The sequence below is a fragment of the Salmo trutta genome, chromosome 28 (assembly GCF_901001165.1).
Source record: "Salmo trutta chromosome 28, fSalTru1.1, whole genome shotgun sequence".
In the NCBI taxonomy this organism is placed as follows: Eukaryota; Metazoa; Chordata; class Actinopteri; order Salmoniformes; family Salmonidae; genus Salmo; species Salmo trutta.
In genome coordinates, this window is record NC_042984.1 from 14355827 (window position 1) to 14461815 (window position 105989).

Genomic DNA, 105989 nt, shown 5'->3' on the forward strand with positions numbered 1-105989 from the left:
GCGGCAGCTCTAGCCTTTAGCTCAGTGTGGGTGTTGCCTGTAATCCATGGCTTCTGGTTGGGGTATGTAGGTACGGTCACTGTGGGGATGACGTCATCTATGCACTTATTAATGAAGCCAATGACTGACGTGGTGTACTCCTCAATGCCATCGGAGGAATCCCGGAACATATTCCAGTCTGTGCTAGCAAAACTGTTCTGTAGCTTAGCATCTGCTTCATCTGACCACTTTTTTTTTCATCTAGTCACTGGTGCTTCCTGCTTAAGTTTTTGTTTGAAAGTAGGAATCAGGAGGATAGAATTATGGTCAGATTTGCCAAATGGAGGGCGAGGGAGAGCTTTGTATGCGTCTCTGTGTGTTGAGTAAAGGTGGTCCAGAGTTGTTTCCCCTCTGGTTGCACATTTAACATTCTGATAGAAATTATGCAAAACGGATTTGAGTTTCCCTGCATTAAAGTCCCCGGCCACTAGGAGCGCCTCCTCTGGCTGAGCGTTTTCTTGTTGGCTTATGGTTGAATACAGCTCATTCAATGCCACCCCTTGTCTTACCAGATGCTGCTGTTCTATCCTGCACGTGCAGCATATAACCAGCCAGCTGTATGTTGATTGTGCCGTCGTTCAGCCACATCTCCGTGAAGCATAAGATATTACAGTTTTGAATGTCCCGTTGGTAGTTTAATCATCCGCGTAACTCATATATTTTATTGTCCAAAGAGTGCATGTTTTCTAGCAGAATGGAAGGAAGTGGGGGTTTATTCGATCGCCTACAAATTCTCAGAACGCAGCCCGCCCTCCGTCCCCTTTTACTCTGCCTCCTCTTCACGCAAATCATAGGGATCTGGGCCTGTTCCCGAAAAAGCAGTATATGGTTCGCGTCGGCCTAGTCAGACTCGTTAAAGGAAAAAACATTTTTTGCCAGTCCGTGGTGAGTAATCGCAGTCCTAATGTCCAGAAGTTATTTTCGGTCATAAGAGACGGTAGCGGCAACATTATGTACAAAATAAGTAAAAAAATAAGTTACAAACAAAGCAAAATAATCGTTATTTGTAAGTTATGTTTCTACCACCGTGTCTTATGACCGAAAAGAGTTTCTAGATATCAGGACAACGATTACTCACACCATACTGGAGGAATTAAAAAATATCTATAATAATATTTCACCTTTATTTAACCAGGTAGGCCAGTTGAGAACAAGTTCTCATTTACAACTCCGACCTGGCCAAGACAAAGCAAAGCAGTGCGACAAAAAACAACATCACAGAGTTACACATGGGATAAATGAAAGTACAGTCAACAACACAATATAAAAATCTATATACAGTGTGTGCAAATGGAGTAAGGAGGTAAGGCAATAAATAGGCCAATAGTAGCGAAGTAATTATAATTTAGCAAATTAACACTGGAGTGACAGATGTGCAGATGATGATGTGCAAGTAGAAATACTGGTGTGAAAAAGAGCAAAAAAAGTAAATAAAAACAATATGGGGATGAGGTAGGTAGTTGGATGGGCTATTTACAGATGGGCTGTGTACAGCTGCAGCGATCGGTAAGCTGCTCAGAGAGCTGATGCTTAAAGTTAGTGAGGGAGATATAAGTCTCCAAATTCAGCGATTTTTGCAATTCGTTCCAGTCATTGGCAACAGAGAACTGGAAGGAAAGGCGGCCAAACGAGGTGTTGGCTTTGGGGATGACCAGAGAGATATACATGCTGGAGCGTGTGCTACGGGTGGGTGTTGTTATGGTGACCAGTGAGCTGAGACAAGGCGGCGCTTTACCTAGCAAAGACTTATAGATGACCTGGAGCCAGTGGGTCTGGCGACAAATATGTAGCGAGGGCCAGCCGACGAGAGCATACAGATCGCAGTGGTGGGTGGTATATGGGGCTTTGGTGACAAAACGGATGGCACTGTGATAGACTGCATCCAGTTTGCTGAGTAGAGTGTTGGAGGCTATTTTGTAAATGACATCGCTGAAGTCGAGGATCGGTAGGATAGTCAGTTTTACGAGGGTATGTTTGGCAGCGTGAGTGAAGGAGGCTTTGTTGCGAAATAGGAAGCCGATCAGATTGGGTTGGAGATGCTTATATGAGTCTGGAAGGAGAGTTTACAGTCTAGCCAGACACCTAGGTATTTGTAGTTGTCCACATATTCTAAGTCAGAACCGTCCAGAGTAGTGATGCTAGTCGGGCGGGCGGGTGCGAGCAGCGAACGGTTGAAGAGCATTCATTTAGTTTTACTTGCATTTAAGAGCAGTTGGAGGCCACGGAAGGAGAGTTGTATGGCATTGAGGCTTGTCTGGAGGTTTATTAACACAGTGTCCAAATAAGGGCCAGAAGTATACAGAATGGTGTCGTCTGCGTAGAGGTGGATCAAGGAATCACCCGCAGCAAGAGCGACATCATTGATATATACAGAGAAAAGAGTCGGCCCGAGAATTGAACCCTGTGGTACCCCCATAGAGACTGCCAGATGTCTGGACAACAGGCCCTCCGATTTGACACACTGAACTCTATTTGGGAAGTAGTTGGTGAACCAGGTGAGGCAGTCATTTGAGAAACCAAGGCTGTTGAGTCTGCTGATAAGAATACGGTGATTGAGTCGAAAGCCTTGGCCAGGTCGATGAAGACGGCTGCACAGTACTGTCTTTTATCGATGACGGTTATGATATCGTTTAGGACCTTGAGCGTGGCTGAGGTGCACCCGTGACCAGCTCGGAAACCGGATTGCACAGCGGAGAAGGTACGGTGGCATTCGAAATGGTCAGGGATCTTGTCACGACTTCCGCTGAAGTTGGTGCCTCTCCTTGTTCTGGCAGCGTTCAGCGGTTGACGTCACCGGCTTTCTAGCCGCCACCGATCTACGTTTCATTGTCCATTTGTTTTGTCTTTATTGTACACACCAGGTTTCCATTACATTATTATTTCTTCCCTATTTAACCCTCTGGTTCCCACATGGTTTTGTGGGAACCAGAACGGTTTGTTCATTGTTAAGTGTTCGCTATTTCTGTGAGCTGGAGTATTTTCCATGCGTGGAATTCCTTTTGTTGGTTTATTTGAGTAAAGTACATTTTTACTCAGTTCTGTGTCCTGCGCCTGACTCCGTCCTACCCGCTGCACATTGACACTTGACAGAAACACGCACCAAAATATGGAGTCAGCAGGTGCATCCAGTCCTCCGTTACCGGTGGAGGAGCGCGTCCAGCAGCACGCGACGATGCTCCAAAATCTTGGCACAGCCATGGATTGCGTGCTGCACAGCATGGAGCGATGGGAGAGAGGGGGTTTTCCCACACCCCCATCCACTTCACCCCAACCCACACCGCTGTCCACCCCTCCGTCACCTGGACCCAGTGGGATTCGGCTCTCGCTCCCGAGGGCATATGATGGGACGGCTGCCGGGTGCCAGGGGTTCCTACTCCAGTTGGAGCTCTACCTGGCGACTGTCCACCCGGCTCCCTCGGGACACGAGAGCGTGTCCACCCTCATCTTGTGTTTGTCGGGGAGAGCACTTGAGTGGGCCAACGCCGTATGGGGGAGAGAAGGCGCAGCGTTGGTCCACTATGAGGATTTCACCCGCCGCTTCCGGTCGGTCTTCGATCATCGGCGAGGGAACATTTGTTCCATCTTAGACAGGGGATGAGGAGCGCACAGGACTTGGCACTGGACTTCAGGACCCTGCCGGCCAGCGCGGGATGGAATGAAAGGGCCCTGATCGACCATTACCGGTGCAGTCTACGTGAGGACGTTCGTCGGGAGCTGGCATGCAGGGACACCACCCTTACCCTCGACCAGCTGGTGGATTTATCCATCCGGCTGGATAACCTGTTGGCCACCCGCGGACGTCCAGATCGGGGCCCGTCCATTCCATCCCCCAGCACCTCCGATCCTACACCTATGGAGCTCGGAGGTGCTGCTCTGAGGGTGACCGGAGGGGGGGTCGTTTCCTGCACCACATGTGGCCGCAGAGGGCACACTGCTGGTCGGTGCTGGGGAGGTTCCCCAGGGAGTCGAGGCAGCAAGCAGGGCACTGGTGGATCATCCCAGGTGAGTAGGCACCCGACTCACCCAGGGCTCCCTGTTGCGCACATGTGTGTGTGTGTAGAATTTCATGAGTTTTCCCCGCATTCCTAGCATAAGGCGCTAGTAGATTCAGGTGCAGCTGGGAACTTTATTGACTGTTCATTTGCACTTAGATTAGGGATCCCTATTGTTCCTGTTCATGTGCCATTCCCAGTACATACCTTAGATAGTCGTCCTTTAGGGTCGGGGCTGATTAGGGAGGCCACAGCTCCACTATGTATGATAAAGCAGGAGGGTCATGAGGAGAGAATTAGTCTCTTCCTGATTGATTCTCTTGCGTTTCCCGTGGTGTTGGGCCTTCCCTGGTTGGCCAATCATGACCCCACTATTTCGTGGCAACAGAGGGCTCTCAAGGGATGGTCACGTCAGTGCTCAGGGAGGTGTGTAGGTGTTTCCATAGGTGCAACTATGGTGGAGAGTCCAAACCAGGTCTCCACCGTGCACATCCCCCCTGAATATGCCGATTTGGCACTCGCCTTCTGTAAGAAGAAGGCGACTCAACTACCACCCCATCGACGGGGGGATTGTGCGATAAATTTCCTGGTAGACGCAGCACCTCCCAGGAGTCACGTGTATCCTCTGTCACAGGAGGAGACGGCGGCTATGGAAACATATGTCTCCGAATCTCTGGGGCAGGGATACATTCGGCCTTCCACTTCACCTGCCTCCTCGAGTTTCTTTTTTGTGAAGAAGAAGGATGGAGGTTTATGCCCGTGTATTGACTATCAAGGTATAAATCAGATCACTGTGAAGTACAGTTACCCGCTGCCTCTCATAGCCAGTGTGACAGAGTCAATGCACAGGGCGCGCTTCTTCACAAAATTGGATCTCAGGAGCACTTACAACCTGGTGCGTATCCGGGAGGGGGATGAGTGGAAGACGGCATTTAGTACCACCTCTGGGCACTATGAGTACCTCGTCATGCCGTACGGGTTGATGAATGCTCCATCAGTCTTCCAATCCTTTGTAGACGAGATTTTCAGGGACCTGTACGGGCAGGGTGTAGTGGTGTATATAGATGATATTCTGATATACTCCGCTACACGCGCCGAGCATGTGTCTCTGGTGCGCAGGGTGCTTGGTCGACTGTTGGAGCATGACCTGTACGTCAAGTCTGAGAAATGTCTGTTCTTCCAACAGTCCGTCTCCTTCCTAGGGTACCGCCTTTCCGCGTCAGGGGTGGAGATGGAAAATGACCGCATTTCAGCCGTGTGTAATTGGCCGACTTCAACCACGGTAAAGGAGGTGCAGTGGTTCTTAGGGTTTGCCAACTAGTACCGGGGGATAAGGGGCTTTGGTCAGGTAGCGGCTCCCATTACCTCATTGCTGAAGGGGGGACTGCAGTGGTCAGCTGGTGGCGGACAGGGCTTTTGGTCACTTGAAGGCTCTGTTTACCTCGGCTCCCGTGCTGGCTCATCCTGATCCCTGCGTGGCATTTATAGTGGAGGTGGACGCGTCCGAGGCTGGGATAGGAGCTGTGCTGTCTCAGTGCTCGGGTACACCACCAAAGCTCCGCCCCTGTGCTTTCTTTTCGAAGAAGCTCAGCCCAGCGGAGCGAAACTATGATGCGGGGGAACGGGAGCTGTTGGCTGTCGTCAAGGCTCTGAAGGCGTGGAGGCATTGGCTTGAGGGGGCTAAACACCCTTTTCTCATTTGGACTGACCACCGCAATCTGGAGTACATCCGGGCGACGAGGAGGCTGAACCCTCGCCAGGCAAGGTGGGCCATGTTTTTCACCCGTTTTGTTTTCACCCTATCCTACAGACCAGGTTCCCAGAACGCTAAGGCAGACACACTTTCCCGGATGTATGTCACAGAGGAGCGGTCCACGGATCCCACTCCCATTCTTCCGGCTTCTTGCCTGGTGGCACCGGTGGTATGGGAGGTGGACGTGCACATCGAGCAGGCGTTACGTACAGAGCCCACTCCCACCCAGTGTCCAGTTGGGTGTCTGTACGTTCCGTCAGATGTCCACGATCGTTTAATCTGTTGGGCCCACACGTCACCCTCCTCTGGTCATCCTGGCATCGGTCGGACAGTGCACTGTCTTAGTGGGAAGTACTGGTGGCCCACTTTAGCTAAGGACGTAAGGGTTTATGTTTCCTCCTGCTCAGGGTGTGCCCAGTGCAAGGCACCTAGACACCTGCCCAGAGGGAAATTACAACCCCTACCCGTTCCACAACGGCCGTGGTCACACCTATTGGTGGATTTCGTGACGGATCTTCCTCCGTCACAGGGAAACACCATGATCCTGGTCGTTGTGGATCGGTTTTCTCCCTATGGCTCTACAGACTGCGGAGGCCCTGTTCACCCACGTCTTCCGGCACTACGGGGTGCCTGAAGATATAGTTTCTGATCGGGGTCCCCAGTTCACTTCTAGGGTCTGGAGGGTGTTTATGGAACATCTGGGGGTCTCGGTCAGCCTCACATCAGGTTTTCACCTCGAGAGTAACAGGCAGGTGGAGAGAGTTAACCAGGATATGGGTAGGTTTCTGCGGTCCTTTTGCCAGGACCGGCCGGGGGAGTGGGCGATGTTCATCCCCTGGGCAGAGATGGACCAAAACTCCTTCCGCCACTCCTCCACTAACCTATCACCTTTTCAGAGTGTACTAGGTTATCAACCGGTCCTGGAACCGTGGCATCAGAGCCAGATCGAGGCACCTGCGGTGGATGAATTGTTTCGGCGCTCAGAGGAGACATGGGACGCTGCTCATGTGCACCTGCAATGGGCCATCAGGCGGCAGAAGGCGAGCACCGACCGCCACCGCAGTGAGGCCCCGGTCTGGCTCTCAACCCGAAACCTGCCCCTTCGCCTGCCCTGCCGGAAGCTGGGTCCGCGGTTTGTGGGGCCATTTAAAGTCCTGAGGAGACTGAACGAGGTTTGTTATAGGTTACAGCTCCCCCCTGATTACCGTATTAACCCCTCGTTCCATGTGTCTCTCCTCAGGCCGGTGGTGGCTGGTCCGCTCCAGGAGTCTGAGGTGCAGGAGGTTCCTCCGCCCCCTCTGGACATCGAGGCGGCCCCGGCGTATACTGTTCGAGCTATCATGGACTGAAGGCGTCGGGCGAGGGACCTTCAGTACCTTGTGGAGTGGGAGGGGTACGGTCTGGAGGAGAGATGCTGGGTGCCGGTGGAGGACATCCTTGACCCTTCCTTACTGCAGGAATTTCACCGTCTCCACATGGATCGTCCTGCGCCTTGTCCTCCGGGTCGTCCCCGAGGCCGGTGTCGGCGCGCTGCTGGAGCCACGCGTCAAGGGGGGGGTACTGTCACGACTTCCGCCGAAGTTGGTGCCTCTCCTTGTTCGGGCGGCGTTCGGCGGTCGACGTCACCGGCTTTCTAGTCGCCGCTGATCTACATTTCATTGTCCATTTGTTTTGTCTTTATTGTACACACCTGGTTTCCATTACATTATTATTTATTCCCTATTTAACCCTCTGGTTCCCACATGGTTTTTTGTGTGTTTGTTCGTTGTTAAGTGTTCGCTATTTCTGTGAGCTGGAGTATTTTCCCTGCGTGGAATTCCTTTTGTTGGTTTATTAGAGTAAAGTACGTTTTTAACTCAGTTCTGTGTCCTGCGCCTGACTCCGTCCTACCCGCTGCACAATGACACTTGACAGATCTGTTTGTTATCTTGGCTTTCGAAGACTTTAGAAAGGCAGGGCAGGATGGATATAGGTCTGTAACAGTTTGGGTCTAGAGTGTCACCCCCTTTGAAGAAGTGGATGACCGCGGCAGCTTTCCAATCTTTGGGAATCTTGGATGATATGAATACTTTTTCTTCAACGTGTCGGATGGGAAGGATTTACTTCAGACGCCTGACAAGGCCCTTATCCCCATAATTCGCAGGAGAAAGAGACAGAGGTATCGTGGATGAAGAGAGGGTAATCTACCTTTACCATCAGTCCTATTAGCCAATGTACAATCAATCGATAATAAAATACACAAACTATGATCACGTATATCCTACCAATGGGACATTAAAAACTGTTATATTTTATGTTTCACCGAGTCGTGGCTGAACGACGACATTAATAACATACAGTTGGCGGATTTTAAGCTTTTCGGCAAGAACAGCTGCCTCTGGTAAGACAAGGGGTGGCGGTCTATGTATATTTGTAAACAACAGCTGGTGCAGAAAATCTAAGGAAATCTTGAGGTTTTGCTCACCTGCGCTAGAGAATCTCATGATAAGCTGTAGACCACACTATTTACCAAGAGAGTTTTAATCTGTATTTTTCGTAGCTGTCTACATACCACCACAAACCGATGCAGGCATTAAGACCGCACTAAATGAGTTGTATACGGCAACAAGTAAACAGGAAAACGCTCACCCAGAGGTGGCGCTTCTAGTGGTCGTGGACTTTAATGCAGGAAAACTCAAATCCAAATTTCTACCAGCATGTTAAATGTGGGAAAAAACTATAGGCCACCTTTACTCCACACACAGAGACATGTACAAAGATCTCCCTCGACCTCCATTTGGCAAATCTGACCATAATTCTATTCTTCTGATTCCTACTTTAAAAAAAAACTAAAGCAGGAAGCACCAGCGACTCGGTCAATAAAAAAGTGGTCAGATGAAGCAGATGCTAAGCTATAGGACTGTTTTGCTAGAACAGACTGGAATATGTTCCGGGATTTTTCCGATCGCATTGAAGAGTACACCACATCAGTCACTGTCTTCATCAATAAGTGCATTGATGATGTCTTCTCCACAGTGTCCATATGTACATACCCCAACCAGAAGCCATGGATTACAGGCAACACCAGCACTGAGCTAAAGGGTAGAGCTGCCACTTTCAAGGAGCGGAACTCTAACCAGGAAGCTTCTAAGAAATCCTGCTATGCTCTCCGACGAACCATCAAATCAGGTAAAACGTCAATACAGGACTAAGGTTGAATCGTACTACACCGGCTCCGACACTCGTCGGATGTGGCAGAGATTGCAAACCATTACAGACTACAAAGGGAAGCACAGCCGCGAGCTGCCCAGTGACACAAGCCTACCAGATGAGCTAAATTACTTCTATGCTCGCTTCGAGGTAAGTAACACCGAAGTATGCATAAGAACATCAGCTGTTCCGGACGACTGTGTGATCACGCTGTCCGTAGCCGATGTCAGTAAGATCTTTAAACAGGTCAACATTCACAAGGCCGCAGGGCCAGACGGATTACCAGGACGTGTACTCAGAGCATGCGCTGACCAACTGGCAAGTGTCTTCACTGACATTTTCAACCTCTCCCTGTCCGAGTCTGTAAGACCAACATGTTTCAAGCAGACCACCATAGTCCCTGTGCCCAGAACACTAAGGTAACCTGCCTAAATGACTACCGACCCGTAGCACTCACTTCTGTAGCCATGAAGTGCTTTGAAAGGCTGGTTATGGCTCACATCAACACCATTATCCCAGAAACCCTAGACCCACTCCAATTTGCATACCTCCCCAACAGATCCACAGATGATGCAATCTCTTTTGTATTCCACACAGCCCTTTCACACCTGGACGAAAGAAACACCTATGCGAGAATACTATTAATTGACTACAGCTCAGCGTTCAACACCATAGTGCCCTCAAAGCTCATCACTAAGCTAAGGACCCTGGGATTAAACACTTTCCTCTGCAACTGGGTCCTGTACTTCCTGACGGGCCTCACCCAGGTGGTAAGGGTAGGTAACAACACATCCGCCACGCTGATCCTCAACACAGGGGCCCCTCAGGGGTGCGTCTTCAGCGCCAAGTCTAGGTCCAAGAGGCTTCTAAACAGCTTCTTCCCCCAAGCCCTAAGAATCCTGAACACCTAGTCAAATGGCTACCCAGACTATTTGCATTTCCCCCCCCCACCCCTTTTACACTGCTGCTACTCTCTGTTGTTATCGTCTATGCATAGTCACTTTAATAACTCTACCTACATGTACATATTACCCCAACTAACCGGTGCCCCCGCACATTGACTCTGTACTGGTACACACCTGTATATAGTCTTGCTATTGTTATTTTACTGTTGCTCTTTAATTACTCGTTACTTTTATTTCTTATTCTTATCCATATTTTTTTAAACTGCATTGTTGGTTTGGGGCTCGTAAGCAAGCAATTCACTGTAAGGTCTACACCTGTTGTATTCGGCGCATGTGACTAATACAATTTGATTTGGAATTGGTTACGGGATTGTTACGGGAAATCTACCCCATTTGAAGAATCTACCCCTATTGAAGAATGTTTCTTTTTTCTATATTATTTTTTACAGTTGGATATGGTCATGCTGCAATGGACAGTAAACATTAAAACAAATAACTTCATAGCTTGAAATGGATATAAATCATCACTACGACACTCATGTACTACATAGGTCTACATTTCACTAACAATCCATGAAGATGTCAGTGGATCCCTCTCAGTGGATAGGACCGGGATGCCTGCATTCTGCAAGGTTGATCTATCACAAGAATACACTTAATATGTTGTGAAATCTGTTGGAGAAATCTGTTGTGAATGTATTGTAATGTTTTTAAAAATGTATAAATCAAATCAAATCAAATCAAATTTATTTATATAGCCCTTCGTACATCAGCTGAAATCTCAAAGTGCTGTACAGAAACCCAGCCTAAAACCCCAAACAGCAAGCAATGCATGTGAAAGAAGCACGGTGGCTGGGAAAAACTCCCTAGGAAAAACTCCTGAGAAAGGCCAAAAACCTAGGAAGAAACCTAGAGAGGAACCAGGCTATGAGGGGTGGCCAGTCCTCTTCTGGCTGTGCCGGGTGGATATTATAACAGAACATGGTCAAGATGTTAAAATGTTCGTAAATGACCAGCATGGTCAAATAATAATAATCATAGTAATTGTCGAGGGTGCAACAAGCACGTCCGGTGAACAGGTCAGGGTTCCGTAGCCGCAGGCAGAACAGTTGAAACTGGAGCAGCAGCATGGCCAGGTGGACTGGGGACAGCAAGGAGTCATCATGCCAGGTAGTCCTAGGGCTCAGGTCCTCCGAGAGAAAGAAAGAAAGAAAGAAAGAGAGAATTAGAGAGAGCATATTTACATTCACACAGGACACCGGATAAGACAAGAGAATACTCCAGATGTAACAGACTGACCCTAGCCCCCCGACACATAAACTACTGCAGCATAAATACTGGAGGCTGAGACAGGAGGGATCAGAAGACACTGTGGCCCCATCCGATGATACCCCGGACAGGGCCAAACAGGCAGGATATAACCCCACCCACTTTGCCAAAGCACAGCCCCCACACCACTAGAGGGATATCTACAACCACCAACTACCGTCCGAAGACAAGGCCGAGTATAGCCCACAAAGATGTCCGCCACGGCACAACCCAAGGGGGGGGCGCCAACCCAGACAGGAAGACCACGTCAGTGGCTCAACCTACTCAAGTGACGCACCCCTCCCATGGACGGCATGGAAGAACACCAGTAAGTCAGTGACTCAGCCCCTGTAAACTGATTTAATTTTGCTGGATCCCAGGATGGGGATCCTTATTAATAAATACATATAGAAGTATTCTAGATTTCACATTTGCCACAAGGTTCATATGGTGTGCTCTATTTTTAAAAATATATTTAACCTTTATTTTGACAGGGAGTCAGGCTGAGACCAAGGCCTCTTTCACAGATGAGCCCTGTATACACATCAATACACATCAACACACTCTGCACACATAAATATACACATCAATATTCACATCAATATTCACAACAATACTCGAAAAGCAAAGCACAACTATAGAAACCAAACACATCGTTCTGTAAAATGCTAGGCATGTGCATTAGATGTGTTTCTTTGAAGCAGCTTGGAGGTGGTGAGAAGATAATCAGGCTCTTTTCTGCAGATCAATATGAATGGAGTAGGCTACGATGGAAACATTTTCAAGGCATTCTCTATGCAGGATATATGCGACTTTTTTCTGCAGATCAATATGAATGGAATAGGCTACATATATATTTTGTGTTGATTTGCCTGTAGTCTTATTGAGATAATACAATAATCTACTGTATAAAAAATACCATCACTGAAACAGGGATATGCAATAAAGGCTACTGGTGTAGGTGGTCAGTTCATGCAATTAATCTGTTTGCGGCTGCAAAGGTTTGCGGCTGCATAGGCATTTAGGTATAGGCATTTATAACAGCTGGGAGATGTTAGGGGGAGGTGCTTTTTAACGATGCTCTTGTTTATCCAATGGAAAAATGCAGAATTTTCTTTACTGGGCAGATTTACCATGACTTGCCCAATAGCGATAAAGGAGACGAAGTCGTTCGGCCAAGACTTGTATATATATCGAGCTGTACGTATTCAGTTGCATAGAATCTTACATCGACTCCCTTGCAGTCATATTGTAAGACGCGTTATCGAGGAGCCGAACAAAAATAAATATGGTAAGATTGTTTTTATTGTATTTACATTTATTTACTGAATAATTTGAAAATGTATATTTGAAAAATGTGACATTTATATCCAACTCTTTAATAAGACCCTGATTTAGAACAGTTTAAGCCTAAACATATATTATTGTTATTATATATATTTGTTAAGTGTTTAATTTGATTCTGTAGGAAATTTTAATTATAGCATTATTATTAAATAGATATCCAAGGCAGACTTCTGTTCTGCTCAAATTATGTCTGCGCCTGATATAACATGAAATACCAGATTCGAGCGGATGTTAGAATAATGGCGTAATGTCCCAGACAAAACGGGGGTTAGGAAGGTTGTGATGTGAACGGAATTTCGTAGAATGTGCCAACCACTAGGGGTGCCAACAATATAATTAAATGGGCTAGAACAATTTCTAGAACAATCTCTATTTCTACGGTGCCAACCGGTTCCGTTTTGTCCCGGTGTTTTTGTAAATAAAATAGCACGATCTTCGATATGTTCACTGCTTTTTTTCTCATCCCCGACTGCAGTGGGATAATTTAGCTTAATAGATCGAAATGGAGGATGTACAGTGTTCTTATTTCATCAAATGGCTTACGCCCAAAGAAACAATATCCTCGTTTGCTGAAATGCACTGTCAGCATGCATCATAGCCATCAAAAATGTATGATGCCGGTGATGGATGAACAGGATACCCACCAGGAGAGAAATCGGGATAATGTAGCATATTATTATTATTTGAGCGATTCTGATACTGTGAAGTTTGTTAGAACGTAACTACCATATAAAGTCTATACTGATATATGAATGCCTAGCACAGAGCAATTCCTAAGGCGTTGCCTTTCTTTCAAAACAAACCTACATGAAAACATACTTAACTCTCTTACAACTTCTTTTGAGAACATTACACCTCTGGGTGATTTATTTTCAAGATGTTCTGAATGTATAGAAAAGTTGTCCAGACTAAATAGGCCTTGTTTTCTCCACAGCGTGAGTGTATCTCAGTTCATGTGGGTCAGGCTGGAGCCCAGATGGGCAATGCCTGCTGGGAGCTCTACTGCCTGGAGCATGGGATCCAGCCGGATGGACAGATGCCCAGTGACAAGACCATTGGAGGAGGAGACGACTCCTTCAATACCTTTTTCAGTGAGACTGGGGCTGGAAAGCATGTCCCCAGGGCTGTGTTTGTGGACCTGGAGCCCACAGTCATCGGTAAGATTTCTGATTCTCATCGAATATGAATTGAGTCGAAGTGGTGTGGTAGAAAGGATTTATTGCTTTCTTGCCATTGAGCCCCTTATTAATCTGCTGCTCATGCGCTCTCCTCAGATGAAAAAGGTTCCATGTAGAACCCTCGCCCATATAGAAGAACATTTTTAGAACACTCCTTTCTCTGAGTGTTCTGCTTCACATGAGCTGCTGTTTTTCTCTCCTCAGATGAGGTGCGCACTGGGACCTACCGCCAGTTATTCCATCCTGAACAGCTCATCACTGGCAAAGAGGATGCTGCCAACAACTACGCTCGTGGACACTACACTATTGGCAAAGAGATCATCGACCTGGTGCTGGACAGGATCCGCAAACTGGTGAGTTTAATGAACAAGTGAATTACAGCATTTTTTTTAATTAACAAAATTATTATATTATGGATCTTGTGTTATCCTTTTTTTAAATGTTTTCCTCTTTCTCCTTAGGCTGACCAGTGCACAGGCCTTCAGGGCTTCCTGGTTTTCCACAGCTTTGGAGGTGGCACCGGCTCTGGTTTCACTTCCCTGCTGATGGAGCGCCTGTCAGTTGACTATGGCAAGAAGTCCAAGCTGGAGTTCTCCATCTACCCAGCTCCCCAGGTGTCCACAGCTGTGGTGGAGCCCTACAACTCCATCCTGACCACCCACACCACCCTAGAGCACTCTGACTGTGCCTTCATGGTGGATAATGAGGCTATCTATGACATCTGCCGTAGGAACCTCGACATTGAGCGTCCTACCTACACCAACCTCAACAGGCTCATTGGGCAGATTGTTTCCTCCATCACTGCTTCCCTTCGATTTGATGGTGCCCTCAATGTTGATCTGACAGAGTTTCAGACCAACTTGGTGCCCTACCCCCGTATCCATTTCCCTCTGGCCACCTATGCACCAGTTATTTCTGCAGAGAAGGCTTACCATGAGCAGCTCTCTGTCTCTGAGATCACCAATGCCTGCTTTGAGCCGGCCAATCAGATGGTGAAGTGTGACCCTCGCCACGGCAAGTACATGGCTTGCTGCCTTCTGTTCCGTGGTGATGTGGTGCCCAAAGATGTCAATGCTGCCATTGCCACCATCAAGACCAAACGTTCCATTCAGTTTGTTGACTGGTGTCCAACTGGTTTCAAGGTTGGCATCAACTATCAGCCTCCCACTGTGGTCCCTGGTGGAGACCTGGCCAAAGTCCAGAGGGCTGTGTGCATGCTGAGCAACACCACTGCTGTGGCAGAGGCCTGGGCTCGGCTTGACCACAAGTTTGACCTGATGTACGCCAAACGTGCCTTTGTGCACTGGTATGTGGGTGAGGGTATGGAGGAGGGAGAGTTCTCTGAAGCCAGAGAGGACATGGCAGCCCTGGAGAAGGATTATGAAGAGGTAGGGGTTGACTCCATTGAGGGTGAGGGAGAGGAGGAGGGAGAAGAGTACTAAAGGGAAAACTAGGTGCTACTTATTCAGGAAGCAGAAGTTGATCTGAACATGATTCCAAAAGCATTTTCAGCTAAATGCAAGTTTATCAACTAATTGAGATTAAAGTTATTGACGGACAAATTTGCATTATGTTGCTTCTCTTTATTATATTCTTACCAATTGCATTTCAGCTACAGTAGATCAAGTAGAGATATGCTAATCAGGCTTTGTTAACACTGCATTAATGTGTTCTTATACCTACATGTATGCATAACGCTGTAATAACTCTTATTACACTGCAAACAATATTGTGTTCACGTTTTGTTCCAGAATTCTTTAGAAACTGCATTATAAATTCCTAGTAGGGTAACCAAATCGAAGGCTACCCTGGGTGAGTGAGAAGATTACTTACCCTACTACCCTGACTGTGCATTTGGATGCTCTTACAATGAATGAATCACATAATGTAATCCTCCTGTCCTGTCTACCTGACGTGTCTGCCTTCAAACACATTCAGGTTTACAGCTTCAAAATAGGTTATTTAGGAAAACATTAACTACTCAAATAAAAACATTTCTCTAGCAAGAAATCAATGCTCAAGTATATGGGAGCTTTTCCTCAGCTCAGACATAATACTGTAGTCGACTTGGTTGCGTCATACAATAATCTTCAAACATCGAACACCTCAAACTGCAAGATTCTGAATCAAGCTCTTGTTTTTCTTACTTCTCCTAATCCCCTGCACAAAGACATATCATGGTGAGCAATATTCAATTTATTTTATGTGGCGTATTATGGAGAGTATAACTTCAACAATTTAAACAATTTTATTCAGATATTTTTGTGAATTCTGTGTTTGAAAGTCCTGCACCCGGTCGGCCATATCTCACTTGTCAATAGGAACAAGTTATAGCCTATCAATTTACCTGATTTTTCATTTCTCAAATATTGTGTTTAAAAGAATTCCGCAGTTGAAAGTTGGAAAATATTATGGGATTGATCCAAAATAAAAAGTATATTTGTGGGGACTGGCAATTGAATGGAGGCTGTGTGGTACTTTTCCCAAATCCTTTGGTTTGTGACAGTGTGTAACGGTCGTCATATGAAGGAAGGGGACCAAGGCGCAGCGTGTTGAGTGCTCATCGTTAATTTTAATGAAAATTGAACACTGAATACAAATAAACAAAAATGACAGTCGACAGTTCTGTCAGGTTAATCTAACAAAACAGAAAACAACTACCCACAAAAACCAAGGGAAAAACAGGCTGCCTAAGTATGGCTTCCAATCAGAGACAATGATAGACAGCTGCCTCTGATTGGAAACCATACCCGGCCAAAACATAGAAAACAAAAACCTAGAATGCCCACCCCCTATCACACCCTGACCTAACTAAACAGAGAAAAACAGCTCTCCTAGGTCAGAGCGTGACAGTACCCTCCCCCCCCCCAAAGGTGCGGACTCCCGGCCGCAAACCTGAACCTATAGGGGAGGGTCCGGGTGGGCATCTGTAATTGGCGGTGGCTCTGGGTCAGGGCTTAGCCCCCACTCCGCCCGCTGATCCCCCCACTTCTGTGTGTCCGGAGGAACCAGACAGTGGATCATCGCCGGAGGCTTTGGAACGCCAACCGCCGCCGAAGACTCCAGGCTGCGGACCGCCGGTGGAGGCTCCGGACTGAGGAGCGTCACCGGAGGCTCCGGACTGAGGAGCTTCGCCGGAGGCTCCGGACTGAGGAGCGTCGCCGGAGGCTCCGGACTGAGGAGCGTCGCCGGAGGCTCCGGACTGAGGAGCGTCGCCGGAGGCTCCGGACTGAGGAGCGTTGCTGGAGGCTCCGGACAGGAGAGCGTCGTTGTAGGTTCCGGACTAGGGACCGTTGCTGCAGGCTCCATGCCATGGATCATCAATACAGGTTCCGTGCCATGGATCATCACTGGAGGCTTCGTGCCATGGATCATCTCTACAGGCTCCGGGCCATGTATTATCCCTACAGGCTTCTTGCCATGGATTATCTCTACAGGCTCCGGACCATGGATAATCCCTACAGGATTCTTGCCATGGATTATCCCTACAGGCTCCGGGCCATGGAACATCCCTTCAGGCTCCGGGCCATGGATCATCTCTAGAGGCTTTACTCGTGGAGCTGGAACAGGTCTCACCGGACTGGAGAGACGCACAGTGCAGACAGTAAATCAGATTAGACATGCTTAACTCTGGTAAACATGGACAGTCGGCTCACTGAGCTGCCATTTCAATGACAAAAAAATGAATAGAACTTTTTAGACTATTTGAAAATATTTCCCACCGTTATTAAGAATGAATAATTTCCTCACTTGCTGTGAGATTTTGGATAAATGCATAAATAATTGCAGATACCTGTTTTGTTTCTCCTATCAACCTGCTGTAATTATTGATATTGGAAAAATACGCATTATTGTAACCTATAAATCCGAATATTATCAAACATTGTAAATTAATTTCAGCAGAAATTTGGAAGTGGTCTGACAAGTTTCATAACATTTTAAAGAGACAGCAGCCCTAAAACTGTCTGACCTAGATAATCCTCTCCATATGCTTCAGTGTCAGAGGAAAACAACACTAGAACACACAGGAGGTTGGTGGCACCTTAATTGGTGGAGGATGGGCACTTGGTAATGGCTGGAGCGGAGTTGGTGTAACAGGATCAACAACATCAAACACAGGTTTCCATGTGTTTCGTGCCATCCATTCAAGCCGTTCCAGACATTTTTATGAGCCGTCTTCCCCTCAGCAGCCTCCACTGCTAGAACACATCAGTAGAACACAACACTAGAACACATCTGTCACGTTCTCCAAGATAGCAGGAAAGGGGTAAGTCAGGCGCAGGAGACAGGTCCATTGAACAAACGGTTAATACAGCCAAGAGCAAATACAGCGACAAGGCAGGGTGCACAGTCAACAAAAGGAAGGAGAATAGCTCCAAACTCCAAATAGACGGGGCGCAGCCCGGCAATCCTAATGCCTATCCAAATACGTTGCGTAATCCAATACATACATAAATCCTGCCCACTACAATAAACGTAACACGAAACAATCCCGCACGAATCCCAAATGAAACAGACAAACTAAATACCCCCCCCACTAATGACAAACAAGGAACAGGTGCAAACTAAAACAGACATAACCAACAGACACTGAAACATGGATCGGTGGCAGCTAGCAGGCCGGCGACGACGACTGCTGAGCGCCGCCCGACCGGGGAGAGGCGCCACCTTCTGTGGACGTTGTGACAGTACCCCCCCGACGCGCGGCTCCCACAGCGCGCCGACGCCGGCCTCGGGGACGACCTGGAGGGCGAAGCGCAGGGCGATCCGGGCGGAGGCTGTGGAATCTCTGCAACAGGGCTGGATCCAGAATGTCCCCCACCGGGACCCAGCACCTCTCCTCCGGGCCGTACCCCTCCCAGTCCACGAGGTACTGCAGGCCCCCTACCCGACGTCGGGAGTCCAAGATGGACCGGACTGTGTACGCCGGGGCCCCCTCGATGTCCACGGGGGGCGGAGGGACCTCACGTACCTCAGCGTCCTGCAGTGGACCAGCTACCACCGGCCTGAGGAGAGACACATGAAACGAGGGGTTAATACGGTAATATGAAGGAAGTTGTAACCTATAACACACCTCGTTTATTCTCCTCAGGGCTTTGAACGGCCCCACAAATCGCGGACCCAGCTTCCGGCAGGGCAGGTGAATGGACAGGTTCCGGGTCGAGAGCCAGACTCTGTCCCCCGGTTTGAACACGGGGGCCTCACTGCAGCGGCGGTCAGCGCTCTCCTTGTGCCGTCCTACAGCTCGTTTAAGGCACTCCTGGATGACACTCCAGGTCTCCTTCGAGCGCTGGACCCATTCCTCCACCGCAGGAGCCTCTATCTGGCTCTGATGCCATGGCACCAGGACCGGCTGGTACCCTAACACCACCTGGAAGGGCGACAGGTTAATAGAGGAGTGGTGCAGAGAGTTCTGCGCCATCTCGGCCCATGGCACGAACCTCGCCCACTCCCCTGGCCAGTCCTGGCAATAGGACCGCAGAAACCTGCCCACATCCTGGTTGATATACGTTCCACCTGCCCATTACTCTCGGGGTGGAAACCCGAAGTCAAACTGACCGAGACCCCCAGCCTCTCCATAAACGCCCTCCACACCCTAGACGTGATCTGGGGACCACGATCAGAGACGATGTCCTCGGGCACCCCATAGTGCCGGAAGACATGCGTAAACAGGGCCTCCGCGGTCTGTAGGGCTGTAGGAAGACCGGGCAAAGGGATCAGACGGCAGGACTTAGAGAACCGATCCACAACGACCAGGGTCGTGGTGTTCCCCTGAGAAGGCTGGAGATCCGTAAGGAAATCCACCGACAGGTGGGACCACGGTCGTTGTGGAACGGGGAGAGGCTGTAGTTTCCCTCACGGCAGGTGCCTAGGAGCATTACACTGGGCACACACCGAACAGGAAGAGACATAGCGCCTGACATCCTTAACCAAAGTGGGCCACCAGTACTTCCCTTTCAGGCCCCGCACTGTCCGTTCAACACCAGGATGACCAGAGGAGGGTAGAGTGTGCGACCACCGGATCAGACGATCGCGAACCCCAAGCGGGACGTACTTCCGACCCACGGGACACTGATGTGGAGTGGGTTCTGACTGCCCCGCCCGCTCGATGTCCGCATCCACCTCCCAGACCACTGGTGCCACCAGACAGGAGGCAGGGAGAATGGGAGTAGGATCGATGGTCCGCTCCTCGGTGTCGTGGAGACACGACAGTGCGTCGGCCTTCAGGTTCCGGGAACCTGGAATGTACGACAAGGTGAATTGAAACCTCGTAAAAACATGGCCCACCTGGCTTGACGAGGGTTAAGTTTCCTCGCTGCCCGGATGTACTCCAGGTTACGGTGATCAGTCCAGATGAGGAAAGGGTGTCGTGCCCCCTCAAGCCAATGTCTCCACACCTTCAGGGCCTTGACCACGGCTAACAACTTCCGGTTCCCCACATCATAGCTGCGCTCTGCCGGACTCAGCTTCTTAGAAAAGAACGCACAGGGGCGAAGCTTCGGAGGCATGCCCGAGCGCTGCGACAGCACCGCTCCTACCCCAGCCTCGGACGCGTCTACCTCCACTATGAATGGCAAAGAGGGGTCAGCAAAACACAACACATCACAACACAACACATCAGTAAAACACAACACCAGAACACATCAGTAGAACACAACACTAGAACACATCAGTAGAACACAACACTAGAACACATCAGTAGAACACATCAGTAGAACACAACACTAAAACACATCAGTAGAACACAACACTAGAACACATCAGTAGAACACAACACTAGAACACATCAGTAGAACACAACACCAGAACACATCAGTAGAACACAACACTAGAACCCATCAGTAGAACACAACACTAGAACACATCAGTAGAACACATCAGTAGAACACAACACTAAAACACATCAGTAGAACACAACACTAGAACACATCAGTAGAACACAACACTAGAACACATCAGTAGAACACAACACTAGAACACATCAGTAGAACACAACACCAGAACACATCAGTAAAACACAACACTGGAACACATCAGTAGAACACATCAGTAGAAAACAATACCAGAACACATCAGTAAAACACAACACCAGAACACATCAGTAGAACACATTAGTAGAAAACAACACCAGACAGAACACATCAGTAGAAAACAACACCAGAACACATCAGCAGAACACAACACTAGAACACATCAGCAGAACATCAGAACACATCAGCAGAACATCAGAACACATAGGGCATTGAGAATCAGATTAAAACCAGCATCATGGAACATAAAATATGTTATTATTCCATAATAGAATATAATAGATAGAACAGCAATAAAGAAATGTCCACATCAGAACAATGTAACACCTGGCTGCAGGTATCATCTTTGTTATTCTATTCACACGCTTAATTTTACATTAGATTATACAGTACACCCCTGGTATAGAGTGTAGACTGTTTTGAGCCATTGTGGTCCTTCTATCACAAGGGGGTGTACATCTGAAATTATCAGACAAAAAATGTCTCCCCCTTCACCCTAGCGCGAGTGCATCTCTATCCACATGGGTCAGGCTGGTGTCCAGATTGGCAATGCCTGCTGGGAGCTCTACTGTCTGGAGCATGGGATCCTGCCGGACGGACAGATGCCATCAGACAAATCCACCGGAAGAGCTGACAACTCCTTCAACACCTTCTTCAGTGAGACTGGGGCTGGAAAGCATGTCCCCAGGGCTGTGTTTGTGGACCTGGAACCCACAGTCAATGGTAAGCTTTCTCTCTCAGGAAAAAATGTATACCTAGAGGAATAAAGGGTTGTTCTGCTTCTCATGACCTGCGGATTTTCTCTCCTTAGATGAGGTGCGCACTGGGACCTACCATCAGTTACTCCATCCTGAACAGCTCATCACTGGCAAAGAGGATGCTTCCAACAACTATGCCCGTGGAGACTACACTATTGGCAAAGAGATCATTGACCTGGTGCTGGACAGGTTCCGCAAACTGGTGGATACCACATAAATAATCAATTAAATATTCTATCAACAAACTGTTCAGAATGTGGGTATCTTGTGTTCTCCTTTTTTTGATGTGTTCCTCTTTCTCCTTAGGGTGACCAGTGCACAGGCCTTCAGGGCTTCCTGGTTTTCCACAGCTTTGGAGGTGGCACCGGCTCTGGTTTCACCTCCCTGCTGGTGGAGCGCCTGTCGGTTGACTACAGCAAGAAGTCCAAGCTGGAGGTCTCCATCTTTTTATTTATTTATTTTATTTCACCTTTATTTAACCAGGTAGGCAAGTTGAGAACAAGTTCTCATTTACAATTACGACCTTGTCAAGATAAAGCAAAGCAGTTCGACAACATACAACAACACAGAGTTACACATGGAGTAAAACAAACATACAGTCAATAATACAGTAGAAAAATAAGTCTATATACAATGTGAGCAAATGAGGTGAGATAAGGGAGGTAAAGGCAAAAAAGGCCATGGTGGCAAAGTAAATACAATATAGCAAGTAAAACACTGGAATGGTAGATTTGTAGTGGAAGAAAGTGCAAAGTAGAAATAGAAATAATGGGTGCAAAGGTGCAAAATAAATAAATACAGTAGGGGAAGAGGTAGTTGTTTGGGCTAAATTATAGATGGGCTATGTACAGGTACAGTGATCTGTGAGCTGCTCTGACAGCTGGTGCTTAAAGCTAGTGAGGGAGATAAGTGTTTCCAGTTTCAGAGATTTTTGTAGTTCATTCCAGTCATTGGCAGCAGAGAACTGGAAGGAGAGACGGCCAAAGGAGGAATTGGCTTTGGGGGTGACCAGAGAGATATACCTGCTGGAGCGCGTGCTACAGGTGGGTGGGTGCAGCTATCTACCCAGCTGCTTAGGTTTCTATAGCTGTGGTGGAGCCCTGCAACTCCATCCTGACCACCCACACCACCCTAGAGCACTCTGACTGTGCCTTCATGGTGGATAATGAGGCTATCTATGACATCTGCCGTAGGAACCTCGACATTGAGCATCTTACCAACACCAACCTCAACAGGCTCATTAGCCAGATTGTTTCCTCCATCACTGCTTCCCTTCGAGTTGATGGTGCCCTCAATGTTGATCTGACAGAGTTCCAGACCAATTTGGTGCCCTACCCCCATATCCAGTTCCCTCTGGCCCCCTATGCACCAGTTATTACTGCAGAGAAGGCTTACCATGAGCAGCTATCTGTGGCAGAAATCACCAATGCCTGCTTTGAGCCGGCTAAACAGATGGTGAAATGTGACCATCGCCACGGCAAGTACATGGCATGTTGCCTTCTGTACCGTGGTGATGTGGTGCCCAAAGATGTCAATGCGGCTATTGCAACAATCAAAACCAAATGTTCCATTCAGTTTGTTGACTGGTGCCCAACTAACTGGTTTCAAGGTTGGCATCAACTACCAGTCCCCCACTGTAGTCTGTGGTGGAGACCTGGCCAAAGTCCAGAGGGCTCTGTGCATGCTGAGCAACACCACTGCTGTGGCAGAGGCCTGGGCTCGGCTTGACCACAAGTTTGACCTGATGTACGCCAAACGTGCCTTTGTGCACTGGTATGTGGGTGAGGGCATGGAGGAGGGAGAGTTCTCTGAAGCCAGAGAGGACATGGCAGCCCTGGAGAAGGATTATGAAGAGGTAGGGGTTGACTCATATGTGTCTTCTGATCCCTCCTGTCTCAGCCTCCAGTATTAATGCTGCAGTAGTTTACGTGTCGGGGGGCTAGGGTCAGTCTGTTACATCTGGAGTATTTCTCTTGTCTTATCCAGTGTCCTGTGTGAATTTAAATATGCTCTCTCTAATTCTCTCTTTCTCTCTTTCTGTCTTTCTCTCGGAGGACCTGAGCCCTAGGACCATGCCTCAGGACTACCTGGCATGATGACTCCTTGCTGTCCCGAGTCCACCTGGCCGTGCTGCTGCTCCAGTTTCAACTGTTCTGCCTGCGGCTATGGAACCCTGACCTGTTCACCGGACGTGCTTGTTGCACCCTCGACAACTACTATGATTATTATTATTTGACCATGCTGGTCATTTATGAACATTTTAACATCTTGACCATGTTCTGTTATAATATCCACCCGGCACAGCCAGAAGAGGACTGGCCACCCCTCATAGCCTGGTTCCTCTCTAGGTTTCTTCCTAGGTTTTTGCCTTTCTAGGGAGTTTTTCCTAGGGAGTTTTTCCTAGCCACCGTGCTTCTTTCACAAGCATTGCTTGCTGTTTGGGGTTTTAGGCTGGGTTTCTGTACAGCACTTTGAGATATCAGCTGATGTACGAAGGGCTATATAAATACATTTGATTTGATTTGATTTGATTTGACTCTGGCAAGGGTGATGGACAGGAGGATGGAGAGGAATACTGAGTGTTCATGCAAGGATGCCCCTGGCTCCCATATCTTATAAAAGCACAATAAAAAAAAGCAATGCATTTATTTTTACGGTTTCATATTTTATTGTTGCTTGTTTAGGTTTAAAACACAACCGACCTGTCATAGTGACAGTCACAGGGAAAAAATGAGTGTTTCATTGAAGATTCGTCAATAAAATGTGTTGAACTTGATTCCCATGTATATGTTTTGTTGTATACTATTTCATAAATTACTTATCTATGTTTTCAAAACTCCAACATATTCACAAGAAGTAGAGGAATCTGTATCCAATACACCTTGGAGGCAGATAGCCTAGCGGTTTAAAGAGCGTTGGGCCACTAAGTGAAAGATTGCTGGTTTGAATCCTAGAGATGACTAGGTGAAAAATGTATAATTGTGCCCTTGAGCAAGGCACTTAACCCTAGTTGTTCCTTTAAGCTGCTCTGGATAAGAGCAACTAAAAAATATACAGCAGTTACAATGTAGTAAAATCTTAATAATTTGGTGACATATGAATTCTGCAGTTGAACTTCAAAATCACTGGATACAGCATACTACAGTGAATGGGAATATTTTGGACATATAACTGCAGTTATACAGTGTTACTTCAACTTGCACAAGTAGGCTCTGAAGATACTTACATTTATATCAGAGAAAAACCCTCATGCAGAGTTTCAACATGCCTATGAGACACTGTGCAGTATTCTACTCTGATAGCCAATTGGGACAAGGCATATCATAAGATCTGCCAATCAGTTTTGACAAAGCCTGTCTGTCCACTGTATCGTGGAACTATAAATAGCCCCACCCACCGAATTTGGTATCACACTGACTTCTTACTACAGACTCCTAAAGGTCTGCCTGTAAGTGTTGAACTAAAAGAAGATTTATTTTCTCCGCACCACATCTTTTATCTTCTCAGCTTAAACATGGTGAGTATAAAACAAATACTATTATTGTTGCTTTCAATAATTTTGCATCAGTGTTCGGATGAAGGCTGTTTCTATTTTATTTCTTCAACACAATTCATCAATTCGACTAAAACGATTTTTAAAGTCATACACTTACACAGATTTCGTTTTGTAGCCTAACCCAAACCAAAATGCTAAACAGTCCCAATTATTTTGATAATTCCAGTCAACTACTCTAACAAAACTTGATGTCAAAATGGATGTCTCTGCTTAGTGGCATATTTGTCAGTGACATCTCTCTCTGCTTTGATGTTTGGATTGTCTGCATTGGAAGTGACCCAGGGAAGATGACTTATTGTAAAGGCAAATGTAAACTCGGTCATTGACACTCATAATATATTCTAATAATTGCCTCGTGTATGAACTAGGCTATAAGTAATGAGTAGGCAAGTCTATCCTGTAAAATGTATTTAGAACTCAAATATTTCATGAGATATTTCAGAATTTCTGATGATATCAAAGTTCAAACTGCTTTGCTGATATGCTATTACATTTTTTTGGTGCAATATTAAATACCTTGATTTAACATTGCTTATTAAAATAGATTTGGTTAGCATTAAAGGTCTACTAAATCCATTTGAAGTAAAATGCATTGTGTTGGTCAGATGGGAATGATTTGTCAAATGAACCACCCACAGTAAACTATGTCGGACATTTGGCTTCAAAAACACTGTCTGTTTGTCTGTTCAACAGCTGATCACTTGTTTCTTCAGTCAGGTGATGCGTCCCCATGTGTTCTGGTTTAAGCCGGTAGCCTATCTTCCTCTACAATGAAAGCATTTTCTGTCATGCCCCGTGCCCACACCTCTCCTCCCTCTCCTCCCCTACAGAGTTGCTAAGAATAAAGTAGAACAAACAATCCTATTGGCATTTTTGAACAAATTAAATATTGTTGTTGCTATTCCAGTTTTAGATTAATGTTTTGGTACAATTGTCTCTTGTGCCCAAAGATGTACTCAGATATAACAGTTTGCCCACTGGGCACACACTGGTTGAATCAAACTTGTTTCCACATCATTTCAATGTAATTGCACTGAACCAACTTGGGATGGGTGTTGAATTGACATCTGTGCCCAGTAGTTCTTTCAGAAGATTGTACAGTAGAACATGAAGGATATATTTTCATTTTGACTATAACTAGACTTATGTGTATAGTTCATACTTGATCGATTTTCAAATTAAAAGTAGTTATTGGTTTGAGAAAGTCATAAACAACTCTCTTTTCCCAGCGTGAGTGCATCTCCGTCCACGTGGGTCAGGCTGGAGTCCAGATTGGCAATGCCTGCTGGGAGCTCTACTGCCTGGAGCATGGGATCCAGCCGGATGGACAGATGCCCAGCGACAAAACCATTGGAGGAGGAGACGACTCCTTCAACACCTTCTTCAGTGAGACTGGGGCTGGAAAGCATGTCCCCAGGGCTGTGTTTGTGGACCTGGAGCCCACAGTTATTGGTAAGCTTTATGTTTCCTACATTGAGTCAAAGGCGTTTGTTAGAAATTATTTTTTGCTTTTGTGGTATTGAGCTCCTCCATGAGCTGCTCATTTTCCCTCCTCAGATGAGGTGCGAACTGGGACCTACCGTCAGTTATTCCATCCTGAACAGCTCATCACTGGCAAAGAGGATGCTGCCAACAACTACGCTCGTGGACACTACACTATTGGCAAAGAGATCATCGACCTGGTGCTGGACAGGATCCGCAAACTGGTTGGTTTGATGAATGAAAATATTAGTAAAATATGTTAGCAAATAAATGTCCTTCCATTGATGTGTTTCTATTTCTCCTCAGGCTGACCAGTGTACAGGCCTTCAAGGCTTCCTGGTGTTCCACAGCTTTGGAGGTGGCACCGGCTCTGGTTTCACTTCCTTGCTGATGGAGCGCCTGTCTGTTGACTATGGCAAGAAGTCCAAGCTGGAGTTCTCCATCTACCCAGCTCCCCAGGTGTCCACAGCTGTGGTGGAGCCCTACAACTCCATCTTGACCACCCACACTACCCTAGAGCACTCTGACTGTGCCTTCATGGTGGATAATGAGGCTATCTATGACATCTGCCGTAGGAACCTCGACATTGAGCGTCCTACCTACACCAACCTCAACAGGCTCATTAGCCAGATCGTTTCTTCCATCACTGCTTCCCTTCGATTTGATGGTGCCCTCAATGTTGATCTGACAGAGTTCCAGACCAACTTGGTGCCCTACCCCCGTATCCATTTCCCTCTGGCCACCTATGCACCAGTTATTTCTGCAGAGAAGGCTTACCATGAGCAGTTAACTGTCTCTGAGATCACCAATGCCTGCTTTGAACCAGCCAACCAGATGGTGAAATGTGACCCTCGCCACGGAAAGTACATGTCATGCTGCCTTCTGTACCGTGGTGACGTGGTACCCAAAGATGTCAATGCTGCCATTGCCACCATCAAGACCAAACGTTCCATTCAGTTTGTTGACTGGTGTCCAACTGGCTTCAAGATTGGCATCAACTACCAGCCTCCCACTGTGGTTCCTGGTGGAGACCTGGCCAAAGTCCAGAGGGCTGTGTGCATGCTGAGCAACACCACTGCTGTGGCAGAGGCCTGGGCTCGGCTTGACCATAAGTTTGACCTGATGTACGCCAAACGTGCCTTTGTGCACTGGTATGTGGGTGAGGGCATGGAGGAGGGAGAGTTTGCTGAGGCCAGAGAGGACATGGCAGCCCTGGAGAAGGATTATGAAGAGGTGGGACGTGACAGCGGTGAAGGAGATGAGGACGGGGAAGAGTATTAGAAATGGCTGTCTTTCTTTCTCTGTCTTTCAAACTCTTTATCATCCTCTTCTTTCCTTTCTCTTTTCCATATATCCACCTTTACCTTTTCATTCTCCCTTTCCATAGATCCACCTTTACCTTTTCATTCTCCCTTTCCATAGATCCACCTTTACCTTTTCCTTCTGCCTTTCCATAGATCCACCTTTACCTTTTCATTCTCCCTTTCCATAGATCCACCTTTACCTTTTCCTTCTGCCTTTCCATAGATCCACCTTTACCTTTTCCTTCTGCCTTTCCATAGATCCACATGTTCTATTATTTCCATCCACTACACTCCTAACCTCAGCCAAAAAGCACTTTAATTTTGACAAGAAATGTACATTGTATGGAAAACTACATGTTTACTTGTCGTAATTTTCAGGTTCCCCTTTAGAGGTGTTCATACCATTAGTTTATAATCCTCTCCCTTATGTGTATTCAAATATTGGTGGCTTAGACAAATTCATTGGATTCTAGGAACACTGTTAACAATCACACAATTTAAAATAATGCTGCTGAGGGGAGGACAGCTCATAATAATGGATGGAATGGAGTAAATGGAATGGTACCAACCACATGGAAACCACGTGCTTGATGTGTTTGATACCATTCCATTGACTCCATTCCAGACATTATTATGAGCTGTCCTCCCTCAGCGCTGCTGTCTATTATGGATTCATAATAATCTATAAATATTTTTTTTTAACTACTAACTTAAAGAACTTAAAGTTTAAATAATTTCAGTATTGAACTTTGTCATGAGACCTTTTCTTTAAGAGTGGTGCTTGTGTTTGTTAGTTTGCTCTGCAACCTAACCACTTTCATGTCTAGAGGGCAGTGTCGTGCAATAAATACATGCCCATTTCCTTCTGTGAACATGAACGGGCAACAATTCCCAATACATACCCCAACAGATCAATACTTTCCTGAATGCTACAAAATATCACAAAGGTAGTATTAAAACAACACACTCAGAAAATCACAGCCAAAGCTGCATAGAGGGTAGACCTAGACTCTGCATTTTCTCACCCTCAGAATGCAAATGAATAATACATGGAGAATATTACATTCTATGTTATCTACATTCATTGTGAATTGGAAATGTGAACTGTGAAATGTACTCTCCAATTTACCAATGTGAAAGCCAGCTAGACCTGAGAAGAGCCCAGTCCCAGTTCACAGCCCTGATCTAAAATAGGTCATGGTATTCATACCCTGCCCTGTCATGGGGGAGATCTGTCAAGCTGTGGGACAGGACAGGTGGGGTTTAAAAATACTGTTCCCAAAGTGTCTAGATTGGACCTAAACTGGACGACTGCAGATGCAAAACATGATGTAGGCTCATTTACAATTATATTGTTGTTACCTGCCTAGCAACCTCTTCAAGAGGTTTGAACCCCGTGAAGAAAATAACATATAGAGTGCAAGCGGAAAGTATTCAGATCCCTTGACTTTTTCCACATTTTGATATGCTACAGCCTTATTTTAAAATTGATTTAATTGTTCCCCCCTCATCAATCTACACGCAATACCCCATAATGACAATGCAAAAACTGGTTTTTAGATTTTCTTTTACAAATGTATAAAATATGAAGGTTTTCATCAAGGATCTCTCTGTACTTTGCTGCTTTCATCTTTCCCTCGATCCTGACTAGTCTCCCAGGCCCTGCAGCTGAAAAACATCCCCACAGCATGATGCTGCCACCACCATGATTCATAGTAGGAATGGTCCCAGGTTTCCTCCAGATGTGATGCTTGGCATTCAGGCCAAAGAGTTCAATCTTGGTTTCATCAGACCAGAGAATTTGTTTCTCATGGACTGAGAGTCCTTTAGGTGCCTTTTTGGCAAACTCCAAGCGATCTGTCATGTGCCTTTTACTGAGGAGTGGCTTCCGTCTGGCCACTCTACAATAAAGACCTGATTGGTGGAATGCTACAGAGATGGTTGTCCTTCTGGAAGGTTCTCCCATCTCCACAGAGTAACTCTGAAGCTCTGTCAGAGTGACCATCAGGTTCTTGGTCACCTCCCTGACCAATGCCCTTCTCCCCCGATTGCTCAGTTTGGAAGAGGATGAGTCTTGGGGGTCTAAATTTCTTCCATTTAAGAATGATGGACGCCACTGTGTTTTTGGGGACCTTCAATGCTGCAGAAATGTATTGGTACCCTTCCCCAGATCTGTGCCTCGACACAATCCTGTGTCGGAGCTCTACAGACAATTCCGTCTACCTCATGGCTTGGTTTTTGCTCTGACATGCACTGTCAACTGTGGGACCTCATATAGACAGGTATGTACCTTTCCAAATCATGTCCAATCAATTGAATTTACCAAAGGTAGACTCCAATCAAGTTGTAGAAACATCTCAAGGATGATCAATGGAAACAGGATGCACCTGAGCTCAATTTCGAGTCTCATAGCAAAGGGTCCGAATACTTATGCAAATAAGGTATTTCTGCTTTAATTTGCGAAACATTTCTGAAAACCTGTTTTCACTTTGCCATTATGGGATATTGTGTGTAGATTGATAAGGAAAACATTTATTTAATCAATTTTAGAATAAGGCTGTAACGTAACAAAATGTGGAAAAAGTCATGGGGTCTGAAAACTTTCCAAATGCCTACAGAAAATATTCAAGACTTTTTCCACATTTTGTTGCATTACAAACTGGGATTAAAATTGATTTGTCTTTTTTTATCTACACAAAATACTCTGTAATATTTGTATTTTATTTCAATTAACAAAAAATAAAACATTAGTATACACTATATATACAAAAGTATGTGGACATCCCTTCAAATTAGTGGATTTGGCTATTTCAGCCACACCCGTTGCTGACAGGTGTATAAAATCGTGCACACAGCCATGCAATCTCCATAGACAAACATTGGCAGTAGAATGGCCTATACTGAAGAGCTCAGTGACTTTCATTGTGGCACTGTCATATGATGTCACCTTTCCAACAAGTCAGTTGGTCAAATTTCTGCCCTGCTAGAGCTACACTAGTCAACTGTAAGTACTGTTATTGTGAAGTGGAAATGTCTTGGAGCAACAACGGCAGGCGAAGTGGTAGGCCACACAAGCTCACCGAACGGGACCATGAAGCGCTGAAGCGCGTAAAAATCGTCCATTGGACTCTGGAGCAGTTGAAATGCATTCTTTGGAGTGCTGAAATACGCTTCACCATCTGGCAGTCCAACGGGCGAATCTGGGTTTGGTGGAAGCCAGGAGAACGCTACCTTCCTCAATACATAGTGCCAATTGTAAAGTTTGGTGGAGGAGGAATAATGGTATGGGGCTGTTTTTCATGGTTCGGTCTAGGCCCCTTAGTTCCAGTGAAGGAAACTCTTAACTCTACAGCATACAATGACACTCTAGATGATTCTGTGCTTCCAATGTTGGGGAAGGCCCTTTCCTGTCTCAGCATGGCAATGCCCCAGTGCACAAAGCGAGTTCTATACAGAAATGGTTTCTGTATAGAAGATCGGTGTGGAAGAACTTGATCGGTGTGGAAGAACTTGACTGGCCTGCACAGAGGCCTGTCCTCAAACCCATTGAATACCTTTGGGATGAATTGTAACGCCAACTCCGAGCCAGGCCTCATCGCCCAATATCAGTGCCTGACCTCACTAATGCTTTTGTGGCTGAATGGAAACAAATCCCAGCAGAAATGTTCCAACATCTAGTGGAATGCCTTCCCAGAAGAGTGGAGGCTGATATAGCAGAAAAGGGGGGACCATCACCATATAAATTACCATGATTTTGGAAATAGATGTTCGACGAGCAGGTCTCCACATATTTTTGGTCATGTAGTGTACAGTATTTTTATGTTTAGCGTTAGAGAAAATGTGCACATTTTCTATAGGTCTCTCTTGATCAAGACATCTGCCCTCATCACAGTGAACGTCTCACAGAGCTCTAGCTTTGCTTCCTGAACATGTTAATATTTCTTCTCATATTAGTATTTGTCTATGACAAAGAGAAAGGTTTTTTTTGTTTAAAAATCCATGAATAATTTTAGATGAATGGCTATAAATCGATATCTAAATATGCTACAGTGATGAAACCACTCTCCTGGTGCGCTATGATGTAAGGATTGCAGGCATGTGCTTTGTCAGTTGCTTGACATAAGGTTCAGCCAGGAGTTGATGGACAGTCGGGAGAGCACATTTAATGGAAGGAGGGGCATCCCAGATTCAAGTGGTTTCAGATTTCACATCCTTCGTCACACACACTCAGAAAATATAATATGGTGTCCGTGGGAACCAGGGCTATCACTCAATGCAAGCCATTTCGATCTATAGTGTCCACAGATTGATTTATAAGTGAAAATGACAGTCAAAACCAGTACCAGAACCACGCAGGTCCCCTAAACAGGGGACATTCCATCTAAGAGCTTTTTAAATAAATACATGTCGGCTCCTGGGTCAAACTAAAGTCCCTTCAGATTGTGGGCCTCTGTGTATTATTGCAATGAAAATATGTACAGAAACTTTTGATGTTTTACAAAATAATGTCATGGAGAGTAAGGAAACTGGTAGGGAGTCTTATGTAGTTATGACCATGATATCAAGTGCATTGTCCATAGAGGGGAGTTAAAATATACTGCTCAAAAAAATAAAGGGAACACTAAAATAACACATCCTAGATTTGAATTGATGAAATAATCTTATTAAATACTTTTTTCTTTACATAGTTGAATGTGCTGACAACAAATCACACAAAAATAATCAATGGAAATTCAATTTATCAACCCATGAAGGTCTGGATATGGAGTCACACTCAAAATTAAAGTGGAAAACCACACTACAGGCTGATCCAACTTTGATGTAATGTCCTTAAAACAAGTCAAAATGAGGCTCAGTAGTGTGTGTGGCCTCCACGTGCCTGTATGACCTCCCTACAACGCCTGGGCATGCTCCTGATGAGGTGGCGGATGGTCTCCTGAGGGATCTCCTCCCAGACCTGGACTAAAGCATCCGCCAACTCCTGGACAGTCTGTGGTGCAACATGGCGTTGGTGGATGGAGCGAGACATGATGTCCCAGATGTGCTCAATTGGATTCAGGTCTGGGGAACGGGCGGGCCAGTCCATAGCATCAATGCCTTCCTCTTGCAGGAACTGCTGACACACTCCAGCCACATGATGTCTAGCATTGTCTTGCATTAGGAGGAACCCAGGGCCAACCGCACCAGCATATGGTCTCACAAGGGGTCTGAGGATCTCATCTCGGTACCTAATGGCAGTCAGGCTACCTCTGGCGAGCACATGGAGAGCTGTGCGGCCCCCCAAAGAAATGCCACCCCACACCATGACTGACCCACCGCCAAACCGGTCATGCTGGAGGATGTTGCAGGCAGCAGAACGTTCTCCACGGCGTCTCCAGACTCTGTCACGTCTGTCACATGTGCTCAGTGTGAACCTGCTTCATCTGTGAAGAGCACAGGGTGCCAGTGGCGAATTTGCAAATGTTGGTGTTCTCTGGCAAATGCCAAACGTGCTGCACGGTGTTGGGCTGTAAGCACAACCCCCACCTGTGGACGTCGGGCCCTCATACCACCCTCATGGAGTCTGTTTCTGACCGTTTGAGCAGACACATGCACATTTGTGGCCTGCTGGAGGTCATTTTGCAGGGCTCTGGCAGTGCTCCTCCTGCTCCTCCTTGCACAAAGGCGGAGGTAGCGGTCCTGCTGCTGGGTTGTTGCCCTCCTACGGCCTCCTCCACGTCTCCTGATTTACTGGCCTGTTTCCTGGTAGCGCCTCCATGCTCTGGACACTATGCTGACAGACACAGCAAACCTTCTTGCCACAGCACGCATTGATGTGCCATCCTGGATGAGCTGCACTACCTGAGCCACTGTGTGGGTTGTAGAATCCGTCTCATGCTACCACTAGAGTGAAAGCACCGCCAGCATTCAAAAGTGACCAAAACATCAGCCAGGAAGCATAAGAACTGAGAAGTCGTCTCTGGTCACCACCTGCTGAACCACTCCTTTATTGGGGGTGTCTTGCTAATTGCCTGTAATTTCCACCGGTTGTCTATTCCATTTGCACAACAGCATGTGAAATGTATTGTCAATCAGTGTTGCTTCCTAAGTGGACAGTTTGATTTCACAGAAGTGTGATTGACTTGAAGTTACATTGTGTTGTTTAAGTGTTCCCTTTATTTTTTTGAGCAGTGTAGTAAGGAAATAGATCTGAGTCCTCTTTTACATTACCAGGAAACTGGCAAGAGTACCTTATCTCAAATATCTTTTTCCACTTATTTATCAATCATCTTTTGATGCGAAGACAACCTTTTGGGACAAAAGGGAAAATAAAGCTAGGAATAATGATTTAGACAGTGCACAATCTCAGAGTGCTCTCCATTAAAATACGCTACCTTTTCCACTCTCCCCCAAACATGAGGTATAATCTCATTGACTCTACAACAAAAAATATATATATATGTGGGATTGGATATTACTCAAAAATGCAACAACAGAATACTTTCATAGATTAAAATATGTGTACTTCAAAAAGGTACAAAAACACACACACAAACAAACAGTGCCCAGATGCTTACAAAAGTTGGGAGGAAAATCTGCTTAATTGATTTTGAAGCACAAACTGTTGTTCTGAATGAAATGCATTTGAAATAGTGTGACCTACTCAAACATACAGACCAACAAAATCCCTAAACAATTGCTCACAATTACATTCTAACAAAGCAAACCCATTTGTTCAAATAATTACCCTCTCAAAATCTTCACAAAATGTTCCCCAATTGTTTTGACAGAATTGACCCCCCACCCACCCACATTTGTCACTGTGACTCCATTGAGTCATGCTTTTATTGAAATCAAACCATAAAATAGGGTGCTTTACCTTACTTTTGATCAGACAAACAGAAAACAGTTTACATACAGTAGACATTACACCAGAAATTCAATACCACACACTGGTTAAAGTCCTAAAATGTATCCTCTATTCTGTGTCATTTGAAAACCTCTTACTGAACTATACAATGCCTTTTATTAGTGCAGTACCACTCCCATTACATATATTGTTTTAAACACAAGTCCAGTGTGACTCACTCAAACATTTGCCTTGGAAAGCAAATATTTGATGTGAAAGATAACCATACATTACATTGCACTGCTGTGGTGGGTTGCGTTGCCATTGTGATTAAAATAATCACTGATTCTCAGGCTTTGTCGAATCAATATTCTGTATTTCATGTCTTACAAGAGCCCTGTGACGTCAAAGAGACTGCGTCAAAGAGACTGAGATGTCTTTACTGATGTCTACTGAAGAAAGTTGAGAATATGGCAAAAAAATTAAACAGATAATCTAATGGTGGCATAATATCTATTTTTTCTAAATACATTTGAAGACTGAGTATTACCCCCCAAACAGCTAATCTTTACTGTCTTCATCTATCTCAGCGTTTCCCAAACACGGTCCTCGGGACACCAAGGGGTGCACGTTTTGGTTTTATGCCCTAACACTATACGGCTGATTCTAATGATGATTAGTTGATCATTTGAAACAGCTGTGTAGTGCTAGGGCAAACACCAAAACGTCCACCCCTTGGGGTCCAGACGACCGAGTTTGGGAAACCCTGATCTATCAATCTAAATTTCAAGGAAAAAATTAGTGATGGATATTCAGTTTATTTGAGATTTTCCAAGAGATTACATTTCTATAGGCAAGCTATCAGTTAAATGAATATCTAATTACATAACTAATTATTTAATGACACTTAGGCTGCGTTTAGACAGACAGCCCAATTCTGATATTTTTTTCACAAATTGGTCTTTTGACCAATCAGATCATCTCTAAAAAAAGATCTGATGTGAAAAGATCTGATTTGATTGGTCAAAAGACCAATTAGAGGAAAAAATATCAGAATTGGGCTAACTGTGTGAACACAACCTCACCTGTCCAGTCAACAACCACTCTAATCTGTCGGTGTTAAGCCATTTGATAGCGTAGACTTAACTTGTGTATAACATGCAACACCATCTCCAGTGTAGATTCTGAAACTCACCAGTGGATCCCCCCTTTACAAGCACAGTGTCCATTCAGACCCTCTTCCTGACATTCAGATTCATTGATGTCCTTCAGTCTTGATTCATAACGATTCATATGTCCTTCAATTCAACTACAGATATTCCAAGACTCTGAAAATCAGTTTGGCCTCAAAGAGCCTCAACACAGTCACAAGAGGCTGTGTGTGGAGAAGCTGTTGTCAGTTTCCTTCCATATAAGGCTTGAATTTCTTGGTAGTCTCTTTGTTCTGGATGATCCTTGCTTAAAAATGTGGGCAATCTTACCTCAACACCAACGCAAGCTGGTGACCTGTGGGAAAAAGTTCAAGCAGACAAAACAAATCTGAAGACAAGTTAATATGTCTCATCAACATTATCACCTTGAAGTACCTCAGAGTCAAAACAGTAACTTTTGGTGTAATCAGATCAAACAGACATTTCCTTACATGTTGCAAGGGTAAGAAGTTGAGCGCCATTGTGTTTTGACTGCTTGAAACAAAAGCAACAGGTGCCTTTCAGTGTATATCTGTAACTGGCAGGACAGTCAGAGAGCTGTGTTAGTTACCTGAGTCGACAGAGTTTCATGACAAGATGTGTACGAAGAGAATGGCCAGGCCAATGTTGAGCAGAATCACCATGGTTATCATGATGGTGTTTGGACCCTGCAAAAGAGAGAGAGTAGATATATTTAATGTTTTATTTAACCTTTATTTATACAGGTTTATCATGTTGTGATAAATTCTGCAAGACAGACCTGTTCAAGATAGTAGCAGTCAAGATAGCAGCAGATGTTGTTAGAACAATGAATATACCGGTAAAGTACATTTAAACTCCTATAGATCTATAAAACATCAGCAATATGAATGGGATGAACATAAAATCTCAATGATCCTTATGGTAACATTTTACAATGAAGCTGAATCTATTCCTGTGTAGCAATTCTGTAATGACTAGTAACACATTTTTTTAAATTTGGTGACGGGGAGAGAAGCTGCTGCATTATAAGGAACACAATCTGTCTACCGTAAATTCCGGACTATAAGCCGCAACTTTTTTCCCAGCTTTGAACCTCGCGGCTTAAACAATGACGCGGCTAATATATGGATTTTTCCCGCTTTCCATTTTTTTTCTTAAAAAAAACCACATTCTGTGACGTGCTCAGATTTTTGCCGGCATGAAGCTTTCATTAGACCAATGAAATTGCCGAACGGGTTAAGGTCAAACAACTTTTTTGTTTACTGTTTAGATTAAATCGAGCGCTCTCAAACTTCCCATCATTCTGATTACGGTAGTCATTTTGTCACCCTCATCATGGTAAAGACACGGACAAATGCATATGATGCAGCTTTCAAGTTGAAGGCGAATGATCTGGCTGTTGGAAAAGGAAATAGAGCTGCTGCACGGGAGCTTGGTCTTAATGAGTCGATGATAAGACATTTGAAACAGCAGCGTGAGGAATTGACTCAGTGCAAAAAGACAACTAAAGCTTACTGCAAATTATTTTTTTTTGTTACAAGCCGTGTTTCGTTAAAGCCTATTTATTTTTGTTACAAGCCGTGTTTCGTTAAAGCCTGTGTAAAGTTAATTTGTTTCAATGTACCGGTAGGCACCTGCGGCTTATAGACATGTGCGGCTTATTTATGTTCAAAATAATACTTTTTAAAAAATTCAGTGGGTGCGGCTTATATTCAGGTGTGCTTAATAGTCCGGAAATTACGGTACATCAGCTGTGGCCGACTGGTAGGTTCTCATATGCAGTAAGCCCCTTTCAACACAGGGGGCCTGGGCTATTGGAAAAACCCCTAGAATACATGCCTTATAGGGCAGACTGCTTAGGGCTCACGTACCAGTCAAACCCCTAGTCTGCACGGCATCTAAAATCTACATAATAATTCCGAACAAACAACTGTTGCTTCTGTAAACACCTATGTAACAGTCACCTATGTTTATTTACATATTTTCATTGATGGGAATTGGTTATCTGGATGACAAAATAGGAATTATCTTAGCTACTTAGAGCTACTGATGGTAGCTGTTGGTTGCTGGAGAAAAATGTTTGTCATGTAATCTGTTCATAATTTCACTTTTACCCTCCCAATCAGAAATGGGAGAATTGTCTTGATTGTGTTAGTCAAAAAGTAAGAGTAACATCATGTTACAAATTTGCACTTAGAGGGGAGAGGACCTACTGTATGTTATGAGTCTACTTTTAGAAGTCAGGTCATGGGAGAATATACTACAGAACATGTAAGAAGAGTCTTCATTTGACTGAATTTGTTCTCAAAACTGTTCATTACATGAGATATTGATTGCTTGAATTGCCTTACCTGCTCAAATTCATCTAGCTCTGTAACTTCACTTGTACCTGGGCTCTTTACCATGTTCTTCATCAGCTTGGCCTCCGCTTTGGGTTCAACCTTAGGTGCTGGTTTAGGTGCAGGTGTGGCAGGTTTTGAAGCCGGACTGGCCTCTCGTTTTGGCGATGGCTTGGGTGACGGAGATGGCTTGGGTGACACTTTATTAACAGACTGAGCGCTGGACCCTGGTTTGCTCTCAGATACAGCAGACACTGGTCGTTCATTGACCGACTCTGTTCTTTGTTTGGGCTCTGCCTCATTAAGCTCGGGGGTGGCGGCAGCTTGGGAAGACTCTTTGGAGGCGGGATGAGGGGGTGGGACTTCTTCTTCTGAGTAGGTGACACTGGTCCTTACCAAGGGAGTAGCGTCGGACACTTTAGCCTCAGAGGCCGTCTTCTCCAGGGGCTTGATCTCCAGGTCGGAGCCCTGCTCTATCTTGTTGCTCAGGCGGCTGGAGGCGCGGGAGTTCCCCCGGCTGCTAAGGATGGGGGCAGAAGTGGGGCACTCTTCAGGGGGAGCAGTGGCAGGGGCGGGAGTGGTGGTGGCCACATTGGACGAGGGGGTGGTGGGTCGGCTGTTGGTTCTGCTGTTGGGACGGCTGCTCCCCCGACTTCCACCACCTTTGTCCCCGTTCCAGCCAGCAGGGCCGAGCAGATGGGAGTCCTCTTTGCTGATGCTGCCCTGTTTGGAGTGCCTGGATGCTGGAGGGGTGATGGCCGGGCTGGGGGAGGGTGTGCAGGCTGGAGTGGAGCCAGGCCTGTCGTGCAGCATTGGGCTTTCAGCAGGTGTCAGTGGCTGCTCTGCTAACAGTTGCTCATGCATTATAGGGTCTGTGTGCTCATTGGCCTCTGAGATCTCCTGTAATGCTCTCTTTTTCATGTACTCTGGGCCTGTGGAACAACATGAATAAATGTTATGTTTGATGAGATTCTAATCTCAACAACAAGCTAACACCCTGACTAGACTGGCCATGTTGTGTGCATGGTTAGCGTTGCATAATAAATGTACACATACATGTTATTCAATCAAATTATCAAAACTGCTCACGGGCGTTTGCGTAGCCAGGAGCTAAAATAGAACTTGGTTCTATTTGAGACACTTGATGAGCTGCAAGTCCCGCCTCTTCCATCTACTTATTGGTTTTCACGAGTATACTAACTCACGTGGGTGATTGAAATATAAACGAGGAGAGATTAAAGAAAAACAAACTAAGTTTCCTCTTTTATCTGTGGATTGTCAGAGTAGAGAACACAAGATTTTGTAGGACTCAAAATGGGTCAAAATTCTACAAAGATCCAGAAAAAAAGGACCATTGTCATTTCAGGTAAAATAACAAACCAAGCTAGCTAAATGTCCATGAATGTTTCATGTGTGTTTCGACCTGTCCCCAAATTAATATAGTTGGTTCACAGTTGTTTTTGGTATTTTAACATTCGTGCCAAGAAAGCGTCTGGTGGGGACAGACAAAATCAACATGCGTACGATGGCGCACGCACTGTGCCGGTTTGGCCAATATGTAAGACTAGATCAGACTAGATAAAGATCAGACTAATTTGTTTAGCTAAGAAGTGGAGACAGTGAAGGATGGATTTTCCGGGGTATCACCAAGGTCTCTATTTGTATTTGGAGCTACTCTGTCTGTTTGTAACACGGTCCAGTTCCAGTCACCCCAGGAACGTCTAGCTAGAAAACCTCATGTGGGGTGACTACAGCTGAACTGAGAACAGAGCAACTGCTGATCCCATTAAAGATCCAATTAAGATTGATTATTCATAGTTCTCATTTTCACAGTCTGATGAAAAAACATGGTACTTTAGGCTGTAAATATCACAGAGTGGACCTTTAATCTTAACAGCTGAATTGCAATATGCCAATCCAAACAAGTTGAGTCTGTAATATAGGCCTAATGAAATATGAACTGCTAGCTGGTTCTTGATGTACAACCTATAACATAATACTGCATGGTAGGATTTGAAATACTGACTTGTCAGAGCCTTCTATTTACAGGCTCTGATGTAACCACTTACTATCTGACCTAAAGTGCAGGCAAGCAAACACGGACCCAGACAAAAAGACTAATAGATGGAGTGAGAAAAGATCGATCACATAGTGTTGTTTAGCTCCCAATTTTTCATTCAAGAAGATCCAGGAAAATTCTTGCAGGTAGAATCTGGGAAATATTATATCCTCTAGCACTGTTTCTCCCTGTCAGCTTTGTGTGAGTGATAGTTGATGGTGGAATTCACAGGGGGGTATGCCCATTTGTACCATAAGACACAGACATTTCAGGCAGGCACTCAACAGTCAGTGACAACTTGTTATCAGTGTCCTTTTAGATCTGCTAAGCACTCCACGGTGTCCTGGGTAGGTAGTGAGTGACTGAGAGGGGAAAGAAATGCAGGGGCACACAGTGTGGCCCTGGGCCACTGACAGACCTGTCTGGAAACTGATATGATCCCTCTACCCAAGTAAGACGCTTCTTTTTTTAGACCTTCAAAGGTGACTACCCTTGTGGAGAGCCTACCTCAGCCAAGCAAAGAACAGCAACAGCAGCAAGACAGATCTTTCTATCGGTCTGTACAGCAAGATGCTAGATACCATGAACAGGACTTTACTTCGCTTTTAAAATCATGTAATATCGTTCAATTAACTTTTCAATACTGTTCTTGAAAGTATTGCATTACTGTTCTTCCAAGGCTTGTACAGCACTTGGCTATTGGAAGCTATGTGAGAAAGCCTGGATATACAGGTTCTTGCTACTGTATCTCCTGGATCATACAGTTGAGAAGTCCACTTCACATACCTGGCTGATAGAAGGAAGGGGACAGTTCCCTGGCCACCACCCTGGCGACGCTGGACTCCTGGTTGGAGGCCTGGGAAGCCTGATCGGCAGCATCTGACTTGGCCTTAGCATGGGTCGTCCTGCAGGGAAACAAACAAAGCCTAATTTACTCAATATCCACAAACCCAAGCTAACAATGACTTACTTGACTTATTCCTTATCCTCCTGATATATTATATACAGTGCATTCGGAAAGTATTCAGACCCCTTGACTTTTTCCACATTTTGTTACACTACAGACTTATTCTAAAATTGATTAAATAAATGTTTTCCCTCATCAAACTACACACATTGTTTTTATTTAACTAGGCAAGTCAGTTAAGAACAAATTAGTATTTACAATGATGGCCTACGCCAGCCAAACCCGGATGACGCTGGGCCAATTGTGCGCCACCCTATGGGACTCCCAATCATTGCCGGTTGTGATACAGCCTGGATTTGAAACAGGGTGTCTGTAGTGAGATGCAGTGCCTTAGACCGCTGCGCCACTCGGGAGCCCCAATACAATATCCCATACATTTTTGCAAATGTATTACAAAAAACAAACAGAAATACCTTATTTACATAAGTACCCTTTGCTATGAGACTCGAAATTGAGCTCAGGTGTATCCTGTTTCCACTGATCATCCTTAAGATGTTTCTACAACTTGATTGGAGTCCACCTGTTGTAAATTCAAATGCTTGGACATGATTTGGAAAGGCACACACCTGTCAATATAAGATCCCACAGTTGACAGTGCATGTCAAAGCAAAAACCAACGAAGGAATTGTCCGTAGAGTTCCGAGACAGGATTGTGTCAAGTCACAGATCTGGGGAAGGGTACCAGAACATTTCTGCAGCATTGAAGATCCCCAAGAACAAAGTGGCCTCCATAATTCTTAAATGGAAGAAGTTTGGAACCACCAAGACTCTTCCTAAAGCTGGCCGCCTGGCCAAACTGCACAATCGGGGGAGAAGGGCCTTGGTCAGGGAGGTGACCATGAACCCAATGGTCACTCTGACAGAGCTCCAGAGTTCCTCTGTGGAGATGGGAGAACCTTCCAGAAGGACACCCATCTCTGCAGCACTCCACCAATCAGGCCTTTATGGAAGCCAGTCCTCAGCTTGGAGTTTGCCAAAAGGTACCTAAAGCACTCTTAGACCATGAGAAACAAGATTCTTTGGTCTGACGAAACCAAGATTGAACTCTTTGGCCTGAATGCCAAGCGTCACATGTGGAGGAAACCTGGCACCATCCCTACAGTGAAGCATGGTGGTGGCAGCATCATGCTGTGGGGATGTTTTTCAGCAGCAGAGATTGGGAGACTAGTTAGGATCGAGGCCAAGATGAATGGAGCAAAGTACAGAGAGATCCTTGATGAAAACCTGCTCCAGAGCGCTCAGGACCTCAGACTGGGGCAAAGGTTAACCTTCCAACAGGACAACGACCCTAAGCACACAGCCAAGACAATGCAGGAGTGTCTCTGAATGTCCTTGACTGGCCCAGCCAGAGCCCAGACTTGAACCCAATCGATATCTCTGGAAAGACCTGAAAATAGCTGTGCAGCGATGCTCCCCATCCAACCTTCACGGTTGGGATGGTGTTCTTCGGTTTGCAAGCCTCCCTCTTTTTCCTCCAAACATAACAATGGTCTTTATGGCCAAACAGTTCTACATCCAACCTGACAGATCTTGAGAGGATCTGCAATGAAGAATGGAAGAAATTCCCCCAAATACAGGTGTGCCAAGCTTGTAGCGTCATACCCAAGAAAACCCGAGCATGTAATCACTGCCAAAGGTACTTCAACATAGTACTGAGTTAAGGTTCTGAATACTTCTGTAAATGTGATATTTCAGTTTTTTATTTGTAATACATTTGCACAATTTCTAAAAAACATTTTTTTCTTTGTAATTCTGGGGTATTGTGTGTAGATTGATGAGATTTTTAAAAAAAAATCAATTTTAGAATAAGGCTGTAACGTAACAAAATGTGGGGTCTGAATACTTTCCGAATGCACTGTATATATACTTTTTTTTACATCACATAAATGTTTGGGGTGAAAAAAACATGTTACAAAGAAAAATACATTGAACAAATATTTGTATTTACTTTTTATTGTATGTGCACTGTATTGGCCATTAGGACTCAGTTGATGGTAATTATGAAACATTTAGTATTACAGTAAATGGGGATAGTGGGTATAAAACATAGTTAGAGCATCCTGATTTCCACTACAGAGGACATGTATTAACAAGCTTTTATTAAGCTCTTATTTAATGTGAAAAAATTATTACATTACTCTGAAAACTCACCAAACTATTCCTGAGATATTTACCCATTAGAAACAATTTCACTCACAAAATTGATAATTACACACGGTGACACCCCCACACATGAAATATCATTGAAAAGCCCAGAATGTCCTCTTAAAAGGTACACAGTGGCATGTGTGGCTTTAGAGTTACGGACCAAAAACGAATGTCCCCTAGACAGGACAAAAATGTATTGCTGGGTCTCAAAAGGTTATAGCTCCTAGCGGAGCAAAGGACCACAACAGTGCATCTTCAGTGAACCCTGTCTGTCAAACTTCACAATGGCTAAATCTGTAGCTACTTACGTCATCGTGATCAAATATTCAAATAAACAGATCTGACCTAAAAGCTGAATTATTGTTCATCAGATTCTGATCATTGATCATGACAATTGTCTGTGAAAATGATTGGGATATTCTGCTACCCTTTCACTAGGTTTTAGGTGATCGCTGTTGCCATTGCAAACCCAAGCACCCCATAGACCTCATTACCCTCCTATTTATTTGGAAAGATACTTTGGCTGGACTATAAAAAGCAAAGAGAACATCCCCGACACTTAAGAGTCTGTCCCCATGCCTTATAGCCAGCTAGCCCTTTAGTCAAAGAGATGAATACTGATACGAACCAAAAACTCAGGGGTTGTGCTGTAAGAACCAAAACCAGACTCAGATGGACCAAAATACTACAGAGATTATTGTTTACAATATTTCATCTTTAAAAACATATTTTATAGGGCTGTTGTGTGGAGTTGAGTTGGTTGCATGGTTTATTATTAGTATTAGCTGGAGAGGGTGTCCTATTCTGCCGTTGGAGAACTGGAATAGAAATAAATGACTCTTTAACACCGCGACCCAGACAACGAGATACTGCCAGGGGGTTTGCAGGGGCCCCGCTATCCTGTATGTTATAATCACAGATGTATTAGTTTATCATGTGAATTTATTAATTAAGTTATTTCTTAATTAGAACAATGTATAAGAGGCAAATGCAATAAATTAACATTCCCAGTCTGCTGGTACTCCATGAAAAAAGTTGACCTATTTGCTGTGTACTACTTTAAAAATAAATAAAATGCATATACAGAATATCATGTCTGCACAATGTGTCTGTGTGGCATAATGGCTACATAATATTGCATTAAATAAATGTATATCAAATGTTGGACCTTGACAGCACTTCAAGATGTATACTGTATTTAAACATAATCTACATAGACTCCTCCTCCTGACCAACACTTTCTCTTCTATTTTTCTCTGGTTACTTCACAGGGTTATTATAAACCCCTCGTGAAGGAGTGAGTATGTTATTATAAACCCCTCGTGAAGGAGTGAGTATGTTATTATAAACCCCTAGTGAAGGAGTGAGTATATTATTATAAACCCTAGTGAAGGAGTGAGTATGTTATTATAAACCCCTCGTGAAGGAGTATGTTATTATAAACCCCTCGTGAAGGAGTGAGTATGTTATTATAAACCCCTCGTGAAGGAGTGAGTATGTTATTATAAACCCCTCGTGAAGGAGTGAGTATGTTATCATAAACCTCTTGTGAAGGAGTGAGTATGTTATTATAAAACCCTCGTGAAGGAGTGAGTATGTTATTATAAACCCTTGTGAAGGAGTGAGTATGTTATTATAAACCAATAGGAAGGTGTGAGTATGTTATTATAAACCCCTCGTGAAGGAGTGAGTATGTTATTATAAACCCCTCGTGAAGGAGTGAGTATGTTATTATAAACCCTAGTGAAGGAGTGAGTATGTTATTATAAACCCCTTGTGAAGGAGTGAGTATGTTATTATAAACCCCTCGTGAAGGAGTGAGTATGTTATTATAAACTATAATGGAGTGAGTATGTTATTATAAACCCTTGTGAAGGAGTGAGTATGTTATTATAAACCATAGTAAAGGAGTGAGTATGTTATTATAAACCCTAGTGAAGGAGTGAGTATGTTATTATAAACCCCTCGTGAAGGAGTGAGTATGTTATTATAAACCCCTTGTGAAGGAGTGAGTATGTTATTATAAACCCCTCGTGAAGGAGTGAGTATGTTATTATAAACACCTCGTGAAGGAGTGAGTATGTTATTATAAACCCCTCGTGAAGGAGTGAGTATGTTATTATAAACCCTAGTGAAGGAGTGAGTATGTTATCATAAACCCCTCATGAAGGAGTGAGTACGTTATCATAAACCCCTCGTGAAGGAGTGAGTATGTTATTATAAACCCCTCGTGAAGGAGTATGTTATTATAAACCCCTAGTGAAGGAGTGAGTATGTTATTATAAACCCCTAGTGAAGGAGTGAGTATGTTATTATAAACCCCTTGTGAAGGAGTGAGTATGTTATTATAAACCCCTCGTGAAGGAGTGAGTATGTTATTATAAACCCCTCGTGAAGGAGTGAGTGTGTTATTATAAACCCTAGTGAAGGAGTGAGTATGTTATTATAAACCCCCCGTGAAGGTGTGAGTATGTTATTATAAACCCCTCGTGAAGGAGTGAGTATGTTATTATAAACCCCTAGTGAAGGAGTGAGTATGTTATTATAAACCCCTCGTGAAGGTGTGAGTATGTTATTATAAACCCTAGTGAAGGCGTGAGTATGTTATTATAAACCCCTCGTGAAGGTGTGAGTATGTTATTATAAACCCTAGTGAAGGAGTGAGTATGTTATTATAAACCCTAGTGAAGGAGTGAGTATGTTATCATAAACCCCTCGTGAAGGAGTGAGTATGTTATTATAAACCCCCCGTGAAGGTGTGAGTATGTTATTATAAACCCCTCGTGAAGGAGTGAGTATGTTATTATAAACCCCTCGTGAAGGTGTGAGTATGTTATTATAAACCCTAGTGAAGGAGTGAGTATGTTATTATAAACCCTAGTGAAGGAGTGAGTATGTTATCATAAACCCCTCGTGAAGGAGTGAGTATGTTATTATAAACCCCCCGTGAAGGTGTGAGTATGTTATTATAAACCCCTCGTGAAGGAGTGAGTATGTTATTATAAACCCCTCGTGAAGGTGTGAGTATGTTATTATAAACCCTAGTGAAGGAGTGAGTATATTTTTGTAAATCCCTCGTGAAGGTGTGAGTATGTTATTATAAACCCTAGTGAAGGAGTGAGTATGTTATCATAAACCCCTCGGGAAGGAGTGAGTATGTTATTATAAACCCCTCGTGAAGGTGTGAGTATGTTATTATAAACCCTAGTGAAGGAGTGAGTATGTTATTATAAACCCCCTGTGAAAGTGTGAGTATGTTATTATAAACCCTAGTGAAGGAGTGAGTGTGTTCGGGGTTCAATGCTACAGATATCTACCCCAGGCCCAGGCTGGGGCTGAGTCTTACTGATTGTGATGACTCCGTGAATACTTGACATACTGTAACGTTACACTGGGGCTTTAAATAGATCCATCCACTTGAAGCCTTTGAGGGGTAGGCAGCACCATATAGATCCAACCTGGACTCAGGGATAGATGTAACATAGTAAATGTAAATCCAGGACACTACAATTAGTCTGATATTTCACTTTTCATTTGGTATGTATTAATTTGTGGCTGTCCATCATCCATTTCATATGAAATGTTTAATACAAATTACAATTTGTATGATACTGTATGTTACAAATTGCAATTAGTACAATATGTTATGAATTTGCAAAACATATGATATCTTACGAATTCCAATTTATTGTGGCTGATGTTAGTTAGGTGGCTAGATGGCGTGGCTAACATTAGCAAGGCTAGGAGTTAGGGTTAGGGGTTAAAGTTACAGTGAAGGTTACAGTTAATATTAGGGTTAGGTTAAAGGGGAAGGGTTAGCTAACATGGTAAGTAGTTTCAAAGTAGCTAAAAAGTAGTAAGTAGTTGCAAAGTTGCTAAAATGCTAAAGTTGTCCGTGATGAGATTCAAACACGCAACCTTTGGGTTGCTAGACATTTGCGCTATACCCTCACCCATCCACGCCGACCAACCACCCTTAACCATACCAAACACAACATACAAATTTGAGTGTCCTGGATTAACTTTACTATGTTACATTTAGTCTTTGAGACCAGGTTGAGAGATCCTATTAAATTACTAGAGGGACTATGTCATAAACCCTCAAAGTTCCAGAATGGTCCAAAAATTCTAGTATTCTAATTCCTAATTATGTGGGAAGCACTTCCCCAACAGATTAGGCTGAGGAGGCTGAGAATCCCTGTCTTTATATAGTACAGTAGATCAACAACTGTCTGCTCTTAAGTCAACAATCCCTCTTTTAAGGGCTTCTTCACTGTTTCTTATACAGTAGTCTCAGACATGCTGAGGTCTTGATAAAATGTCAAACAGAGAGGCAGACAGTCTGTTCGATTGAACAGTTGACAAGCCCATCTGCCGTTTACAAGTTTATGAACTAGGATATGACGTATCATAATATAAAACAAACTCTTGAACACTAAAACTCAAAATGAATACTTAAACAAATTCAATTCTTCTAGACTAGAATGGCAGTTATAACAGTATAGTGTTATAACAGCATAGTGAGTGTAGTGGGACTTCACTGAACATACAGTATATACCTAAAATGTAAACAGTTGACAGATACGACGGGCTCCTTCAAGGAGTACATAACAAACATGATCTGGTGTGTAGTGTTTAGAGGTTCCTAAAATGGCCGTTCTGTTGGGTTGCCAGGCATTGCTGTGCCTTTCCGTGGGAGGAGTGTCATGACAGATGGTGCTTCTTGACTACCTGCAGTACTCCTCACAGTCCTCTTAGATTGCTTGTAAAGTAAACCATCAGTGTAGGCCCTGATCCCAGATCTGTTTGTGTGAAGTGAACCGATGAGGAGAGGGCCACCAATGCTAGTATATTGCTTCTGAACTACTGATGGTAGCCTTGTTCCAGATCTGTTTGTGCTATTTAGCCAACTCCTATGGCTCGGTAATAACCATAGGAATTGGCAAGAAAGACAGCACAAACAGATCTGGGACCAGCCTATACTGGTGGTTTTACGTAGCCTGGTCACAGATCTGTTTGTGCTGTATAGCCAACTCCTATGCACGACAATGACCATAGGAGTTGGCAAGACAGTACAAACAGATCTGGGCCCAGGCGACAGATCTGCCCCCCCCCATCCTTAGATGATCCTGCAGGTGAAGAAGCCAGTTGTGGAGGTCCTGGGCTGGCGTGGTCTGTGGTTGTGAGGCCTGTTGGGATGTACTGCCAAATTCTCTGAAATGACGTTGGAGGCTGCTTATGGTAGAGAAATGAACATTCAATTCCCTGGCAAAAGCTCTGTTGGACATTCCTGCAGTCAGCATGCCAATTGCACACTCCCTCAAAACTTGATACATTGTGATACATCTGTGACATCTGTGGCAAAACTGCACATTTTAGCGTGGCCTTTAATTTCCCCCAGCAAAAGGTGTGCCTGTGTAATGATAATGCTGTTTAATCAGCTTCTTGATATGCCACACCTGTCAGGCGGATGGATTATTTTGGGAAAGCAGAAATGCTCACTAACAGGGATGTAAACAAATTTGTGCACAACATTTGAGAGAAATAAGCTTTTTGTGCATATGGAAAATTTCAGGTATCTTTTATTTCAGCTAATGAAACATGGGACCAACACTTCACAATTTGTAAGTCGCTCTGGATAAGAGCATCTGCTAAATGACTTAAATGTAAATGTAATGTTGCGTTCAGTATATATTTTTAAACATTAACATAAAGCTAGCTTGACATTCATTTGAAAAATAATAGATAATGTAATTTTCCTTAAAAAGCCTTCATTAGCCATGACTATCACTGGACATTACATTTAGGTCAGTCTGCTTTTCGTCATGCTACAGCTCAGACTTCACACGACAGTCACAGGAGGTACTCTGTCATTGTGCCTGTCACTGGAGCTCTGCAGATGAGTGGGGTCCTGAACTTATGCCAGTGGGAGGGTTTTATAGTACTACTAGCAGTATGGATGTGCTACTTGACTGAGCAGTCAAGCAATACAGTATCTGTTTGTTGTTCTGGGTGAAAGGACACCAACATTAGACTTTCATTACCTCTTCTGATTTGAAACAATGTAAACATGAAACCTGCTGACAATGTAGTCAGGTAAAAGTTTGTCTCATTACTTTACAGTTTTCAGCATCACATTAATTCTGACGATAGACATTCAATGTACTCTAAATGGGTATTGAGGAAGTGTACATACAGTACAACGGTTAGAATAGACAGTGTTATCCCAAACACTCATATTTATGAATCATATGATTGGCTGCATTGAGGCAAAACCCACTGGGCACAAGCGTCATTTCATTTTCTAGTTTTGATTTACATTTGGTTGATTTGTCAACTAACTTCAATTTAACGTGAAATCAACATTAAATGTCACCATGTCATTAGATGAAGTTTAAAAGTGAGAAAAATACGAAATGCCCTTACGTTGACGATTTTTTACAAAAACAATCAGTTTCCCACTTGATTCAATATCATCATGCTGAATCATTTGGATTAAATGACATAGAAACAATGTTGATTCAACAGGTTTTTGCCCAGTGGGAATGTACATGCCAAACTCTTACCTCTACTGCTCTAGTATCCATGAGGTGTTGCTAGGCTACTGACTGCCCTAGTATCCATGATGTGTTGCCTGTCCACTAAGCTACTGACTGCTCTAGAATCCATGATGTGTTGCTAGGCTACTGACTGCCCTAGTATCCATGATGTGTTGCTAGGCTACTGACTGTCCTAGTATCCATTATGTGTTGCTAGGCTACTGACTGCCCTAGTATCCATGATGTGTCGCTAGGCTACTGACTGTCCTAATATCCATGATGTGGTGCCTGTTCACTAAGCTACTGACTGCTCTAGTATCCATGATGTGTTGCTAGGCTACTGACTGTCCTAGTATCCATGATGTGTTGCTAGGCTACTGACTGCCCTAGTATCCATGATGTGTTGCTAGGCTACTGACTGCCCTAGTATTCATGATGTGTTGCTAGGCTACTGACTGCCCTAGTATCCATGATGTGTTGCCTGTCCGCCAGGCTACTAACTGCTGTGGTGTCCATGATGTGTTGCTTGCAGACCTGGGTTTAAACACTATTTGAAATTGTTCAAAAACGTTTATTTATTGCTTTAGTCTACCAGCAATGTCAGATAGGTGAGGTTTGTATTGCGCCAGGCAAGCTCATTTAAGCCCAGCTACAGTACTTGAAATGATTTCAAATACTATTTAAACCCTGGTCTGGTTTCTTGTCTGCTAGATACCAGTCAGTAAGTTCTAAAACCTATTTGAGAGCCTTGTCACTGCATGGGGACTGGTTAGCAAACTGTTCCAACAGACCACAAAGTTGTCTTCAGGTTTAGGTGAGGATACTAACACCATAAACATAGTACATTTTTAGGTCTTAAGAAGCAAGCCTGTAGTCATTCAAGTAAGCAAGACTTGGTTGTTTAATTCATTGATGAGCTGTTTTACAGCAGTACTACTTCTACAGTAAACTATGATGTGACGTTACTAGTCTACCGTGTCAGACAGAGCGTAGACTATTTAGCAGAGAAAACATCCTTTGGCTGTGGCTGACTGTGACTGGGCAGGAAAGATGAAGGAAGACGGGAGAGCAACAACAATCAGCTGTAGCCTGCATTCCCTTGTGATTGTGATATAGCAACAGTGTGTGCATGCCCTTATTTAGCCAGCCAGTCAGGGCTCCAGTTTGTACTGAGTACTGACACTAGGCCTCTCTCTCTGTGTGTGTCATTTACACCCAGACAGTCCCAGACAGCCATGGCCTCTTCTACCTTCAGATACTCTGAAGAGACTCAGCCCACATCAGACACATACACGTGCACACACACAATACCAGGGACAACTCAAAATATTAACTGAAAGTCAGGGCAGGGAGGCATGGGGCAGAGGGGGAGCATTAACTATCCTAACCTGCGGGCGGCTGAGTGTCTCAATAAACCAACCACGTCTCAGAGCATTTCTTATAAATCTGTACGTAAATCCCAGACACTCCATTTAGTATGATATGATACATTTCGTATGGTACGTATTAATTTGTGAATGTCCATCATTCATTTTGTATGATATGTTCTGAAATTGCAATTTGTACAATATGTTACGAATTGCAATTCGTACAATATGTTAAGAATTTGCAAACTCACAATTTCTTACAAATTTGCAAAACGTATGATATGTTACGAATTCCAATTTGTTGTGACTAACGTTAGCTAGGTGGCTAATGCTAACATTAGCTTGCTGGCTAACATTAGCTAGGCTAGGGCTTAGGGTTAAGGTTAGGGTTAATTTACATTAATGTTAGGAGTTAGGTTAAAGGGTTAAGGTTAGGGTTAGAGTTAGCTAACATGCTAAGTAGTTGTAAAGTAGCTAAGAAGTAGTAAGTAGTTCAAAAGTTGCGAATTAGCTAAAATACAAAAGCTGTCTGTGACGAGATTTGAACACGCAACCTTAGGGTTGCTAGCCGTTCGCATTATACACCCACCCATCCACCCTGACCAACCACACTCAGTTTTGCCTTAAGTAAACTGCTGTCTTATGTAAGCATACCAAACGTAACATATCTTAGTAATTTGACTGTCCCGGATTTACATTTACTATGATACGTCTATACTATGAGACCAGGCTGAATAAACAGGTTGTATTTATAAACCCCTGACTTAATCACAATGGCTGCTGGTTGTTTGGCCCTGGCACCTTGGCTGTTGCCTGTGCAGTGGACAGGGAGCACTGCTGCTCTGCTGTCAGGGACATGGTTCACGTCATGCAAAAGGATACCATCCTGGCTAGCTGCCCTGCCCTGTCCTCCACCCCACAACAACAGAGCAGAAGGCTTCAATGGAAAACTCCTCTGGATATACGGGTGATTCAATCACTTCCCGATTCTATTTCTAGAATACAAGTGACAATCTTCTCATGACTGTTTCCAGAGTAGCAATATGATTAAGTAGAAAAATAATATTTTGCATCACTATTGCATTACTGGCTGTTGGAGATTCCGCGTACCACTAAAATGAGCTGAATGTACGGGACAATCAGACTTGACCTCATCCATTGAGGAAAAAGTCAAGAGACCAGACAGGTTATAACCACTGTGGTGTCCTTAATCCACTAAGTGTCGGTTTCCACAGTAAGTCCTCAAAAGGCTTCTGGTTGTTTCAGATGTCTATTCATGGAGTCTTCGGGACTAGGCCTGTCTAGAAGATGATGTAGCTGAGCCTTAAAACAATACAAAACACGTTTGGCCCATAATTCTTGTAATACTGCTTGTCTCTGTGGTAAAATATTTAGATTTCCATCTGTCTAGGAGTCAGCACAGGATCTGCAGTTCATCAGCCTGAGTATGTGTCTCAAATGGCAACCTATTCCCGATGTAGTGCACTAATTTTGACCAGAGCCCTATGGGCCCTGGTGAAAAGTAGTGCACTATAAAGGCAATAGGGTGACATTTGGGATGTAAACCTACTGTTGTAAACACAGGGGCTTATTTCAGGTGCTGCTGTGGCTTACAGTAGATCTAAAAGCTGCTGCCTTCTATGGTGAGGCACGAAAGAAACCTCTGTCATCTTGAAAGTCAGCGACTGGGTTTCTCTGTGTCGGTAGCCTAAGCATGTATGGACAAATTAGGTCTAGCCGGCCTACAGTAAACAAAGAACAAAATCATATTCTGATATCAAAACTTAATTGTAAAGAGATGCCTCAGAGATTTCCTTCCCTATCAGTTTAAGCAAAGAGGGGAGCCTTAACCAACACCCTCTCTCAAAAGTGTATTGTATCAATATAAATTGAAGTGCACTGCAGATCTGGTCCCTTACAGCCAGTAGTGGTGGCTCACAGTGGAAGGCAATAGAACAGAAAATAATAGATCCTTTTATTGTCCATTTTACAATGGAAAATGATTGATTTCCTGCTACAATGGCTAACGTCACACACAAATGACAGAGGTAAGAGGGATGTCATGTAATCAATCAGACTTTGGTGTAATGGTGACGTGGACCTTTCTCTAAAAAGTATGTTTGGTTCCCTGACATCCCCCTTACCTAGCCAAGGGAACTGCACAATAAACTGAAACCATGGCATTGCTTCCGCTGTCGAACTTGACATTGATTTCTGTGTGACATGGCTAATTTTGCCCCGTACACTGCAGGAAGAGAATGGCCTTCATGGTTTGAGGCACTGTGCTGTCAACGAACAGTGGTGCCAATTTGTCAAGGAACAGCCTTCTACTACAACGGGTTCCCTCTGTATAGCACACAAGAGAAGCAGGAAAAATAGTTGCAGAAGAATTTCAAATAAGACTAGATGAGACAGGGTGGCACACAGACATTGTCCTTTTCTCTTCAGTCTGTTACAAGCTGTATATAATGACTCCACACAGAAGAAGTCACTTTTTTCTCTCTGTCTTCTATGGCTCCTATTGTGACCACAGCCAGAGAAATCACAGGAGCAACACCTGCAACTGCTGAATCTGATCTAACTCAATGGCATCTTTATTTGCCATCATCAACCTATTTTTACCATTCAGTGCCATACAGTAGCCCTCCTGTCCATGTACCGCTATGCCGAGGTAGGCATCAGTGTCTAAAACATTGAACGTTGACATTGAAGCAGAGCCTTGCTCTTGTGGGTGCATTTCTTGGTGAATTGCTAAAAGGAATAGTGGGAGGAGAGGCATAGGGTGAGTTGTTAGAGAGAAGAAATGTGGTGTACTTGAAGGATTAAAAAAAAAATGTAAGAAGGTAAGAAGTGATTATACATAGACAATAAATATTTATAATACAATGGGTTGAATAAGTGTGATTGTTATTTTGGTGCTGCTGAAGTGTTACTGAAAATGTGTCTGATCATGATCACCTAGTCTATCCCAGTAATGAATATGTATGGTCTTTTCCATACCTGGAGGCAGCGATCTCTGCTTTCTGTTTGGCGATGGCCGCCGCCCGCTGAGCTCCCTCCACACTGCGCTCCACTTTCTGCCTGATCTTGGTGCCCTTCAGTTGGATAACCCTCTTCTTCATGGCCTTCACCAGCATGTTGTTCATATACTTTCCTTCCTCCTTCCCTCCTTCCGCAAAGGTGGTGCATCCATAGCCGTGTCGCTGGTTGTCCAGCCATTCGCCTTCATACTTTAGCCCACTGGAACGTTCGCTTATTCCATAGCCTGAACGCTTGTCGTTCTTCCACTCCCCCATATAAACCTCTGTGGTGGTTGCATCGATGTCGGCCTCCACAGGGGGGAAATCCTCTGCCCCGGCTAGGCTCTCATCTCCCAGACTGATGGTGGAGTTGGCATCGCTGGCCACATCGCTGGCCGCTGAACTCAACGCTGACTCGCTCCTCGCTCCCAGGAAGCTTAGCTTGCTCCTCACGCTGGATAAGGAAGTGCGGGAGTCAGACTTCTTCAGCTTCCCCAGCAGAGACCCCCTTCGGAAGAGGCCCTTCTTCTTGGGCTTGACGGCGTCTGGATCCACCTGGAGCGTGAGGGCGAAGCCACCCCGGGAAGGTCCCAGCTGGGTGGGTGTGGTGACTCGGGCCTCCTGGCCGGCGGCGTTGGTGGCAATGATGACGGGGACGTCCTGCTGAAGCAGGGTGCCATTACTTTGCTCACTGCGGAGGGACGTGAGGGAAGTGCGGAGAGGGGAGCGAACCACCGCCGCCATACCGTAAGGCACGCTCTGACGTACTCCGTACCCGTGTCGCATGCCGCCAGTAAATTGGCCCTGAAATGTGCCTGGAAAGACAAGAGAGGGAATTGATAGATATGTTAACATCTGGAGAAATAGCCAATATAAAATGAAGCTTTGCCGGCCTCTGATTTGATTGAAAACGTTTGGGCTAGCTGTTTAGCTCACACCAAATGATCACCCTTATATAATTGCAAGCACTTCAACAGTGAGACAAGATGAGTGGTTTTGTTTTGAAAGTAAAATAAAGTAACCAGAACTTTTTCCTGCACTGTGAAGTACATTGGCATAGTCAGCCTATACGGTTTGATACAGTAGGTATCATACACTGAACTAAAATATAAACACAACATGTAAAGTGTTTCATGAGCTGAAATAAAATATCCCAGAAATGTTCCATATGCACACACTTTTTTTTCTTCAAATTTTGTGCACGCATTTGTTTACATCCCTGTTAGTGAGCATTTCTCTTTTGCCAAGATAATTCACCCACCTGACAGATGTGGCATATCAAGAAGCTGATTAAACAGCATGATCATTACACAGGTGCACCTTGTGCTGGGGACAATAAAAGCACACTCTAAAATGTGCAGTTTTGTCACACAACACAATGCCACAGATGTCTCAAGTTTTGAGGGAGCATGCAATTGGCATGCTGACTGCAGGAATGCCCACCAGAGCTGTTGCCAAATAATTGAATGTTAATTTCTACCATAAGCCGCCTCCAACATTGTTTTAGAGAATTTGGCAGTATGTCCAAGTGGCCTCACAACCGCAGACCACGTGTATGGCGTTGTGTGGGCGAGCGGCTTGCTGATGTCAATGTTGTGAACAGTCTGCCCCATGGTAGCGGTGGGGTTATAGTATGGGCAGGCATATGCTACAGTCAACGACCACAACTGCATTTTATCTATAGCAATTTAAATGCACAGAGATTCCGTGACAAGATTCTGAGGCCCATTGTCGTGCCATTCATCCGCCGCCATCACCTCATGTTTTATCATGATAATGCACAGCCCCGTGTCGCAAGGATCTGTACACAATTCCTGGAAGCTGAAAATGTCCCAGTTCTTCCATGGCCTGCATACTCACCAGAAATGTCACACATTGAGCATGTTTGGGATGCTCTGGATCAACATGTACGACATCCTGTTCCATTTCCCGCCAATATCCAGTAACTTCGCACAGCCGTTGAAGAGGAGTGGGACAACATTCCACAGGTCACAATCAACAGACTGATCAACTCTATGCGAAGGAGATGTGTTGCGCTGCATGAGGTGGTCACATCAGATACTGACTGGTTTTCTGATCCACACACGTACCTTTTTTTAAAGATATCTGTGACCAATAAATCCATAGATTAGGGCCTAATGAATTTATTTCAATTGACTGATTTCCTTATATGAACTGTATCTCAGTAAAATCTTTGAAATTCTTGCATGTTGCGTTTATATTTTTGTTCAGGGTAGTTGGAAAGTCTGTAGTTCAACTAAAGTTATTAATGTGACTCAAACTCATCATGGGTCTCTCATGCAAAATCAGACATGTGTCTGGATGCCATCGGCTGTAGCTATAGCTGGGCCGTCTGCTGGGCTATTATTACTTCCTGACACATGGTGTCAGAACCTCCCAATCAACCAATCAAAAGGGCCCAAAACTGATGAGTCAGCTACTGAGGGCACCAGGGGCTTTAAACAGACAGCACTGTCACCGATATCATTGGTGTGATCTCTCAGCAGGTTCAAGTGTAGTGCCAGTATGAGGACAATATAGCTTGGTCCTAGATCTCTACTGTATGTGTGTTTGCCAACTCCTCTGGCTATTAGTTCATTCAACAGTAGAGCAATCAGTGTTTCTCCTCCTGTTCCTTTCATTTACTCTCACCGGTTCTTTGGGGCCCATAAAATGTCTCAGAGTAGGAGTGCAGTTTTTCCTTTTAGCTCATAATGAATACAATTACATGGACCTGATTCTAGATCAGCACTTTTACTGTAGGCCCATGACTTCTTGTGTGTGTGTTTGCGCGCGCGTTCGTTCGTGTGACAGCAATTGAAACAATAACTTCCACATAAAACACAGCTTAACATCCCACAACATAGCACACACTTTTGTATGGATACACACTGCTAATGTGCCATCCACTGCCACTATCGTTTGGCAAGAGGTCCTTAGGAATGGGCAAGATCCCAATGGACCATCTGCAGCAACACTTGGGTTCCTCTCCTTGGTTCACTGCTGCAAGCTTGAGTCACTCATTCTCTCATAAAACACCCAAATGGAACATTAGTACTGTACTGTAGTGTATAGCCCACTGTGCTTTGTTGAAAATCACTCAAAACTTGCTATTATATTCTCAGCTGCACCTGGATATATCAGCATAAACCAAAATTGCATACCTGTCCTATTTAATTAACTACCTCTACCCTTTACCTTCTTCAAATGTTAAATGTCAGGTATGACAGATGTCAATGAGGCTAATAGATGTGCTATTGTTATTACACAGTTATTACATATTACAAATGCAACATTCCCATGTTGTGTCTAGGAAGTACTCCACCAGATTCAGAACAACATATAAATAAAGGAATAAAAAACATACCACCATCAGCATAGGTCTCTGTGCCATATCCATCTTGCAATCCGTTATTCCACGTTCCTTCATACTTTGCCCCACTACCAACACTCAGCCTCAAGCCATATCTCCCCTTGAAGCCATGAGTCCATTCTCCCTTGTAAACCCAATGTCCTTTAGTCTCAACTCCTAGACCATGGCGCTTCCCTTGCGACCAGAAGCCTTCATAGGCGTTTCCGCTTGGCCAGGTGTAGACTCCAACCACCTCAAACCCGTAATTCCAGGAGCCGGAGAACTCGCCCTGTCCTTTAGGTCCGGTGCAGATCCCATGCCCATGGGCTTTGCCACCTTCCCAACCACCACAATAAGCTCCACCATCATCAAATTCAAAACGACCTCCACTCATACCTTCCCTTCTGTGACTGCAGACAAAAAATGTAGTTTCAAAGGAGGAGTCAAATCAAATACTTTTTGAAAATCTTGGTCAAGATAAAATATCTTCTGTCAGAATGGATCCGCCTTCACCTGTCATCAAAAACGATTTGGCACTGTGCTTAGTATTATTCTTTGTATTGTTCTTGAATATTTTGGGGTATTTTCCATGTAGCCTTGCACTCTATAGACACTTCAGATCAATTTGTTTCAAGCGCGCATTTTAGTCTACTTAATTATCTCTTATTCCCTTTGATTATTTCAGTACTTTTCTTCTGTTGATCGCTGTCCGATTTCAGAGTCATGAACTTCATAAAGGCTCTGTGCTGACTGAGTAAGATTTGTTACGGTTGTTTTCCCCCCCAGAGGTAAAACTAATATGCGATTATTTAGTTGAACTGTTTTTGGATGTCTTCTTTTTCTGGTTGAGCCAGGGATCTTGCATGGCTTTCCAAGGTGGCCATAGAAAAGCCCCTTTCCCTGCCTCCCCTCACTGGCGCTGCTATCACCAAACAGTTGGTGCTATTGGAAATGTTTTAGCAGACCTAACAAGGCGACCAGATCCACACACACTGTTCCAAAAATACAACCCAATCCTTACGCTGCTGCAAGGAGTGATGCCAGATCACTTGCCACTTCGGGGTTGGGCGTGCATATGGACCATCTACAGTCACATACTCTAATCTAGTGCATTTAAAATAGGCCCCAATCTTCTATTTAACGCGTCAACCAATTGTGCATCACCAACAACGTCTGGTGAAAGTAAAATGTCAAAATATTTAAAAGATGGCGTAATAGTTTAGTAATTACTAAATAGTAGCACTGCTAAAATACAGTAAGTATTCCCTTTACTGGGACTAATAGACAACGACTTGGATGGGAAATAAGTCTGATATAAATAATCAACCAAATAGTACTAAAACTTAGCTGCAACCACACTCTTATTGCTTATTCATTTGACGCATCTTAAAACTTGAATTTCTGCCATTTACAGTGGCCGAATTTCTATTGAAACGTTTCATATTCTGCACACCCCTTCGTTCATTATGCACTTGATTTGCACACTTAGCTTTACGCCGCCTTGAGGCTTGCTTGGGATATCTTTTGGCACTATAGTCCAGTGACTCGGATCCTGAATGCTCAGCCCAAACATGTTATGTCGCCCCCTCTACTGGCACGGATCTATCATTGCAATATTTGCGGTTCAAAAACAAAAGAAAACATAAAAATTGCTTTATACATGTGCATTCATTCTGGGGGGAGGGGGGGGGTATATCACCACATGAATTGCAAGGAATTCAATGGAGCTTTTTGGGCTATCATTCGCGGGATTGGGCTGTATCTTAATATCCACCTTCACAAATTTTCCTTTGGGTGAGTTTTAATGCAACTATCAATGTCGGAAACTATTATTTATTGTTTCAAAAATATTTTCTTTAATTAAGGTCTTTAATTAACAGCTCTCCGACACCCTGTTCTGACCTTCTTGTCAAATGCACTCTCCTCCCATCACTGGCAAGGGGTTTCCACCGCGCATGTTTGTGCGTGTGTGATGTAGTCTATACATTGATTTAATCGTAAGCGTATTTACATATTTGAGTTATTAAGGGTTAGCGTTCTGTGGATTACGCGGTACCATTTTTGCAAGCTACGTTTATCGAAAGCGATCTAGATTTCAGAACCGGACGCTGTCCGAAACTGATTATACCACATCGCGTTGAATTGATGATGCTCAGTTCGTGGTGCTGAAATCCTTTGCGCCTTCGCTCTCTTTCCTTTCCTCTCTGTCCCTCCCTCCCTCCCTCCATCTCTCCTCTATCCCTCCCTTGGTTCTATCTCATACGCACAAACCCCTCTGTCATGGCGTCTTCCAACAATGTTACCCCCACCAACTGTAGCTGGTGGCCCATCTCAGCCTTGGATGAAGACGGTGAAATGACAGACGGAGAGAAAAGCGAAGAGCCAGCTATCGAGTCGAAACCTCATTTCTCTAAAGACAAGCTTGTTTTGTATCACTGGACGCAGTCTTTCACCTCTCAAAAGGTAAAACACAGACATCATGAAAACGAAATGGTGTCTCTCTTACATGTCATATCTGCTATAGGAGCTAAATGTGTTATTCGATAAGAATTATTTGAAATATAATGTTATAGGTCTGTGTTAGAAATTATTTAATTCTGGCAATATTTCCAATATGAGACGTTATGAAACGTCTGCAGCATGTGTGGACATTTTCCTTGACATTGGTTTATACGAGATAGATAAGCTATAGCTGGATAGGTGATCAATATTATATAACAATGGATGATTCAGCGAGAAGAAGATGGTGTCTGATTCTAACAAGACGTCTGTTTTGACAGTTTTCCCCTCATCGATGAGAAATCAGTCTACACCGCATATGTGGTCCGACGTGACAAATCTAAATAATTGATGTAAAATGAGGTATCTCTATGAAAAACAAAGGAAAGGCAACATTTCAACCCTCCCTGTGGCTTTCTCTCAGTGCAGCGCTTGTAAGTTATTCTGAAATATATCAATAGACTTGGCCATTTTTATTAAAATGGAATGTAGAACCCCACATGAGTCTTTATGAAACAGAGATCTTTCCCTTCAGATGTGTAGAGCATGATCTTATTCATGTTGTCTGCAGACCACCATAGCTCAATGCCTTGACATCTCGGCGTTTTGAGTTAGTGCCACTTACACCGGTACAGCCGTGGGGCGTCTGTTAGAGATGTCGCATTATAACAGAGCTTCAATCTCCTTTCATTATTATCAACAGCTTTCCAGATTAGGAGTTAACTGTCAATTTAACCAACAGGAGGAAGACAAAGTCTGAGATTATTGCCTCATCTAACATTTTCTGTGAAAAAATAATGTCCACTTCATTTTGATCTTATTCTATCCTCTTTGCATGTGCTTTTCAATGTGCAGTGTATGTAATAGATAGGCTTACAGTATGTTTCCATACTCGGACATAATGCTTACATTTCAAGCCCTGAAAGACATGTAAACTGGCAATGAAAGGTGTAGACCAAATCTAGATTACGCATTTTGAATGTAGAGACATAATTCTTTACCTTTCCCTACATACACATATAGTGAAGCCAGGATTGACACCTAGCACCAATATGACATAATATGGTAAGTTACTAATCATTGTGAAATATCATGCAATGCAGACAACATGGAACAGTGTTGCTCTGCACCTGATTAGACATCCACTCTTCACAGCTGTTTTTTCTGTGCTCAGCTAGCTTTGCTCCACTCCCCATGTGGCAAAGATGTGTGATTTCGTCTGTCAACCATTAGGATATTGGCTATGAGCCTCTCTGGAAGCTACTGCTGATCTGTGCCTGTTGTCACTCAACAGTACCAGTAAAACATGAGGCTCATTGTCGTGGTTCCACTCAATACAGGATTTAGAGATGTTGCATTCCTTTAGGTTGAACAGTGCTGTCATTAAGCAAAGTCTACCCTGTCTTCTCATTGAGGTTGGTTTAATGATAGTTATGGGGCATTCATGTTGAGATAATGAACAAGGAATGTTAGGATCCCCTGGTTCCTCTGTCCTCTCAGTAGCTATATATGTGGCCTGTAGATATATAGCTAGTATATTTTATACATACACTCTTAGAAAAAAGGGTTCCGAAACGGTTCTTCGGCTGTCCCCATAGGAGAACCCTTTTTGGTTCCAGGTAAAACCCTTTCCACAGATGGTTCTACATGGAAATGTCTGCCGTGCTAGAGCTGTCCCGGTAAACTGTAAATGCTGTTAATGTGAAGTGGAAACGTCTAGGCGCAACAACGGCTCAGCGAAGTGGTAGGCCACACAAGCTCACAGAATGGGAATTTTTACGTAGTGCGTAAAAATCGTCTGTCCTTGGTTGCAACACTCACTATGAGTTCCAAACTGCATCTGGAAGCAATGTCAGCACATTAACTGTTCGGCGGGAGCTTTATGAAATAGGTTTCCATGGCCGAGCAGCCGCACACAAGCCTAAGATCATCATGCACAATGCCAAGCATCGGCTGGACTGGTGTAAAGCTCACTACCATTGGACTCTGGAGCAGTGGAAATGCTTTCTCTGGAGTGATGAATCACACTTCACCATCTGGCAGTCCAATGGTCGAATCTGGCTTTGGCGGATGCCAGGAGAACACTAGTGCCAACTGTAAAGTTTTGTGGAGGAGGAATAATGATCTGGGGCCGTTTTTCATGGTTCAGGCTTGGCCCCTTAATTCCAGTGAAGGGAAATCTTAACGCTACAGCATATAATGTCATTCTAGACAATTCTGTGCTTCCAACTTTGTGGCAACAGTTTGGGGAAGGCCCTTTCCTATTTCAGCATGACAATGCCCCCTTGAAGAAAGTGAAGTCCATACAGAAATGGTTTGTCGAGATCAGTGTGGAAGAACTTGACTGGCCTGCACAGAGCCATGATCTCAACCCCATCAAACACCTTTGGGATGAATTGGAACGCCAACTGCAAGCCAGGCGTAATCGTCCAACATCTGTGCCCTACCTCACTAATGCTCTTGTGGCTGAACGGAAGCAAGTCCCTGCAGCAATGTTCCAACATCTAGTGGAAAGCCTTCCCAGGAGATTGGAGGCTGTTAAAGCAGCAAAGCGGGGGGGACCAACTCCATATTAATGCCAATGATTTTGTAATGAGATGTTCGATGAGCAGGTGTCCACATAGTTTTGGTCATGTAGTGTATGTCCCTGCACAATTTTTATCTAAGGAGGACTAAGGCGGATGTCCAAGATGCTGCAACTATAGCTGAGACAGACAGAAAATGGCTGTGTCATTGCACTACCCTGTACAAACCTGTTTTTCTTGCTGTCTTTAGAAATGCATCAAGATATCTAAACTACTTCTGAATAGTTCTCTCATACAGTAGTTCCTTTGATCACTGATCCATCTGTTATACAGTAAATGATGGATTGTGCACACAGGAGGAGTGACTGTAGCGGGAGTTTGATAACCTAATGTAACCGCATATTTGGAAGCCATTGAAGAGCAATACTCCACTGTCTGTCATTCTAAACTGCTGCAGCAGGTTGGAGATTTACACTTTCGTCACAACAGTATAACCCAGAGCCTGTAGGTCTCTACTGCTAGATCTATACAGTAGTCAACACTCAGTTGTCAGTCAGCAACTCAGATGACAGTGAGTCCAACTCGGGTGTCAGTGAGTCCAACTCAAATGTCAGAAGTTCCCTGAGTAAGATATAGAGATCTCTATAACTATCTGTGGCTCTGGTGGTTCCAGCTCAGATGTCAGAAGTTCCCTGAGTAAGATATAGAGATCTCTATAACTATCTGTGGCTCTGGTGGTTCCAGCTCAGATGTCAGAAGTTCCCTGAGTAAGATATAGAGATCTCTATAACTATCTGTGGCTCTGGTGGTTCCAGCTCAGATGCCAGAGGTTGTCAGTGGATCCATGTCAGTTTATGATGACGAGTTCATGTTTGGGTGCCATTAATTGTCTGGTTAGTAATTAGATTGATACAATTGCTGCAACCAGAGATGATGTCATTGATTAAGAGATAAATATGATTGAGAAATATTTCTCATTGTTGAATCACCTGGTCTGGTTGATTGTATCCCCTAATCCTTCTCTACAGTCATCTACTCCAGTCACTGTTAAAGTTGAGGTGTCATGCTAATACATACGTAATCAGTGATGGGAATTGTTGCAGTTTTCTTGGAAAAATAATTATACAGTAAATTGAGCGAGCTACAAGGTCTTCCTGTTCTGTCTTGCGCACCAGACTTCCTCCCTCTGTGCGCAATAGCAAGATTATCCTGTACTAGACAGGAGTGGTAACAATTCCTACACTAACTGTTTACTGAGTCGGTGCACTCACACTTTGTGATGTTTTGTTACAAGTTTACAACAAAAGTCCAATGTTTCTCACTCCATGGCCCCCTCACCTTCATAGTGTGATCTACTGTACACAGTACTTGACTTGGACTGAAATAGATGAGTGCTGGTACTGTTTACATTTAGGTGCAGGAGCTCCACAATACTTTTGAGCTAATATTCTATGAGAGGAACAGGAACTCAAACTGTAGAACATTTGAGGTGCCGGTACTCAGCTCCGGTGAGCTCTTGCCCAAGCCAAGTGCTGACTGTACATTCATTCATCTTATTTCTACAAATAACCCTCCATGGAGCTTGGCATGGCTTTAAATAGACACTGTAAATGGATATTGTCTGCCTCACAGAAGCCATTTTTGTTTCATATTGAGCTCAACAAAACATTATTTTGCCTGGGGATAGGAACACAAAAGATGTAGGACCTATGTCTGGCAATGATGCATGACTGTTACTTCGTCTAAGGCCTTTTAACGGCCTGTTTTATGCCTGTACTTGTGTAGGTAGTGCAGGGTTCCCTGCTCTAAGGTGTGAAGTTGGTTAGAAATAGAGATATCATTGTTTTCTTTTTTAATTGTTCTTCAACAAAACATTGTAGACTACAAGTAGCAGCAATAAGCCAAATTGCGAAAAGCAAATTACAATTTGCTTTTGAATATTAACCTTTGTAGACCTGAATGAGTTTCTCTATCAGAGTAACTTGCCAAGCACATTTATGTGTTATAAAATTGTAATAACATAGACCATTAGAGTACTGATTGTACTAAAACACAAAAACACATATAAACAAGAGTCAAGCTATGAGACGAAGATGTAACCTGTGTCTCTGTTCCCCGTGTTTCTCTGTGTTAATCTTCCTCTAGGTGCGTCTTGTGATCAATGAGAAGGGTCTGCTGTGTGAAGAGAGGGATGTGAGTCTCCCTATAGCCGAGCACAATGAGCCCTGGTTTATGAGGCTCAATCTGGGAGAGGAGGTGCCTGTTTTCATCCACGGAGATACCATCGTCTCAGACTACAACCAAATCATAAAGTACCTAGAGGCTAACTTTGGGGGAGGTATTGCCTTTTAGACTATTTGATTTCTTTCCATTATGTTAGTGACTGCAGTGTGATCTGATGTTAGTGACTGCAGTGTGATCTGATGTTAGTGACTGCAGTGTGATCTGATGTTAGTGACTGCAGTGTGATCTGATGTGAGTGACTGCAGCGTGATCTGATGTTAGTGACTGCAGTGTGATCTGATGTTAGTGACTGCAGTGTGATCTGATGTGAGTGACTACAGTGTGATCTGATGCTAGTGACTGCAGTGTGATCTGATGTTAGTGACTGCAGTGTGATCTGATGTTAGTGACTGCAGTGTGATCTGATGTGAGTGACTGCAGTGTGATCTGATGTTAGTGACTGCAGTGTGATCTGATGTTAGTGACTGCAGTGTGATCTGATGTTAGTGACTGCAGTGTGATCTGATGCTAGTGACTGCAGTGTGATCTGATGTTAGTGACTGCAGTGTGATCTGATGTTAGTGACTGCAGTGTGATCTGATGTTAGTGACTGCAGTGTGATCTGATGTGAGTGACTGCAGTGTGATCTGATGTTAGTGACTACAGTGTGATCTGATGTTAGTGACTACAGTGTGATCTGATGTTAGTGACTGCAGTGTGATCTGATGTTAGTGACTGCAGTGTGATCTGATGTTTGTGACTGCAGTGTGATCTGATGTGAGTGACTGCACATGCTCTTTTTAAGGTGCCTTTCAGACTACCCATCTCTTTTCATCCATGATGTTACAGTAGTAACTGAATAGCGTACACTATACAATCAGATAATAGAGTATACACTCTTGTAAAAGAAGGTGCTATCTACAACCTAAAATAGTTATTTGGCTGTCCTCATAGGAGAACCCTTTGAAGAATCCTTTTTGGTTCCAGGTAGAGCTCTTTTGGGTTCCATGTAGAACCCTGGCCAAGTCTACTTTGGGGGAGGTATTGCTTTTGACATTACTATTGATCTATTTTCGTAGTATTTTTATGTCTTTTTAAGTTTGCTATTACAACCAGATCATTGAATAAATAGAGACTAACTTTGGGAGGGGGTATTGCTTTTCAGACTATTCATCTCTTCCGGTGTCCATGATGTTTAGTGAGGTACTGCATAGTAAAACAATATACCGTCTTCACGGTTACTTTGGGAGAAGTATTGCTTTTCAGACTAACTTGATCTCTTTTGTTGATTATGTTAGTCAGTGATGGACTGCATAGGAAACAGTATGCACATTTTAAGAACACAGATCTCTATCAACCTTTTTTTCTCCTATCAATCATCATATTAGGTGCAGTTATGCACATGTCAGAGATACATCTAACTGGCCAATTATATGGTTCATTGCAGCTCAAGGATCAATGATCGTCCATGAAGTTAGTGACTGGCGGCTGCATAGCAAAGATTAGGAATATTTTAAGGTTTCTATTGAGCCTAAGGTTGCTATTTTAAGGTTTATAAACATTGGTAAGATGTTGCTGTTTTTCATCAGGGAAGTGTAATTCAAGTATGTATGTCGTTTGTCCTATCATGGTCCTATGGGTCATTTTAGGTGCTGGTGATTGTGGGTCGTTATGTAATGTCCTGAAAGGATGACCCCAGGAAGGCTGGAGGGGATATTGAACATGGCTTATGGATGAAGGACGACTTCTCAGTTCAGATGGAGATACTTCATGCTCACCCCTCATGACAGAGAAGCTTGGTGCTATAGCTGCCAACTACAGTCGTGGCCAAAAGTCTTGAGAATTACACAAATATTAATTTTCACAAAGTCTGCTGCCTCAGTTTGTATGACGGCAATTTGCATATACTCCAGAATGTTATGAAGAGTGATCAGATGAATTGCAATTAATTGCAAAGTCCCTCTTTGCCATGCAAATGAACTGAATCCCCCAAAAACATTTCCACTGCATTTCAGCCCTGCCACAAAAGGACCAGCTGACATCATGTCAGTGATTCTCTTGTTAACACAGGTGTGAGTGTTGACGAGGACAAGGCTGGAGATCACTCTGTCATGCTGATTGAGTTCGAATAACAGACTGGAAGCTTCAAAAGGAGGGTGGTGCTTGGAATAATTGTTCTTCCTCTGTCAACCATGGTTACCTGCAAGGAAACACGTGCCGTCATCATTGCTTTGCACAAAAAGGGCTTCACAGGCAAGGATATTGCTGCCAGTAAGATTGCACCTAAATCAACCATTTATCGGATCATAAAAAACTTCAAGGAGAGCGGTTCAAATATTGTGAAGAAGGCTTCAGGGCGCCCAAGAAAGTTCAGCAAGCGCCAGGATCATCTCCTAAAGTTGATTCAGCTGTGGAATCGGGGCACCACCAGTACAGAGCTTGCTGAGGAATGGCAGCAGGCAGGTGTGAGTGCATCTGCACGCACAGTGAGGCGAAGACATTTGGAGGATGGCCTGGTGTCAAGAAGGGCAGCAAAGAAGCCACTTCTCTCCAGGAAAAACATCAGGGACAGACTGATATTCTGCAAAAGGTACAGGGATTGGACTGCTGAGGACTGGGGTAAAGTCATTTTCTCTGATGAATCCCCTTTACGATTCTTTGGGGCATCCGGAAAAAAGCTTGTCCGGAGAAGACAAGGTGAGCGCTACCATCAGTCCTGTGTCATGCCAACAGTAAAGCATCCTGAGACCATTCATGTGTGGGGTTGCTTCTCAGCCAAGGGAGTGGGCTCACTCACTATTTTGCCTAAGAACACAGCCATGAATAATGAATAGTACCAACGCATCCTCCGAGAGCAACTTCTCCCAACCATCCAGGAACAGTTTGGTGACGAACAATGCCTTTTCCAGCATGATGGAGCACCTTGCCATAAGGCAAAAGTGATAACTAAGTGGCTCGGGGAACAAAACATCGATATTTTGGGTCCATGGCCAGGAAACTCCCCAGATCTTAATCCCATTGAGAACTTGTGGTCAAACCTCAAGAGGCGGGTGGACAAACAAAAACCCACAAATTCTGACAAACACCAAGCATTGATTTTGCAAGAATGGGCTGTCATCAGTCAGGATGTGGCCCAGACGTTAATTGACAGCATGCCAGGGCGGATTGCAGAGGTCTTGAAAAAGAAGGGTCAACACTGCAAATATTGACTCTTTGCATCAACTTCATGTAATTGTCAATAAAAGCTTTTGACACACACACAATGCTTGTAATTATACTTCAGTATTCCATAGTAACATCTGACAAAAATATCTAAAGACACTGAAGCAGCAAACTTTGTGGAAATTAATATTTGTGTCATTCTCAAAACTTTTGGCCACGACTGTACACTGATTTCAGATTTCAGAGGCAATGGACAGGCTATGGTTCAATGGTTGCTCAATATCCTAACCCAGCTCTTGTCATTAATGTCCGTTTGCTACTTTGAAGCCCATTTACTTTAAACAAATGTAGCTATTTTGATGACATCGCCATTATTTTCAGTTGATATTTTTAATGAACGAATTGAATAACAGATTTGTGTTCAGCAGGGCACAGTGTAGCAAAGCGTTCACACTGTGGTATACCTCCCCGTTTCACTTCGTTGGAAAACGCTTTCTGCCTACTGAACGTAACTCAGACCTCATACTCATTCTAAAGAGGATGTTGTGTCATTCAGCTGCTTGATTTACAGATATTTTCTCAACTCTGTGTAATTTCTAATGCACCCAGCCAAAGGGGATGGAGCTGGCCTAGGAAGTGCAGATGGTGCAGCAGAGAAAATCCTATTAGAGTAGTGGACAGAATCTCCTGCCAAGGCAACTCAAGTTACCCTATAGTGTAGTGGACCCAGGTGAAATCCTACCTCCAGCAAGGTGTAATCCACTTCCCAATCACATAGTATTTTATGATAGCTAAGAGCCCTAAGCTCTCCGTATGCTCTCCTTATGCTTTCTCAGGGAGAATCTTGTTTTGGTATTTTGTCAGCTGTAGCCCATTTGCTTAATACATTCTTAGAAAAAAAGGTGCTATCTCGAACGTAAAAGGGTTATTTGGTTGTCCCCAATGGAGAACCCTTTGAATAACCCTTTTTGGTTCCAGGTAGAACCCTTTCCACAGAGGGTTCTACATGGAAACTAAAAGAGTTCTACCTGGAACCAAAAATGGTTCTCCTATGGGGGCAGTAGAAGAACCCTTTGGAACACCTTTTTTGTAAGAGTGTAAATGTGACTGAGCAGTAACACAGTCAGAGATCATTGGGTTCTCTCCTGTGTGACATTTCATTGTGCACCATCACCATGTCGGTGCAGCAGTATTGTGTGCCCAAGACAAGGCCATGCCCGCCCTGTTTGCGCTAAGAACTGATATAAGGAGACGGCTCTGATATTCACACCCCTGTGCTGCTTAGCGCTGCAGCAGAGAGCACCAGCAGATTTCCAGAGCCAGAGCACGTACAGCCACACCCATGCCCAGGTCGGCATGTTGGGCCTGGACTGATTAGTCAGTAGTCTGGCCCTCTGCCAGGTGCAGCTCCGGGCATCGGCTCCACCCTAGAGCCATGCAACCGGAGAAACAGCACAGACAGGAATATCCCTGGGCCTTTCCTGTGTCCCCACTCCCAATCATCAGTCAACATCAGTAAGCCTTCTCCAGCCCATAGCCTACCTTTATGGTGTCCTAATTTAAAGTCAAAACACAGAACTATCTGTTAATATGGTGGAATGTTTGCTTCTATTTCTGTCTATTGGCCTATGGATCCCATTCTCAGAAACAGTTTTGTAGCTGAGTGTACTCCATTCACAGGAAAATACCCCTAATGCACCATTGTTATCCTTTGTGATATGTTAAGTGGACTGTTGCACATAAAGTAAAGGCTGAAGTTGGTATACAGTGCTGTATCTTTATGTTACAGGCCTAATATGTTAGAATGCTGTACGCTCCTATATGTGTAATTATGTCACAGTGCTGTACACACCTCTGTCTGTTTGAACCTGGTGTCCTTGTAGAAACTGTGGCCCAGCTGATTCCCGATGCTGGCTCTCCTGTCCACGAGTGTGTGCAGCAGTACCGTAAGCTGCTGGACGGCCTGCCCATGGATGCTTACACACACGGCTGTATCCTGCACCCAGAGCTCACCACAGACTCCATGATCCCAAAGTACGCCACCGCTGAAATACGTAGTAAGTCAAGTCAGAATTCTGTGTTTGACAGTGGGAACACCCCATTCACAATTCATGAGAAATATTGCTGTAGAATATGCAGGACATGAAAACACACATGTAAATAACATTCAATATAATATTGCATATAATTATTCAATATAAATTTGGTTGATAGTATCTGCAATTTGTCATTAATAATGCACTGCTATTCAGCATTCTCACAACATTTTCCTATTAACAGGTTGTGTCTCAACCAAATCATGCTGTCCAATTTGACCTTGTTTAAAATTAAAATCCTTATCACAGCAAAGTTCATGGAAGCAATGCCATTAATTCCCTGTAGGAGATATTAGGTAAATGAGTGTGCAGGCACTGCATTGCTCCTTCATGGACGTGTTTGTGTAAATCAAGAAAAAGGCTGGTCCGGCCTAAACCCTGCAGTGGAATCAATTAACCAGAGATCCCACTGCCCAGTGTGATGTCTGTTAAATCATATTGATGCTTTATTTGTGTTTATTTGTTTGAGGAAATTCACCGGTGATGTTTATATTTGAATCAGTCATTTATGTGTTTTCATGAAGAACACTTTATTTATCTCTCACATTATATAACTGAAGTTGGTTGTCACTGGGAAATTAAGATTTATCAGGAAAACAGAATAGTCTATGGGGTCTCTGCGCATTTGTAAATTGCGTATTTCTAACACATTACATTTTTGTATGTAGGAAAGTATACACTAGTTATAATTTGTTGTTACTGAACATCCACTCTCTGTTTTGGTACTACTTTAGACCACAGAAGGATTTCAAATGACTATTTCCTCCGATAGTCACTGACAATTGTCTCTTACCTCAGAGCAGTATTTCATCCAGGAGTCATTAATGTCTCTATCTCTCCGTCCTCAGGACACTTAGCCAATGCTGCGTCTGAGCTGATGAAGCTGGACCACGAGGAACCCACGCTGACAGAGCCATACCTCTCCAAGCAGAAGAAACTCATGGTGAGACTGGTAGCATGGCACCACACTGCACGAGAAGGGTTAGGGTTAGCATGACCCTAGACAGGGTTAGGGTTAGCATGGCACCACACTGCACGAGAAGGGTTAGGGTTAGCATGACCCTAGACAGGGTTAGGGTTAGCATGGCACCACACTGCACGAGAAGGGTTAGGGTTAGCATGACCCTAGACAGGGTTAGGGTTAGCATGGCACCACACTGCACGAGAAGGGTTAGGGTTAGCATGACCCTAGACAGGGTTAGGGTTAGCATGGCACCACATGGCACGAGAAGCGTAAAAAGAGCAAAACAATGAGTGATATAATGCAATACCAACAATAGACTTTTCCAGTTGCCCTATATACCATTTACGTGTGTGCATGTGTTTTTGTATGTTAGAGGCATATTAGGATTTCATTAAATGAACATGACCTCACAAGATTGTTAAGATGACCTGATAATGGTCCTACTCATATTGTCACATACTGTACACAAACATCAAGCAATGTGAGTTAGAGTAAGTTATTACGAAGCAGAGCAATTCCAACGTGGTTGTTATTTACAATGTTTCAGTGTGATGTAGGATAGATATTTCAAAATGACCCAAATTGCTTGTGTCAGGGTCTGTGCTGGTTCTGTATCGACCCATGATGAATCAACATGGATAGCTGCCATTGCCAGGGCCAATCTGCTGGCTAAAAAAATGGTTTCCTTTTAACGGCTTGGCTCTGCCCTTTAGTCAGTACCTTTATTTTCCATTGTTATTAGTTACACTGTTACAAATAGGTTTATTGTACTCTGTTATTGTATTTCAAGGGGACATAGAGATGCTTGCTTACCCCAGACGAAGACATGCCATAGCTCTCTGTTGTTCAAGACAGCTGGTAGGTGCTCTGTTCTGAGAACAGTCTCTTGGCAGATGTTGTCCACCCATGTTTTCTGTGGTCTTCCAAGAGGTCTTCACCTATGAGCGGATAGCAATACGAGACTGCATAGACAGACATATTGATAGGTTGTACACATGTGACATGGGCTTGTCTTGTGCTCACAGGCAAAAATATTGGACCACGATAATGTGACCTACCTAAAGAAGATCCTTGGAGAGTTGGCCATGGTACTAGATCAGGTAGAGGCCGAGTTGGAAAAGAGGAAAATCGAGTATGAAGGTGAGTGCAGATTATTATTGATGTTTATGTCCTTCAGTTCAGACATTACATTATCAGACGTGGTGGCCGTGTCTGAATACCTATACTACTACCGCACGACATGCCTAAACTGCACATTCATTTCAACCATTTGATCTAGTAGAATTCACTCCTCTTTTCCAACTCACGTGTTTGACAACAGCTGATAATCAGATAAATTGACGCGCTGTACCAAAATGAACGAATGGCGAAAGTCAACGCAATCATGCATTAGATGACGCATTCGGCTTACTATTTTTATTTTTTCCCCATACTATTTAGTATGGGTATTTGGACATGGCGACTGTTTCATCTTCCTAGCCTGATTCCAGATCTGTTTGTCCCGTCTTATATGACCATAGGAGTTGCAGTTGGCAAGATAGCACAAACAGATCTGGGACCATGCTACTTTGTACCACTCTGCTACAGTAGCATGTTTTATTTTGGCAGGTCAAAAGTGTGAGTTGTGGCTATGTGGACCTGAATTTACATTAGCTGATGTCTGCCTGGGAGCCTTGTTGCACAGGCTTAAGTTCTTGGGACTCTCAAAGAAATACTGGGAGGACGGCAGCCGACCCAACCTCCAGTCCTTTTTCGAGCGGGTGCAAAAACGCTACGCTTTCCGAAAAGTTCTGGGCGACATCCACACAACCCTTCTGTCAGCAGTTCTACCCAATGCATTCCGAATGGTAAAAAAGAAGCCGCCATCTTTCTTCGGGGCCTCTTTCCTCATGGGCTCTCTGGGAGGGATGGGGTACTTTGCCTATTGGTTTCTAAAAAAGAAATATGTGTAGTGAACACCCCCCTCCATGTGTTAAATGTCTGTGTATTTGTGTGATGTTTCAACTTTTCTGTCATGTTTTACAACAGGAGGAAAATATGAATCTATATAGGGAACACTATTACTTACCTAGGTGAACAAAGATTATAAGAACATTCCATACACAAAGGAATTGTTAACAGCACATTTTTCTGGTATTCCAATGCCTTCATCTATTTCATTTCTCAATCAACCTACAGTATTACTTTCTATTAGCTCAGTTTGGAGGCATGCATTATCCAGTTATTTTAATTAAGGGAACAAACTTATTTCTATGTTTTTAATGATCATTAGGGTCATATTCCCTACACATGAGAGAGACAATGTTTTGACATTGCATCTACATATCCAAAGTGGGGCTCATTCACACCCTGCATGTCACTATAGTTTTATTAAGTGGTTTTTTATCAGTTTTGGCGTTCACCTATTGCCCTTCATGCCTCTGTTGGCCATTGGTTTATTTTATTAAATCCTTCTGATACTTCCTGTGCTGCCAGAAACTGCCAGATGAGAAGATAGGATAGTGAGACGTCCAGTCGGTCCCAATTCGCTCCCTTTCCCTTTCCTTTTCCCCCTTGACCATAATTCTTGTTTGCAGATTTGTAAGTTCCACCACTGTTTAGACCAATCCAGACCCTTCAGATATGCAAACATTGAAGGATCTGGCCAAAGGAAAGGGGTAAGGAGTGAATGGGGACTGTAAACAGACACTCTCAGCCATATACAGACACTCCCTTTAAAGCACTATGAGAGCATATGCACTCCGTCAATTCATTCAGTAATAAAATGTGATTGTCATTTCTCACACCACAGTCTTGAGCTGATCATGAAGTGGTCTCTGACTAAAGTCAGAGGATGGGTCTGATAGAGAAATACTAAGGGTCAATTCAGCCGTCCGCAATATTGAGCAAGGAATCACTCAGTGGCTTTTGACAGTGTCCATATAGAGTGACTATGAAATTATACATGGTTCAGTTAAATAGTCACATAAATAGCTGACATGGTTGGTTTGATCCCAGCAACATTGAGCAGCACCAGTTTTAGTTCAATAATCCAAGCTTTTTTTTTCATGACTTTTTTTTTTTTCATGACACAATAGACTAGCCATTTAAACTAAACCTCTTAGAAAACTGTGACTAGGGTTGCAAAATTCTGGGAACTTTCAACACATTCCCTGGTTTTTCCAGAAATCCTAGTTGGAGGATTCCGGATTTCCTGCTTATTCTTTCCTTATTCTCTCCAGGATTCCCAGAATTAGGAGAGAATAAGCAGGAAATCCGGAATCCTCCAACTAGGATTCCTGGAAAACCAGGGAATTGATTGAAAGTTCCCAGAATTTTGCAACCCAAATCCTCTGGAGTCTAACTGACCTATACAATGTTCCCTTCTGTTCAGGAGTGCTAGCATGTACACAGCTGATTGTCAATAGGGTTAACACTGTATAACTACAAGGATTTATTTCCATTTAAATAAGGTCTGGGTAAAAATAATATAAATAAATCAACATACATTTCTGGTTTGGCACTGAAAGAGCTCTTTCTCAATAGTCTTTCCTCATGTCCTCCTCCCGTCCTCCTTTTCAAAATGGCAGAGGGAAGTGAGGTGACAGGAGAGCTTTAAAGGAGAAGACAAGAGTAACCTTGGATCTTCAGCTCCATCTCACTGTGAAGTCATGGGCAGCGGACTTTGACAAAGAACAGTTTTCTTCCTTGTAGTTTTAGGAAAAGGCCAGATTGAGTGAACAGAGTAAGCGTGCGTATGGTTGTTAACAGACTGCATGGCTGATTACTGCTGGGACGAGACATTGGAGGATTCTTAACCAAAAAGATAGATGACCAATGTTTCATTAACAGTGTGTCAGCTGTGTGGGATATCTATTCTTAAGTACTAAATGGCACCCTATCCCTATGTAGTGCACTACTTTTGACGAGGGACCATAAGGCTCTGATCAAAAGTAGTGCAATATGTAGGGAATAGGGTGTAATTTTGGATTCACAAAGGTTTCTCTTTGAATACTTGTCAAGACACACCTGGAATCGGTTTCTGAACACATATTAAAGCTAGTCCTGGACTAAATAGCCTGCTCAACGGAGAAACTCCATTGACATCATTTTTTAGTCCAGGGATAGGCTTAATGTTTGTCTGGGAAACCAGCCCCACAAGTTCATCTGAAAACAGGAAGTTGAGAAGTCACAGTTCATCTCATCACATTGGGTGTCTGTTGGTGAGAAGAAAACATTCACAACTGAATAACTGTCTGGCGTTTTCTTCATGTTGAGCTTTGGAGATCTATGTAATGGAAAGAACATTTGACACCAGTAGTTGCCTGTATAACAACAATAACATAAAATGGCACAGGTTTGAAAACCTTAAGTTTGAGCTTTTTTGTTGTTGTTGGAAGTAAGCAAGTTTTTACATTTAGCCTAGTACTCAACTAATTAGCCATACAGTAGTTAAAATCAAGTGTGTCTACAATCCACTTTATTTGTGGTTTTTTTCCTGGGACTTTCACTGATATATAAACCAACACTGTCTGGGTGCAATGTCAGAGACCAATTGAGAAATTACATTTCCATAACTAGCCCATCATTGTCAGTGTTTGTCTAGGTTTCATTATAACAAGCACCATTGTTACCAATAATTCACTGCCTCTTAAAACTGAGTTCCTGCAAATTATGTATTTATTCCATATGGCTCACATAACTCTCGAGCCAAGGAATTCAACAAGTTGAGTAATCCTAGTTGTTATTTGTGGCCATTATATTTCACAATAGTATTTTTTATTTTTATATTTATAAATATGCATTTATTTTGTGGTTTTGATGATGTTTGTTCATAAGCCTTAATTTATTCAGTTGTCATCAATGAAAAATAAATTCTGAAAATGAAAAACGTAACTTGCAGTTTACAGAATTGTTATTTCAACATGATTGAATGTAATGCATTTTCTCTTATTTTGTACTATATTGGCTTTTCGCAATTCCAAGCAAAACAGACAATTCTCCTGGTTATGAAGTGTTATAATGCATTGTCAGGCAACCTACTAAAAATACATTTTATTTTACTTGCACATCATGCTGAATATTCCCTTGGTAGTCCTGAGAATAAACAGATATACCTACAGCTAGTAGTAGCCACAATATGATTAGAATCTTTTGGTTCTGGAAATAATTGCATGTTGTCCTTAATGATTTGTAAAAAAAACCAAAACAGTTAGGATATCATCTTATCCAGAGCGACTTACAGTTAGTACATTCATCTTAAGATAGTTAGGTGGGACAACCACATAAGAACTGATCTCATTTCTATTTGGAGGGTTGTGTTACAATAAAATGAGTTGGCAAAGCACAAAAAAATAAAAAATACCTTACACTATTTCATTGTAAACATTCTCAAGTGTAGACATTCTCAAGTATTCCCCACTATATTTGCCACTAAAATTGATTACTTTATATATTTCTCTCCAATATACATTTCCACATAAATAAAATAATGAGAATTGAAACAACCTGAAAATGAACTAACACTAAAATGGCACTCTCCAACCCTACATACACATACTGCAAAGGCTTTCACAACAACATTGGCTTTTAAAAGATGAAGTATACAAAAAAATAACAACTCCCAGAGTTGTGGTGAATTCATTTTTCTTTAGGTTGTGGTGCACACCTTTTTCTTTAAAAAAGTCAGTTTACTGCCTAAATTGAAATGAAATTGACCCCAACCCCAACCCTAGCTAGTGGATAGGCCTAGACATCAACGCCATGCACTGCACTGTTCTCAGATGACATCAGTGTCATTTTAAGAACACCAGCTGCCTACAGCCACACAGGGAGTCGAGACCGGCGTGTGCAAACCAACCCTGGCCCCCTGTCCAATGACCTTTCTGAAGGAAAGAAAAAAAAAACTTTAAATGGCAACAGTCAACTTGGAACGTGAGAAGAATGTCAATGTTTTTAACTTGAGTGTTTTGAAGGTGGCAGTCAAACATGTTACAGAGTCAATACAGTAGGAGGTCTAGCCTAGTGCTAGTTTTAAGCTAGTTGTCTCTGCTCTTTTGGCTGATATGGGAGACCAGGAGAGAAGGGCATTGAATACCATATCCGATATGTGAGAAACCATGGCACAATCCCCAAAACTGTCCCGAGAAGTTTCTCAGGGAAAGAATGAAAGTACACCGAGGTACACACAAACATCCATATCCAGATGATTACTATCCAATTAAGGGAAACGTATAACAAATCCAAAACAGTATTCCTGTTCTTCTTCACCATGTGCACCATAGGTGACATTTCTTCGGCAATGATGAGTGCAGAGTACGACAGAATGAACGAGTGTCCTGAGATGGCAAAGCCATACCATTGACCCCCAGCATTCCTGCATGAGGTGATGTCATCATGAGGGACTTGATCCATGGCTTCAGATTCAGGAACGTGACAGGTACTTGTGGCATTGTTGATGTGGGTAAAAAACTTGGTGAAGGTGTACCAAACGGCTGTGGCCACCACCAATGAGCTCAGTCGCCGGAGGGCAAAGGCCAAGTTCTTGTATGACGTGAAGAGGATGAACGGTGTCAACAGCAGCAAGGTCCAGCCCCAGGAAACTTTGACAAAATACCTGGAAGAGATACAGGAAGTGGTCATTTAGGTAGCACTGTCACACACAGTTGAGAACCAGACTGCAGGTATTGGTAAATACATAGCGGCAGGCAAACTCTCTCGCTGACGTGTGTCTAACGTGAGCCTAGAAGAAGAATTTGGTAAGTGGTTGTTGTAGCTAGCAATCTTAGCCCCATGTCGCTCCTTCTTGACAATGTAAAGATGGTGCGATGGGCTGACGCACCATAGGGGGCACACTGCCTGCCCTCCTGGACATCTACAGCACCCAGTGTCACTGGAAGGCCAAGAAGATTAAGGACCTCAGCTACCCGAGCCACAACCTGTTCACCCTGCTACAACCGAGAGACTGATAAACAGCTTCTATCCCCAGGCCATTACACTGACCCTGCCATTTAATGAACCCTGACCACATTCGCATAGAAATGTGAGTTATAGATCTGTCATTCTAATTGAATGCAAGTCTAAGAAGCGTTAGATCTGTTCTATGCGCTATTTCTATGCTTCTTTTTTCTTTCTAAGTTTAGTTTTTTTCTTCTTAATCTTTTAGTTTTGTACACCAGCTTCAAACAACTGAAAATACATTTTTTTTGTTGTTGATGGGAAATACATAAACATATATTTAGATGGTACAATGACTCTACTGCTTGTTTTGTCACATTAACTGAAATTAGGCAAACTATTAGAATTTTAGCAACCAGGAAATGGTGGAGCGATATCTGCATATTAAGTGCCATCACGGTATTTTAGCGATCCATGGTAGATGTCCTTCATAATAAGTATGCCCCCACCCATCCAGCAGATTTGAGCTGCTGAACAGTACTTGCACTTGAGATGCGTTTATGGATGAGTAAGTGAACTTCCAAAAAGTTTAGAGGGGATGCCCTGCTTTGTGATGTATTGCTCTAGGACACCAACAGCCAGCCAGGGTGTCCATTTAGGCCGAATTCAACTGACACATTTGGCGATGTTCAACTTCAATTCACTTGGCACTATGTATTGTAGCTTAGCCATACTCCTTGACATTAAATTATAGATTAGGCTACTTTTGGTGAATTTACAAGTAATTGCAAGCCAAGACATTGAAAGACACAGATTATCAATATCCCTTGCTGGCTCACCTGCTCTTTATCTTTGCTATGAAAGATGCGAGTGTGTTCAGTCACAGAGTTTCTAAATCCAGAGACACAACATCGCAAGATTTCTGGGAATGCTTGCGAAACACACCAAACAGACCAGGCAGAGGTTTGGGGTTTGAGAAGTCCATGAAAGAAGTAAAAAGTATGCCTTAGTTGTACATTTTCTTGAAATCTAAAGGCACAACCTTGATTCGGGCCGATGTCTTAAGTAGTTGAACATGTTATTACTCCAAACTCGTGAAGGAGACAAACTGACATTTTTGTGAAAAACAACTTTATATTGAAGGAGTGCCTTTGATTTGACAGCCTATATATGCAATGTTTGGCGTGAGACGACTGCTAGACCCGGTGACTGTTTCCTTTTCTATTGGAGAAGCAGTTTTATCCTATCTTCATACTGTACTGTGTATGGTTCAGGCTATTGCATGTAGAATATCTCAGCCTACTCATTGATAGACCCTACTTTAGTGAACTTGAGAGACATTGCAAGCCAAGAAATTGCGAGAGCCTACAGCATTGTGACAACCTATACATATTTTGTTTACCGCCCAGTTCTGACTGTAGGCCTGCTGGCCGACCTGCCTACGCCGCTCCCATACTCTCTCCCTCTCTCTTTGCTGTGAAAGATGCAAGAGATCGTATTCTCTGAAGTTGCCTATAGCAACTACTCAGTATCCTCCGTTGCAAAAATACTGAATCTTAGGAGTCGATTCCGCTACTTGACTCGACAGGCAAGGAGTTGAGGAATCTATTATTTTGTAGTCGACAATCTCTCAACCAGTGGTATAAGGGGTTTTTAGGTGAGCTTTGATACCGCCCAGTGATAAGCTGTGCCCATTAAGTCAAAGGCAGGGGCGCAACATATTTCCCTTGTACATTCCCAGCGCACCTCTCTTGTACAAAGTAGAATGGACAATCACAACTGTTGTCCAAGAATTTCACCCCATTGTCATGATCAGTGGTTCAAGTTTGTATCTGACAATATTTGACAAGCTGATCATAGCAAAAACAAAATACTTTTGTATTTCCCACTGTGTAAACACATTGCAAAATAGGCTCACAATAACTCCTGATGAAGTTAGGTAGCTGGGTAGTTTGATAAAAGTATGAACATGTATTGGTGTATGCATGTATTGGTTTTTGGTCTAGTCCGGACCAAATCAGATGTTTATGTTTGGTTCAGATTTTGTCCGGTCTGGACCAGCCTTAATTGGACCAAACATAGACAGTCTTTTCTACTTTCATTCAGAACCAACATCCGAGAAATACGTATTATCAACTTTCATTCAGAACCGAAAATGAACCTGATTTCAACGTCCCGAAAATATGCATTTTAAACGTATGTAAAAATGCATATTTTCACTTGTCATTCATTACCTAAATTCAACGTCTGCACCTATCCGCTGTACAGTATTTGACAAAAAAACACGTAATTTTTTTCCATCATGGCTGTGCTCGAAAGGGTTTGCCACTTCGCAAGCTAACGTTAGGTGGCTAGCCTACAGCCTCAATGATTATCAAGCTGTCTAAATCAAGCTGTCATTGTGGCTACCTAGTTTGCTAATGGCTAACCACTACTTACATATTGACAACATTTCTTCTGTTGCTGAAATATGTCTCCGGAACGAGCTGTGTCCAATTTACAAAGGATCCTACTATTGAAATAGCAAAAAAAATCCCAGCCAATATAACACGGATAAACCGTATACTCCAAAGTGCCGCAAACTTCTCCACGATAACATCCACGGCTGCCATGTTGAAATGCGGACACTTGGAACAAGAATGATCTGGGGATTGGTAGGTACATCAGCGCTCTCTAGCCAATGAACTCTTTGAATGTTGCATTTTGGTGTTACGACAGGATGTCTTCTTCTCTGGTATATTCCACGCGGTTCTGACTCGGTGGATTAGAGCAGTGTTGGAAAAAGTAAAACAATTGTCATACTGAAGTAAAAGTAAAGATACCCTAATAGAAAATGACTTAAGTAAAAGTGAAAGTCACCCAGTAAAATATTACTTGAGTAAAAGTTTGATTTTAAATATACTTAAGTATCAAAAGTAAATGTATTTGCTAAAATATACTTAAGTATCAAAAGTAAAAGAAGACATCATTTAAAATTCCTTATATTAAGCAAACCAGATGGCACAACTTATAGTTTTTAAAAAAATAATTAGGGATAGCCAGGGGCACACTCCAACACAGACATAATTTACAAATGAAGCATTTGTGTTTCGTGAGTCCGCCAGATCAAAGGCAGTAGTGATGACCAGGGATGTTCTCTTGATAAGTGCGTGAATTGGACCATTTTCCCATCCTCCTAAGCATAAAAAATGTTATGAGTACTTTTAATTTTTTATTTTTTTTTACATTTTAGTCATTTTTAGCAGACACTCTTATCCAGAGCGACTTACAGTTGTGAATGCATGGGTGTCAGGGAAAATGTGTGGAGTAAGGAATGTATTGACGTAAAAGTAAAAAAATATATATAAATAGTTAAGGTTAGGAAAAGGGTTAGGGTTAGCAAAATTGCACTCCTAACCTGCTATGAAAAGTCAATTCAAGTCGTAGATGTATGCCGGGTTTTACATTCACATATTAGTCAGAACTGGGAAACTTGGACATTTCCAACATGCTGATTAGTTGAACGCTGCACGTGTATAACTACAACCAGTTAGCAAGCAGTAGCGGTGCTTGGGTAAAATCACTAGGAAAGTCAAGCCAGAAAAAAAGACATATTACAACCTATGTGCTGTGATAATTGCATTGTTTGCTCTATAACCTGTTAGTTCATATGCCTTGCGACCATGATCTACAGTGCATTCGGAAAGTATTCAGACCCCTTGACTTTTTCCACATTGTCACGTTACAGCCTTATTCTGAAATGGATTTTAAAGTTTTTTTTCTCTCATCAATCTACACACAGCACCCCATAATAACAACACAAAGACAGGTTTAGGAATTTTAGCAAATGTATTAAATAGAAAAAAATAGAAATATCACATTGACATAAGTATTCAGACCCTTTACTCAGTACTTTGTTGAAGCACCATTGGCAGCGATTACATCCTTGAGTAATGCTTACTTACAAGCCCTTAAAACAGCAATGCAGTTCAAGAAATATAGTTAATAAAATATTTACTAAATAAACTAAAGTAAAAAATGTAATAAAAAGTAACAATAAAATAGCAATAACGAGGCATATATACAGGGGGTACCGGTAATTTGTACATGTAGGTAAAGGTAAAGTGACCATGCATAGATAATAAACAGTGAGTAGCTGCAGTGTGAAAACGGGGGGGGTCAATGTAAATAGCCCTGGTGGCAATTTGATTAGTTGTCCAGCAGTCTTATGGCTTATGAGCCTTTTGGACCAAGACTTGGCGCTCCGGTACCGCTTGTTGTGCGGTAGCAGAGAGAACAGTCTATGACTTGGGTGATGGGAGTCTTTGACAATTTTTTGGGCCTTCCTCTGACACCGCCTAGTATATAGGTCCTGGATGGCAGGAAGCTTGGCCCCAGTGATGTGCTGGGCCGTACGTACTACCCTCTGTAGAGCCTTCTGGTTGGAGGCCGAGCAGTTGCCATACCAGGCGGTGATGCAACCTGTCAGGATGCTCTCAATTGTGCAGCTGTAGAACTTTTTGGGGATCTGGGGACCCATGCCAAATCTTTTCAGTCTCCTAAGGGGGAAAAGGCATTGTCGTGCCCTCTTCCCAACTGTCTTGGTGTGTTTGGATCAAAGTAGATTGTTGGTGATGTGGACACCAAGGAACTTGAAACTCTTAACCCGCTCCACTACACTACTTTGTTGAAGCACCTTTGGCAGTGATTACAGCCTCAAGTCTTCTTGGGTATAACGCTGCAAGCTTGGCACACCTATATTTGGGGAGTTTCTCACATTCTTCTCTGCAGTTCCTCTCAAGCTCTATCAGGTTGGATGGGGAGCGTCGCTGCACAGCTATTTTCAGGTCTCTCCAGTGATGTTCAATCAGGTTCAAGTCCGGGCTCTGGCTGGGCCACTCAACAACATTCAGAGACTTCTCCCGAAGCCACTCCTGCGTTGCCTTGGCTGTGTGCCTAGGGTCGTTGTCCTGTTGGAAGGTGAACCTTCACCTCAGTCTGAGGTCCTGAGCCCTCTGGAGCAGGTTTTCATTAAAGATCTCTCTGTACTTTGCTCCGTTCATCTTTCCCTCAACCCTGAATAGTCTACCAGTCCCTGCCACTCAAAAACATCCCCACAGCATGATGCTGCCACCACCATGCTTCACCGTAGGGATGGTGCCAGGATTCCTCCAGACGTGACGCTTGGCATTCAGGCCAATGCATTTACTCTTGGTTCCATCAGACCAGAGAATCTTGTTTGTCATGGTCTCAGTCCTTTAGGTGCCTTTTAGAAAACTCCAAGCGGGCTGTCATGTGTCTTTTACTGAGGAGTGGCTTCCGTCTGGCCACTCTACCATAAAGGCCTGATTGGTGGAGTGCTGCAGAGATGGTTGTCCTTCTGGAAGGTTCTCCCATCTCCACAGAGTAACTCTGGAGCTCTGTCAGAGTGACCATCAAGTTCTTGGTAACCTCCTTGACCAAGGCCCTTCTCCCCCGATTGTTAAGTTGGCCGGGCGGCCAACTCTAGGAAGAGTCTTGGTGGTTCCAAACTTCTTCCATTTAAGAATGATGGAGACCACTGTGTTCTTGGGGACCTTCAAGGCTGCACACATTTTTTGGTACCCTTCCCCAGATCTGTGCCTCGACACAATCCTGTCTCGGAGCTCTACGGACAATTCATTTGACCTCATGGCTTGGTTTTAGCTTTGACATGCACTGTTAACCGTAAGACCCCTTACAGACCGGTGTGTGCTTTTCCAGATCATGTCCAATCAATGGAATTTACCACAGGTAGACTCCAATCAAGTTGAAGAAACATCTCAAGGATGATCAATGGAAACAGGATGCATTTGAGCACAATTTTGTCTCATAGCAAAGGGTCTGAATATTTATGTAAATAAGGTATTTCTGTATTTCCATTGTAATAACTCAGCAAACATTTGTAAAACACTGTTTTCACGTTGTCTTTATGGGGTATTGTGTGTAGATTGCTGAGATGTTTTATTTATTTATTTATTAATACATTATCAAAGGCTGTAACTTAACAAAATGTGGGAAAAGTCAAGGGGTCTGAATACTTTCCGAATGCACCGTACATACAATGGTATATGGACACCAAAATATTTTATGAAACACAGCCTAACATGATAATTGACAGCTGCCTTGAAGGACACAAATATAAAATGCTTTCTGCTACTAAGATCAGTGAAATGTAAGCTAAACTGACAATGGAGAGCAGAAATCTCAACTAGCAAGCAAGTCACAGCTATGAAGAATTTAGTGTGTGGGCGTTCAAGCGAAGGGGGGGGGAGGGATTCTGGCAAGCCTGGTCTGTGTGTGACGTGTATGTAGGGAGCATTTGCCGTTCGCTAAAATCGTAAATGAGCCAGGCTGGGCTTCCGTATCCTGGACTTCCTCCTCTGACTTTATTTCACTTAGAAATATAAAAAAGCCTATCAGCAATCCAATGAGAAGAATAGTAAATTTGTTTAGCTCTGAATGACCCCTTACCCAGTTCCATTAGCTGCCATGGTAGAGGAGCAAGGCTGCACCTCCTTGTCTTCATCCTCTGACTTCACATCACATCACTGAAAAAAGTGCACAATTAGCCCATCACAAACCTAATGACAAGAACAGTTCAATTTTCACTCTGAATGACCCCATATTGTGTTCCATTCATAGAATAGTGTATCCTACATGTTAGTGCGATTTCAATCTCACATTTTCAAGCATAACCCCTAAGAGATATGCAGGTGCTCAGATGTTCATGCCACCTGAAGAGGTACCAATATATTTCGATCAATTTCCTCTTGTAGAATGTTGCAGTCCAAATAGATAGTCTCGGGTTCTGACAGATCAGGACTTTATTGTTCTGATACATTCCTTCTTTTTGATGCAAATTGTCATCCAACAAGATTACCTCTGGTTCTGTGGATAGTCAGATTAATATAATATATTAATTAAAACGTTTACATGCATTGCAAGAAGAAAGATTTCCCTAATAATCTCTGTTTACATGGAAATATCTGAAATCAGGCTACCTGATGGCACTCTAAAATGGAAATCAAATAAACGTTCTACCACAGCGAACATGTTATTTTTGGGAAGCATATTTGATTCTGAGTTCGGACATATAAAAGTGCATGTGAAAACTACTTCTAAAAGACGAATACATACAGTTGTTCCGAACACGCTTCACTCACGCTAAAGAGGGAGACTCGCTCAGCTGGTTCTAGCACATACACAGATCAGATACATTGCTGAACGCCGATTAAGGTGTTTACAACAGTGTTACCAACTTAGCGACTTTGTTGCTATATTTAGCGAGTATTCAGACCCCTCTGGCGACACATTTTCAAAAAAGCGACTAGCGACAAATCTAGCGACTTTTTCTGGCGTTATTGGAGACTTTTGGAGACTCTGACATGAAAGCACGTATTGTTCTTACCCCCGTTCCAAAGCCCTCACAGGCGGCCCAGTCCTCGCGCAGCAGTCCCTCCCAGCTGCAGTCAGAGCAGGAGATGTTCACCCCTCCGCGTCAAGACTGCAAATGAATCGCGCATGCGGAAAGCTGCCGCTGGCTGATCCCGCCCTGGTTTACATTAAAAAAAAACTATTAACCTGAATTAGGGCCAGACTAGTTACCATCATTTTCTCACATTGCCATTGACAGTTTTTTCTATTGTCTCTTTTTGGTCCATTTAGAATGTTAATGTTGATTGTATACAAAAAAAAAAAAAATGTTATGGTTAAAAATGTTCATGTTTTACTATTGTTGTAGGCTCCTAAGTGGACCATAAGGTTAAAAACCAAACCAAATTAAGAAAACTAAACTAAAAAACAAAAAATGTAAATAAAAAATTAAATAAAAAACTAAGTATCTCCGCTAGAGTGTCTCTTTTGGGTCACTTTTGCCGGTCCCAAACCCGGATAAAGGAGGAGGGTTGGAATTGTGACATAAAAAAAAACAAGAATCGACAGAAGAAAGTTCATTTGTAGTTCTAAACATATTTAGTGTTTTTTACTCACTTTTTGTCTCTCCCACGACGTTATTCCTCTCTCCTACAGCATCCATCACAATTACATGCACATGGCAAATTATGCAAATTATGTGATGACGTCATTTAGCGACTTCTAGCGACTTTTAGGACAGCCAATAGCTACTTTCCTTACTGAGGAGTTGGCAACACTGGTTTACAAGTCCTAATAATTCAATAGATTGCTCAGAAATCAGGTGTTTTAATCGTCGTATGCTTACTTCGATGTTGACCTTATGCCGATTAAGATAAACAGAATAAGGTGTTTACATGATTATTGCATAATCTACCTACTGCCATAATCAGTTTAATATTGAATTATTAGTGTGCATGTAAACATACTCACTGTCGGCATCTGTGAGGTTGCACAGTCTGTAAGAGTGTAGGGTGGTAAAGTAAGGGTTAGTTATTTTACCATGCAGTAGTTGTCAATTCTGACTAGTAGCCTGGTTTCATATCTGTTTGTGCGCTTGCCTATAGTAATGGCCAATTTGGTTGCAATCAATTAGTTTAATTTCTCAGAGATAACATTTAATTTCAACAAAATAATGTTTCAGCAATGCCAATCTTACCTGTTTCTAACTACAGCAACAATTTCAGAACAATCTGAGATGGCTTGCTGAAATGACATGGAATGACTCTATTGTGTCTTAGACAACCAATGTAAGCTTGCTGTAACATATGCTATGTATTCCAATGAGTGCGCCCTTCTGCCTCTACAGGGACACGGCTAATGTTACAGTGGAGATTGCAAGACCAGAGAGAATCAGTGCAAATGTATCAGGGGCCCAAGTGTGTTCAAAATTCCTCTTGCTTTCCTTGTTCTTGTCCAGCCTGGCCTCATAGCCATACAAAAATGTACTTTACGTATTTCTGAGCACCTCCAAGACATGATACCTTGTTATGTATGATGGTCTAGTTACTTGAGACAGAAATGGAAGTAGGGTTGGGTGGGCGTCATCCGCCACCGTCTAGCAATCCAAATGCATGTTTGAGTTGTGTCGTGGGACAACCGTAGCAATTTAGCTAACCCGCTGATTAAATTATTTGTTAAGGGAAAATGTACTTGATACGATTGTGATATGTTGTTGTCTCACCTAACTATCTTAAGATGAATGTACTAATTGTAAGTCACTCTGGATAAGAGCGTCTGCTAAATTACTATAATGTCAAATGTAAAGTAAATTCTCCTTGTAATTCTCCTTTGTTGTTACAACAAGTAACCTGTTCTCAGATAAAGACGTGCAATACGTCCTCCAAGATGTATGATAAGTTACTTCATCCAATTCGTATGCTATTTTACGAACAGGTAAGACATATGATACTATACGTCCTCTAATTTGTTTGATATTGTACTACCGCTTTTACATTCATAATGTTATCTAATAATTGAGTGTCACAGATTTTGACTGTTGCGGGTTAGCTAAAATGCTACAGTTGTTCCTGACATGACTCGAACATGCAACCTTTGGATTGCTAGATTGTTGTGGGTTAGCTAAAATGCTACAGTTGCCCCCGACACGACTCGAACATGCAACTTTTTGATTGCTAGACTGTCGCGGGCTAGCTAAAATGCTACAGTTGTTCCTGACATGACTCGAACATGCAACCTTTGGATTGCTAGATTGTTGTGAATTAGCTAAAATGCTACAGTTGCCCCCGACACAACTTGAACATGCAAACTTTAGATTGCTAGACTGTCTACTGGACCGTTTTCCAATTAAACTACTGAAAGAGCTTCTTCCTGTTCTTGACTCTCCTATGTTGAACATATTAAATGGCTCCCTTTCCTCCGGATGTGTACCAAACTCTCTAAAAGTGGCACTAAGAAATAATGCCTCTCCTGATTAGCAGATGTTATTGCGGGTGTAGCGAAATGCTTGTGCTTCTAGCTCCAACAGTGCAGTAATATCTAACAAGTAATATCTAACAAATTACACAACATATACCTAATACACACACATCTAAGTAGGAATGAATTAAGACTATATACATATGGACAAGCGACGTCAGAACGGAATGGACTAAGATACAGTAGAATAGTATAGAACGTAAGGTTTCCTATGAGCTAGTCGCGATCCTGCCATCTCCGTTGGCGCCATCACGGATAAGTTCTTGCCTAGTTTAGAGCTTATCTGTCGGGAAGATATCAGTTAATCTTTGTGGATTGTTTGTCCTATGATAAATCAATTGTTAGTTTCGGTGTTCCTCAATGTTCCATTCTAGAACCACTATTGTTTTCACTATACATGCTACCTCTTGGTGATGTCATTCGGAAACACAATCTAAACTTTTACTGCTATGTAGACAATACACAGCTGTACATTTCAATGAAACATGGTGAAGCCCCAACATTGCCTACCATGGAAGCCTGTTTTTCAGATATAAGAAAGTGAATGGCGAAAAAGTTGTTTGTTTTGTCTGAGTTTAAAAGTAGAGGTTCTAGGTCCCAAGAAACAAAGAGATCTACTGTCGGATCTGACAGTGAATCTTGACGGTTGTACAGTCGTCTCAAAAAAAACTGTGAAGGACTTCGGCATTACTCTGGACCCTGATCTCTCTTTTGTTGAACATATAGAAAATATTTCAAGTACAGCCTTTGCAAAAATCAGAAAGTTTTGTCCCAAAATTATGCAGAAAAGCTAATCCATGCTTGTTTTTCACTTCAATATTAGACTACTGCAATGGTTTACTCTCTGGCTACCCAGATAAGGCACTACATAAACTTCAGCTAGTGATAAATACTGCTGCTAGAATCTTGACTAGAACTACATTTGATCATATTACTCCAGTACTCGCCACTGGCTTCCTGTTAAGGCTGATTGCTAGGGCTGATTTCAAGGTTTTACTGCTAACCTACAAAGTATTACATGGACTTGCTCCTACCTATCTTGCCGATTGGTCCTGCCGTACATATCTACACATTCACTATGACCACAAGACGCATGCTGCCTTATTGTTCCTAGAATTTCTCAGCAAACAGCTGGAGACATGGCTTTCTCCTATAGAGCTACATTTTTATGGAATGATCTGCCGATCTATGTGAGAGATGCAGACTCTGTTTCGTCCTTTACTGAAGACTCATCTCTTCAGCAGGTCCTATGATTGAGTGTAGTCTGGCCAGGGATGTGATGGTGAACGGCAAGGCACTGGCGTGACGAACCACCCTGGCCGGCTCCCCTCTCTCCACTGCGAGAGGGTCTCTGACCCTATTATGGGGGCTGAGTAACTGGCTTGTTCACGCTACCCCATGCCGTCCCTAGCAGGGGTTTATCTCGTCGTGCCACGCTTTTTTCTGTTATACTCAACCTGAGTAGGTTGAGTCACATCTTCCTTCCTGTCCTTGGGCTCGTGTTGTGGGGGAGATCTTCGTGGGCTAAATTCGGCCTTGTCTCAGGATAGTAAGTTAGTGGTCTGTTGATATCCCTTTAGTGGTGTGGGGGCTGTGCTTTTGCAAAGTGGGTGGGGTTATATCCTGCCTGGTTGGCTCTGTCTGGGGGTAACTTTGGACGAAGTCTCCTGTATCTATGCTGCAATAGTCTATGTGCCAGGGATCTAGGGTCAGTCTGCAATATCTGGTGCAATTATTTTATTATTATTATGTTTATTTGTCAGGGACCATGTATAACATGCCATTGCACCAGATTTAGCTAGATAGCAAATTTTCATCTGTAGTCCCTGGGCAGAAAACAATCAACATTAATGTCTTATCTGGTGTTGCACCCTCGATAACCACTGTGATTATTATTTGACCCTGCTGCTAATCTATGAACGTTTGAACATCTTGAAGAATGATCTGGCCTTTATGATAATGGCTAGAGATTTTCCTAGCCATTATGATTCTGCATTGCTTGCTCTTTGTGGTTTTAGATTCAGTTTCTGTACAAGCACGTTGTGACAACTGCTGATGTAAAAAGGGCTTTATAAATACATTTGAGTGCTTGATAATATGAATTGCCCTGAGACCACGTTGTCCTATCAGTATAGCCATATCTGAAAAACACAGAATTCAGATTGTATTTTGTCATAGATAATGCTATGTCTAACAGATCAGATACTTGTAGAGTTACCACCACGATGCAGTCATTTCTAAAGTAAAATGTAAAGAAAAAAAATGGGCATCCATTTTTTATACCTTTTTGTTCACAAATGTAATAAATCTGCTTAATTTATTGTCACACAATAATAAGTTGTTTTCAGTTATATAGGCTATTGTTATATCAGTGTCCCAACAGTATGGGACCAGGCATCGCATGGCCCCTAGATGGCTGTCTAAGCATGAGGGATATTGAACTCGAGGGTTCAGAAGTGGGCTATGCTTCAGTGTAGCTTGATGAACTTGATGCACTTTGACTTGGCCAATAAGCTTCTCTTAGAAATCACATTTCCCCATCAGTGTCTTGTGTTTGGCTGTTGTTCTTGAAATCACTCTGTCTCAAGAGTCCATGCCTGACTGTACAGTCTGGACTGAGTTGAGGTGAAACACTGGTGTTTGAAATGAAATGGTTACAGATTTCAACAATGTCTGGCAGAGGCAGGCATAGTTTGGAGGGAATATGCTAGTTACATTTGGACGTCCAATTGTAATCTTGAGTCAGATCTTTACCATGTGTTTGTACAAGACGAGTTATAGAACATTGTTCAATGTGTTGCACATTACAGCAGACACTGCAGTTTGAGATTGACATTGCTTTATAACAGTGACATGAACATACTTTACTAAACTTACTTTACTGTTGTTCAGAGACTATTGTAGTCAATTTTTTTCCAGGCAAACCCTGTGTCCTTAGCAGAATGATAAAGGTGGTTATGATATTCGGCTCAGTCCTTTCTGATCATTTGTCTATATAACATTTTATGGATTGGTGATCAGCCAGAGATTACACATCTTGGTTGGATCCATATGTTTTCCAAGCAAGAGCAGGCGGCTTTTGCAGTATTTTTGTTGGTCTGTTTTCAAGCAAGGACAAGAAACATTTGTGATTATGATGCATTGCAAAATGTATGATAAATACGATCACAAACACACGGTATTGAATGCCTCAACAAATCCAGTCATTGTTCAAATTGAGTGCAAAAAATCACTGCAAACTCATTTAAAAGTCAGTTGGTGAGAGTGGGGATGGAGACCCTTTCCAAGTTTCTCTGGAGTTTCAAAATGTTGAACAAATACTGTGCAGGAGATAAAACATTGGATGCTGTCCTGCAGACATTTTGGCCCAATGATCAAGAGGGTCTGGACTTACCCAGAGTACAACACTTAGACTGTACATTTTTTAAACAAACTCCCCTGACTTGGCCTTATAGGGTGCCAACTCTACATGCATTCCCCCACAATGACGGGCATGATGACTGTCTGTTTTACTGTCCATGTGTTTATTGACTTCAAGCTGAAAAACAAAGCAGACCCAACTTTGTCTGAGACCTTTCCCTAATTGACATATGTATCAAGTACTCCTACTAAGTTTGTTTCTTTATTTGATCTCCTTGCTTGGAGAGTAATGTAGTCAGTGTTATTTTCCCCTTGACTATGGGATATATTTGCTGTACATTCTAGACTGTTAGTTGTGTATCTGCTGTGACACAGAGGTAGAGCCTATATTTCACCTGTCAAACCTCTTCCCTCAAGGCACCAGCTGCTAATGTAGCCAGGTGAAGAGGAGCTAGCTGGCTGAAAATTGAATGCGGTGGCTAAGGGACTTCTGTCACGTTCTGACCAGTAAAGGGGTTATTTGTTATTGTAGTTTGGTCAGGACGTGGCAGGGGGGTGTTTGTTTTATGTGGTTCGGGGTTTGTTAGTATATGTGTTTATGTAGAGGGGTGTTGGTTTAGAATATTCCGGGTTTTTTGGTTATGTTCTATGTTTTGTATTTCTAGGATCTGTCTATGTTGTGTATTTCTTTGTGTTGGCCTGGTATGGCTCTCAATCAGGAACAGCTGTACATCGTTGTTGCTGATTGAGAGTCATACTTAGGTAGCCCTGTTTCACCTGTCCCTTTGTGGGATGTTGTGGTTGCATAGCTGTGTGTTTAGCCTGCAATCCTGTTTGTTCGTTACGTGTTCAATAAAGTCACTATGAGCACTCAACTCGCTGCGCCTTGGTCCACTATGTACGACGACCGTTACAGAACTTCCCACCACCAACGAACCAAGCAGCGGAGGAAGGAGCAGCAGGTGGACTACAAGGAGTACTGGACTTGGGAGGACCTCTTGGAAGGAAAAGGATCCTACACATGGGAGGAGATCCAGGCTGGAAGGGATCGCCTCCCATGGGAACAGGTGGTGACAGCGAGGGAGGAACGGCGAAAGTGGAGCAAAGTGGACCGGGACTGTTATATGGGTACACGATTGGCAATAATTATTTTTTTGGGGGGGGGCACACAGGTAGTTTGGCTGGGCCAGGGTTAAGCCCCAAGCCAACTCCCCGTGCTTACCGGAGGCAGCAGGTTACTGGTCAGGCCCCGTGCTATGGGGTGATGCGCACGGCGTCGAGGCCGAGCATTCACAGGCCGGTGTGCGCGGTGCCAGCGCCCCGCATTTGCCAGGGGGAAGCGGGCATCCAGCCAGTAAGGGTGGTGCCAGTACTGCGCTCAAGACCGCCAGTGCGCCTTCACGGCCCAGTGTATCCTGTTCCCGCTCCTCGCACTAGCCCCGAGGTACGTGTTTCCAGTCTGGCACATCCAAAGCCAGCACCACGCACCAGGCCTCCAGTGCGTCAGCCCAGTCCAACTCATCCTGTTCCTGCTCCTGCTCCTTGCACTAGCCCTGAGGTACGTGTTTCCAGTCTGGCACATCCAAAGCCAGCACCACGCACCAGGCTTCCAGTGCGTCAGCCCAGTCCAACTCATCCTGTTCCTGCTCCTGCTCCTTGCACTAGCCCTGAGGTACGTGTTTCCAGTCTGGCACATCCAAAGCCAGTCCCACGCACCAAGCCTCCAGTGCGTCAGCCCAGTCCAACTCGTCCTGTTCCTGCTCCTCGCACTAGCCTTGGGGTGCCTGTATCCAGTCTGGCATCTCCAGTACCAGCCCCATGCACCAGGCCTCCAGTGCGTCAGCCCAGTCCAACTCGTCCTGTTCCTGCTCCTCGTACTAGCCTTAGGGTGCGTGTCTCCAGTCTGGTACCTCCACACCAGCCCCACGCATCAGGCTTTCAGTGCGCAGTCCCCGTCCAGAGCTTCCGACGATAGCACCCCGTCCAGAGCTTCCGACGATAGCGCCCCGTCCAGAGCTTCCGGCAATAGCGCCTCGTCCAGAGCTTCCGGCGACAGTGCCTCGTCCAGAGCTTCCGGCGACAGTGCCTCGTCCAGAGCTTCCGGCGACAGTGCCTCGTCCAGAGCTTCCGGCGACAGTGCCTCGTCCAGAGCTTCCGGCGACAGTGCCCCGTCCAGAGCTTCCGGCGACAGTGCCCCGTCCAGAGCTTCCGGCGACAGTGCCCCGTCCAGAGCTTCCGGCGACAGTGCCCCGTCCAGAGCTTCCGGCGACAGTGCCCCGTCCAGAGCTTCCGGCGACAGTGCCCCGTCCAGAGCGTCCGGCGACAGTGCCCCGTCCAGAGCGTCCGGCGACAGTGCCCCGTCCAGAGTGTCCGGCGACAGTGTCCCGTCTAGAGATGGCCCACAGTCCGGAACCGAGTGAGACGGCCCACAGTCCGGAACCGAGTGAGACGGCCCACAGTCCGGAGCCGAGTGAGTCGCCCTACAGTCCGGAGCTCCCAGAGTCGCCCTACAGTCCGGAGCTCCCAGAGTCGCCCTACAGTCCGGAGCTCCCAGAGTCGTCCTTCTGCCCGAGGTCTACAGCGACATGCCTCAGCCAGAGGTATTCAGCGGGGGTGGACAGGTTAGGTGGGGGACTAAGGCCAGAGCCTGAGCCACCTCCACAGTAGGAGGATTGGGGAGGTGGGGGTGTAGCACGGGAACCGTCAGTGATGGCAGCCACACTCCCTTCCCTCCCTTTAGTTTGGGGGTTTATTTTTGTGTTTATTTTTTGTGTGAGGTGCGTCTGGGGTCTGCACCTTTGGGGGGGGGTACTGTCATGTTCTGACAAGTAAAGGGGTTATTTGTTATTGTAGTTTGGTCAGGACGTGGCAGGGGGGTATTTGTTTTATGTGGTTCGGGGTTTGTTAGTATATGTGTTTATGTAGAGGGGTGTTGGTTTAGAGTTTTCCGGGGATTTTGGTTATGTTCTATGTTTTGTATTTCTAGGATCTGTCTGTTGTATGTTTCTTTGTGTTGGCCTGGTATGGCTCTCAATCAGGAACAGCTGTACATCGTTGTTCCTGATAAAGAGTCATACTTAGGTAGCCCTGTTTCACCTGTTCCTTTGTGGGAAGTTGTGGTTGCATAGCTGTGTGTTTAGCCTGCAATTCTGTTCGTTCATTCGTTTTCTTGTTTTGTTTGTTACGTGTTCAATAAAGTCACTATGAGCACTCAACCCGCTGTGCCTTGGTCCACTACGTATGACGACCGTTACAACTTCAAATAGTTTTTTTTTTTTGTAAGGTTAATTTTATGCTCACTGATGGTAAATACGGGGTCCATTTAGTGCGCAGGGATTTTCTGTGCCATGCATTTGGCACTACCTAGACACGAGGTTACAGTGTGCTTTTGTATGCAAGGCCACAGTCAGCTCTGTCTAGACCCAGACAGATGATGTCATATTGCAGGGCCAGGGGGTGGGATTGTCTCTGGCCTGATTGTCTGGTCTGGGTATCATCCTCTCAGGCTTCAGTCTGACCTACTCCAAGCTTTCCCGAAGAAAGGTCTGGACAGATTTATTGGACAGTTAGCAATGCTTCAGCAGAGTTCCAAACGATAAATCACCAGTCCAGACCTGGGTTCGAATAGTATTTGAAATGATTTCAAATACTTTAGCTGTGCATGATTAAGCTTTCCTGTTGCAATGTAAGCAATAAAGCACTCCCAAAAGTGCAAACCATGCCCACCTGGCACTCCAGGCAGGCTAAAATAAACTCAAAGTATTTGAAAGATTTCAAATAATTTTGACCCAGGTCTATACCAGCCTTGCAATTATTAATTTGGTGTTTTAGGTGATCGGCTATTTGAATACTAAGTGACATAATCTTCTAAAAGAGTAGGCCTAGTTGTTTTAGCTTGAGGGATCGTGTAGTTTGTGATCATGTACAGTAAATGTCAAATAAATACATGGAAGAGAATGAGTGAATGTTGTGCTGAATTTCACAAGTTTACATTTTTGGGACTATTCGGTTGGTTCCATTGTACCAGGCCAATTAAATCAAGCACAGCTTGATTATTTGAAGTATTTGACATAATGTATTTGACCCAGGTCTGATACACATTATATAGCACAATATTACGCTGGTAATTTCAAGTCCATTACCTATGTGGCAATCAGCATAGTTTCCTCTCTACTTGCGGTGCTGGGAATAACAGTGTCTTGTCTTTCTAAAGTTCACTGACGTACGTAAAACACACAAACGTTCCAGAAGTAGGCCTAATTATGTGTGAAGGATTAAATTCTATAACATTGTCATTTTTGGACCTTCATAACACCTGTCAAACCATTAATTGTGTCTAAATGCATGGCTGAAAGTTTATCCTAGAAAGCAGAATGTTCAATTCTTTCAGTTCCTGTAAATTCCACCAGGAACGATGACCCAATTGTCACTGTCTCCCTCCGTCTCTCTATGTTTCACCGGTCGGTCCAGGAAGGGCTCGCTGCTACATCACTGCGTCAATTTGTTTTCTTGCTGCCAAAACAAAGTTTGGACAAAGTTTTCTGACATGTAAAAAACAACGACTCATTACATGGAAGCAGCAGGAGCATAGAGAGCAGGACTCTTTCTTGGATTCATGCTAAATGACATGCTTCACACAGAGATAGCTAGGCGTTACTCTACCATTTCCTTGACTGGGCGGGGAGGGAAAACCACACAGCCGTGCACCCCTTGACCTTCATGTCTACAATTAATTGTTATTCAACATCCAACTGGCCTGGGACTGGGAGAAAACAAGGAAATATCACTGCTGACTGCTCATATGTACTGACTCTTGAGGCACTGAGTTTGACTGCTCATATGTACTGACTCTTGAGGCACTGAGTTTGACTGCTCATATGTACTGACTCTTGAGGCACTGAGTTTGACTGCTCATATGTACTGACTCTTGAGACACTGAGTTTGACTGCTCATATGTACTGACTCTTGAGGCACTGAGTTTGACTGCTCATATGTACTGACTCTTGAGGCACTGAGTTTGACTGCTCATATGTACTGACTCTTGAGGCACTGAGTTTGACTGCTCAAATGTACTGACTCTTGAGGCACTGAGTTTGACTGCTCATATGTACTGACTCTTGAGGCACTGAGTTTGACTGCTCAAATGTACTGACTCTTGAGGCACTGAGTTTGTCTGAGGAGGAGGAGGAAATTATTTTTTGACAAGCTTGTTGCCTACATTACACCCAAACACACCAATAACACCATCACCCAACATGTCCTGTTCCATCCCATAATGTTGCATCATTCATCTAAATCTTACATGACAGTCCATGTCCTCCTTGTAGGCTACTACTGTGCAGGTTTGATGGATCCATTTTATATTGCCACAACATTTTTCCTCTCCTTTGATGTGTGATGACAGAACTGGTAACTATGTGGCAGAACTGACATGGGTGTGCTTGTTGCTATATTTAAATGGTAGCCCTGACAAGGCTCTGTTGTCAGTCGTAGACCTGGCACTTTGTGTCTCATGGTCATCCTTCATTTTATCATAACCAACACCAAACATTCCATTGATGTAACTCTAAAGATAACAGTTTGATTCAGGCCAGTGTCACTGGAAAAAGCAAATTGTTTAAAAATGATGGCAACAGCAACTGTATGACACAGCGCAAAGAGACCATTAGGTCAGTGTCTATAATATAATCATGCTAGTTGGCACATATACCCAACATATTAAAGTATACAAACATGTTAAGTGAAATAAAGTATTTCTCAAAAAAAAAATCTTCCCACAACAACTGTCTAAATAAAGTACAACATGAATGTCCAAGTCTTTTGTGGTACTACCACTGCAAATCAGTGAAGACTGAAGATCACCAACAAGACCTTGAGGGTAAACCTTGACACAGACAAGGGTCTATAGCTTTCTGGTGACCTCCTATGACTTCCTGAGCTCACACAGACTCTTTGAAGGAGTTTGCTGTGCATTTTAGACACTCAATCGCAAAGTCTGACAACACTACTAGGCTGTGTTGAGGTATTTTGGAAGGCTTTGAAATTGGGGCATATAATTGAGTGATCAGGTTTTACAGGCATATGAAATTGGTTTTGGTTCAAGATTGGTTGTTTTGTAAGCATTTGACCATGGCTGCATGGACAGCCTGCCAATCTTTTGAAAAAAGGAGGACATGTTTAAGGAAGCAACAAAGACTGTGGCTTGCAAGGAAATTAAAGCACCGTGCTTTTCATAACCTACATATTAACATAAATCACAAGAGCATGTAAAATGTAACTCAAAAGGGCAAAATGCTTGTGTTTCTACTCAGGTGCCTACAGTCAGAGTTCCAGAACTCTCTGGAACCTATTCCTGAACTTAATCACTGTCACCATGGTGATCCAAACTGGACTAGGTCGACCTGGTGGTATGTCTTGATTTACAGAATAAAAACAAACCTCTCAAGTCAAAATCTGATGACAACTCAACAGAGTCTAGAGTGCTGATTCTGCTTTTTGGTATTGTACCGATTTCTGCAATATACCCTGTTTTCATCCTTTCACAGACCATTAATGCCGAAGTTAACAGAGACAATCTGTCAGTGAATTATATTAGGGTTTTATGAATAATGGCAGTACAATTTGGTGTTTAGATCAGGGCTGTTCAATGTCGCTCCTGGAGTGCCAAAACACTTTCATCCTCTCCTTCTAATAAGGGACTAATTCAGACCTACACTCTTGGAAAAAAGGGTTATTCGGCTGTCTCTGTAGGGCAGGGCTGCCCAACCCTCTTCCTGGAGATCTACAGTCCTGTGGTTTTCAGTCCAACCCTAATTTAACACACCTGATTCTACTAATTAGCTGCTCAACAAGACCTTAACTAGCTGAATCGGATATGCCAAATTAGGGTTGGATTGAAAATCTACAGAACAGTAGATCTCCAGGAAGAGGGTTGGGCAGCCCTGCTGTAGGGGAACCATTTTTGGTTCCAGTTAATCGGGACAGCCGACGAACCCTTTTAGGTTCTGGATTGCACCTTTTTTCTAAGAGTGTAGGACACCAGGGGATTGCAATTAACCACCAGGTAGAAAAAAAACAGACATTTTTTGACCCTCCAGGACCAGAATTGAACATTCCTGGTTAAGGTAGTGACCTCACGTATCTGAAACTTCATCAGAAAGATCCCCCTTACAGGTTCCAAACATCTTGTGCAGACCTGAGGTAAAGAGGAAACAGATATTCCACAACACCTTTACTGTAATTTGGTTTCTATTCAACATGGCTGTGTGGAATAGAAAGGAGGAGGGGGATTACATGCATGTGCAGGCTGTATTGCCATGCTCCTATACAGACTGTATACCTGGTTTTCTTTCTCAAGCTTGCTTTATTGAATTTGACGTCCCATATACAGTACACACACTACTCTGTCACACTGTCCGGGCCAATTCTTTTTGCCAGGTCATTAAAATGGGAAAGTCTATGTCCATACCATAAATACTCTATATAAAAATGTATGGGGTTTATTTTCATTTCCTACTAATTTTTCCATTGTGTGGTCTGGCTGCTCCTTGTTCCATGAGTGTCACATTCCTCTCCCACCAACATGATGTCAAGATTAGCCAGTGTTGAGGGAACGTCAATCATTTCACCACACATAGGTCCAGTTAGTACCTACTGCAGGCATCAATACAGTTGTACCTGAATGATTTATTCAAAACAGGATGCTTTTCAGGAAGTCTATTATATTTTACTGACAAAATTATGGGTTTTCATTTGCATGAAAAAATTGTACTTATTGCAGTTTGCATTTAGGCCAATTTGACTGAAATCAATTAAACTCTCTACTATAAACTGGGCTAAACAAATAAGGACTGAGATCCCGAGCTTTTCCTATCCACTCAATGTGAGAGAGAGACTCACTGGAAGGCCTAAGTTAAAGACTGCTGGTCATTCTGTACACAGACCATGTTTCTCCTGGGACATGGCATGCAGGCAGAGCAGAGTTTCCCAAACTCGGTCCTGAGGCCCACCCTGGGTGCACATTTTGGTTTTTGCACTAGCACTACACAGCTGATTCAAATAATCAAAGCTTGATGATGAGTTGGTGATTTGAATCAGATGTGTAGTGCTAGGATCAAGTTTGGGAAACCCTGCTGTAGAGAATGGATGGAGCCTCCAAAAAGTAAAGACATTTCCAAAGGATTCCATGGCATACATCTAGGGTATTCCCTGGCTGTGACACATTATTTATTAATTCCACAATACATTGAGGTTTGATGGTCAATGGTTAGACTATGCAGTTTTTTTTCTCCGTTATTGAAATTAAAGTAGAGAATAGTGCCTCATGTATACAGTACTCACAGTCTTCTAGAGAAACATAATATGCAATTGTAACCGTTTGACATGCCAACGGTATGTGTAACTACAGTTGAAGTCGGAAGTTTACATACACCTTAGCCAAATACATTTAAACTCAGTTTTTCACAATTCTTGACATTTAATCCTAGTAAAAATTCCATGTTTTAGGTCAGTTAGGATAACTACTTTATTTTAAAAATGTGAAATGTCAGAATAATAGTAGAGAGAATGATTTATTTCAGCTTTTATTTCTTTCATCACATTTCCAGTGGGTCAGAAGTTTACATACACTCAATTAGTATTTGGTAGCATTGCCTTTAAATTGTTTAACTTGGGTCAAACATTTCGGGTAGCCTTCCACAAGCTTCCCACAATAAGTTGGGTGAATTTTGGCCCTTCCTCCTGACAGAGCTTGTGTAACTGAGTCTTTTTCAGTTATGCCCCCAAATTTCTATAGGATTGAGGTCAGGGGGTCAGGGCTTTGTGATGGCCACTCCAATACCTTGACTTTGTTGTCCTTAAGCCATTTTGCCACAACTTTGGAAGTATGCTTGGGGTCATTGTCCATATGGAAGACCCATTTGTGACCAAACTTTAACTTCCTGACTGATGTCTTGAGATGTTGCTTCAATATATTCACATCATTTTCCTCCCTCATAATGCATCTATTTTGTGAAGTGCACCAGTCCCTCAAGCAGCAAAGCACCCCCACAACATGATGCTGCCACCCCCGTGCTTCACGGTTGGGATGGTGTTCTTCGGCTTGCAAGCGTCCCCCTTTTTCCTCCAAACAAAACGATGGTCATTAGGGCAAAACAGTTCTATTTTTGTTTCATCAGACCAGAGGACATTTCACCAAAAAATACGATCTTTGTCCCCATGTGCAGTTGCAAACCGTAGTCTGGATTTTTTATGGCAGTTTTGGAGCAGTGGCTTCTTCCTTGCTGAGCGGCCTTTCAGGTTATGTCGATATAGGACTCGTTTTACTGTGGATATAGATACTTTTGTACCTGTTTCCTCCAGCATCTTCACAAGGTCCTTTGCTGTTGTTCTGGGATTGATTTGCACTTTTCGCACCAAAGTACGTTCATCTCTAGGAGACAGAACGCGTCTCCTTCCTGAGCGGTAAGACGGCTGCGTGGTCCCATGGTGTTTATACAGGCGTTTGGAAATTGCTCGTAAGGATGAACCAGACTTGTGGAAGTCTACAAAAAAATTCCCAAACTATAATTTGTTAACAAGAAATGTGTGGAGTGGTTGAAAAACGAGTTTTAATGAATCCAACCTAAGTGTATGTAAACTTCCGACTTCAACTCTATATATGGTATAAAACTAACTACTGATTTAATCACTGGATAGTTACCTCTCCTTTGCCATTTACAGTTTAAGTGCTCCACTGACGATGCCAGTGTCTTGGCGATCTCTTTGACCTCACGCTGCTGGTAGAGCTTTGCCAGTTGTTGCCATGTAGTGTACCTTGGCAGTTCCATGGCACTTGTGCCGTGTAGTGTACTTTGGCAGTGCCAGAACCTTCTTTCCTAGAAATCACCAGGACAGCTGGAGATGAATGCTAATGGTGCAGTGTCAGGGACTTTCAAAATAGGACCATTAATGCCTAACATGCATTCTTCTCTCTTTTCATTCCCAAAGGTTTTCTGCTTATTTATTATTCTTTTTTATTCTGTTTTATTGAAACAACCTGGAGATGGCTGGGGAGGTAGGGGGCCAGCCAAAGCATGTGTTCTACGATTACAAACAGCTCTTTAGGCAGACCTAAACACTCCAAAAAAAGATTGGTAAATAAACATGTCCCAAACTCCAAACGAAATGGATGGTTTTTATAGGCGTTTTCTCCCCTGAATAATCTGCTCCTTCTTTTGATGGAAAAATCTCATTCTATAGTTAATCTATATGGAAGGATGAACCACACAATCTTAATTATTCAGGGGTACTATTTCTCAAGTAAGCAATACATCTAAACAAGAAAATACAAAAAGAAATGGCAATGTTTAACAATTCTATAGAAACAGAAGATAATTCATGAAGTACAGTATATACAGTGCCTCCGGAGATTATTCAGACCACTTGACTTTTTCCACATTTTGTTACGTTACAGTCTTATTCTGAAATGGATTAAATAAATACAAATTCTCAGTAATCTACACACAATACCCCATAATGACAAAGCGAAAACAGGGTTTTAGAAATGTATAAAAAAAAAATGTAAATACCTTATTTACATAAGTATTCAGACCCTATGAGATTGGACATTTACATTTACATTTAAGTCATTTAGCAGACGCTCTTATCCAGAGCGACTTACAAATTGGTGATAATTTGGAAAGGCACACACCTGTTTATATAAGGTCCCACAGTTGACAGTACACGTCAGAGAAAAAAGCAAGCCATGAGATCGAAGGAATTGTCCGTAGAGCTCCGAGACAGGTTTGTGTCGAGCCACAGATCTGGGGAAGGATACCAAAACATTTCTGTAGCATTGAAAATCCCCCAAGAACACAGTGGCCTCCATCATTCTTAAATGGAAGAAGTTTGGAACCACCAAGACTCTTCCTAGAGCTGGTCGCCCGGCCAAACTGAGCAATCGGGGAAGAAGGGCCTTGGTCAGGGAGGTGACCAACAACCCAATGGTTACTCTGACAGAGCTCTAAAGTTCCTCTGTGTAGATGGGAGAACCTTCCAGAAGGACAACCACCTCTGCAGCACTCCACCAATCAGGCCTTTATGGTAAAGTGGCCAGACGGAAGCCACTCCTCAGTAAAAGGCAGCCCATTTTGTGTTTGCCAAAAGGCACCTAAAGACTCTCAGACCATGAGAAACAATATTCTCTGGTCTGATGAAACCAAGATTGAACTTTTTGGCCTGAATGCTAAGCGTCACGTCTTTGAATGTCCTTGAGTGGCCCAGCCAGAGCCCGGACATGAACCCGATAAAACATCTCTGGAGAGACCGCTCCCCATCCAACATGACAGAGCTTGAGAGTATCTGCAGAGAAGAATGGGTGAAACTCCCCGAATACAGGTGTGCCAAGCTTGTAGCGACATACCCAACAAGACTCGATGCTGTAATCGCTGCAAAGGTGCTTCAACAAAATACTGAGTTAAGGGTCTGAATACTTATGTAAATGTAATATTTATATAAATTGTATAAATTAGCACAAAGCAAAAAAAACTGCTTCTGCTTTGTCATTATTGGGTATTGTGTGTGGATTGATGAGGGGAAAAAAACTATGTAATACATTTTAGAATAAGGCTGTAATGCAACCAAAAAGTCAAGGGATCTGAATACTTTCCAAAGGCACTGTATATATATTTAAATGATTACTTGAAAATCTTGTGTTTGTGTTTTTTACAGGACCGAGTTTACATAATGAATGTATTGAGAAAGCTAAATTGCCTATCAAATTGTTTTCTGGCCCCTGGGAAGGAACATCACTGTGGGAGAAAAAGAAGAAGAGGGAGAAGAAGAAGAGGGAGGAGAAGAAGAGGGAGAAGAAGAAGAGGGAGGAGAAGAAGAGGAAGAAGAAGACAGGAGGGCTTGTTAGTGCGTCAGATATCCTGAGAGAGTTGGCCCAGTTAAATTTCCCTGCCACAGATGTCAAACGGTCTTGTTTGCAAAGCCTAGTGTTTAAGTGTGGATCTGCTAGGCTTCTCTTCTCCTATCTGGCTGCTCTGCTCTGCTCTACTGGGCTAGAATCACTGATGAAGGTATCTACTGTCTTGGTCTGGGGCACTGTTACAGCTGATGAAAGTATGTACTGTCTGGGTACTGTTACAGCTGCTTTTTCATGCTGCCTTTTTATTTATTGAATATAAATGAGATTATGTGATAACTGTATGCAATAAGAAAGTTACTAGTATTTATTGATGTTATTCGATATGTGAGAATGAATTAATGGCTACTTGTTCAACAGACAATTTTTTTTTGTCAAATTGAATGAATATTATATTGATTACAAATAGTTGTGTCTAAAGTACAGTTTGAGCAATACTTATAATGTATGTTAAAAAATGTAATGATTACATTCTGTCTGTGCAATTTATGTATTAATTAATATGGTTGAAATATGGTTATATTGTCTCTATATTAGGGTCTACCTACAGTACTGGTATCTATATTGTTTGACAAACTACAGACAATACGTTAAGAATTAAAACAATTTTATTCTCTTTGTCTCCTGTGTAAACTTGATTCTGACTTCTAATCATTAAGTTGCTTATTAATTCTTAATTGATAAAAATGTTGATAGACTCCAGCTAACACTTTGCACAGGAATTATAAAAAATTACGAGGCAGTTAGCCAGGGGGTTGCTTTAGAGAAGCTTTCCCCCAACCATTTTTGCCCTTTTGACTCTTTTTAAACTATTTTTTTAACATTCTTGCTCTCAATGCCTCTGCCCTCCACAGAAGCCTACTAGAACCCTGTGTTGCCAGAGCCCTACCCAGAGACAAGAGAAGAGGGTTGAGATGGGTCCTGTTTGTGCTCAGCTCCTCTTCGCTGCCATCTTGTGGTCAATGCCTTACACTGGAGCTGCTGCTGTGCGGATCCTATCCAAATCCAACCGGACCAACCTTCTCCACCTAACTAGACCTGGCTTCGAGTCAGACCCTGACTCTGACTGGAGGAATCTGAATCTTACCAGCATCAGCGTGCCTCATATCCGAAGGAGGCGAGCCATCTCCTCCAGAGAAATGAATTCCTTGTTGGATTATCACAACCGTGTCCGCTCCCAGGTCTTCCCTCAGGCTGCCAATATGGAGATCATGGTGAGGCCCCTGCATCTGCTGAACCTGGGGAGGAAAACAAGGGACTGCTCCTCTGTCACATTCTATGGCTGGGCTTCCTAACACTTAATCAAATCTGAAACATAACTGTGGTGTTCTTGCTCTACACTAGATTTGACATTTTATAATTCAATTTTTTTTATCATTGTTTTATAATGTATATTTATTGAATAAGTCAAATCTCACATAAGTAAGTACAGACAAAATCAAACAATGTGAAAAAGAGTTGCTAGAAATATATGACCAGTGAATATTTGTAAAGCCTTCCTCTTGGCAGAGACAGGGTGAGTGTCGTTAAAAAATAAATAAAACAAATATTATTTGAGAAGTGTTGAACAGCTCCTCTCTCTCTCTCTCTCTCCATGCTTTAGTTGTGGGACGAGCAACTGGCTAAATCAGCAGATTCCTGGGCTTCCCGCTGCATATGGGATCATGGACCCTCACAGACCATGAGGTATATGGGCCAAAACCTGTCCATCAACTCAGGCAGGTACTGTAGAACTACCCCTGTTCTTTCCATGTTTACAACTATAAAACAGCTGTTGCTTATGTGATTGTTGGAGATCTGGTGTGTTTTTGTTCAACAATGACTGCTATAGGAACACTGTCTAACGCTACAGTATATCTGGTCAAATATGAAGTAGGGTGGTATTTTAAGAAACATGAAATGCTGAAAGGTCTTTTTCTTCTCCTAGATACTGGTCAATCATTGAGCTGGTGAGGTCCTGGCAGGATGAGAAAAACTCCTTCTTCTATCCCAACACATGCAGTGGACCAGTTTGTTCCCACTATACACAGGTGTGTGGCTTAGATATTGCACTAAATACGAATGTACAGATGTCGGATTTTAATTTGAGCCAGTTTGCTACAGCAGGAAAATAATCCTGCAGCTACAGGAAATGTGAATTATTATGTGGATTATAATTAATGTACATTTTTGTAGGGGTTGATACATTTTTTGTTAGGGCAAATCAAGTATTACATTTCAAAGTGGAAATTACAATCTTTAGAAGCCTTTTTAAAACTGAAATACGCAACAGAAGAGTGTTCCAATTAAGATCCTACATATTTTTTGTGGTATGTATTATACATGGTCTTCTATTTACAGAAGATCTGTGCTTTGCTGGTATAGTTTATATTTGTATTAGTAAGAAATTGGGTGACTGTGTGTGAGAACTGTCTGTGATTGATCATGTTGACCATGAGAACTACACATTACATCAACAAATTTCAGATGGTCTGGGCCAATACCAATAAGATGGGATGTGCCATCAACAAATGCTCAAACATGAATGTGTACGGGAGCTCCTGGAGGACAGCAGTGTTCCTGGTTTGCAACTACTCTATCAAGTAAGTACACACTTCTCTGTTCATGGCAAGAGCAAGCGATCTTGTTATAATGAACACTTTACAGTATACGCAAATATACGTTTACAGTACATACCCAATATAGATGAACCTCTACAGGATCGGTGGGTCCCCCCGCAGGATGGTTGAGCTAACGTAGGCTAACGTGATTAGCATGAGGTTGTAAGTAACAAGAAGATTTGCCAGGGCATAGACAATACTGATATTGGCAGAAAGTTTAAATTCTTGTTAATCTAACTGCACTGTCCAATTTACAGTAGCTATTACAGTGAAAGAATACCATGCTATTGTTT

General features: G+C 43.4%; 6 protein-coding genes and 1 pseudogene across 8 annotated transcripts in view; 5 read left to right on the top strand and 2 right to left on the bottom strand.

The window, feature by feature from the left end:
• The first annotated feature begins 12349 nt into the window (after nt 1-12349).
• LOC115165566 (tubulin alpha chain) lies at nt 12350-16167 on the top strand. 2 transcript variants are annotated; one of them, XM_029718765.1, is made up of 4 exons: nt 12350-12477; nt 13468-13690; nt 13916-14064; nt 14173-16167. In XM_029718765.1, exons 1-4 carry the CDS (start codon nt 12475-12477, stop codon nt 15151-15153), a joined length of 1356 nt encoding a protein of 451 aa, XP_029574625.1. In that variant the 5' UTR covers nt 12350-12474; the 3' UTR covers nt 15154-16167. The 2 variants fall into 2 exon arrangements, with proteins under 2 accessions (XP_029574625.1, XP_029574624.1); XM_029718764.1 differs by lacking the exon at nt 12350-12477 and adding an exon at nt 12919-13198.
• Nucleotides 16168-20684: 4517 nt separating this feature from the next.
• Nucleotides 20685-23429, top strand: LOC115166476 (tubulin alpha-1B chain-like; annotated as a pseudogene).
• A 1498-nt stretch (nt 23430-24927) lies between these two features.
• LOC115165568 (tubulin alpha-1C chain) lies at nt 24928-28705 on the top strand. The gene is made up of 4 exons (XM_029718766.1): nt 24928-25017; nt 26286-26508; nt 26614-26762; nt 26845-28705. Exons 1-4 carry the CDS (start codon nt 25015-25017, stop codon nt 27817-27819), a joined length of 1350 nt encoding a protein of 449 aa, XP_029574626.1. The 5' UTR covers nt 24928-25014; the 3' UTR covers nt 27820-28705.
• A 5623-nt stretch (nt 28706-34328) lies between these two features.
• jph2 (junctophilin 2) lies at nt 34329-58605 on the bottom strand. 2 transcript variants are annotated; one of them, XM_029718767.1, is made up of 6 exons: nt 57650-58602; nt 54263-55097; nt 41028-41146; nt 38195-39114; nt 36433-36529; nt 34329-36177 (listed from the first exon to the last, which is right to left on the bottom strand). In XM_029718767.1, exons 1-5 carry the CDS (start codon nt 58026-58028, stop codon nt 36449-36451), a joined length of 2334 nt encoding a protein of 777 aa, XP_029574627.1. In that variant the 5' UTR covers nt 58029-58602; the 3' UTR covers nt 34329-36177; nt 36433-36448. The 2 variants fall into 2 exon arrangements, with proteins under 2 accessions (XP_029574627.1, XP_029574628.1); XM_029718768.1 differs by lacking the exons at nt 34329-36177; nt 36433-36529; nt 38195-39114; nt 41028-41146 and adding an exon at nt 53221-54013 and having other exon boundaries at nt 57650-58605.
• Nucleotides 58606-59396: 791 nt separating this feature from the next.
• LOC115165570 (ganglioside-induced differentiation-associated protein 1-like 1) lies at nt 59397-75978 on the top strand. Its single transcript, XM_029718769.1, has 6 exons — nt 59397-60097; nt 64804-64996; nt 69927-70100; nt 70988-71082; nt 72129-72243; nt 72712-75978. The coding sequence occupies exons 1-6, from the start codon at nt 59915-59917 to the stop codon at nt 73053-73055; spliced, it is 1104 nt and encodes a 367-aa protein (XP_029574629.1). The 5' UTR covers nt 59397-59914; the 3' UTR covers nt 73056-75978.
• Nucleotides 75979-76122: 144 nt separating this feature from the next.
• Nucleotides 76123-80681, bottom strand: LOC115165572 (fat storage-inducing transmembrane protein 2). The gene is made up of 2 exons (XM_029718771.1): nt 80419-80681; nt 76123-77698 (listed from the first exon to the last, which is right to left on the bottom strand). Exons 1-2 carry the CDS (start codon nt 80589-80591, stop codon nt 77116-77118), a joined length of 756 nt encoding a protein of 251 aa, XP_029574631.1. The 5' UTR covers nt 80592-80681; the 3' UTR covers nt 76123-77115.
• Nucleotides 80682-103890: 23209 nt separating this feature from the next.
• Nucleotides 103891-105989, top strand: part of LOC115165571 (peptidase inhibitor R3HDML-like) — a 2871-nt gene continuing 772 nt past the window's right edge. The window contains exons 1-4 of the mRNA XM_029718770.1: nt 103891-104310; nt 104700-104818; nt 105024-105126; nt 105563-105678. Of these exons, the coding sequence (XP_029574630.1) occupies nt 104011-104310; nt 104700-104818; nt 105024-105126; nt 105563-105678 (638 nt within the window). The 5' untranslated portion in view covers nt 103891-104010. The remainder of the gene's footprint in view (nt 104311-104699; nt 104819-105023; nt 105127-105562; nt 105679-105989) is intronic.

Bases quoted from the DNA above. Each gene is read 5' to 3' on its own strand.
- LOC115165566 (XM_029718764.1), top strand. From the start codon at position 13,043: ATGTACAGTGTTCTTATTTCATCAAATGGCTTACGCCCAAAGAAACAA. The intron at 13,199-13,467 runs GTAGCATATTAT...TTTTCTCCACAG, and splicing joins AGGAGAGAAATCGGGATAAT to CGTGAGTGTATCTCAGTTCA. The intron at 13,691-13,915 runs GTAAGATTTCTG...TTCTCTCCTCAG, and splicing joins CCTGGAGCCCACAGTCATCG to ATGAGGTGCGCACTGGGACC.
- LOC115165568 (XM_029718766.1), top strand. The intron at 26,509-26,613 runs GTAAGCTTTATG...TTCCCTCCTCAG, and splicing joins CCTGGAGCCCACAGTTATTG to ATGAGGTGCGAACTGGGACC. The intron at 26,763-26,844 runs GTTGGTTTGATG...ATTTCTCCTCAG, and splicing joins TGGACAGGATCCGCAAACTG to GCTGACCAGTGTACAGGCCT.
- jph2 (XM_029718767.1), bottom strand. From the start codon at position 58,028: ATGAGTGGAGGTCGTTTTGAATTTGATGATGGTGGAGCTTATTGTGGT. The intron at 41,147-54,262 runs GTATGGAAAAGA...GTTTCCCTGCAG, and splicing joins GCAGAGATCGCTGCCTCCAG to GACGACCCATGCTAAGGCCA. The intron at 39,115-41,027 runs GTATGTGAAGTG...GTTGTTCCACAG, and splicing joins CCCTTCCTTCTATCAGCCAG to GCCCAGAGTACATGAAAAAG.
- LOC115165570 (XM_029718769.1), top strand. From the start codon at position 59,915: ATGGCGTCTTCCAACAATGTTACCCCCACCAACTGTAGCTGGTGGCCC. The intron at 64,997-69,926 runs GTATTGCCTTTT...GTGTCCTTGTAG, and splicing joins AGAGGCTAACTTTGGGGGAG to AAACTGTGGCCCAGCTGATT. The intron at 70,101-70,987 runs GTAAGTCAAGTC...CTCCGTCCTCAG, and splicing joins CGCCACCGCTGAAATACGTA to GACACTTAGCCAATGCTGCG.
- LOC115165572 (XM_029718771.1), bottom strand. From the start codon at position 80,591: ATGGCAGCCGTGGATGTTATCGTGGAGAAGTTTGCGGCACTTTGGAGT. The intron at 77,699-80,418 runs GTAAGTAGTGGT...TATCTCTTCCAG, and splicing joins AGAAGAAATGTTGTCAATAT to GTATTTTGTCAAAGTTTCCT.